At 45.4% G+C, this 116,213-nt stretch overlaps 8 protein-coding genes and 1 non-coding gene across 17 annotated transcripts; 4 read left to right on the top strand and 5 right to left on the bottom strand.

The window, feature by feature from the left end:
- The first annotated feature begins 18,768 nt into the window (after nt 1–18,768).
- Nucleotides 18,769–29,084, top strand: SOWAHD (sosondowah ankyrin repeat domain family member D). Of its 2 annotated transcripts, XM_006115410.4 has the most exons (2): nt 18,769–19,748; nt 20,215–29,084. In XM_006115410.4, the coding sequence occupies exon 2, from the start codon at nt 20,367–20,369 to the stop codon at nt 21,411–21,413; it is 1,047 nt and encodes a 348-aa protein (XP_006115472.2). In that variant the 5' UTR covers nt 18,769–19,748; nt 20,215–20,366; the 3' UTR covers nt 21,414–29,084. The 2 variants fall into 2 exon arrangements, with proteins under 2 accessions (XP_006115472.2, XP_075797116.1); XM_075941001.1 differs by having other exon boundaries at nt 18,769–29,084.
- RPL39 (ribosomal protein L39) lies at nt 28,932–35,174 on the bottom strand. Its single transcript, XM_006115409.3, has 3 exons — nt 34,860–35,174; nt 33,528–33,631; nt 28,932–29,292 (listed from the first exon to the last, which is right to left on the bottom strand). The coding sequence occupies exons 1-3, from the start codon at nt 35,157–35,159 to the stop codon at nt 29,244–29,246; spliced, it is 453 nt and encodes a 150-aa protein (XP_006115471.3). The 5' UTR covers nt 35,160–35,174; the 3' UTR covers nt 28,932–29,243.
- Nucleotides 29,834–29,965, bottom strand: LOC142818257 (small nucleolar RNA SNORA69). The gene has a single exon (XR_012895641.1). It is a non-coding gene; the product is annotated as a small nucleolar RNA SNORA69 (small nucleolar RNA).
- A 2,976-nt stretch (nt 35,175–38,150) lies between the features above and the next one.
- On the bottom strand, nt 38,151–48,844 carry UPF3B (UPF3B regulator of nonsense mediated mRNA decay). Of its 3 annotated transcripts, XM_075940999.1 has the most exons (11): nt 48,530–48,844; nt 47,610–47,716; nt 47,355–47,461; nt 45,166–45,264; nt 44,278–44,388; nt 43,686–43,729; nt 42,595–42,786; nt 41,794–41,954; nt 40,513–40,828; nt 40,182–40,256; nt 39,109–39,249 (listed from the first exon to the last, which is right to left on the bottom strand). In XM_075940999.1, exons 1-10 carry the CDS (start codon nt 48,647–48,649, stop codon nt 40,215–40,217), a joined length of 1,299 nt encoding a protein of 432 aa, XP_075797114.1. In that variant the 5' UTR covers nt 48,650–48,844; the 3' UTR covers nt 39,109–39,249; nt 40,182–40,214. The 3 variants fall into 3 exon arrangements, with proteins under 3 accessions (XP_075797111.1, XP_075797113.1, XP_075797114.1); XM_075940996.1 differs by lacking the exon at nt 40,182–40,256 and having other exon boundaries at nt 38,151–39,249; XM_075940998.1 differs by lacking the exon at nt 40,182–40,256 and having other exon boundaries at nt 38,151–39,249; nt 42,598–42,786.
- Nucleotides 48,845–49,014: 170 nt separating this feature from the next.
- Nucleotides 49,015–51,527, top strand: NDUFA1 (NADH:ubiquinone oxidoreductase subunit A1). The gene is made up of 3 exons (XM_075941000.1): nt 49,015–49,263; nt 49,551–49,640; nt 51,390–51,527. Exons 1-3 carry the CDS (start codon nt 49,162–49,164, stop codon nt 51,408–51,410), a joined length of 213 nt encoding a protein of 70 aa, XP_075797115.1. The 5' UTR covers nt 49,015–49,161; the 3' UTR covers nt 51,411–51,527.
- Nucleotides 51,528–53,180: 1,653 nt separating this feature from the next.
- On the bottom strand, nt 53,181–61,992 carry LOC102453801 (putative ferric-chelate reductase 1). The gene is made up of 5 exons (XM_006115407.4): nt 61,859–61,992; nt 58,408–58,520; nt 57,194–57,309; nt 56,504–56,568; nt 53,181–53,319 (listed from the first exon to the last, which is right to left on the bottom strand). The coding sequence occupies exons 1-5, from the start codon at nt 61,956–61,958 to the stop codon at nt 53,219–53,221; spliced, it is 495 nt and encodes a 164-aa protein (XP_006115469.2). The 5' UTR covers nt 61,959–61,992; the 3' UTR covers nt 53,181–53,218.
- A 10,710-nt stretch (nt 61,993–72,702) lies between these two features.
- AKAP14 (A-kinase anchoring protein 14) lies at nt 72,703–83,872 on the top strand. 4 transcript variants are annotated; one of them, XM_075940995.1, is made up of 6 exons: nt 72,703–75,200; nt 75,644–75,764; nt 75,839–75,948; nt 78,664–78,843; nt 82,863–82,915; nt 83,697–83,872. In XM_075940995.1, exons 2-6 carry the CDS (start codon nt 75,647–75,649, stop codon nt 83,779–83,781), a joined length of 546 nt encoding a protein of 181 aa, XP_075797110.1. In that variant the 5' UTR covers nt 72,703–75,200; nt 75,644–75,646; the 3' UTR covers nt 83,782–83,872. The 4 variants fall into 4 exon arrangements, with proteins under 4 accessions (XP_075797110.1, XP_075797109.1, XP_025036689.2 ...); XM_075940994.1 differs by having other exon boundaries at nt 72,713–75,200; nt 78,661–78,843; XM_025180904.2 differs by having other exon boundaries at nt 72,714–75,200; nt 75,857–75,948.
- Nucleotides 83,873–84,506: 634 nt separating this feature from the next.
- On the bottom strand, nt 84,507–95,099 carry NKAP (NFKB activating protein). The gene is made up of 9 exons (XM_014569717.3): nt 94,646–95,099; nt 92,748–92,828; nt 91,992–92,068; nt 91,662–91,775; nt 89,855–89,903; nt 89,277–89,389; nt 89,052–89,127; nt 86,692–86,841; nt 84,507–85,499 (listed from the first exon to the last, which is right to left on the bottom strand). The coding sequence occupies exons 1-9, from the start codon at nt 94,969–94,971 to the stop codon at nt 85,325–85,327; spliced, it is 1,161 nt and encodes a 386-aa protein (XP_014425203.2). The 5' UTR covers nt 94,972–95,099; the 3' UTR covers nt 84,507–85,324.
- Nucleotides 95,100–95,215: 116 nt separating this feature from the next.
- ZBTB33 (zinc finger and BTB domain containing 33) lies at nt 95,216–114,783 on the top strand. Of its 3 annotated transcripts, XM_075940990.1 has the most exons (3): nt 103,092–103,234; nt 104,784–104,924; nt 109,661–114,783. In XM_075940990.1, exon 3 carries the CDS (start codon nt 109,663–109,665, stop codon nt 111,709–111,711), a length of 2,049 nt encoding a protein of 682 aa, XP_075797105.1. In that variant the 5' UTR covers nt 103,092–103,234; nt 104,784–104,924; nt 109,661–109,662; the 3' UTR covers nt 111,712–114,783. The 3 variants fall into 3 exon arrangements, with proteins under 3 accessions (XP_006115467.2, XP_075797104.1, XP_075797105.1); XM_006115405.4 differs by lacking the exons at nt 103,092–103,234; nt 104,784–104,924 and adding an exon at nt 95,216–95,376; XM_075940989.1 differs by lacking the exon at nt 104,784–104,924 and having other exon boundaries at nt 103,081–103,234.
- Nucleotides 114,784–116,213: the final 1,430 nt, after the last annotated feature.

Raw genomic sequence — 116,213 nt, 5'->3', positions numbered from 1 at the left:
CTGGCTGTTACCTATCATCTTATTTTCTTCTAGGTGTTTGCAGATGAATTCCTTAATTACCTGTTCTATTATCTTTCCTGGCACACAATTTAAACTGACTGGTCTGTAGTTTCCTGGGTTGTTCTTATTTCCCTTTTTATAGATGGGCACTTTATTTCCCCTTTCCAATCTTCTGGAATCTCTCCCGACCTCCATGATTTTTCAAAGATGATAGCTAAAGGCTCAGATATCTCCTTTATCAGCTCCTTGAGTGTTCTAAGATGCCTTTCATCAGGTCTTGGTGACTTGCAGACATCTAGCTTTTCTAAGTAATTTTTAATTTGTTTTTTTTTAATTTTACCCCATTTCCACTAGTATTCACTATGTTAGGCATCCCTTCATCATCAAACTTTTCAGTGAAGACTGAAACAAAGAAGTCATTAAGCACCTTTGCCATTTCCAAGTTCCCTGTTATTGTTTCTCCCCCCTCACTGAGCAATGGGCCTACCCTGTCCTTGGTCATCTTCTTGTTTCTAATATATTTATAGAATGTCTTTTTGTTACACTTTATGTCTCTAGCTAGATTGAGCTCTTTTTGTGCCTTTGCTTTCTAATCTTGCCCCCACATACCTGTGTTGTTTGCTTATATTCATCCTTTGTAATTTGTCTTAGTTTCCACTTTTTACGACTCCTTTTTTACATTTAGATCATGCAATTTCTCCTGGTTAAGCCAAAGCAGCCTTTTGCCATATTTTCTATCTTTCCTATTCAGTGGAATAGCTTGCTTTGGGGCCTTTAATAATGTCCCTTTGAAAAACTGCCAACTCTCTTCATTTGTTTTTCCTCTTAATCTTGTTTCCCATGGGACCTTGCCTACCAGCTCTCATAGTTTACGAAAACATGCCTTCCTGAAATCCATTGTCTCTAGTTTGCTGTTCTCCCTTCTTCCATCCCTTAGTATCATGAACTCTATGATGTCATGATCACTTTCACCCAAGCTGCCTTCCACTTTGAAATTCTTAACCAGTTCCTCCCTATTTGTTAAAATCTAGTCTAGAACAGCTTCCCCCCAGTAGCTTTCTCAACCTTCTGAAATAAAAAATTGTCTCCCATGTAGTCCAAGAATTTATTGGATAATCTGTGTCCTGCTGTGTTAGTGTCCCAACATATATCTGGATAGTTGAAGTCCCCCATCACCACCAAATCCTGCGCTTTGGATGATTTTATGAGTTATTTAAAAAAAGCCTCATCCACCTTTTCTGCCTGGGTCGGTGGTCTGTAGTATACCACGCACATCACATCACCCTTGTTTGTTACTCCTTTTAATCTAACACAGAGTCTCTCAATAAGTCTTTCCCCTACGTCCATCTCCATCTCAGTCCAAGTCTATACATTTTTAATATATAAGGCAACACCTCCCTCCCTTTTTTCCCCTGCCTGTCCTTCCTGAGTAAGCTGTACCCTTCTATATTAATATTCCAATTGTGTGTATTATCCCACCAGGTCTCTGTGATACCAACTATGTCATAGCTGGTTCATTTATTAGCACTTCAAGTTCTTTCTGCTTATTACCCATATTTCTTGCATTTGTATGCAGGCATCTAAGATACTGATTTAAATTTGCCTCCCAGTTCTACCTCGTCCCTCCTTTATCTCTGCTATTATAGCCTATGCTCCCTCCCATTTCCGACCCATCTCCCGGGTCTCCATGTTTTTCACTTACCTATGGGCTTTGATCACCTGGCCCCATTGAACCTAGTTTAAAGCCCTTCTCACTAGGCTAGCCAGTCTGCATACAAATACGGTCTTCCCCTTCCTCAAAAGGTGAACCCCATCCCTGCTTAGTAGTCCTCCTTGGAACAGCATCTCATGGTCAAGGAAGCCAAATCCTCCTGGTGACACCATCTTTGGAGCCAGGCATTCACCTCCAGAATGCACCTGTCTCCATCTGGGCCCCTACCTTTGACAGGAAGGACTGAAGAGAACACCACCTGCGCTCCAAACTCCATCCGTTCTCCCAGAGCCCGACGTCACTCTTGATCTGCTCAAGGTCACACCTTGCAGTATCATTAGTGCCCACATGGATGAGTAGCATGGGGTAGTAGTCAGAGAGCCAGATAATCCTCAACAGTGCCTCCATAACATCTTGGATATGGGCCCCTGGCAGTAGCAGCATACCTCCCAGGATGTCATGTCAGGGTGACAGATGGGTGCCTCGGTCTCCCTCAGAAGAGAGTCTCCAACCACCACTTCCTTATGTTTCCTCCTCGCAGTGGTGGCAGCAGCCCTCCCAGCCTTGGGGGTACACAGCTTCTCCTCTTCTGCTGTAGGGGGTGATGCCTCACCTCCTGTATCCAGAACAGTGTAACGTTCTCCAGTACCACGGTGGGAGGGTTGGGAGCAGGCGTGGAGCCCTGCCAGAAGTGACCAGCTCACTAGGATTGAGAGTGACCTAGTTACCACCTGCCTCCTGCACTCACCTCCCGGCTACACCAGCCATGTGTTTGCTTTGGGGAATAGATGCACCCCAATCCCTGACTCCCTTCAACATGTCCACATGATCACTGGATACCCACAGAAACCAGAGATCTTCTGCCCCAAAAAGGAGCAAGGAACCCTAGTTTACCAATTTCATCAGACATCCATTCCTGCATTAGGCTCAGCACTGCAATGCAATTATAAAACAAAAGGAAATGTTTTAAAGAACAAGCAGAAATTTGAATAAAAACTAGTGTGAGGGGGGTTGGGAGCAAATAGTTACATATCAAACAAAATCACGACTCACATGCTTGAGCTAAAACTTGTGTTTCTTTAGACAGGAGGATAACGTGTTATTTATGTCACCCAAAGTTCTCTCCAATGTTTTCAATCGAGCCTGGCAGAAACGCCTTTTTCGTGAAGTAAATGCACTGTCAGCGTGTTTTCTAGGTGAAGGATGCCTGCAAGTCTCTCTGCACTCCCAAATATAACAGACCAGACATTTGAGGTTCACCTCAAAATGGGATTCCTCTCCCGCCCCCACCAGTGTGTACCTCTTCCCAGGGGGGCTGATAGACTTGCAGTGCCCCTGAGTAGTGGGGTGGGCTGCTGACTCTGAGCTACCAGAAGAGGCAGGGTCTTGGGAGGAAGGGATGGAGCTGGGCAGCTAGCCCTGGGTGACACCCAGAGTGTGGCACTCCAGCAGCCATTTAAAGGGCGCAAGGCTCCAACCACCTCTGCTACCGCAGTAGCAGGGGCTGGGAGCCTGAGGCCCTTTTCAATAGCCAGGCCCTGGGGTAAGTGCCCTTTACACCCCCCCTCAGCATGCCTGCCTCTTCCTGTTAATAAGCTTTCGGGGATAGCCGAGTTAGTCTGTAACAGGAAAACCTTAAAAAACAGCAAATAGTCTAGTACAGTGTTTCTCAACCTTTTTTTTATAAAGTACCCTTTAAAAAAAATAAGTACCCCCATAACCTACAGTTTTCAGACACAGAAAATTTTTTCTACCATTGCAGTATATTTTGTTTAAACAACTTAATTGTAGCTGGGCGAGTGATTAAATTTTTGGGTGTAAAAAGTACAAAAAAAATAAAGCACTGTAAAACTTAAAAGAAAAATTCAGTTTTCTCCAAATTTCCATTGTGTTGACGTACCCCCCCCAGACTTCTCCTGAGTATCCTTAAGGGTACTCGTACCATAGGTTGAGAAACACTGATCTAGTAACACCTTAGGGTGTGTCTAGACTAGATCCCTCTGTCGGCAGAGGTATGTAAATGGAGTACTTCGAAAGTGCAAATGAAGCGGGGATTTAAATATCCCACACTTCATTTGCATAATCACGTAATGGCGCTCTTTCAAAAAAGCTCTATTTTGAAATTGAAAACCGCAGTCTAGACACAGTTCTTTCAAAAAATGAGGTTTACAGGATCTTTTCAAAAAGCGCCTCGTTTTCAAAAGAACCACATCTAGACTGTGATTTCAATTTCAAAATAGCGCTTTTTCGAAAGAGCGCCATTACGTGATTATGCAAATGAAGCATGGGATATTTAAATCCCGGCTTCGTTTGCACTTTCAAATTGCTTCATTTACATCCCTCTGCTGACAGAGGGATGTAGTCTAGATGTAGCCTTCAAGACTAACAAAACATGTCGATGGTATCATGAGCTTTCGTGGGCACAGCCCACTTCTTCAGATGACAGCATGATAGCTCATGATTCCATTAACATGTTTTGTTAGTCTTGAAGGTGCTGCTAGACTATTTGCTGGTTTTTAAGTTCTTCCTGTTAGCGTCCTTCTGAAGTTTGTGCCAACTCTTCATTTTCATTGGAGATAAAATGTTAAAAGACTCCTATTGTGCCACACAATACAAATATACAATGACCCACCATGCAGATAAGCATCCCCAACGCCCTGCTGGGAGAAGTTAGTCTCAAGAAATACTACCTTTGAATGACCTACTTTTAACTACAGAGGTCGAGAACAGTGCTGTTCTGTCCATAGGATGGTTCAGGGCGGCTGCCCCAGGCCCTGCACTTTGGGGGGCCCTATGATGGCAGCCACCTTAACAGTTCTGTGGATGGGAGGAACCCAGGGAATTATGGGGGTCTGACACAGGGCAGCAGCAAGAGTCACCCTACCATGCCCCACACTCACCGTGGCAGTGGGATTTGGTATAGCCCTGCCTGTTCCACTCCGCCCTCGCAGCCCGCTGTGTTTGGCTTCCTGCGGCAGCAGGAAGCAGAGCACCTTGGCCCCAAGGCACTCCACCTCCCACTGCTGTGGAGAAGCTGCTGGCCAAGAAAAGACAGTGGGGCAGTGCAGAGCAGACTATTGGGCTACTCCAGCTCCCGCCATGGTGAGTGCGAGGGAGGGGTGACCCCTGCTGCCGCCCTGTGCCAAGCTCCTCTAAGCCCCTGGTTTTCATTGCTTAGGGGAGGCGGCAAGGGGGCGGAGCAGGGTCAGGGCTTGGGGAAGAGGTGGAGTGGGGGCAGGGTGGGGGAGAGCAGAGGCACAGAAGGGGTGAGGCCTGTGGCGGGGGCAGTATTGCCCCAGATCCTGTGCCCCCCCCCCCAGGGATGGCCCTGTTACAGAACGTAATCTTTAGGGCACATGCCATTTCTGTACATACATTTCAATGATAATGACCAGTGCGACAGGCTTCAAGTAGAGAGACTTTGCATGACTCCTTTCGGTGAACCCATGAGATCCCTGTACCCCAAGCCCTCTGCCAGTTGACATCAAGAGGTCCTTGAGTCACATTAATGGTGGACAACTCATGCCTGTGAATTTCATTCCTGCCTGAAATGCCACTTAATTAACCTCCTTCTGTGCTGGAGGAAATTCCTCTGATGTAAATTAGAGATTTGATAGACTTTTATTCCCTTTGACTAGCAGCATTTTAACAGCACTTAGTCTCAGAGGGTCACATTAAAAAGGCTCAGTTAATTAGCAGCTTGAATGAATGCAGTTTACGTGCCATGTTGGCTGCTGTACACAACATGTCGTAGCAGAGAAATGGAGGAAGAAATAACCATGCTCGCCAGAATCTGCAGAAATCTTGGTCTGCATGCCGGCTTGACCTTGTACTATAATCTTTAGGGTACGCACAGTTTCTGTACATACATTTCAATAGTACGAACACAGTGGTCCCCAACCTTTCGTGGCTGCCGGGCGTCCGGGGGCAGGGCCACTCACATGCCGGGGCTGGCTCCGCGCATGTGCCGCGTGCCTGGGGCATGGGCCACCCACGTGCCTGAGGCCATCACCGCACATGTGCCGCACACCGGGGATAGGGGCCACCCACGTGCCCTGTGCCCGGGGCCGGCACCACGCATGTGCCGCGCGCCGGGGGCGGGGCCAGCCCAGATGTTTTGGTGGGCGCACATAAATGCCCCAGCAGGCACCATGATGCCCACGGGCCCTGCGTTGGGGACCACTGAACTACAACAACAGAACATCAATAACAACACAGACAGGCCATTAGCGCTGGAAAGCTTCGAGCAGAGTGCTTGATCCTAGGAAAGGCTGACGCACCTTCATTTTCCACGGAAGTCAACATGCTTCATCCCAGGAAATGCCCAGCCACCTCGTCTATCAATGCATTGTCACTTGACTGGTTCAACCCCCTAGCTTGCTGCTAGCAGAGCCTGTTAGCAGCGGAGCCTCTGTAGCGCCCCCTCTCCACCTGGTTACCTTCTTTAAAGCCAATCTACTTACAGGTTTTGATGGACAGGTCTGGGTCCTTCTGGATTCCGCCACCCACTCAACTTAATTTTTTTCAATGGATTTATTTGGCGGTGCCTCCACCCCCTTCACTCCTTGCTGGCAGGGTCACCAGGGTAGCTTGGGAGGAAAATTCTAACCCAGGATAATCCCCACATATTTGCAAGATAGTTGAAGACTACCAGAAAATAACACAAACACATACACTATAATAAACACAATTATATTAAACAGGAGACAAATATAACATAACAGGGTAAAACACTATTTTTAGGTTCACCAGTGCCCAGCAACTGTAAGGTTAGTGTCCCGTTGGTACATGTACTTCGTTGGGGCCCTTGATGACTTTTGACCACAAAATTCTTCTCTGCAGGGGTTTAGCAGTGGGGCTGACTAGGTCCAGTACAACCCAAAGGACTCCCAAGTGGGAGAAGGCAGTAAATCCCTCCACAGGTTTAATATGCAGCAGGTTATAAAATCCCCAAACAAATTCCCTGACTTACTAACTAAAAGATGGTGCACTCACACACTCCACCAATGAGCCTCAGGTTCAGAGATGACTCAGTCACTGCAAAGGGGCTGCTCTCTTCTGGCAGGGATCCTCTTTGGACAGGAATCAGGCTGCTTCGATCGCAGAATTTCCCCTCACCACAAAGGGGTGCAAGGCTCAAGGTTCAGGCCACACAACTGCACCAAAATTCAAACTATAATCTCCTACCCCAGCATTCAGACCCACACAGCAGCCCCGAACCAGCAGACAGAGCAGAGCTGACCATGCGGTGACTGATCTCACCCAGGGAGCCGGAGAGCCAACTCAGCCTAGCTGGGGAAGCCTCCCAGCAAACTCCACAAACTGGGAATCAACAGTGGAGACATAAAACCAGCTGAGGGATCCTGCCTTCAGGTCCCTAGAGGCTAGTTCTAAGGGGGAACCCTGCATGCAGGCCTGGGCTTACTAGCTCCCACACAGCCAGTCCTCCCCTTGCCCTGGCTAGCTCCAGACTCTCCCAAGCACTGCTCCTCCTTCCCCTCCTGAACTCCCTGGGCGGGGCATCTCACTCCCTAAAGGTTGTCGGGCAGACTCTGAGCCTGGTAGGGGGAGCCAAAGCAAACTCAGTGTGCGGCTCCCTGAGCTGCCAGCAGACAGAGCCCCAGGAATCTAGGGAATCTCCTTGGGGGTTACACCTCTTTACCGGAAGAATGGTTTATTCAGTGAAGCCAGTCAATGCAACATATGCACTTTACCATTGTAATTAGTCTGCTGGAGACATTTCAGGATATAACTATGGATGAGAGCTTCTGCTGCCCCATTTATTCTGGCATTTGACTTTCTTCCTCACGAAGGGGACATACTTGGCCACTCAACCTGTGCTCCCTTCCACATAGCCTTTTCTAGAGCTGGCATTAAGTCCTTCTCCCCCTGTGAACAAAGCATGCCAAGTGTCCCTTTCTCCGCAGTGGCTTCTTCATCTGTATCTCTCATGGAGGGGTCCTGCAGGGCACCTCATGTCATGGGGTTAGCTTCATTCTAAATGCAGAGTGATCCCTAAATGGGGGTTCAGGCTCTTTCATATACTCTGTCTAAGCATGTAACAGCAAGCAGCTTGCAGCTCTGAGCAAGTCGTCCCTGTAGTGAGAGCATATGGCAATTACGAACAACCCTGTTGTTAAAATTTTGCCACCTAACTGAAGGGAGAGTTAAGGGGATTTCCTAGTCCCTGAGGGTATGTCTACAGCCCTTATTTCGAAAAAACTTTCCCAGCGTCTACACAGCCAAACCGCTATTTCGAAATTAAATCGAAATAGTGGAGGGCTTATTTCGAATTTGGTAAACATCTTTCTACAAGGAATAACACCAAATTTGAAATAGCTAATTCGAAATAAGTGCTGTGTAGATGCTTATTTCGAAATAGGGGGCCTCCAGCCCTTCTCAGGGTGCCCTGGTGGCCACTCTGGGCACAATCAGGAAAACTTCCTCTCCTCTCCCATAGCCCCAGAGCTCTTAAAGGGGTAGACTCTGACCACAGTGCCTGTGCCAGCTCCAGGCCTGCCAGCACAGAGCCAGCTGTCATTGCCCCTGACCCAGTGACCCCACCATGACCCAGGCAGCCAGTGCCAGCCAGCCCTCCGCTGCTCCCCGGGCCCAGTCCCCCAGCTCCCAGAAGTCTTCCAGGGGCCGGAGAAGGCAGGCACCTTCCTGGTCTAGTGCGGAGATCGTGGACCTCACTGAGGTTTGGGGGGAGGCCTCCAATGTCCACGATCTCCACACTAGATGGAGGAACGTGGCCGTCTACAGGTGGATGGCTGCCAGCCTGGCCACCAGAGGCCACATGTGCAGCCAGGAGCAGGTGCACATGAAAATGAGCTGCGGCAGGCCTATGCCAGGGCCAAGGAGGGGCAGACACCTGTCCCTATTTTGATGCCCTGGATCACATCTTGGGGGGGGGCGGGATGGTCCGTGTCACCCCGGGGATCATCGGTCCTGGAGCAGAAGGCCTGACCTGGGCATGGAGCAGGAGCGCCAGGAGTTGCAGGAGCCCAGAGGGAACGTGCCATGCAGCCAGGACCCCCGAGCCATCCCAGCAGACCCGTCACCAGTGTCATCCGGGGAGGCAACATGTGAGTGCCATCATTGTCCCTGTATTGGGGGGCGGGGAGGGAGACCAGGGACCGCGCGCATAGGCCTTGCTTACCGCGGAGCACGCAGCAACCTGTGCACGTGCGAGCATGTGCCGTGCCACCCTTGGGCACGTGGTCCCAGCTGGCTGCCACACTGGGGCCTTGGCCCGTTAGCCACATGCGTGTATGAAGAGACATGACATGCTCCTGACCCTGGGGTGGGACACAGCAGGACGCCTTCCATCCACAAGCCCATTCTACACCGAGGCAGAGGACATCTCCCCCCACCTCACCCGCACTATACACAGCACAGGGGCATGGGTGTGGTCTCGGGGCAGCTCCCACTCCCGGGGATAGCAGGACATTCCGAACATGGCCTGTGTGCAAGCACATCAGCTCTGATGGTGCAGGGAACAGTCATCCTCACCTTGCACAGGAGGGCTGGGCTTCACCCACTGTGTCCCCAGGGAGAACTGACCACTTGTTTCTCCACAGCCGCACCAGCTGCACGTGCAGGGCGCACCACCCCGCCCGGGATATGCTCCCACACCAGAGGCCTCTGCAGGACCACCCGTGCAGTGGAGGGTACTGACAGCAGCACCTGGGGGCACTGCGAGCCCTGCGCCGCACCCTCCAGAACTGGGTGCAAGAAGATCTGGAGCTCCAGCAGGAGCAGCTTGCACAGGGCCATCCCATCTGCCAACACCTGCAGGCCCTGGTGCAGAGTGTACTGCCTCTTGCCTCTCCAGTGCCTGCTGCCTCCCCAGCTACCGCTCCTCCTCCCTCTCCTTCTCCCCCTCCTGCTTCTCTGCCCACCTCCTCCACACACTCCACCTCCTCCACACACTCCATCCCCTGCCCATCCCCCCGGGGATGCAGAGGCCCCCGCACCTGCGGTGCTAGGAGACAGTTGGCCTGGCAAGACCCCCACCCCTGAGCTTCCCTTCCCCCTTCTTCCCCTTCCAGCTCCCTCCTTCCAGGTTTCCCCCTCCCCTCTCCTCTCCCGCCTCCTTTTCCCAGTCTCACCAGAGTTTCATTCCCCCCCCCCCCCGTTTTGTTAAATAAAGACAGTTCGTGTTTATGAAAAATGTGTATTTTGTTTGACATCATCGAGGTAGACAAGCAAGCAGGGAAACCTGAGAACAGGCTGTCCAGAGGCAGGGGTGGGGGAGGGAAGGGGGTCACTTTAAGCACAGACCTCAGTTAGCCTCAGGCAGTAGCCACACAAGGTAAGTCCTGACCGGGTGCCCTGCCCGAACTGGTTCCGGCCAGCCTTAAATGCGATTCACAGTCCACTCAGTGTGGACGCACTATAGCAAAATGCTATTTCGAAATGTACTTTGTGTGTAGGTGCGTTATTTCAAAATAACTTATTTCGAATTAACTATTTTGAAATATGATATTTTGAAATATCGCTGTAGCGTAGCCATACCCTGAAGGAGTAATCCCTTTATACGCTGCCCCCTGTCTGCCTGCCAGAGAACAAATAAACACCTGACAAGTATTCTAAAGGGGGAAATACTATTGGGGCTCGTCTACATTGGCCCCTTTTCCGAAAGGGGCATGTTAATTTCAGAGATCGTAATAGGGAAATCCGCGGGGGATTTAAATATCCACCGCGGCATTTAAATAAAAATGTCCGCCGCTTTTTTCCGGCTTTTAGAAAAGCCGGAAAAGAGCGTCTACACTGGCCCCGATCCTCCGGAAAAAGCACCCTTTTCCGGAGGATCTTATTCCTACTTTGAAGATCCTCCGGAATAAGATCCTCCGGAAAAGGGCGCTTTTTCCGGAGGATCGGGGCCAGTGTAGACGCTCTTTTCCAGCTTTTCTAAAAGCCGGAAAAAAGCGGCGGACATTTTTATTTAAATGCCGCGGGGGATATTTAAATCCCCCGTGGATTTCCCTATTACGATCTCTGAAATTAACATGCCCCTTTCGGAAAAGGGGCCAATGTAGACGTAGCCTTGATGTACTCAGCAGATTTCAAGGACAAACTATAAAAAAGACTAGCCCCATGCAGGTGAGTTTCTGACCTTGTGTATAGTTAAGATCAAACTTTCTTGTCTAAATGGGAGAACACATCGAGCGATTCCCATTACTCACTCTCTTTGTGAGCACATGGCCCACTTTTTCTTGGCTTCCATTGCAGAGTTGGGGGTGGGGGTGGGAAATGGTTTGAGGAAACCCTTCCCTGTACATCTCTGCCTAAGAAAAAGAAAGGGCCTGGATACTACTGGCAAAGATATGGGAGTTAGCCGTGTTAATGTGTTCCTATCATCAGCTCTGTGTTTTAACATGGTACATCAGGTATTAAGTCCAGTTTCCCCACATAACAGCCCAAAACCAAAAAGCCTGGGCAAATTCCTGATTCGACTGAGTTCAATGGCAACCCCCTCCCCAATTACTTCAGTAGGATGCAGATTTAGTCCTTTACTTTTATCACAATCCTGTAGTTTGTCACGTCTGTTAGCCACTTTTTCTAGCTGTCCACCTGCAAAATTCGGACCTCTGTGCAAAGTGGTTAATGCTTTCCAGGTTAATGCTTTCCATGACTATCCAAGATACCAGTAGGAGCTATCCCTCTGCTTAGCCTGGGAACTAGAACCAACATTTTCAATTTTAAGTGGCTAACATTAGGCAACAAAATCCAAACTAAGGCACCTAAATGAGGTTCCAGTCCTGCACTGAGATTCTCTATCTTGGCTTGTGCCTGTACAGAGTCCTAGTGGCTTCTCTGGGACTGAGCACAAGTAACACCTTAAGAGCTCCCAGTGTAGGATCGAGCACTGAGTTTTATAAGTGCTGAGTATTCAATAGTACAGCATCAGGCCCCATTCTGTAATGTTTTGAATACCCTTAACTCCCATTGAGTTGGATGTAAAGTGTAAATATTCATCTCCTTGTGGGAATGACTAAACTCCAAACACCATAGGGTACTGTGAGTGAATACAATTTTTGGGGGGACAGCACACCCTTCCCTACTGCTGATGTGCTTATAATGCAACTAGTTCCATTGCAAAAAATGTTGTCTGGATTGCCTGCATCAGGAGATACTCATTTTCCACCTCCTTTTTTCAGAACTTTGTAGCTGATCTATTAAAATTGGACTTCATTCTTAGTATGTATGAATGAAGAAGGGCAACTCACACCTAAGTATTGATCAACAGCATCAGACCCATGGGAACGTGAAAGTGACCTGCAAGAACTGCAGGAGGCCTATTACATTTTGTGCTATATATGTAATCCAAGATTTGGAGTACAGAAGTCAATGGCAAAACTTCCATAGATGTCACTGGAACCAGGATTTCATTCCATGTTTTATTCTATGTCTTACATGATACGGAGTTCATTGGTGAAAGTTAACAAATCCTACCCATATTTGATTTATACATCTAAATAAAACTCCTAATCCACCCTTTTCGGAAATGTAATCAAATCTGTATTAATCTGAGAGTAGGCTGTTGCTACCACAGTGGGGCAAAGGACTAATAGAATGCGCACACAATTAAAAATGATGGACTCTGACACTCTCCAGTATTTGACATTTTTATATGAAGATTGCATATTTGAACCAGAATGTCTCTATTAGGCCATGTCTACACTGGGAAAGTTTGGCAACAAAACTGCTATTGACATGCAAAAGTTGCCAAAAGTCCAGCCAAACCAGCTGATGCTGAAAAGTTTGGGAACCACTGTCCTAGAGCTTTGAAAGGGGAGGGGGTGGATGCCTGTAGGGCAGCAGAGATCACAAAACACTGAGCACAGCCATCAGGGCAGGCATTGTGGGATACTGGCAGAAGCCCGTTCTTCTGACATAACAAACAGCAGTCCACACTGGCTTTTTGTTGACAATAAAGGGAGGGGGAAAGACAAGTCTTTCACAGGGCTGGAAGTTTTTGTCACCAAAACTGGGTGTTTTTCCTGGCAAAAGTTGCACTGTAGTGCGTACACTCTCATTTTTTTTGTCGCCAAAAGGCAGTTTTTGGTGACAAAAAGTGTCAGTGTAGACGAGGCCTTGGAAAAAATAGGTATTAATTCAGAGAAGTTTCGTGGACTGTGTTATCACAATGGTCCCTTCTGGTTTTATAATTCACACAGTAAGCTGAGTAAACAACAAGGCATTCAGTACCTCCCAGGATTGTGCCAGATTCTCATCTCTCTGCAGACACCAGTGTAAATCAGGAGCAATTCAGCCAAGGTCCCTGGAATTATGCTGGTTTGGGAGGAGGAGCAGACCTGGAACTCACGGGCAGTGTAAACTAAGCTTCCTGGGATTTAAAGTGTACAGAGACAATTAACCATGTGCAAATATGATTTAATATTCATGTGGCCCCAGAAGAAGCTTGTTAGCTTGATGATCTTGCAGAGATCAAAAGACAGTAGAAGTTAATTCTCTATCCAATCAGCTTTCGCATCTCACACTCTGCTGGCAAGTTGTCGGTATAGCATGGAAACCATTTACTGTTGTGGGGTAACATTTTGCAGATGGTAATTAGGTGACAGGAAAACAAGAATGAGCTGCTGGAAGTGGAGTTCTGTGTATCATTCATTTATCTTCCTCTCTTATAGATAATAATTATGGAAATGTGAAGCTTTAAGGAAATAGAACTATTAAGACTTCCTAAAGAAAAAAGCTTCCTCTGAAAAGGGAGGCAAACTCCCATTCTCACTGAAGGCTAAACTTCCTTTGATGCCAATGAGAGTCTTGTTTGAGTAAAGCACTGATTGAGGTCTCATAAATGACCTTGCTCAGATGGGGCAGCCATCTGAAAAGGAGATTCAAAGGATCTTATACTGTTACACTTAGAATGTTAAGGCATGTAAGCCAGAGAGATGGTATTAGAGACACAGACTGGCTGCGTCTAGACTGGCATGATTTTCCGCAAATGCTTTTAACGGAAAACAAACCTGAGCTATCTATACTGGCCCTATTGCGCAAAAGCTTTTGCGCAAAAGGACTTTTGCCTGAACGAGAGCAGCATAGTATTTCCGCAAGAAGCACTGATTTCTTACATGAGATCGTCAGTGTTCTTGAGGAAATTCAAGTGGCCAGTGTAGACAGCTGGTAAGCTTTTCCGCAAAAGCAGTTGCAGTCTAGACACAGCCACTAAGTAAAAAGGGTGGCTGGAACACTTAACTCTTATATTAAAGTACAGCCACCCTGCAACACCCATTTTGTAGCATAGAAAAAGAGTGAGAAGAAGTGAGATGATCAAGCTGCAGAGGAGAAAAGGAGATGGGGGGAGGAAGGCACAGCAAATCAAAGCCATTCTGGGATGAGGAGCTCTTACTATGTAATTAATAATAAAGACCTATGGGGAAAAAAACAGGAGATATTTCAGAGATGGTAGAATTTTGGCTCGTCTCTGCTCCCATGCAAGTAAAGGGCAAACTTTCCCTAGACTTGATGGTAGGAGCAAGAATAAGTGCTACAATATTCAAGTGTAGTTAGTGTGGTGATCCTTATTATACATTAAGCACCCACAGACCACTCAGCTCTGTGCAAAATACAAGAGGAAAACTCTGTGTCTGCCCCGGGGAATCTGCAAGCAAGAGAGGTCCACAGGACAGTTCGAACTGGATGAGTCAGAGCGTGGGCCCAACTCTGTGCTCCCAGAACCCTTCGCACCTCACAGGATCAGACCCTTGCAGTATAGTAAGTTTGCATACAAAAGAAGGAGTCTGTCTACTGTGTGGTTTGAACCAGACACTAATCCCATTGCCAAATACATTAACCATGTTTACTTCAAGCAGCATGGAGCAGTACGTGTGACCTCTCATGTCTGCTCTGCTGATCTCACCATGGCGACAGCAATGCCCCCAAGGAATAAAAGCCAGCAAACATTACCTGCATGGACATGTCACCTCCACTTGGCATTTCAATGCAGCCCTAGTGGCCTAAGTGGAACAACAAGGAAAGGAATTACTCCTATGCTTTCCTAGAAACTTCAATGTTTAATGTTAGCAGTCTCACTAGAGCAATTATTTCCTCTTTCATACAACTGTGGCAGGCATGGAGGAAGAGATTATGTAGGAAGTGAACAGCAGTGCAAACCCCACTGCATGGGGGTCACATGGAAGGGCTTCTCCAGGGTCTGGTGTCCCAGCTGGTGCAGCTCCCTCCTTCAGAACTTTCTTACTTCTTTTTCCCCCACATCACATTGCAGAGCAGAGGATTACGTGTGTCCCATATGGGACGAACTAACATGCATAAATGGAGTCTCTGATGCACAAGAGAAATCTCAAATGGCTGTCATGCAAGTGGCCAGTGGTACTGGAATATTTAAAAAAGGGGGGGCTGAGTCCCCTTACCCTGTCCACCATCACCTGAGGCTGGGAGCAAAGCTGCATCATGCAGGGCCAGCAGCTGGGACCTCAGACTGGCAGTAGAGGCCCTTGGCATAAAGGGCTCAAATTAGGACCCCAATCTGTGGGGCTGGCAGCAGAACCCTAGTTGTATGCGGCTGGCAGCCGGGAATCCAGCATGCAGGGCAGTAGAGCTCCTGGAGCATGGGGTTTGAACTGGGAACCCTGGGCACTAGACTGGGAGCCAGGGGGTGTGCAGCACTCCTAGTTCCCGTGCCAAGGCAGACGGCCACAACAGAATGATCAGGTGGTGCAGCAGGGCAGAGCTACTGCAGAGGCATTGCTTGAGACTCACTAGAGCAGCCTCTGGGATTCTGCAAGCTCATCAAGGGATTCACGTTGAAAACAAAAATGCTTCCCCTGGAGTAGGGAGTTCTCTCCAGCTACTCTGATCTCCATGTTTAATACAAGATCATGTGCTGTATTTCCCTCTCCTACCAGCTGCTTGGCATCCCCTGCCCACACTGCATGCAATCAACTGCCTGCAGTTCCCTTACCTCTTATGAGAGATGCTGTCCTAATGGCACAGGCAAGCTACTCGCCTGTGCATAATACCCTGACATTTTTGACCTCTTCTGTCTAGTACACATCTTGTCATTTACATCATGATTCTTCAAAGAGGACAGAGATTAAAATCCACAGGCCCCAGTCGTCTGCCAGATGCTAGCCCAGCCTCTCCTTAACTACACTGCTCTCTGCGTAGCAAGAGTCAGAGGAGAACTTAAGGCAAAAGAAAGGGTCACTCTGTCCCACCTTGGTACCAATTTCTGCCATTGTTTACAAGCACAGCCCTACCAGTGACTCCCATGTCTCAGAGGGGTAGCCATGTGAGTCTGTGTCTGCAAAAACAATGAGGAGCCCTGTGGCACCTTAAAGACTTAACATTTATTTGGGCATAATTGTGGATAAACAACTAGGGATGTAGAATCCTGGTTACAAAGTTAACTGGTTAAATAGAATGTTAAACAATCCACTTAATCACCAGCTGGAGTGGTCCCCAGTCTGCAGCATGATGCAGTGGGCCCGGCCAAGCTGGAGCAGCCTTGTTCGGGCTGGGCTACACCCACAACACAACACCACGGGTGAGGGGGCTGCTCCAGCCAGGCTGGCCCACCAGTTAATCACTTACCCAGTAGGCATCACCTAGTCAGGTTAACCAGTTACCTGTTAACATTCCTAGTAAGAACCCTCTTTGTCAGATGCACCTCACATGGCAGGGCTGCATGTGTTCTGGGGCATGCAGTTTGGCTCTGTGTCTCAAAACAAATTCAAATAGCTCTCCAAAAGCCAGGTTACTTACTGGCTCTAGAAGAGGAGAAAGCAGCAGTCAGCACCTGTTTCAAATCCTAATTCCAGATCTGAATTTCTCCATTCCTTTGGACAGAGGTATTAAGCTACCTTTGAACTCCCTGTATTGTGGGGCTGCTGGAGGCCTGGGGCATCAATTAGAGCAGCCCTAAGACGGTACTACCTTATCTGCTGGTTCCCACACCCCCTTTCCTGTCCACATGCTTGCCATGCTCTCATTGCTGAGGGCTGAGAGCAGGGCTGGCGCGCTCAGCCTGAGTGGCATAGAAGGACCACAGAGTAACTAAGAATCAGACCTTAAGGTGGCAGCAGCAGTTGCGAGGTATCTTCCACACACTGTGGAGTGGGAACAGGACGATTCTCATCACCCCCTGCACCAAGCAGGATGCAGGCTTTGGTTCAGAGACGCTCTTGGCAACACAGGCCCATGTGTGAGTTGTGCAGCTCTCAGCGGTCACTAAAGGATCCATCCTTTCTGGAGGCCTCTGTGGGCTGTTCCACTCATATCCCATTTGCCAGCTGATCTCTTACTAGAAGTGAGGTGCTATCTTTGAAGCAATGAAAAACCATTCAGAGAGCAGGTGTCCTGGCTGGCTGATCTTCCACTGGGTGCATTTCCCTCCTTGAGCAAGTTTCTCTATAAACCCTCCTCCCTGCCCTCAAGAGAGAAGGCAGAGTCTCTGACAATCTAACCTGGCTGGGGTTGCCAGGTGTCCGGTACAGACCCAGACAGTCTGGTAGTTTTGCCTATTGTCCAGTAAAAAAAATTCAGAAAATACTGGACACCTAAAATATCTGGTATTTTCTGACTTTTTCTCCCTGCCAGGAGGAGAAAATACCAGATACCTGGCAACCCTACGACACACTCAGCAACTGGGCCCAACCCCTGGGCTCCAAGCCCCACCCAGAGCCCCCCCGACCTCCTGCTTAGCTGGTTCCATAAGGAAGCTGTCTTCTGGCTTGATCAGGAAAACAAGATGGCCACCAGCAAAAAGCTTCAAAAGCTTTTCTTAAAGGGGCCATGATGTTTTATTTTTATTGTTTTTAGCTTAATAACTCCTGGGGTCCTTTTTTTTTTTTTTTTTTTTTGTTCAACAACTTTGGTCTCCCCCCCTTTTTTCCTCAACAGAATTTTCTCCCTGGTGTTTTTTTTGGTGGGGGAGGGGGTTGTTCAGTATTTTTAGTTAAACCATCTGGCAACCCTAAACCTGGCTGAGGTTCAAACCTAGGCTGGGTTAGGCAGGATCATTTCCCTCTCTGACTGGAAGCCATTTGGAGCAGGGACCATGTAGGCCAGTGGTCATGATCATCACCCTGGCACAATCAGCCACACCTGGTGCAGCTTCTGACCCCTGCCTCAGAGATCTGCTGGCTCCCCTGCAGGAGAAAGGAACCATGGAGCAATAACAAAGTGGTCGCTTTGTTCCCAGCTGAGACTGCAGGGCTCTCTGGCCACCAGCAGCCTAATGGGCAGGACTTTCCTGAGCCCAAGGGAGCATCCAGGGCCTACTCACTAGCACTCATGTTGCCACTATCTTCTGCCTCCTTCACCTCAGATAACTCCCGACCTTCATTTATATTCTCTAGCTGGGACTCATCTGATCCAGTCACTTGTGCTGTCCAGCTGGGGAAGGTGAGCCCAGCAGTTGTCTGCTGGGCTCCTCCCCAGAACAGGCTGGGGAGCAGCCAGTCCTTTGTGACTCTGAAAGGGGCAGATGGTCCTGTTACAGCCCCTCCTTTTGCCTGTGTTTGTACAGCACATAGTGCAACGGGGCCAAGACGAGGGCTCCTCGGCGCTATCACAACCCAAGTGCTAATAAAAGCTACTGTTGGTGCAATGTGGCGGGAGGCTTGCTCCCTACCAACTGCTTTTACAGCTACGACATTTCTGAGAACAAGGAGTGAAGGCCAATAGAAGGAGTGACCAAAGAGAGGCTTTTTCAGTGGCCATCGTTTCACTGGGGCATTGGAGAGGAGTCCTGCCCCCCCCCTCGCCCGCCGCCACTTCTGTCATTAGCTTTTACCTTCCAAAAGTCAGCTGACTCCTGGACTCTGAGAGCAGCATGAGTGTGCCACAGCCTGATCACACCGTTACGGCAGGCTCTGAATCAAGCGTCAGCAGCCTGATGCTGCTAATAGCGTAGTTCCAGTTCTGTGTTAATCTGGAGTTAAATGGGGAAGTGACAGTTCTCCGGAGCTTGCATGGCTGCTGGTGCTTCTTGCCTCTCAGGGAGGAGAGGTTATTGCCAAAGGGACACTGTTTGCCGTATCAAAGGGCTTCTTAATCAAGAGGTAAATTAAATGACCTCCCAGCGATTATACCTTTTAGATTGTTGGGTGTCTTAAAATGGAAGCTGCATCCCTCTGTATTTCCTGTGATCTTTGTGCATGTGTGTTCATAGCTGGGGGTATCGCTTTACTGCATAGAAATGGTTAGTCGGAACTCCAAGGCAATGGAAGGCATAGGACTCAGATCCTGCTGCTCTAAAAGCCACTAGGACTTGAGTTAGGAGAATCTCCTTTAGCTGCCAGCAGTATAGAGCCCATGACACACAGTCAAGCAGTTCTGATTCCATCCAGCAGATGGCAGCCAATCCATCTCTCTCTGATGCACACTCCCACACATGTGCCGCACTTCATCACAGGGAGTTTCCAGGGGAGGGGGAGTAGCCGCTTTGCACTGATCTTTAGCGTCTCGTTGAATGGAAAAACAAGGACCTCCTAGAAATATTCAGCCTGTAGAGTAGCTGCAGTGACCTCTAACCCACACAACTACAGACATCTCTCACTTTCATTCCCGTGCATCATCAGGTCATTTATGCTTAAGGGGAATCCTTTAAAGTGCCCGGCCCAACTGGTTTTACTTGCAACCCTCCTTTTGGGGCCCATAGTTGTGACTTCACAGGCTTTAGGGCTGTGGCCCATGCATGTTTTTCTGCTCACTGGGAATGGGTGCATTCGGTTTCACATCACCAGCGGTGGAGGGGAATGCCAGCCGTGCAGCGGAAGAGTCACGTGCAGCAGCTTAATCTGTCTCCGTTGAAAGCGAGGACAAAGGTCCCACCACAGCTTTTACTGCACAGCAAAACGTACAAGTGGCAACCTTTGCACAAAGGAACTTGGCAAGGAGCAGGCTGGTGTGCAAGAACCCACAGGAAGAGGAGGAGGGGCCCTGCAGCCGGCAGCAGCCCTCAAGGTGCCCAGCGAGACACAGGGTGGGAATACTGCCTACCCGGAGCTCTATTTTCTCTCCCATCACAGGAGCAATTGGAAAGGTAAGCAGTAGTCAGTCCAGTGGAAAAGTCACTGCTTATTTTCAGCTTGAATGACCTGAGCAACATTTTTCTTTCGGCTGCTGTTACCATGGATTTGCCTGTAGACAGGAGGAAGTCAAACAGGTCCAGGATCTGCAGTTCTAGCTGGACAGTGGGGTGCCGTGTAGCTGTGTTGAAATACAAGTCACCAAAACCTAGAGAGGAGAGAAAACACAGCCGCTGTCTGGGGAGTTATTGAATGTTAAGCACCAGGGAGCAGGTAGCTTGGAGAGGAGGGGCTGGGAAAAGGAGGAAATTGCTCTAGCCTCTCTTTGGTAAATAAATGGCAGGCAGCAAAGTCTTTGAAAATCAGTTGATCAGCTGAAGGGTGTGCTGCCTGCTGCCGCTTGTAACTTATTTCACAACAAGTGTGTCTTCCCCTGAGCACAGAAACTAAACGCTGGTTCCTCTTTGCAACGTTTCTAAGGCAGACTCAGGAAGCTCTGCAACCGGAGAGCTCTGGTGGGGATTGGAGTCAGAATCTCATCGGGACAGGGAAGCGCTCCAGCCAAGAGAGCCTTGAACATGCTTTAAAGGGAGCCGGATGCCTCTGGGGAGCCACAGGAGGAGATCTTGGGGATGGTGAAGCTTGCCAGAGGAGGCAGCATGGCCAGGATGCAGAAGGAAGAGAGTCTGGAGGTATCAAAGGGCACTGAGCCATGTGTGTTGCCAGAGGCTTCCCAGTCTCAAGCAGAGGCACTTAAAGACAGGCAGATGCCCAACCCCAGAGTCCAGGCATTATCATCATCCGCAGCAGCAGCGGGGAAGGTGAGTCTCCGCCAATCACAGAAGCGGGACCTGATCAGGAGCCTGGGCAGATGTAGCAGAGGTTCAGGTAACTGGGAAGTGGGCTCTGACACCGCCCGGCTCTCCATAGGCCAGGGCAGCACGCGACGGAGAGGTCTGAAGGAGTTCCTGCTGCAGAGCAGTGGAGCTGAGGGAGCCATGTGGCTTGCAGCTGCTCAGAAGATAGCCAGCAGCAGCAGCACTACTGTGGGGATACCCCAAGAGCTGGAGCAGAAGTTGGAACAGAGCCCTGAGGACTTGTCCTTAGCTCTAGACCCCCTAGAGCATGAGTGGATGCTGACTGTGGCCCAGGGGAACCCGCAGGGCATCCTGAGATTGCTAGATGTGGATCCCAGCCTGCTGGGCAGAAGAGATTTTGTGACGGGCTTCACAGCCCTCCATTGGCTGGCCAAGCATGGCAACCATGAGGCGCTGATTGAGGTGATCACCTGTGCAGAGAAGAAGGGTTATCATGCGGATGTCAACATTCCCACAGCCAGCGGTGGGCTGACCCCCCTGCATCTGGCTGCCCTGCAGGGCCATGAGATGGTCATTAAGGTTCTGGTGGGAGCCTACGGTGCCAACACGAGCCTGCGGGACCACAGCGGCCACAAAGCCTGGCAGTACCTGAAAGCAGATGCCTCCAGGGAGCTGAAGGAGCTGTCAGGGGCTTTAGAGGATGACCTGGCCCAGCTAGGTGCCTGGAACACCAACAACAACTGCAAGCCATCCAGAAGGGCTGGGGACTCTGGTGCTGAAAGGAACAGTCAGATGTTCTTCAGGCTGCCCTCCTTGAGGAACATGTTCAGACAGGCACTTTCCTTCTTCCAAGACCTTTAAGTTGTCCTCTGTGCCTAAGACTCAGTTTGATGTGGCCTATGAATTGGTTGTGAAGAGCAGCTTGGTTAGGGCTAGGGGAGGTGAGGTATGGAGAACCGGGGTATGGCAAGGTTTGGTAGAGGAGACAACTGTGGAACTGGTACTAACCCATGGGTGCTGAGGCACAGAGATTACTCAAGAGCCATTGACTAAGGCTTTTGCAAACCTGTGCAGACTTGGATCCTGCACCACGCCCCTTGCAAGCCGCGTGCTTAGCCTTTGTGCCTGTGTACCTTGGGGGCAGGATTTGGCTCTCAGGAACTATTCTGCTTGAACAATGGAAGCCTCTGACAGTGACATTTCTTCTGCTGCTTCTTTAACCTCTCCACCGTGAATGGAGACCCAGAAGTGCAGCCTGCCATCCTCCACCCCCATGCAAGTGCCCCACACAGGCCTGGCTCCTTATGTTGTTCACAGCTGGCCAGGGCATGGGCCTATAAAGCATGGGGATGTTGAGAATGCCTTATAAGCAATCCCGTCTGCTTTGTTTACATTGTTTCCCTGCTTGCTCCAGCGCTGTGACTGAGAACAGCAATATGGAAAGAGGTGCTTTTACTTTTAGTGCTGTTGTCGCTGCCGACATTTCCCCCCTGCACAAGTCACAGGATGGAGTAGCAGAGGAAGCCCAATTGTGTGGTTAAAACACAGGACTGGGTGGCAGGAGAACTTGCAGGCTATTTCTGGCTTCTCATGTGACTTTGGTCAAGTCACTTTATCGCTCACTGCCTCAGTTTCCTCTTTTCCAAATGAGGAAAATGCCTGTCGCCACTGCACGGGGAGGCTGTAAGATTAGAGCGACTGTTGTCTGCAGGCTGCTGGGAGGACAGCGGACAGCCAGAGCTAGCAGTGTGTCATAAATCATTCCACGGTGACTCATTGAGAGGTCTCAGAGTTTGGACTCCAGGTGGGGAAAGAAGCAGCCACTGAAACTCCAGAGACAAACGTCTTCATTTCCTGTACATGTCTCTTCTAAGAAAGAACATGGAGGAAAACATAGAAAACAGGTAATGCCACTAAACTGCATGTGCATTCAAAACGCACTGAAAAAAAGATCATTTGCATTTCTTTTCCCAGAAGAAATCTGCTGTGTCAAATAGAAACTTGAGTCCCCAATTAGACTCCAGTCCTGGAGCACAGAGAAAATGGTGGTCAGGCAGGCAGCAGCTTTATTTAAACAGCTCCAGCACTCGCAAAGAATGGACACAACGTAGAGAAAAGGAAGGACCTTAGGAACACTCTGACATCTTCTGACCACCTGGGTTTGAGGATTTTAAATTATAAAGCCCGAAGTGGCATGATAGGAGACTCAAGGCACCATAGGCAAAATTTTAAGTGCTAAATGGGATACCTTCTCATGCTCCCTACCTGTTCCCTGGACCCTGTCTCCCTATAGACATCAGTCACCTCTGCTGGGGGGTGGGGAAAGGGGCCAGATTAGGCAGAAGTTAGTGCAGGTAGGTGCCATGCAGAGGAAAGGAACTTAGCTCACATTCCTAGGTAGGAGGAGCCATTGTTCTGGGAAATAGAAAAGGCACATAGATAAGAACAATAAACAATAATGTACAGACACTCCAGAGAAACAAGGGAGGGAGTGGTTATTAATCCCTCTTTCTAATGTATCGCTGCTCAGATTTGAAAGCATTAAAAAGATAAATCCTTTTCTACTCGCCCGTCTGACGTGTATGTTATTTATCAGAAAAATGCAACTTTGCCCAACTTGTTTTAAGTTTCGGGGCTGCCTCGCAACGACCTAAAACTAACAGCTGCCTCAGTCTTGGTTTTACACAGAATCAGTCTCATTGTTTTTAACCCTCCCCTTTATTGACAATGTGGTTCCACCTTGAAAAGTGACTGTAAAACGGCCTTCTGGTGTTCCATGCTCATCTTCTCTGGATTCCATTCATAAGGGAAAATGATATTTGCCCTCTGACAGCTCTGGAATTATAAGATGGGCTCTGAGATAGGGAGGCTACATGCTAGCACTTAACCAGTAAACTGTTTTAATTTAAGGCCTGCCGCCAGGCCCTGCCACTGCCATAGGGTCCTGCCACAGCTGTGGGGTCCCACTGCCCGGTAGGAATGTCAACATGTAGTCGACTACACAATGAACCAATAAGCCTGTGCTTATCAGTTAATCATACTGACTACTCGCATTCCCTGCCCGCCTGCTGCCTCTGTATCAGAGGCAGCAAGGGTGGGGAGCAGGATATCAGAGCCGCAGAGCCGCCTGCCCCTCCCCACCCCAGTGCTGCTGTCTCTATTGCAGAATGGGGAGACAGGGTAGACTGCCGTGGAGCAGCCTCTGTCTCCAGTGGTCCCAGGTTCGCTGCAGACAGAGGCTGCTCTGTGGGATGCCAGTGCAGCATCTCTGTCGCTGCTGCCACCCCACACTGCTGCCTCTTGCCTCTGACAAAGAGGCAGCAATGCAGGATGGCAGGGGACTCCCCATATGTGGGGCTAGGAGTGCACTAGCTGCTGGCCCTTCCCTGGGACTATCTGACAGCCCTGTAACTGATAATATTTTGTGCGGTTACACAACTATTCAATTAATCACTAACATCCCTACTGGCCCCTTTGAGGCCGGGGCTGCTTCAGCCTGATGCAGCTGTCTGCCATTAACATTCACCAGCAAGGGCAGGTTAACCAGTAAGTGTACCAGTAAACCTTATGCTTACCAATTAAGGGGACTCAAGTTACAGGTTGGACCTCCCTAGTCCGGCACCTGGGGGACCTGACTGGTCCTGGATGAGGGATTTTTCCAGCCCAGTGGAGGTCATTTCTGGCCCCTCTCCTGCCGACCCTTCTACCAGTCTTCCTGGCCATCCTCTGCCCACAGCTTACCTGGGCCACGTGTTGACCCTCCCCCCCTTGCATAGCAATGAGTTCTCCATTATTCCAGAAAATAATCAGAGTAGCAGCATTGTGCAAGAGGGTTTTTCTTGCGCAAGAAGGGGCAGTGTAGACAGCTCCTTCTGGTGCAAGAGCCTCTTCTGCAAAAATGGCAGCTCATTAGGTATGCAAATGAGGCTCGGCGATATTCAACTCTTAGCCTCATTTGCATATTTCTTGCTTAGGAAGCCACGAGTGTAGACATAGCCTCAGAGTCCCAAGCCATAGCTAGCACTCTCAGGCCCTCTCACCTCAGCTGCACATTTTACACCTCCAGAAACAGTCATATTTAAAATATCTGTGAAACAAACATTCTCACTTATTGCATTAACAGCATCTTTGATTACTAAACCCAGCCCATTTAATTTACTCTGCATTTCACTCAGCTCAGATAATGAGCACAGACTGGTCAGTTCCTAGTAGGGATGTAAGAGGTTAAACGGTTAACTGTTTAACTGATAAGCCGATGCTTATTAGTGCCTGTTACCCTTTAAACTCCCCTAGGGAGCACAGGTGGGAAGCAAGGAGTCTGCAGGGCCAGCAGCAGCTGGCAGCATGGGGCGTGTAGTGGCTAGGATCCTGCAACCCACAGAGGCAGCATGGGGTGGGGGGGAAATATGAGTAGTCAACAGGTTATCAGGGGTGAGGAATCTCAGGCCCGGATGTGGCTCCCGGCTTACCTGGATCTGGCCCCCAAGGCTCAGGGCCCCCCCAGCATTGGGGAGCCCATGCAGGTATTCCAGCCCCCCGCCCCACCACCACGGGGATGGAGCACGCAAAATCTATTAGCCTGGGTCTCTCTAAGCTCTGGTGTGAGAGGGGCATGTGGGGGGTGTCTTTCTCCTTCTCAGTTGGGGGCCACATCAGTGAGGCTTTGTTTCTTTGTTTGTTTCTCACTTGTGTGCGGCCCCCAACTGTGATTTTTCTGTGGGTCAGCAGCCCGCCGCTCAAAAAAGAATCCCCACCCCTGGGTTAACTGATAAGCCTAGATTTACCGGTTATTCATCTAGTTCAGTATTTCTCAACCTTTTTTTTTATAAAGTATCCCCTTTTCAAAAAAAAAAAAGTACCCCTAGTACCTATAGTTTTCAGACACACAATTTTTTTTTCTACCATTGCAACACATTAGTTTAACCAACTTAATTGTAGCTGGGTGGGCAATGAGATTTTTGGGTGTAAAAAGTACAAAAATAATAAAGTGCTGTAAATTTTAAAACAAAAATTCAGGATTCTCCAAATTTCAGCTGTGTTGACATACCCCCCAGACTTCTCTGAAGTACCCCTGAGGTTGAGAAACACTGAGCTAGTTGACTACTAGCTGATATCTCTATTGTAGACTTATCTCCCTTCTCCAATGATGCTGAAATCACTTACCTCGCACATCCCCCAAAAGGACTACTGGAAGATTAAATATGACTGATGGGTCCTGAGGTTGATACAGACCACTAGCCCAAGGAAGTCTCACTAGACATTTGTAATAGCCTCAAGGTGCAGTCACTAACTCTTGCTCATGGCCACCCAGACAATTTTTCCTAAAGTCTTTAATTACCTTTAGGAAAAACTAGGGGGCTATGCCCCCCGCTTGCTATGCTCACCAACCTTCCTCTCTCTGGCAGCTTTCGTAGCCAGAGTGTGAGAGTCACACTCACCAACCCCCCCTCTCTCTGGGGGTAGGTGTTTGGCCAGGTGGGAGGGTGCTGGAGTGGGCTGGGGGGTGTGAGGTCTTGGTTGAAGGGATGAGTGAGGGGGCTGAGAGTGCAGAGTCTCAGTGAAGGGGATGTGTGGGGAGGCTGGGAGTGCAGGGTTTCACCAGGGCGGTGATGGGGCTGGGGCCATACTAGGAGCCCACACTGGTGCTCCAGCCTCACCCCCTGCAAGCTGAGACCTCACACCCTCAGTCCCCTCATTCACCGCCCTGCCAAGCAGTGGGAAAAGGCTTTAGGAAGCGCATCTCTGTGCTCCTGTTCCTCCACCCGGGAGGAGAGCGTGCAGATGCTTCATCCCCACAAGCCAGATCCGGTGGGGAGCCTCAGGACTGTCTTCCCTCTCCTACCCCCTTGCAGGAAGCTGGTGCTGGTGCTTCAACCTCGCGGGGGGATGCAGCGTCCCAGTGAGCGAGGGGGCTGGAGGTGCAGGATTTTGGCAGGGCAGCGAGGAGGCTGGGGGTATGAGTGAACGGGGGTCTCGGCAGGACAGTGAGTAAAGGGGCTGGTGATGCAGGGTCACAGTTTGGGCCGGCTGGTGGCAATGGAAACATGGCGGTGTGTGAGGAAGGGCTGCAGGGGAAGAGACCCGTCAGTGTGGAAGGTGGCCAGGAGCAGGAGCTGCTGGTGTCCTAAGATGACGACCCTGTGGGGGAGCGATGTAAGAGCCAGAGGAGCTTCCTGGAACGGCTAGTGAGGCACCCTGTATGGAGGTAAACATGAACTGGGGGAAGGGAGACTACGCCAATGACATCATTCTGTCGTCCAATGTAGACATATATGTACACATCCAAATCATTGCAATTTTTATGTAGGCATTTATTGCAACTCAATATAATGTACAATTGTCTCTTTTGCTTAGTAGGCCTAAATGGAACAGAAACTAATGTCCTTTGCATGTTCCTGTTTTGTTTCTTTTGCTTTTAAGATTTTTTTTTCAAATTGGCTAGCTAGCAAGTCTGTTTCTGGGAAAGGTGATATTTGTGCTCGTTAACACGGCTTTGTCCCCCCTCCCAGTCACTGCTCAATACTCAACTGACTGAACGGCGGACATGAACCTTTCTTGTCTATGGCCTTTCCAGTAAGGCCTTTGGAGAGACTGGCAGTTGTGTAAAGCCCCACAAGCTGCCTGCTTTATGCAAAGTATGTGACCTAACTTAGCACACACTGCACCTTAGCATTGACTTGCTGTGAACGTCATTAAAAAGATCAGCTCCACTTATTGTAAACACTCTGCTGGTCCCACAAGGTGTGGTGAAAAAAAGCTTAAAGGTTAATTTCAACTAAATTCCCCCAGAAGGGACAGCAATTACAGCTCACTCCTCTGCTCCATTCAGCAACAAGCTCACTTGGTCTCAGCTAAATCAGTACACAAAAGTATGACCATAGTTATTTCCAGGTAAACAAAATGTACATACTGGACCCAACATGGTGCAGAGCAAGGGATCAAGAGGGGACTTGGTCCCCTCTGATGCCGAGTCAGCATGACCTTGAGCAAATCACAATGTTGCTGTGCTTCAGTTCTCCCCACTAACAAGACCTTTGTAGAACTTCCATCTTTGCTTTCAAGAATCTATATAATTGTGTCATCTAGCTAAGGGTCATTACTGTAGAGTGCAGGCATAAAATATTTCAGGGGACTGATGACTCAACCAATTATAATCCTGTCTATTCCTCCTCCCTCCCACGGCCTCCCACTAAAAAACCTCATCCTGCCTTCCTAAAGAATCAATTTTTTGATTGTTGTATCTAGAAGCATTAACAATTCAATTGGTCTGATAAATGCTCCCACTTCTGTTCAGCTAAGTCACCCAGAACTCTAATTGGAAAGATTTCCACCTTCAGTCATCCCCAACATCTCACTGTTGACCTTTTATTTTATACCCCTCCAAAATCTTCTGTGGATTGCAATGACTATCAAAATGCAAGTTTCCAAAATTAAATCTAGTTATTTGAGAATAATTGACTGTGTAAGGTTTTCTTAATGCATCACTTTTGGATTTGCAACAAAATATTTGTGCCTCCTAGCTGAATGCATGTGGATTACTCTGTGCCATTTTCTCAAATATACTGCTTGCGATTCCGTGCAATTTGACATTAAAATCACTGCAAAAGGACTTGGGATCAGATTTTTAAAGCTACTCAAGATTCTGAAAATGCAGACCAATTCTTAAATACCTTTGAAAATCTGGCCTTCAGTGTACAAAAGGGTTGTATCAGATAAAACAGACTGGGCAGACTGTTAAAAATTGAAAATATTAGCTGTATGTAATAGGTAAGATGCATACAGCAGTTTATAAGCACTAGGACAATACAAGATGGAATGGCCTGTAAGTGGAGATTTTCCAGTTTACTTGAGAAGGATTCAATTATTTTGCTCATTCATGTGGAATCCCTTGCACATTATACATAACTGTGACCCTCAAAGTTACAGACTAACATTGCTATCCTGCTGAGCTTTATTAGTTCAGTCACCTCTCCTAAATTGAGATTTGTATTTTCTTTTAAAGGCAAGCCCATATTTCTAAACTCTCTCTCAAGTTTAGTTGTTCACATATCATTATGGCAAAAGGGTACAAGAGGGAGATATTGGTTTTGTTTGCTCATGTTAAACCATAGAGATAGAAAAGCTTCAGAGGGGTAGCCGAGTTAGTCCGTAACAGGAAAAACTTAAAAAACAACAAAGTCTGGTAGTACTTTAAAGACTAACAAAACATGTTGGTATCATGAGCTTTGGAGGGCATAGCCAACTTAAGTTTTTCATACAGATAGAGACTGAGATGGCATGATCAAGTCTCAGTGATACATGCTCACATTAATTTGTCTTTATTCTCCAGATGACCCAACCATCTCACATACTCCATGTAATAAAATTCATCCAGAATCATTAAAGGATCAATAATGCTCATATTTATTAACAAACCTGTAAACCGGCAATACAAATTAAGTCAACAATATGTGAGCACAGAAATAAACCCCAATGAAACAGTTTTATTTTTTCAATTACACTTATTCCAAAGAGTCTGTTGAAGGTTATCTTTCAAGACCACAGTTTGGATTTTTTGTTGTGGAGGGAAGGAGGCAGTAAACAAGATTCAACATTCCAAAATGAATCATTGGTGGTTTTTATAGCAACGAGTATTTCAGGTCTTGGGGCAGGAGACATTTGTGTCATCAGAGTTCCCATGTGAGCAGTTCTTTACAAGCCCAGCTTGGTCCTTCTCCAATGCCTCCTTTTGGAGTTGTACCTACAACAAAAGCACCACACTTAATAAGCAAGGCACATTTGAGCGTCTGTAATGTAGATCACAATCACATTCAGAATTAACTCAGCAGTAAGGAGCTGGAATGTCTTGTAACAGTTTAGTTGGGAGTTGGTCAATCAATTTATGTTAAATTACTTCAGATTAATTTTTTAAACTGGTTTCCATATGTACATGCTTTCCTCTCTCACTAGGTATATGAACCCATACTGGATTAATATTAGCAACTGCAAAAAAGTGAAAGTTCTCAGAAGCATACTTACCTAGAAACAGCAGCACTGATTATGTGCATACACTGTGCCACTATCCTAAAAATCATGAGGTCAGTGCTGGCAGTAAAGAACTGGCTAGCTCTTAAAAACATCGTACCATTTTTACCAAAATAAAACATTCCCATTCCCAACAGAAGTGGATTCTTGAGACTATAAGTGCAGTGCATTGCAGCATGGAGAAAGCACTTTTTCTAGGGAAATAAATCCTTTAAAGCATTCAAAACTGGCACAATCCAAAACTAAAAATGTCATGCGTGTGTCCATGTTAATAGTTAGTAATTTCACCAATGGATAGGTGAAATCAAAGGCAATATTAACAGCATTACTCTCAGCAGGAAAATGGCAGTACTCCCACAGAATGAAGCACTGTAATTGCAGCCTGCTTTATCAAATATTTTGGGCAGAAAACTAATGCATCAAAAGCATCAGTTTTCTGCCCAAGTGCTGGAAGTCAAAAATAAATAAAATTATGCACTTTAGTGACACTAACTCTCCACATGCCTGCAACACAGCTAGATAGGTACTGTGCCCCTTTTACAAGTGGATAAACCAAGGCAGAGCTAAGTGACTTAAGAACAGAGAGCAAATTAATTGTAATGACAGCAATAAAACTGTGAGCTTGCATCAGACTGTGAAGACTAATCCACTGGGATCGATTTATCGGGTCTAGTGATTGCTCAGACTTTGAGGATAGGAAGGGTTTGAGGGCTTTTCCTATTAACCCATCAATAGATCTGAGGTACATTATCTTGAGTTATGTCACTATCATAACTCAAATTGCATAGCTTAGATACTGCTCCGGACAAGTGGCCCCTATCTGCAGCAGGCCCACAGCGAGGCTGGAGCAGCCCCCTGCCCCTGGCAGGCAGGGAGTTGCTCCAGCCCGTACCCTGTTAATCAGAACTAATCAAGTCCTTATCTGTTAATCGGACATCCCTACTCCAAATAAATCTATTAGTCTTTAAGATGCCACAGGACTCCTTGTTATTTTTGAAAAAAATTAAGATACTTTAAGAAATGCACCCCTGGCTCTGCCTTACAACTTCAAGTATTACAGACTACGTAAAAGAGAAATACATTGTGACTGTTTTAAGTTTTGTTGTAGTTTGTGGGCAATAGGGCCCTACTAAATTCATGGCCACAAAAAAACTCGTCATGGCCCATGAAATCTGGTCTCCCAACATTAAAGCTGGTATTCTGTGTGGTTTTATCCTAATCGATACAGATTTCACAGGGGAGTCCAGTGTTTCTCAAATTGGGGGTTCTGACCCAAAAGGCAGTTGCAGAGGGTTAGGGTTAGCAAGGTTATGTTAGGGGACTGCCCTTACTTCTGTGCTGCCTTCAGAGCTGGGTGGCCAGAATCTGGTAGCAATGCCCACCTCTGAAGACAAGTTGAAAAGTCCCAGTCGTCATTTTTCACATGGGCAGCCATTTCACACCCCCTAATAATTTCTATTGCCCGTTTCTGAACCTTTCACAATTCTAATATATCCTTTTTGAGATGAGGCAACCACATCACTATTCAAGATGTGAGCATACAATGGATTTATACCAAGGACATAATAATGTGACTGTTTAAAACTGTTGGCTGGTGCATGTCAGAAGCCAGCTTAAAAGTCAGCTTCTGGCTTGCATTGGCTCCTTTGGAGCCAGATGTACTGTGGGCTCTGCCGTAGAAGCTTTATACGGCAGAGCCTCCATTGTGTAACCACTAACTTACCTAATTAACTGCTTTTTAACACCCCTGATTTATACAGAGGCAATATGCTAATTTCTGTCTTATTACCCATCCCTTTCTTAATGAGTCCCAACATGTTTGCTTTTTTGACTATGCTGCACAATGTGTAGATGTCTTCAGAAAATTATCCAAACATGACAACAAGATTTCTCTTGAGCGCCAACAGCTAACTTATAGCCCCAACTTTTTACATGCATAGTTGGGGTTATGTTTTCCAATGTGCCTTACTCTGCATTTATCAACATTAAATCTCATCTACAATTTTGTTGCCTAGTCACCCATTTTTGTGAGTTCCTTTTGAAACTCCTTGCAGTCTGGTTGGGATTTAACCAGCCTCAGTAGTTTTGAATCATCTGCAAATTTTGCCATTTCACTGTTTACCCCCTTTTCCAGATCATTTATGCATATGTTGAATAAGACTGGTCCCGTACAGACCTCTGTGTAACACCTTTCTCCATTTTGAAAAAACTAGCCACTTGTTTTTACTGTTTCTATCTTTTAACCAGTTTCTAATCCACGAGAGGATCCTTCTCTCTTCCTATGACAGGCTTACTTTGCTTACGGGCCTTTGATGAAGGACCCTGTCAAAGGCTTTCTGAAAATCTAAATATACTGGATCCTCCTTCTCCATATGCTTGTTGACCCCCTCAAAGAATTCTGGGAGACTGACTCTTCCCCAGCAAATTATAGTCATCTATGTGCCTGGCAATTTGGTTCTTTACTATAGTTTCAATCACCTTGCCCGATACTGATATTAGGCTTATTGACCTGTTAACTGCCAGGCATGCCTCTGGAGTCCTTTTGAAAAAATTGGTGTCACATTAGCTATCCTCTAGTCATCTGTTATAGTTAGTAGCTCTGCAATTTCATATGTGAATTCCATCAGAACTCTTGGATGAAACCATCTGGTCCTGGTGACCTATTGCTGTTTATCAATTTGTTCCAAGACTCTTTAATGATACCTCAATCCAGAACAGTTCTTCAGATCAGATGTGACTTAAAAAGAAGAGCCATGGTTTGGGAATCTCCCTCACATCCTCAGCTGTGAAGACCGACAAAATTATGTATGGTCTCCGCCATGGCCATATTGTCTCCAAGTTCTTTTTTAGCATCTTGATCATCCAGTGAGCCCACAAATTGTTTAGCAGCGCTTCTGCTTCTGAAGTACTATCTTTTGACTTCTGTCCCTATAACTCCTTTTTGGATCAAGCCCCTACAATTACAACACTGTAAAATTTCAGATTTAAACAATTGACTTACTATGATTTCAAAAATCCTATTACTCTGAAATTGACCAAAATGCAGTGAATTTAGTATGGATGTCATTGTGTAGTGGGCTAGACACATTCCCTCCCTGCCCCACTGCCTCTTATCAGCGGCAGCAAGGGTGGGGTAAGCAGGAGATGGTGCGCATGAGGAACTGGCTTAAAAGCCAGCTCCCCAGTCCTGCCCCTCCCCACCTCCTACAGAGGTGGGGCGGGGGCAAGCAGGAGCTGGGGGAAAGCTGGCGTAAAGGCCGGAGCCAGGATTCTGTACATCCTGTGGTTTCAGTGAAGTCACAGGCTCTTGCTTGTTTTTGTTCATTGCTAAGGTGCTACTAAATTCTAGGGATGTTAGATATTGTGTAACTGAATAGTTGTGTAACCGCATGAAATCTTAGCGGTTACATGACTACTGGATAGTCTCTGGGGGTATGTCTACACTTGCACCCTCTTTCGATAGAGGGATGCAAATGAAGACATTTGAAATTGCAAATGAAGCCGGGATTTAAATATCCCATGCTTCATTTGCATATTCGTGTTATGGCGCTATTTCAAAATAACAGACCCTGTTAAGACACGGTTATTTCGAGAGAAAACCCTTCTCTCAAAATAATCCTTATTCCTCATACAATGAGGTTTACCAGTTATTTTGAGAGAGGGCTTTTTCTCGAAATAACTGTATCTTAACATGACCTAAGGTTAGTAATACATGTTTTTTCATGACAATATATCCATGAATACAAGATTCTTCTCTCCATCCACCTGCCACTACTCATATTGCAAATGGAGCTTGTATAACTAAGGGCTTTCGCCAGTACAGCTTTATCACAGACCTCTACAATCCAAACACACAGTTATGCCAATGGAAGTGTATAGTGCAGATATGGCCTTTCTATATATATTTTGATCAAGTGTGGCGGCAAACTGTGAATTCTCAGTTGTTTTTACCTGATCTTATTGCCAGTTTTCATGCGAATCCATTGTGGGATGGGCCGGTTCTGCTTTTGCTTCTTGGCAAGGAACCGCTTGATCTTGAATGTCTTGTGGGACGACTAAGAATAAAGAGATAAAGGAAAGCCATTGGAAGCACTCTCACAACAAAAGTTGCATTCAGAGATAATCCCTGCAGCCCGATCCTGTGAGGACTTGCCTGTACATGGAAATATCAGTGGTAACCAAAGGGGCAAAATTAAGCAGACTGAGAACTAGTGCACTTGTGTACATTAGGGATGTTAACTATTGATTATTTTATTAGTCGAGTAGTTGATGGAATTTCCATCGACTTATTCAATAGGCACTTCTGCATTCCTCCTTTGAAATGTACAAAAGCCCCAAAAGGCGGGGAAGTCCTGCTTTGAAATGTACAAAAGTCTCCAGCAGGGGCTCCTGTGCATTTCAAGGGTCAGTGGGGGACTCCCCAGCTGATCCTGGGCTCCGCTCTTCAAACTGGCAGTGCAGCATGGGAGTCCCAGGTGACCCGGAGGCTCCACAACCACTTTGAAGTATCCTCTCCCCCCTACTTTGCTGCCTCTATCTGATAGGGAGGAGGAATCGACTAGTCCTTAACATCCCTAGTGTACATATGACCACCCTGCCTTAGTATCAACCTAGTCAAAGCTGCACCGGTTTATTTAAACAAGATTGTAGCACACTTACACTTGTGCCACAGAGCCTGACAAACATGGAGTGGACAGGATCTCAGAGGGAGCAGCAGAACCTAAAGGCCTAAGTCGGATTAAATAACTTCATCCAGATCTCCCCAGGCATCTCAAAAGATCACAAATCCTGACTCCAAAGCTGACGCTATCACAAAAGGGGGGAGGGGGGGCTCTTCCCGGAACAGGGCGTGCTCAACCTCCCTGCCCCCCCAGGAATTAAGGCCACGTGCATTACCCTGGTTAACCCCCCCCCCCCCCCGTCTCCTTTTCCTACTGAGCTGGGAAGCTCCGCATCGCCCAGTAACGGGTCTCAGGCCCGCAGCAGCTGGAGGACAGCGAGGGACGGGAGCGGCCCAGCGGACAACACCGGCCTCAGACCCTGGGACGCTGCAGGCGAGCTCCAGCCTCCTCCCACCCCTAGCGCGGCCTCGCTCGCTCCCACCAGGAACCTGCCCGGGCGGCCGTGGCCGCTCCGGCTAGGAGCGGGCCGGGAAGGGGGCGGACCCTGCTCCTGCCCCCAATTCCACCCCAGCCGGGCGGGAGGGGGACCCCTCCAGGTCCGGGCCCCGGAGCCGAGCGCGGATCAGCTCGCACAACAGCGGATGGGGCCGGATAGTCTCACCATGGTGCGGAGCGACCAGCCGATCACCACAATGGCGGCGCAGGAAAGGAGGGGGCGGGGCTGGAGAGCAAGGGCTGATGGGGCGGCCGCAGGAACAGCGACACCCAGCGGCTCCCGGGGCCCGCTGCAGGCTGGCTCTGTCACGTGTTCCGCCTTAGAGCGACAGCCTGTAGGCGCAGGACCTCTAGCTCGCTGGGCAGCCAGAGCTAGTGGCGCGGGAATAGTTTTAAAAGTGGGGGTGCCTCCCCCCGCTGAAGCCGGGAGCAAAGCCCGGCACGCTGGCCGGGGGACCCTGCGCATTGGAGGACAGTAGAGGTCCCCGGCATACGGGGCTCAAACCGGGACCCCAGTACCCAGAGCTGGCTGCAGATCCCCTGGCACGCGGGGCAACAGCAGCCGCCCCCCCAAGTTCCCTTAGCTATGGCCACGTCTGTTAACAGCTGCTGTAACCCACTCCAGAGACCCAGCCTATTTCCCTTGTTCAACCCCCTCCCCCCAGCTGCTTAGTCCGTGTCGTTTTTGTAGGGCCTACCACCAAAACCGAGGAGACAAGGTCTTAATATGTTTCATGAATAAATCTTATGTTTTCTTAAAATAAACAGTTCACTATAAAAAAGTTGTTTTGTAGAAAGCATTCTACATTAGCATATTTTAGAAAGCTCATCTTACAATGAAATAACATGTAAGCTTCTCGTAGCAGGGGCTCTCTCTTTGCTGCTGGCAAAGTCAGACCAGTATTTGGATAGGAAAACTTACAGGAGCATGAAAGCTCCAATAAATAGTCGTTCACATTTATCTACCTCTGAATCTGTGTTAAACCAATTCCTAGGGCTGCTAGAAATAGCACCTTTATCTCAACAGATATATCAAGCAGAAATTCCGAGCAAGATTTTCAATAATTAAATGCCACTTAGTGCTTTTTGTAGGACAGTGGTGCAGCTAGCCCATCTGTCCTGGACCAATTAAAACTCCTGTAATTAACTTTCTGCTTTCCTGAACCCCTGGACTTTACTATGCAGTTGCTCTGTCTGTATTTTGGAATAAGCTGATGTTGCATACTAGAGTTAGCTTTGCAAGTGATGTGTGTTCAATAATTTGGAGAGGAGTTTGTTGAATGCATGGAGTGCTTTGGGATCACTCACTTTGGAAGGTATTCTTTGCTGCTGTCTTGGGTAACATGTGCTTTACTTTGTGTCATATAATTTGCTGAAATATCACTGTCCTAATTGTGGTTTAGGAAAGGTAAATTGAGTTACTACCACTCCTTTATACCATTAATCAAGTTACTGTCTCTTTGGGTAGGGAATAGATCACTAATCACCACCTTCACATGAAAGGGGTCAAAAAGTGATACTTCACTGTCAGTATGAACAAGTATTTAAAAGCTTAAAAGCAAACATCCACAAAAAACAAAAACCAGAACTCATTCAAATTTTCTAGCAATTATACAGCCATTGTAAAAAGTTAATATCAGAACTACTTTGAATGATGAACTAAAAAAATATCTAGTTAACCATCTCTGTTTAACCTAAGGGGTGGCTTGATTACAGGATTTAAGTAGCAACAGAGAGAACAAACATTTAATAGGGTTTTTCCATTTGAAAGAGAAAGATATAATATGAGCTAATGGCTGGAAGCAGAAGCTAGATAAACTGGAAATAAGGCATAATTTTCTGACAGTAAGAGTAATTAACCACCAAAACAGTTTATCAAGGGTCATGGAGATACTTCACCACAAACTTTGAAAATCCAACATTGGATGTTTTTTCCTAAAAGATTTGTTCCATGGCCTTTGTTATACAGGTCAGCCTAGATGATCACAGTGGTCATTTTTGGCCTTTCAGGAATCTATGAAACCACACTGGATCAGACCAGTGGTCTATTTAGTCCAGTTTCCTGTCTGCCAGTAACTGTACCAGATAGTTCCAGGAAGTTGAAAGAAAGGGTGTGATGAACAATTATGGGATAGTCTATGGAGTGGCTATCCTAAATAGGGACACAAAGGCTTAATCAGTGATCCTGCATCAGCCCAGCAGTCTGCAGGCCCACCTAGAGCAGGCCCCTGCCCCAGGATCACAGTTCACTGGTTCAACATAAAGGTTAACTTTAACCGGGATTATTTATCCCTATGCTAAAACATCTGTCTAGTAAAATGAAACCTAGCAGAGATAATATAAGCAGTAGCTTAGGAAGCTAGGAAAAGTAGTGTTATTAGTTACAGACTAATACAATTTGCAACAAAAATTGGTTACTTTGACCTCTGACAATTATATGGTACTTCAGAAACAAGAACACTATGCTTTTTCAAAGTACAGGCAGTCCCCAGGTTACATACAAGATAGGGACTGTAGGTTTGTTCTTAAGTTGAATTTGTATGTAAGTCGGAACTGGCGTCCAGATTCAGCCGCTGCTGAAACTGACCAGCGGCTGACTACAGGAAGCCCGAGGCAGAGTTGCTCTGCCCTGGGCTTCCTGGAATCAGCCGCTGATCAGTTTCAAGAGCGGCTGAATCTGGACGCCTGGGGCAGAGCAGCTGGGGTGCTGCCGGGTTGGTCCAGTAGCGCCGAGGAGCGGCGCTGCGGGACCAACCGGGCAGCGCCCCAGCTGCTCAACCCCAGGCGTCGCGAGAAAAGCCTGGTCTGCTGGGGGGGGGGGGGGGAGGGGGGGGAGGAGGGGGCGCACTAGCTGCGCCCCTCCCCCCCCCCCAGCAGACCAGGGAGACGCAGACAGCGGGACTGCCGAGACGCGCCACGGTCCCGCCCGCATCCTCCGTGGCTTTGCTCCGCATCTCCCTGGTCTCCTGGGCCCCCCCAGCAGACCAGGGAGACCCGGAGCAAAGCCACGGACGACGCGGGCAGCGGGACCGTGGCGCGTCTGGGCGGTCCCGCCGCCCGTGTCCTCCGAGGCTTTGCTGCGTGTCTCCCTGGTCTGTTGGGGGAGCTCCCCCAGCAGACCAGGGAGACCCAGAGCTTTTCTCGCTCCGGAGGACGCGGGCGGCGGGACCACGGCGCGTCTGGGCAGTCCTGCTGCCCACATCCTCCGGGGCGAGAAAAGCCCCGTTCGTAACTATGGATCCGACATAAGTCGGATCCGCGTAAGTCGGGGACTGTCTGTAGTTTTGCAATGATGTAATGTATAATTCAAAGATCTGTATATAGCTGTTTGAAAGGAAGTTTCAGTAGAATCATCTGACATTGTTAACTAAATGTACAATATTTGTATGAAAAGCTTGGGGAAGATAATGCTAGTTCTGTGTCATGCCCCCAAATGAAGTCTCACTGATGACAAATATAATTTAAAGTATCTTTAATATTTTCAGGTTTTATTGGGTTTAGTACAAAAGAGCTATGGCTAAAACTTGCTAGCTTAAAGAGGATCATTATTGGTGAAGATTTTTCTGGGCCGTGAAAGAACACTCCATTGGATATGGAAAGATGAAGCAGAGAAATTGAAATGGCATATTTCCTACTTTGATAACACTAAAACAAGAGGGAATGCTTGAAAATAATCAGATGTTTTACACAGCTACACTGAATAAAAAATTGTGTACACATCAACAGACATTACATGACAATTTATCAAAACAAAAACAAAATCCCACACTAGTAGGAACAAAAACTTCCTACTCTGCAATCTTATTCAACTATTTCATCTTACATGGAAGATTCTTTATAAGGCCTCTCTCCACTTTCCTATTGCTTTATCTTGAAAAGGTTTCTGCAGAAAACTTGAAAAGGCTTCCCCGGACCACTGATGGCCCAGCTATCATAGTCTGAGAACCTCCGTTTTAGTGCTAGAATTACGCTGTAATTGTAACGTAATCTCGGGCCCAACACCACACAGCATAGCAATAAAGGATGTTATTTTTTTAAGCAAGACTGAAGCTTTAAATTTACTTTAAGTGCATCAAACACTGGTTTAGCACTGCTTTACAAAAAAGTTCTGGTTTTAGATCTAGGTGTCATCGTCCTGATTTACATGACTTACATTTCTCATACTTAAGGCCACAAAAAGCTTTTCTACTTTGCAACATTTTCTTCCCTATTGTTATCTGATGCCACGAAAATAAATTCCAATAACAATGAGAACGCATTTCAGATTGAGGTTCTTTAACTAGAAACATCCAATAGCGCAATGCCCCCTTTTCTTCCTTTGTTCCTCCTTCTCTTTGAAGGCACTTCTGGATTGCGTAGTACATGCTCTTTGGCTGCTTGAATACTCAGAACATATAAGGCCTGTGTGCTCATCACTCCTCTTCTTTTGTATTACTGGTTTCACTCTCCTGTTTATCTGCTCCTTGATCCATAGACTTTGTAGCAATGTCTTCATAAGAACACAGTCTGCTTCGACTTCGGGCTCCTGGCTGGTATAGCTGCATTGCTGGGCGATCCTGAAATAAAATCAGAAAGGATTAGGCGATCTTATAACCAAAGCATCACACTCATTCTTATAATTTCTCAAGGGATGATATGTAAAAAAGCAAACAGAACATGCACACACTGCTTCAGGTTTTCCCAAAACTATTCAGACACTCCCAGGATATAAGTTTAATGACAAAGAGTAACTGCTCAAATGGTAGATCAAACTGCTACTGTGGATTACATACCCAAGTATTTTAAAGCAGTCGTAAGGATAATATTTTAAAGGTGCAATTTAGTTTGTCCTCTTCAAACTCAAGTCTTTAAACAAACACACAAACACACTCTCCCCCAAGAACATGACAAAGATGCACCAAAATCAGTGGTGGGCAACCTGCAGACATTTTATTTATCATTGTCCACACACCAGGTTGCCAGATTCTGCTAGTTTCCATTTGCACAGGTTTTTTTCCGACTAGTATTGCTTAAGTGAAACATGTAAAGCAAGGGCATTGACCTTGAGAGCTGTGCGCTCCCTTTGTGCCTAATCAGAGTGCTGATATAGTTCAATGGGCACACCTTGCAAGTTTTAGGTACCAAGCGCTGTTAGCAAAACTACCCTATCCCAGGAGACCATCTTGGTTACAACAACCTTGTAACCCACTGAGGTGAAGGAGAGCCACTCATGCAGATCACTCATTACCCTACGCTGTTGCCATACAAATGCAGAATCAATCCACCTCTAATCTGGATATTTTCCTATCAATAGAAGGAACACATTTTCAGGTATTCTACATGTAGAACAATATGTATATTAACATAGGGACTACAATGATGCTGCACATCAATGCCTTTGCAGAGACTTGCTGTATCAGTTAAAAGAGAGTGTTTTGAAGAAGGGGTAGTAGGGAGACTGCTTGCTGTGCATTCTCTCATTTAAAGACACTTTTTGGCATTAACTTACACACAGCATCTGCAAGAATCTGGATTCACCACATCAATTCTCTGATGACACAATGGTAAACAAGCCACCATATATCTGCTGGCAAAACCAGAAAGTTTATTCACTTTTGTTCAGAACCTGCCAGCAACAGCTGCACTTGTACATAATACCTACAAGAAATTTGCCACAACCAAGTTCAGCTTAGCAGCAAAGCTTACAAAATTTGCCTATTTTTCCCCTATAGTCTTGATGGCAAAGTTTACAGTTGGTAAGAAATAGTATGATCCACCCTTTAATATTTACCACAAAACCAGGTCTTATGGAATGGGTGTGAATTTAAGAGAGACAGCACCTTGTTTCTGATGCGATCTCTCCTGGCGGCAGCATCATCTTTTTTGTCCTCTTTGGTTATTTTCTCAGGTTTTTCTGTGTTGCTTGTAAAGTCTGTAAGATCACATTTCCTTCCTTTCTCTCGGAGTGAATTTATCTCCTTTTTCACCTCTTCCTCTTTTCGTCTAAAAACTTTTTCCTTCTCAAAGCGTTCTTTCTGCCTACGACGCTCTTCATCTTGACGTCTCAGTTTCTCCCGCTGCAGTCTCTCATAATCTCTCTCTCTTTCAAAGTCTCTCTCCCGGTCTCTGTAATCTTTTCCATATTCATCTTCAGATCTGCATTTAAAAACAGTAAGAAATTAAGCTTAGAAGACTGGATCAAAAAATGAATCATAGACCTGTGTAATCAATGACAGCTCCAAATCTGCATCAATATGGTCAGACAATGATTTGTAGATTTTAGATAAGAATTAAAATATTCTAGAAGCCTACAGTCATATTTTACTACAGATACAGAAAAACTGCAGTGATGATGTAATCCTTGATACTGTGCGAGAACACTAAAAGATAGGAAGTCCCACAGTTCTAATCACACAGCTGACTAACTCCCCCTGTAGCCTTGGAAATTAAATCTTTGCCTCATTCCTCTGACATAGGAGGGGTAACTCACACCTATACACATCACATGGATGTTGGGAAGATTAGTTATTGCAGTCCATGGTCATAATTCTGGGCTCTTTTCTGGCATAAGAATGGCCATACTGGGTCAGACCACATGTCCATTTAGCCCAATATCCTGTTTTCCTAACAGCAGCCAATGCCAGATGCCCAAAGAGAATGAACAGAAGAGATAATAACCAAGAGACCCATCCTCGGTCACCCACTCCCAGCTTCTGGCAAAACAGAGGCTAAGTATACCACCCCTGCCCATCCTGTGTAATAGGTTCTTCAATTACTTTAGCTTGGCCTTTCTGCTGGTAACAAAGGACTGGAAACAGTGAGTTACTCCAAATCCTCCCACCAAGTTTAGTCCCTTAAGCACAGGCAGTCGCCATGCAATTTTCCTTCCTGCCAAAGCCTCTAGAGCAGCAATGGGCAACCTATGCTAGAGAATGGGCCACATGAATGGTTCTCCTTCACCTCCGTGGGTCATAAGATTGTCATAACCAAGACAGTCCCCAGAGATATTGGAGACATTTCTTCATTTGAATATAAAAGCAGTTAGAGGACAGTTCAGCCTAAGTTTGAAAATACTGGTCTAGATGAGTTGGAGGTTTTCTGTAAATCATACATATACTAACTTTTTTGTTTTTTCCTCTTTAGCCTCTCCATCAGATCGTTTGGCTGACATACTGCTTAGTGCACCAGCAGCCTTTTCCTCCCTCGCATTCTCTTTTTCCAGTTTCTTGAACTTCTCCTTTTTCTCCATGTCTCTTTCATCTTTCTCTGGTTTCTTAAGTAGCTGTGAAGGAAACAGCTTTTATTTAAGCCAAAGCTCATTCTAATTCAACTCTGCAGCACAGCACAATTTACCTACTCTAGGATGAAATAACATCTACATAACATGAGAAACATGCATATGTGTAACTAGTTTTTACTGCCTCTGAGCACAGAGTCTATAGCCGTGGTGTCCAACTAATTGTGTAGCAGTAGCCACTATGAATAATGCTATAGTGAACTAGCCACAGTCGTCCAGCCAAATAGCCACATGTGGCTAGTGTGTTGGACACCACAGGACTATAGAATGTCTACAAATAAAAAAATTATCCAAATCCTAGAACAGGATTAATTTCCCCTTATAATAGGAGATCAAGATTAAGTATGGTAATCAAATATACCCTGATTATATTCACTTCACACATTCTGCAGAACTAAAGCATACACACAAGTATTACAATGAAAATTGTTTTAAGATAAAGCAACCAACAATCAGCATGCAAGCCCTCATTATACTTTAGAGTTATTTAACAAAAGCATGAACATTATGAGTTTACTCCTACAAAATCATGAATTAACTTGGACAAATAATAAATGCATACATTTTGTATGCAATTTTTACCAGGAAGGGCGAGGAAGACAATCTATAACAGTGACATGCTCACCACCTTAATCTTTGGTTCGTCCTTTGATTTATCCCTTTCTTTCTCTGGGCATTTGTCAACTTTCTTCAGTTTTTCTGCTTCTTTTCTTTTCCTTCTTTCTTCTTCTTTCCATTTCCTCCTTTCTTCTTCTCTTTGTCTTTTTCTTTCCAATTCTCTTCTTCGCCTCTCCTCTCTTTTTTCTTCTCTCAGTCTCTGACGGGGGAAGGGGAGGAAAATCGTATTTCCCGTATTAGAAAAAAAATTAAAGTTTCGTAAGATACCCAGTTCTGAAATGACAAATCTCTAAAAAAATACTGCTTTATAAAACATTTGTTCCTCTTGTACCTTACTATTAAACAACTTACTGAAATCTTCAAAATTCAGTAGAGCAGCATTTTCGATATATATAAATATAAAACCTGAAAAACACCTGCACATCAGAACCTACAAACTGTAAAAAGTTACACACATCAGGAAGAAAAATAGATTCATAGGACAGAAATCACCAAGGACATTAAGTCTTGCTAGTGACAATCAACCAGTTAAACAGAGTAAGGCTTGCCAACCACACAGCTGCATGCAGTTCACATGGCTTAATATTCCTATGTAACGAGGACTGTTATTACACCATCATGTTAAGCAAAATATAGTGATACATCAATACTCTGGAAGTATTAAATAGTTTGTTAAGCAAAAACCCAGGTTATACCAAGTATCTAGGATAGAGTCCAAGAAAACCCCATTCTCATTTTAAACATTAGACTAAGGCCCTATATACACATTTCTCTTCTCTCCTGCAAGCAGGTCCAGCTGCACTACACTTACCACCTCCCAGGCAACAAAGACTCAATTAGGCAGCAGAACCCAGTTTTGTAGCAGAAGAAACAGTTGTCAGATATTTCCTAACCCTCGCCCTTCTTCTGAGAAAGGTGGGAGTACTCCCTGCTTCTATCTGAACATTTCTGTAGCTCTGGGGGAATTATTTAAAACAAGATCTTTAGATCCATTTACCACCAAATGGAATCTTACTATACAGACACAAGTTCTAAGAGCAAGTTATCAAAAACACAGAACAAAAATGGTTTTAAACAGATTATAAAGACAAATCATACCTGTTTGTTTTTCAAGAAGTTCAGAAGGGGAGTTGTCTTTTTAGCTAAACAAACATTAAAAGTTAAATTATTTTTTCCTTTTACAAGTATCAAGATATGTTTTCATATGTTAGACAGTATAGACTAAGAAGTCTTTCCTGTGTTTTTTTCAATTTCAGTCTCATATCAAAACTTTTCTCTTTTCAAAACATATAACCCTCTTAAGCATGTTCATGTCTATTTCTTCTCATGTAACGTTTTAGCTAAAGTAAATGTTATTTAAATGTAAGTTGTGATTCATTTTCCATCCCACAGTACTAATATTAAAGGAGCCATTGCATTCTTCTCTGAAATGTAGCCACCACTGGGACTTAACTGTATATCAACTTAGTTGGAGAAAATTACTATATCCAACTTAAAAAAAAAAAGGACTATAGTACAGAAAAATAGAATGATACTACTAGTGAAGATTAACAACTTGATTATACAAAATAATCAAAAAAGAATGTAGACTCCCCAAAATTCAAAAGCCACAAACCTACAAAATACCGTACTTGGCATGTTTTTTACAATGTGAAAAGAGCTTCAGGTATAAGACATCAGTTTTCCATACCTATTAACTCTTTGTTTCTTGCCTCTATTTCCTCTAGTAATGTTTCCGGGGTCGATGTTAACTTTTCATCATCTGCACTGTAACTTTCCAAAAACTTCTTATATTCTGGGTCTAGGGAGAAAGATTGGGTTGTGTTACAAAATAAAATAGTGCATAGTTTGAATAGTGAATCTGCATTTTCAAAAACTTAGGAACAAACAAGAATGAATGAATTACACAGTCCTATGAGCTGCTGCTCTATAGTTGTCTTTAGCAAAATTAAAATCAAACTTTGAGATAAGAACCAGATCTAATTAGGTTTTGCAAATAATATAATTAATAGTAATAATTCAAGATTTTAACAGCTTTATTCTGCAGTGTACTTAAGATATTTTATTGGTTTTGCAGTGGTCTGTTTTTCAGCTAATATAATAGGCCTGCATAAGCTAACTAAGACAGGGACCATCTTTTCATGACCTAGTACAACAGGACCCTATCCTTTGCCCAGAGCTCAGTAAATACTACATAATTAGAGTTGTAAATATACATTAAAATAGTTTACTGGTTAGCCATGGTTGGGCCAGCCAGACATGGCTGGAATCTGGTCTGATGCAGCCTGGGCTACTCCAGTCTGTCGCAGCTTGCCATTCAACCAGTTTACCCAGTAAGCATTCTGGTAAGCTGTTAACCTTTTACATCCCTAATCACAATATCTATAATTCTATTATAGTGTAGTAGATAAGTTCTTTTGAAAAACTAGAGCGTAATTTTTGAATTGTTAAATGTTTAGTATCGAATGTTGTTACATAATGACATCAATCAAAATAAATTCAAATGCTATCAGATTGCATGCACCACATAAGTCTTCACACATGCATTCATACAAATGAATAACCCTAGTAGTTATACCATCATCAATTGTCCCAGTTTTGGCATCTTTTTTCTTATTCTTCTTTTTTGCAGATTTTTGGAAAGGTGCAAATTCTACTATGGCAGCATACTCCTGACCTGTTAAATGCAAAATGTTAAAACTGTTTAATCACTGTAGAAGAAAAAAAGAAAAAAGTCCACTACATTCTTTACATAGTATTATATTGGGAGGATGGAATGGAGTGTATTTATAACAAACAGTACTATAATAGATGAACAGATGGAAGCTACTGAAATACATCATGTGATTAAAAATATAAAGAAATTACTTATAGCCCTTTCATCACAAAATGGTCTCAAAGCACCTTTCTACCTATACACAAAATACATACAAAACTACTTTAAAAGAAAGTTAAAGATGCAAAACATAATACCAAAAATTAAGGAAATGCCAAAGCTAAGGTTACTCAGGAACATTATCACAACACCCTGATATTTATGCATTATGACTACATGTTGTTTCTCCCCCTTACACACACAGTGAATGAAGCAGGAATGTGGGACTGAGGGTATGGGAAGAGGGACATTTTACACTGGGAACATATGGGAGACAGAAAATTCTGTATTTGATAAAATCCAATTGGATTGATAAAGACTCCATGCAAAACAAAGAACTTGGCTTTCAAGGGTTTTTCTGAATGACATCAAACACAATAAGTTGCACAAACTCAATCTACCCTCTAAGGTAGATACAGTGAATTAAAAGGTTTCAAAAAAGTATTTTCATGGAATCTAGGTAATGTAAGTTAATGCTTGGAACATGAAGATGTCAACTGTCATAGCGCTATTTCACAAAAAGCAGCTGGTTGGTGGAAGATTAAGAACACAAAAAATAAAATCTCTCAAAAAAACCTACATCTATCAAAATAGCCAAATAAAAGTAGAGTTTAAAGAGTTAAATTCTGCTCCCACCTTAAGTGGGAAACAGTGGCAAGAATTCTCCTATGGAGTCAGAGTTTTACCCAGTATATATATTAGAGCAGGGGTGGGCAATATTTTTTAGGGGGGAGAAGGAGAGCACACCAAGAATTTGCTACGTGGTCAAGGGTGGCACTCTTCCATGATATTAATGGAGGAAGTGCAGAGTCTAGGATGAAGGTTGGGTAGAGAAGGGAGTGTGGGATCCGGGAAGGAATTTGGGTAAAGAGACCGGGGTGCAGGAAAGGATTCTGACCTGGAGGAGGGATATAGTATGGGGTACAGAGTCTGGAAGGGGATTGTGACCTGGGGCAGCAGTACAGGAGAGAGTGCAGGGATTTGCGTTGCGACCGGGGGGCAGGGGAATTGGCGTGCAACATTTGGGGGGTGGGGGTTATGAGCTGGATGGGTGTAGAATGGGGTGCAGAGAGTTTGGGTTATGTGGGACAGCGGTGCAGAGGGAACTGCAGTGCCATAGGCAGGCTCTGGCCCAGAGACACTTACATGGATGGCTCACTGCCAGAAGCCCTTTCCCAGCAGGTTCTTCAGCCAGGTCTGGGCCACATGTACTACTCTCAATGTTGGGGGTGGGAATTTACTTTGAGTGCTGTCTATCCTGAAAATAGGCAGCTGCAAAATTTTGCTGGAGGCAGGAGCAGAAAGCAAAGCATCTCTCCCCTCTCCCAGGCTCAGAAGATTCAGAAAGGTGCTCTGAGCAGCATGCATGAGCAGGGCAGGCAAGGAGCAGGACTGAACCTCCAGCTGTACCCCCAGGCCAGATCTGATGGCTTGGCAGGCTGCATCTAACCCACAACTCGTATTTTACCTGCCCCTGGAAATCAGCAACACCAATAAGTTTTAGTATTAGGCGCTGAATAGTCCTAATAAACCATGTAAGTGTCATTTCAAGTATTCTATTAGCTAAAAACATATATAATGTAAATGTAAATTACTTGAGTGGGAATTCCCCTTAAGCAATTTGTTTAGAAAATTTTGCATTAATACTGCTTTAAAAAGAGTTTATTATTATTATTATAAGCTGTATTTAAAATCTACTACAAAAAGTGTCATGAAGTTTATTAAAATACTACATGCAGGCACTATGTCTTCACTTCTAATGTATCATTCTACCATCAAAATAAAGCAAACAAGAAAAAAAATGGAACTAAGCTACCTTACAATCTCCTAAATCTCACTGAATATATTTATACAAAGATTTCAGTAAATAACCAAGTTTTAGGTTTACTTGCCTTTGTGATCAACAAAAACATAACCATCAAAGCGATCCCTGAACAGTACTATGTCTTCTTGATTTTTAAAGTTGATGTATGCTCTGGAAAACATGTGAGGATACAAACTGCAAAAGGACAAAAGATAGCAATGTGTAAAATGATGCTGCCTAGTTGCTGATGATTTGAACTATATGTATACACACAAGTGTAATTTAAAAGACATCTCTGACATACTAAGTTACATGAAAAAATTGAAACCTGAAGTGTTTGTACCTGGAATCATTAGCGAAGAACTCAAAATAGTCATGTTCTGGCAAAGGCTGAAGATGTTCTTCCAGTTGTTCCTTTGTCAAACTGGGAGGCAAGCGTCGAATTACCACCTTATCATAGAAATTTAAGAGTGCAAAATTATCACCTGCCTGAGACTGCATTTCAGATTTGCTACTTGAAAAATACCATTGAATTACAAAACTAAGTCAACAGCAGTGGCTCATGAGAAGATTGGGAAAAATCTCTTTCATCCAGCATAGCTTTAATACCATTTTTATAAAGTACTGAGTAACCTGGAAACACCACAATTTTACCAGAAAGCGCAGAAAGACTGGGGGCCTGATCCAACTCCCATTCAAGTCAAATGGGACTCCCATTCAAAGACTCCAATCCCCCTCCCCGCAATGGAAGCGGCCCTAAATGAGGAAACGCGGCCCAATGGTTTAACGCAAAGAATTCAGAGGCAAGAAGCCAGATCTCCATTCCGTCTTCTACCACAAACTGCATGCGCTGCTTTGAGCAAGTGACTTGGGCCGCACGTTTTCCCAGGGATCCGGAATGCCACCAGCCCCGGGCTTTCCAACACGTGCCGAGCGCCGCTCGAGCGCCAGCGGAACAAGGCACCTCCCGAGCAAACCAGCAGCCCTCGGCGCCTCAGGCTGCCCCCGAAGCACGAGACACCGCCAGCGACTCGCCGCGTTGCGAAGAGGCTACCCCGGGCGCCCCCTCTCCAGAAGCGCGAGAACGGGCCCTGCCCGGGGGCCGAGGCGCGGGCACTGGGCTCTACAGAGCAGCCCGCCGGGGACCAGGGTGGCGGCAGGATCGCGGCCCGGGAGATGCGCGGAGCTACGGGCGGGTGCAGCCTCCGCAGGACCGGGCCCGAGAGCGCTCCCCTCCGCGGCGCGGGCCGGCCCCCGCCTCACCTTGCTCAGCGTCTCCTTCTTGTCCTTCGGCCGCTCGGGCTCCCCGCCCCCCCGGGTGTCCAGGGGGCTGCCGGGCGCCCGCTTTTCCTTGGGCCTAGTGTTCTCCTTATCCTCCTTCATCCCGGCCTCCGGCCCAGCGAGCCACGCCCCTTCCGCCCCATTGGCCGCTGCGCCTCTCGCGGGATTACAGCCTTAAAGGGCCACGAACCCGCCGTTGCAGCCTAGGGCCGGAGGCGGCTCCTGAAGGGCAGAACACTGTGAGGCCTGGAGCTCCCGTCCCAACATGCACTGGGGCTAGCGGGGCGGCCGCTCCCGGCATGCTCCTGAAGTTACTAGCGGGCAGGCCAGGGGGGCGGGGCCATGGGAACTTCCCAGCCCCGCCCTGTGCTAAGCCTAATGGGACGGCGAGCGCGGCCCCCGCCCCAGTCACTGCAGGGATCTAGCCCCGCCCGACCGCAGTTGTTGACACGCCCAGCAGCCTTTGGCCTCGGCACAATGGCGGCGACCCACCGTCGCGGTGCATGATGGGAAGGCGGCGGTCTGCGCTGGGCTGAGGCGCATGCGCGGCTGAAGGCCTTTCCCGGCCTCTGCCTCACGCAGCGGTCAGGGAAGCGGTTGGAGCCGACGGCGGGATGTGGTACGAGATCCTGCCCGCGGCGGGCCTCATGGGCGTGTTCCTGGCCATGCCCGGCTTGTCCCTCATCTACATCCACAGATACTGCAACGGGGGCAAGGTCAGGAGCGGGGCGGGGTTGGGCCGGTCCCGGTGGAGGGGAGGGGAGGGGAGGGGGTGCTAGCTGAGGCGTGAGGAAACGGGGGCCGCTTCCTAGCCCGGCACCAGCCGCTTCGCCCCTGCAGCGCTTGACGCCGCGAGAGCTGCTTTAACGTTTGCTGCGCCTGTGCCCCTCCCCCCCCACTCCGGGGCTTTGCCCGGGGCGCGCGCCTGTCGACCGGGCAGCGCCCCCCGTGCTCGCTGTCCACGCGCCGTCCCGCGGAGGTGACCGTTGCTCTGTGTGCGCAGGAGAAGCGGATTGCGCGTGTCACCTACCAGTGGTACCTGATGGAGCGAGACAGGCGCCTCTCCGGGGTTAACGAGTATTTCCGGACCAAGGTAAATCCCTTCCCGCGCGGCGCTATAGCTACAAAGCAGGCTCCTCACAAGTCCCCCAACCGGGAGAGGAAAACGACAGCTGTAGGGCTCCGCATTGAGCCTTTGTTACGGTGTGAGCTGAGCGAGACCAACCACGGGCAACCTAGACTGCAGAGAGGCCGCATCGGTGGCCCTCCAGCTTGCTGGGTTGCCAGATTGTCATAGGGTGGGCTTGCTGTTTGCACTTGCAGGTCCGGAATTTGCAGGGGGTGCTGATTTGAGTTGGAACGGCGCTTTGATTGGATGGAGGGGAGTGCCCTACTCTCCCTCCATGTTGTGTGCAATAAGCATGCACCTCCCCTCACGTGCCCTTGCTTTATGTGCATATCATTTTAGCAATAGCAAGTAGGAAAAAAAACTATGTGACTGGAAACCAGCAGAATCTGGTAATGGAAAATAAAATGTCTCACAGGTCATACATAGGGCCGCAGATTGCCCACCATTGTATTAGACTTTTGGATGGGTTCTCCTCTCTGTTACTTTAGTCTGAAGTCACCAGTCCTGATGATAACTGAGGGTAGAACTCAGCCTGCTAACTGGAGCATAAATCAAGTGCTTATTTTTAAATTTCAAATTAGTCGTACAACTAATCAATGGACTGGCTTGTTTTGGGGACTTCAGATATGGATGTGATCTTTGCAAACCCCTAAGCCTCTTTTAGCATTAATTTCTTTTCATCTTCACTTGATCAGTGCATTCTTGCTTCTGTTAACACTGCTGTGTAGATGTACCCTTAATATTTCAGAATAACTGACGTCTACACTACAAGCCTTTATTTTGAAATAATGTCATGCTAGAGGACTTCTTACTCCAACTCATGGTAACCCTCATTTTCACGAGGAGTAAGGGAAGTCAAAGGGAAAGTGTTCTTCCTTTGACTTCCTACTGTGTAGATAGCGCCAAAAGCCGAGTTAAGTTATTTCTACTTCAGCTACATCAATTGCTTAGCTTAAGTTGTGTAGGTTAATTCGACTTCAGCCCTGCTGTGTAGACATGCCCTTAGAGATGACCTGCAAGGGGCTTTAAGAGCCTATATTTGTTGCTTTAACTTAACAAGAAAGGTTGTAATACTTTATTAGAAGTGTTGATCTTTTTTATGTTTCTGGGGATGTGTACTATGAGCTATTACATTAGCAAAAGGGATTGGAATATTTAATTTGTTACTTCCATTCCAAAAGCCCTGTTTAGTCACTGAAGTGAAATAGGGATTAATAAAAACAGGTTAAATTTCTTTTCCTATGAATTGCTCAACTTTTCATTATCTACTAAAGTAATGTATTAGCACTGGTTCTGAGGTTAGCATAGTGTTCCTGAGCAGACAAAACTTAAATGTTAGCACAAGGGGGAGGTGTGCATGTGTGTGTGAATTTTTTTAAAAACCTTTTCAAATCACCTTTAGCCATAATAAATAGGGATGGTGTAATTTGCAAGAGGTATTCTTAATGAAATGGGTCTCGTCCCTTTGTAATTTCTATGATGCTATCACATTGGTTTGCCTAGTATTATTCCCATCCTTTGTGTTTTAGTGATCCCCTTCCCCCACTTAAAAAATATCATGTTTGAAAAAACATGTGAACTTATTTCGCTGAGGAATGTATAGTTAGAAAAAGAGTAGTAAATTGATTTGTACTTTCTGAGACTTGTATACAGACTTGTATTGAGTGTGTTATTTGTTCTGTATGGATAATTAATGTTTCACATATTTTTCAGGGATTGGAGAACATTGACTAAGAAGCAGTTCACTGAGTGAAGAGTCCTAGTTCCTGTTCAAAGCAGTTTGGCTGCAGTAAACATGAATTTATATTTATGCAATGTGTTATATGTTGCACATAAACCTACACAGTGAAAGTGGGTCTCTGCACTTGTTTTATTGGTATAACTTTTAGACGTGTATACTGGAAATAAAGTTGCCCGTAAATATTCTGTAATCAAACATACAAAAAGGGATACAGCAGAGTTAGGCAATTACTCAGCATTATAAATGTGCTTTCAATTAAGAAACTTGCAACAAAAGTTAGCGGAGTGACAAGTGTCAAAGTTAGACGCAGGACTCACGATTTTCGTAGACCACTGTTTTATTAGCAAAGCGCTTTGCTAATACATCCAGAAAGAGTGAGCCCTCACAGAAACCCACGTCATCTTATTTATATAGATAAAAGAGGCGAGCAGACCAAGGATTGAAAAAGGGCATGAACTGACAAGGTTACCTGGGGTCAGTCAAATACCTCATTTCCTTATTAACTCTTACCAATCTCCTGTTAATGTCCCACTATCACCCTTAAGTGGAACCATTGTCCTCTGCCTTAACATCTTCCTTCCTGCTTGCACACAAACAACTTTACCTTAACATCTCTCTTCCTGCTAAAGGAACAAACATTTCTTTAATTCATTCTACTTTATAATTCAGTCTACTTTCACACAAGGAAATAAATATCTTATTTATATACCTGTTATTTTCAGTAAGCTGTGTAACTGCAGATAAACTAAGACTACTAAGCTGCTCTAAATAGCAGAAATAACCATTTATTGAATAGGTTGTGTGCACCCTCATGATATTAGCTTGCAATGAGCAATGCTAAGCCTTAATGTCGTCTTTGTTACAAAGCTGTTATAACATGACAGCAGGAGATGATGCTTTTAAAGGGAACATTACCCTTCTCAAAACTGAGAGGTTGCAAAGAGTAGTAGCAATATAGGGATTACTTAATGAAATGACCTGCCTTTTGAGAAATTTGAGTGTCTCACTGCTTCTTACTGTTAATGTATCATTAGCTTGAACCAGAAGTGAATACAGTGCCTATTTAGATAGGATAAAATAACTGAGGAATAATGATATTATAGCAGCAAGTCATTGCCTGTTAATTCTATAGATGTTTTGTACTAGAGGTTGAACCTCTAAAATCCAGGACACTCTGGTCTGGCAAAATCTGTGGCTGGCAGGGAGTGGCTGGTCAGCATAGTGGGGAGCCTTGATCTCCCCTGGTACAGCAGCTCCGTGGTTCAGGACTGCTCAGGTCCTGAGGGTGCTGGACCAGAGATGCCCTAGCTGTACTCATTGTATTAATACAATAATATTGATACAGTGTCCGGATATATCATTCCTGATACAAAGTAAAAGTGGTGATCTTGTATATGTTCTAATTTAGAATGGAGTTGAAGTCATGGCATTAATTTTTTTTCAAATCAATTTTAGCTGCTCTATCATTGCCTTTGTGTTACACATCTTTAGTCTTAGTCTACACACACATCAAATAACATTAAAAGTGCACTGGTTAGGGTTGTGAGGGTTCTACCCCCTAGAGAGGACATTGTTATATGGGTATAATATTCCTGTAGGAAGATGTACCAGCATACCTGCATAGTAGAGGGTTGTATTACTTTAACTATTATGGTATAGTTTAAAAACCAGTATAACTTGTGTATAAACAATGGTCTTAGGCTTCCGGAATTCACTTCATGGCAGAATCAAATGCAGTGATTGTATATGGGGTCTCCATTTGTTCCTTATCCATTGACTAGATCCTCTTAAACTCCAACACTTAATATAAGAAGCTTGGCAAAAGCAGTAAGTGGAAAGGCACCAGTGTTACAATAGTTATTGTCCATGTAAACTTCCCAGCAGCACACGTAGCTTTAGAATCTGCAGTTTAAAAAACAAAATGGATGTTATCTTCAATTTAAAGTTAGTTTTTATTATACAATTAAGGAAACATTGATAATAGTGTGGTCATCAGTTCTTCTCCCCCTTTAATTCTGTTTCAACAACTGTGAAAAAGCAACAGTAGTTGTCATTTGTTCCATTCATATTCGCAATTAGTAGTGATGCCTAATCATCTTTGTAGTTTTTCAGGCAACCAACATCTGTGGATTAACAGGCTAAGTGGAGCTGATATATGGAAGCAGTGAACAGGACATTAATGAACTTCTAAGAAACTTTTCAAACTGTACTTTGCATTTACAGCATGTTTTATGCAAAGAATAATATCTATCACTTAAGATTAGAGGGAAAAACCAAAGCACAGAGAGGCCTTGTGCTGTGCCTCCACTCCCACAATCAGTCGCAAAGTGGAAAATGTAGCACGGTGAGACAAGTGCCTAGTTTGTGCTCTAGCTATTTTGCACTATAATCCTGATAATCTTAAGTATTAATAACCTCATTATTAATCTGACAGCTATATAAAATGCCTTGCTCACTCTGCTTCCTCACTCCTTGTCTATTCTGTGTTGCAGGCTTTCAAAGGGTACTGTTACCTTGTTTTGTTACTGCTAACTTGAGACATTTTGTCTCTTGCTTTTGAATATCTTTGAATATTTATGTTGGTTTTAAAATATAATGTTCCTGTGTCAGGAAAGTCACGAGTCATACTAGAACAGATTAAATAAATTTCCAAAAAGCGTTCTTGCTATTAAATCAAGCATCTACTGATGGAATGAATACAACAAAGACAGCTAATTTTTTGGATGAGAGACAATGTCAAATTTAGATACTACATATTAGGGATGTTAGTGTGTAGTTAACAAGATTAACCAATACAACTGGGTTTAATGGTTAATCCTAACTACATGTGCATACACCCCCCCCTTGCTGCCCTGTGGGGCTGCCTCCCCTTCCCCCCTCCATGCTGCTGCCTCTGATAGAGGTGCGGGGTGGGGGAGAACAGGCAGGAGCTGGTATGCATGAGGAGCTTTTCCCTCCCTTCCCCTCCCCTCCACTCCACTCCACCTGTAAATGCGTGCTAACCTCCCTACTACCTATGCTGTTTGTGTCAAAGCACATCAACTAGACACTGATGTTTTGGTGAATTACTTAGGCTTGATGCTTAGCATAGTGGAGATAATCTTGAGTCCCCTTCACTGAGTATTTGAATTAATTATGATTTGTTGTTTCAGAGCTTTGTCTTTGCCAGTTGAAAGGAGATGTTCCATCCCTCAAACTATGCAATTTCTCTGTACAATCAGCATTTAAGACTAGTAGAGACCATTAGATAATCTGGTCTGACCTGTATATCATAGGCCATTATCACCTCCCACCTTTATGCTAAACTCAAATTAATGAACTATGCAGTTTTTTTAGTCAGATTTTTCCATAAAGTAAATCCTTTATTATATTAAGCCTACACAAGCGGACTTAGCATTGTATAGCAAACTAGACAAGATCTTACCTGTGCACCTTACAACACGAATTGCATAGGGAAACCTAAAGGAAGGTTGTGTTGTAATGCATTTTCTTTCTTTCTCGCTTTGAATAAGGGCTAGGTGATGGCATTTTCATTACAATGTGTTAATACTGGTGGGCCTCAGGGTGAATATATCTTAGGAAGAGAAGGCGAAGGCTAAAGAGTGATATTGACAAAGCGCATGATGATAGATGGGTGGGAGAAGGTAGGTAGGACTATGAAGTGATGATTAGTTTCTTATGATGCTGCAGAGGCAAAATGATGTCATTGTTAGTACCATTTCTCATATGTAAGGTAAGAGCAACTCTTGACTGCACCCTAAAGCCCTGGAATAATGACCCCTAAGCAAGTTGCAGTGACACATTCTAAAATACCGGCCTTCAACTTGTTCTTACTAATGAGCAATCACCTTAAAGGAGCTTATGTTTTTGTATTGAGGGGGAAGTGACAGTATTTTGCTTCCTTTTAGTATTGAGTCAAGAACTCAAAGCACTTCACAAACATTAATGGATCAAGCCCCAGCACCTGTGTAAGGAGGGAATGGCCTATCCTTGTATTACTGATGGTGACCTTGAGGCACATTTCACATGAATTACCCATTGATTCAGTTACAGATCCAGAAACCAAATCAAGGAGGGTCTTACTCCCACCCTCTACCTGTTGCTTGAATAGCCATCTAATGTTGGAGCCACTTTAGCAGGCAACTGTTCCTGTGTAGTTTGTATCCTTACTGCTAGCAATTGACACGTTCTGAGACGAGCATGCTGTCTTTTGCAAGAGGATAACACTAACAAAGAACATATGAAAATTGTGATTTAGGTGAGTAGCTAGACTTAGGATTCGTTCTGCATTAATTTCCTAGCTAAGATTTCAAGCAATATGTTGAACATGGTTCTGCTTTCAGATTTGAGCAGCTGCAGAGATTAAGACTTCATATAATTAACACTGAATGGGATATAGTGGCTCTTTTTCCTATGAGCTGTGCAACAGTATTCAAGGCAACCTTCACTATAGTGTTATTTTGAGGCATTATTTGGCTCTTGACATAGTTAAAGGTTTTCTTATTAGTTGAATTGAGAGAAAGAGAGTCTCCCTAGAGAAGAGCCAAACCAGAAATACACTCTTCTGATAACTTGGATATTTGTATACATAAATTCCTGTTGGTGCAAATTACTCTTCTGTACCTTCCCAGATGCAGGAGTCAGCTCTTACAGTAACTAGTCTGTTTTCCCTTTTCTGTGCAAGATTCCCATTAGTAGCAGTGGCTAATAGTTTAATACATAACACTTGATTCATATCTTCACCTGAGACCTTGTATATTTTATATAGTTCTGTGCACCTTGTTAATAGAGAGAGATTGTCAGACTGGAAGGTGTTCAGAGAAGAGCATCAAAGATTATTAGTGGGCTGGAACAAATGATTTAGAAGAATGGACTAAGAGCTACATATATAAATTCCATCGTAGTGAACTGCACTGAAAGCTTATGTGATGAAGAAAAGTATTTTCAAAGCAAACTCCATACAAAATACTACCCTCTTTATTTCTGATACAGCATCCTCTGACTCTTCGCTTGTTGCATCTAATTTTCATTTGCATTAGTATCAGAATCCACTGACTTAAATTGGAATTAAAAAATCATTACTCACCTCTCCACATCACTTTGGATTTGACACCAAGCCAGTAAATTTCACGAGACTGTGCTACAGTTGCTCTGTTCAAAAGGGAAAAAAAACCCCAACATAATATGGTTATAAAATGGGAGGATGTCCCCTTCACACCCATGAAGACAGTCCAATACCTTACTGTAGCTGTTCTGAGATGCTGCTTTGCTCATAAAATTAGCAAATGGTAATGTAAGCCTAATCTCATGGAAAAATGAATCCACCTTTTCCAGCACACAGAAAAATTAGTTGTGACTGGTTGATGACTTCCCAATGGAAAATCCTTCCACCCCCCAGCAAGGATCAAAATACTGTTCCTGCAGTGTCCTCTAGCAGCATAGCAACACTTCTGCTATAGTATCATTTGCAATCTTAATAGTATGAAGCAGAGCTCATTAGTTTTGTGCAGCTTCCCCCCGACAGATGAATTCTTCTGCTGATTGAGTCCCTAATGTATTAAGGGTAAAATTTTGAGAAGTGGCTTAGAAGCACAAGACCCTGAAAGTCAATGGGGATTATGCCCTGAGAGCACTTTGCTGTTTTTGAAAATCCTGCTGTATATTAAACTGAACCTTTTATGACTAATGTATAGATAGAGAAAAGAGAAGAACATATATTGGAGATGTCCATTGGAGGACTTCATTTAAAAGGGAATGGTCTCATAAAGCTGCTTACATGAATGTAATGACTGGGAGGCAGCCAGAGTTCGGGGGCAGCCAGGTATAAGTAGAGAGGCTTGTTTTTAACTCAGTGTTCGAATGAGTAATTGCACCTTTTGGGTTTCCAGAGCACTGCAAAGAAAAGAATATCAAATCTATGTATTAACTGTGTAATTATTAATAAAGTATCTGTCTCACACACTCAGTCATTAGTCCCCAAACTGTGGAGTACACCCCCTAGGGTGGCCTTGAACATTTTGGAGGGTGTGTGGCAGGGCCTGGGCCAGCTGCTATGAGGTGCTGGGATGGAATGTCGTCCAGCCCCATGCTGGCCTCAGCCTTGTCCCCTGCTTAAGGCCCTGACTTTAGCTTCCATTGGGGCTTCTACTTTCAGCCCTGTTCCCAGTGGGGCATGGACAGATTAGAGTAAGAGAAGGTCACAACATGAAAAGTGTGGGGACCACCACACTAGGGGCATTTACAAGCAATCTGGAAATAAATCCCCTCAGTTTCCATGTCAATTATAACTTCCCCTCCCATTCCCAGAAGCCTGGGTAACAGACACCCCTATGCAACATGCCCCGATCCAGCCAAATGCTTCCACCCTGCTCAAGCTCTTCTGAAGTCACAGAACATAAGTACTGGCCCCTCCATTTTCCACTATGAGGTATCCAGAGAGCTGTGATATGAATAGGGACTAGTGGAGGAGGAAATCCAAGTCCTGCAAAGCTGTGGATTCTGCCCAGCTGCCTGGAGGAAATCTCATCTATACCCAGCAGGGCCAATAACTGGGCTGTATGGACTGACAGTCAGTGGTTGCACTCAGTTGCAGTGTATGCTAGAAGAGTAAATGGTAACTCAGGCTGCATAAGGGAGGAGAGCAGGACATGCTGCTTTTCTAGGGATCCAATTCAGCTCATGTCTCCAGCTACCTTTGCTGTTGTATGTTATTTCTCTTGCTACTTTTAATTTCACAGTATCTATCATATAATGGAGATTGCCTATCTCCTAGAGCTGGAAGGGACCTTGAAAGGTCATGGAGTCCAGTCCCCTGCCTTCACAGCAGGACCAAGTACCATCCCTGACAAATTTTTACCCCAAATGGCCTCCACAAGGATCGAACTCACAACCCTGGGTTTAGCAGGCCAATGCTCAAACCACTGAGCTGTTCCTGGCCTTATCATGCCATTAGGCTACATAAAGGTGAGAAATGAGATGCTCCAAGCTTACCTGTAAGAACTTAGTGTTATTGGCAGGATTCTGCCAACTGCCGAGTGCAGCAGTGGAGCCAAAGGTGCGAGCTTCCAGCAACAAGCCTCTGTATCCTGGCCCTACAATCTGAACTGGAAGAGAGTATACACATCTATCACATGTTACTCATGCATAGCTGGGACTGGCTTCTCAGATGGTCACTAGCATGTATTAACTCCAAAGATACACCAAATGTATCTTTGCACATCAGCTGTGTCTGCAAAAATAGCCCAGTGATTACATGCCAGCCTGGGTCTCAGCTGGTTCAATTCCCTCTTTGCCACTGATTTCGTGTGGCACCCTGGGTTTGTCATTTAGTCCCTCTGTGCCTTGGTTTTTTCCAACTGCAAAATGGGGATGATAACAGCTCTCTGTGTTACAGGGATCTGAAAGGAGGGTGAGGTGCTCTTTTACTGTTGTTTCTGGGGCAATGTAAGTACCACAGGGATCAAATGAAAAAGGCTTTAGATAAAATTCTTCCTTCGGGTAATTGGTTGCAGTTCCCATTGAGATTATAAGCAGGGTTAGGGACAGGGAGCTTTGTTTTACTTGTTCTAAATGATACTCCTGGGAAGTGTTCCCTCTAATTTTTCCATCCATGTGCACCAAGGCATGTGTGGACATATATCACCAGTAGAAACACATGCTGGCAGGTGTGGTGGTTCTGTTATTCAGCTGGGTGGCATTTGAATCTCTCCTGAGTGGCTACCCATGCACTCAGCTTAGAGGGAATATTGCTCCTGCGGTTTCTAAGCAGCCACCTAAGGCTTCCTCCTGGACTTGAACAGCAACACATTCCATCTCCAGGAGTCAGCCAGGATGTAAAAGGAGACAGGACTTGAATGCTCTGGGCAGTTATGGTCACCTCTTCTCAAAAAATACATTAGAATTGAAAACAGTTCAGAAAAGGGTGATGAAAACATCAAAAGTATGGGAGAGCTTCCAGAAAAGCAATTAAACTGGGAATGGTTCAACTTCTGAAAGAGATGACTAAAGAGAATTGGGATATGATAAAGCCTAAACAATCAGAAATGGTGTGGAGAAAGTGAATGAGGAAGTGGTATGCACCTAAGACCTAGGGGGCACCTGGTGAAATGTATAGTAAGCAGATTTAAAACAAATAAAAGGAAGCTCTTCTTCCTTCAATGCACAGTCAACTTGTGGCATTTGTTGGCAGGGGATGTTGTGAGGGTGAAAGTGCAATTAGGTTCAGAAAATAGGTAAATTCCTGCAAAATTGGTCCACCAGTGGCTACTAGCCAAGATGGTTGGGGATACTATCCATGCTCTCTGGGTATCCCTAAACCTCTGATTACCAGAAACTGGGGCTGAATGACAGGAGGGATCAGGGTGTCCCTACCTATACACAAAACATGCAGCCATGTGGGGCACCAAATTGCACCAAATTTCATGCTGCCCAATGCAGCTGTGTGCACGGTCCCCATCCCCCAGCTGCCTCCCCGGCTGAGTGACAGTGCAGTGCCCCCCCATCCCCTGGCTGCCCCCTCAGAAGTCATTGCCCAGCCCATGCTCACCAAGTAGCAGTGAGCAATGCTCATGGGGCCAGAGGACTCAGAGCAGGGGGCAGCTGCACAGCAGGCAGATAGAGAGTATTGGCACTTGCCCCTTAAAAGTGCCGCTTCTCTCTGGCTGGCTGCATGACTGCCCACTGCTCCTCCGGCCCATGCCTCACTGCCGGCTCTACTCCAGCCACATCTCCTGGACCGGACAGGCCAGACACCATTGCAGTAAATGGTGTCAGATCCAGGAGAATCACGAACTCCTTTCCCCACTTTGTTTCAGCCCCCTCTTTGTACAGAGCAGCCACTTGGAGGGGCGGGGGAGAGTGCTGGTGCTGGGCTGTGTAGGGCACCAACACTGCTAAGAACATCCCCTCCCCCCTGAATTGCCCTGTTCTGTTCATTCCCTCTGACACATTTGGCACTAACCAGATACTGGGTTAAATGGACCATCGGTCGAAACCAGTGTGGCCATTATGTTCTAGGACCAAGGGTTACAAAGAACCCGAAAAGGAATGGACTAGGGAGAAAAGAGAAGAGAGGAAGTCTGGGCCTTTGGAAAAGGAGGACAGAGAGGGTCAGATGGTAGCCAGAGAGGCAAAGAAGACAGACATGAGAGACATAATGGGATTGAAGAAGACACTGCACTGTATGCTAAGCAAGTAACCAGGAACGAGTCAGCCGGGGAAAGGATGGTCTTTTTACTAGTATCTAGGACAGGGAGTCAGGACTCCTGGCTTCTGTTCCCAAAGCTGACAATTATTCTCTTAAGGGATGTGGGAAAGTCTTCTCTCTTCTCTAGCCTCAGTTACGCTTCTGATTACCAAGTCATTTCACATGGGTCAGCAAGGAACTAGCAGTCGTTAATTTCTGCTTACTGCCTCCCTTGGTGTAAAACAAATCTCTGAACTATTGGTGTTATCTATCTGGTACCTGTTAACATCCAGTACTCATTTCATAGTAATAGAAATGTAGCCGTGTTAGTCTGGGGTAGCTGAAGCAAAATGCAGGACTAGGTAGCACTTTAAAGACTAACAAGATGGTTTATTAGATGATGAGCTTTCGTGGGCCAGACCCACTTCCTCAGATCAAATAGTGGAAGAAAATAGTCACAGCCATATATACCAAAGGATACAATTAAAAAAAATGAACACATATGAAAAGGACAAGTCACATTCCAGACACTTCACAGATCACAAATCACAATTCACAGACACTTACCTTCCTTCCTTCCCCCCCCCCCCCCCCGCATCCCCCTCCTGTTCTGAAATGTGATTTGTCCTTTTCATATGTGTTCATTTTTTAAAAATTGTATCCTTTGGTATATATGGTTGTGACTATTTTCTTCCACTATTTGATCTGAGGAAGTGGGTCTGGCCCACGAAAGCTCATCATCTAATAAACCATCTTGTTAGTCTTTAAAGTGCTACCTAGTCCTGCATTTTACTCATTTCATGGCATTGACACAATCCTGCCAGATGCTGAACTGATCCTATGAGAGGCTAACCTTCATCTGATTCATCACTATATTATCAGCGTCACTATAATAGAATGCAGTTAGTTTGCACACCCTGAAAACGGCGGTAACATGGTTAGTTGTTGGGCATACAGACAAGGCAGATGTTAAGATAATTTGTACAGTGTTTGTAAGATCAGGTTCTCCTCTGCAAGTAGTTCTCAGATTATTTCTATTGCTCTTCTTCTGCTAATCTGCACACAGTGGTTTTCATTCATTTCACTGAACAGAAGTTTTTCTATACACATTTTAGGGAGAAAATATGGAGAAAAAGAGAAACTCGCTAATAATACTGCTCCTTTTACACAGAAAGCACACCGAATTCAAACAACTATGAAGAAATCGTATATTTATGCAAATTTTTCAATCCAGTTAAGAAGTTGGAACTTAATTACCATTAATCATCTGCCTGTTCACGAAAGAAGGTGCATCAATCTGGACCTCATAGGGGGCTGGGCTTGGCTGGGGATGGACCCCCATATGCACAGGCATCATATTCTCACAGGCTGTTGCTGGGGCTCCTGTTGGAAAAGCAACACATGGACTAATAATATTCCAAAAGATGATGTAGCCAAGGAGAAGTGAAGTATTCCAGTAAGCCATGACTGGGGTTGCCTGTCCTTTGAATCAACAATAAATCCTCTCTGATTGCAGACACATTTAACACAGAGGAAAGAGGAGGAAGGCTCTGCTGAGTCACTTACCCTCAACAAATTAATTTTCTAGCATGAGGGTTTGAATGCCTTTTGTGCACCCCCTCTCTGAATGAGGGCTGTGTTCTGTGATTTCTAGCTATTTGCTATCTGCATAAGGTACTCTTGGGGGAATTCTGCACCCAAAAATGCAAAATTCTGCATATTTGTCAAAATAATTCAGTATAATCATACTACAGGCAGTCCCCGGGTTACGTACAAGATAGGGACTGTAGGTTTGTTCTTAAGTTGAATCCGTATGTAAGTCGGAACTGGCGCCCAGATTCAGCCGCTGCTGAAACTGATCAGTTTCAACCGCGGCTGAATCTGGACGCCAGTTCTGACTTACATACAGATTCAACTTAAGAACCCCAGGCATCCCCAAGTCAGCTGTTGCTGAAACTGATCAGTGGCTGATTCCAGGAAGCCCGGGGCAGGGGCTTCCTGTAGTCAGCCACTGGTCAGTTTCGGAAGCGGCTGACTTGGGGACGCCTGGGGCAGAGCAGCTGGGGTGCTGCTGGGTTGGTCCAGTAGCGCCGCCGCTCCTCAGCGCTACTGGAGCAACCCAGCAGCACCCAAGCTGCTCTGCCCCAGGCGTCCTGATTCAGCTGCTGCAGAAACTGACCAGCAGTGGCTGAATCAGGACTCCTGGGGCAGAGCAGCTGGGGTGCTGCCGGGTTGGTCCAGTAGCGCCCAGAGCAGAGCTACGGGACCAACTGGCAGTGCCCCAGCTGCTGTACCACAGGCGTCTGGAGCAAAGCCGCAGAGCACGGGGGCAGCGGGACAGCCCAGACGCGCCGTGGCTGTCCTGCTGCCCTCGGGCTCCGCAGCTTTGCTCTGCTTTGCTCCCCGTCTCCCTGGTCTGCAGACCAGGAGGACGGGGAGCAAAGCCACGGAGCACGCGGGCAGCGGACGCGGGACGTGTCTGGGTTGTCCGCTGCCCGCGTGTTCCGCCGCTTTGCTTCCTCTCCCTGGTCTGCTGGAGACCAGGGAGATGGGCCCCGTTCGTAACTGCGGATCCGACATAAGTCGGATCTGCATAACTCGGGGACTGCCTGTAGTTTCACTCATTTTGGTAATTATTTTAAATATATCATACAAAAAAAATCACAATAACTGTTCGGCATTTCCTAACCATATAAAAGTTAGGTTAGAATCATAGAACCATAGGGCTGGAAGAGACCACATGAGGTCATCAAGTCCAAACCCCTGCCCAAAGCAGGACCAACCTCAGCTAAATCATCCCAGACAGGCCTTTGTCAAGCTAGGACTTAAAAACCTTTAGGGATGGAGATTCTACCACCTCCCTTGGTAGCCTATTCCAGTGCTTCCCCACCCTCCTAATACAATAATTTTTCCTAATATTCAACCTAGGCCTCCCCCACTGCAACTTGAGACCATTGCTCCTCATTCTTTCATCTGTCACTACAGAGAACAGCCTCTCTCCATCCTCTTTGGAACCTCCTTTTAGGGAGTTAAAAGCTGCTATCAAATCCCCCCTTGCTAGTGTCTTCTGCAGACTAAATAAGCCTAAATCCTTCAGCCTCTTCTCATAGGTCATGTGCTCCAGCCCCCTAATCATCTTCATTGCCCTCCACTGGACCCTCTCCAATGTGTCCACATCCTTTCTGTTATGGAGGAGGGCAGAACTGGATGCAACACTCCAGACGTAGCCTCACTAGTACCGAATAAAGGGGAATATTCACTTCTCTAAATCTGCTGTCAATGCTCCTTCTAATGCATCCTAATATGCCATTAGTCTTCTTGGCTACAAGGGTGCACTATTGTCTCATATCCAGCTTCTCATCCACTGTAATCCCCAGGTCGTTTTCTGCAGAATTGCTGTTTAGTCAGTCGGTCTCCAGCCTGTAGCAATGCTTGGGATTCTGCCGTCCCAAGTGCAGGACTCTCTACTTGTCCTTGTTGAACTTCATCAGATGTCTTTTGGCCCAAGCCTCCAATTTGTCTAGGCCTTTCTGAACCCTATTCCTACCCTCCAACTTATCTACCTCGCCCCCTAGCTTAGTGTCACCTGTGAACTTGCTGAGGGTGCAACCCATCCCCTCATCCAGGTCATTAATAAAGATGGTGAATAAAACCAGCCCTAGAATGGATCCTGGGGGCACTGTGCTTGAAACCGATCACCAGACATCGAGCTATTGATCACTACCCATTGAGCCCAACAATCTAGCCATCTTTCTAGCCACCTTATAAACCATTTATCCTATCCGTAGTTCTTTAACTTGGTGGCAAAAATACTGTGGGAGAGCGTATCAAAAACTTTGCTAAAGTCAAGGTATATCACATCCATCAACCCCATGTCCACTGAGCCAGTTACCTTGTCATAGAAGGCAATCAGGTTGGTCAGGCATAACTTGCCTTTGGTGAATCCATGTTGACTATTCCTGATCACTTTCTTCTCTCCCAAGTGTTTCAAAATGGATTCCTTGAGGATCCCCTCCATGATTTTTCTAGGGACTGAGGTGAGGCTGACCAGTCTGTAGTTCCCTGGATTGTCCTTCTTTCCCTTTCTAAAGATGGGCACTACATTTGCCTTTTTCCAATCGTCCAGGATCTCTCCCAATCTCCACGAGTTTTCAAAGACAATGTCATTGCAGAGCCACTGGCCATCTGCCAACTCCCTCCGTCCCCTCGGATGCATTAGATCTGGCCCCATGGATCTGTGTATGTTCAATTTTTCTAAATAGTTCTTAACCTGTTCTTTCTCCACCAGGCTGCCCACCTCCTTTCCATACTGTGTTGCCTAGTGCAGTAGTCTGGGAGCTGACTTTGTGAAGACAGCGGCAAAAAAAGCATTGAGTGGTTCAGCTTTTCCCACAGCTGTCACCAGGTTACCTCCCTCATCCAGTAAAAGTCCCACACCCACCCTGATCTCCAGGCTGTCAAAGACCAGATCTTTTTTCTGAGGCCCCTTTAGTGCAGGGTCCTGGATGCAGCTCCTCAAGTCCCTGCACGTTATCTGGCTCTGCCCGGCTGTGGGGAGGGAGGAACTTGCTGGGGAACACTCCATCCATGCACAGGAACCACAGCCAATGGGAGCTGCAGGAGTGATGCCTACAGGTGATCACAGGGCAGTGCAGACTGCACCAAGCCACCTGCTTTCCCCCCCACCACCAAAAGGGAGCTGCCCAGGTAAGCACCCTACATTGCAAGCTCCCTCTGCCCCCTAATAGACTCCAATCCCTTGCCCCAGCTCTGAGCCCCTCCATCTAAATCTCTAACTCCCTCCTAGACTCTGCACTCCACCCCAGTCTCCTGTCCTGAGCCTCCTCCTACACTCCTTGCAGCAGCTTGGAGTCCCTTCTTGTACCCCAAACACCTCAGCTCTACCCTAGACCCTGCACCTCCAGTTGAAGCCCTCACCCCTTCCCGCACCCAACCCACTGCCTCAACCCCCCCCCCCCCGCACTCTGAACCCTTAATTTTGGCCCCACTCCAGAGTCTAGGGAGGGACCCATAACATTGAATAGCCCTGGACACCCAGAAGTGTTAATCCAGTCCTGACTACAGGTGAGGTTGAGTGAGATTTCTATTGTTGTTGTTTGCTTGTGTGTGACCCAGGACAGAAAAAAGGTTTGCCCCCCCTGCATTAATCTTGTGAATGATGCCAGAATGAACATGTGGCCTGGAAATGTGAAGGAAGGTCCACGACTTTTTTTTTTACATAATCACAGTGAAATTGCCTACAACTGAGAGCCATTTCACTGATCACAATCTTTCTACACACTTAGAAGTGACATTTTCCACTGAATTGCTATTACTCTGATTAGACTCACGTACAAAAACAAAACAGCTTTCCACCCAATAGGTATTAGTACTAGAAAATGCAAGGGAGCTGGTGAAGATGCATGGGCCAGAATTCCTGAACATTAAGAAAGATTAAAGGAATAATCAAGCGTCTCTTCCAATTCTCTATTTCCCATGGCAAATGCCAAGACTGGCCAGGTGCTCTCTGTATGCTGACAAGAATGAATGCACATTTGTTCACATTGTTGGTGAAAAATTTACAGTGCCCTTCTCAAGGCTAAGAGAGGAGAGATTAAAGAGTGAGGAAAGGGAAGGGAGTTTGTTGTAGGCTGAGGCAAAGAGAAAAGGAAAGAAAAACAGCCCTGACCCCCTTGCGGGGTACGACGCATGCAAACCAGAGAACAAAAGCCATTAAATAATAGAAGATGTTGATCTACTTTCCTCATATTGGGGGAAATCAGGAGATGCTTGACTAGGGTGGAGCCAGTGTGTGTGAAGGGGGAGAGGGAGGGAGAATTAGGCCCTCCCCTGACACATTCTTCATGAAGGCTGTGTCTACACTGGCATGAATTTCCGGAAATGCTTAAAACAGAATACTATTCCGTTTTCAGTTTTTCCGGAAAAGGAGCGTCTACATTGGCAGGCTGCTTTTCCAGAAAAGCCCTTTTTCCGGAAAAGCGTCTGTGGCCAATGTAGACGCGCTTTTCCGGAAAAGAGCCCCGATGGCCATTTTCGCGATCAGGGCTTTTTTCCGGAAAAGACTACTGGGCTGTCTACACTGGCCCTTTTCCGGAACAGTGTTCCGGAATAAGGACTTATGCCCGAGCGGGAGCAGAATAGTTTTTCCGGAATAGCGGCTGATTTTGTACAGTAGAGCATCGTTGCTTTTCCGGAAATTCAAGGGCCAGTGTAGACAGCTCGCAGCTTATTCCGGAAAAGCGGCTGATTTTCCGGAATAAGTGGCCCAGTGTAGACACAGCTGAAGAGAAGGGATGGATTTTCTGAAATGCTAACACTTCAAGAGCCCACTGAAGTCAATGGGCATTAAGGGTACTCAGCACTTCTGAAAACCAGGTTCTTTAGGTTTGATATATGCATGCTGGGGAAGCAGCTTTTACCTCTCATGTTATAATGCCTTTATTTCAGCTTACTGATGACTTGGTAGTATAACTGCCTCAGTATTTGGTTTCACACAGATATTTTAGAAAATGGAACTCTATTGCAGTATAAAAGAGAACTTAAGCCAACATTTAGATCTGAATTGCTCCACGTTTGGGGGTGGGATGGGGAATCTCATCTGAGCCTTAAAATATTGTTTGTATGTTGCTAAGCACTGGGACCCTGAGTTCATTTCTAAGGACACCCTGAGTGGTAGCTAAAAAAAAAAATCTCAGAAGAGTAGCTGTGTTAGTCTGTAACTTTAAAAACAAGTGGTCCCATGGTACCTTAGAGACTAACCAAAATATAACGAGTCATGAGCTTTCAGGGGTAAAACCTACTTCCTTAGATGAATTGGAGTGGAAATAACAGAAGCCAAGAGATGAGTGGTAGCTGTAAGAACACTGTGTTCTAGGTTAGCTGGGAGTCGGGGTGGGGGTGAGGGTGAGGGTGAGGGTGGGGGGGGGGGGTGGCGCTAACTCAGATCACATGGCTTTGTTTTCAGTCCATGAACAATTCATCATGTTTCCTACCTCAGCCTATCTTTTGAAAGATGGAGACAGCTTGGAAATCAATTAAACACAAAGCCCAAAGATCCTGTCACAAGTGGATCAGCTGCAACACTGGAGGAAGAGTCAGAGGGAGGGGACAGGACAGATGATGGGAAAAGGGAGTGTGTGAGTGATGATCAGGGTGAGAAAACTGTGGAGGAGGAAGGGAGCACATGACAGAAAAGGAAAGGATGCCAAGTACCCAATTGCTGATAATGTGGATTGCCCTAATATCCCAGCTGCACTGTGCCCCACCGCAACCCTTACCCAGACCCCACCTCCCATCCTGCTCCTGCATCCCCCTCCTGTCCAGACCCTCCCACTCCCAACCCACTTCTGAACCCTCCCAACCTCCCAGACCCCCAAACCCATTCCTGCACCCCAGCTCCTGCCCAGTCCTGCACCCTACATCCCACCCAGCCCTGCCATCCCCAGCTCGCTCCTGCACCTTACCTCCCACCCAGCCCTCCTACCCCCAGTGACCCCAGCCCCAGGATCCCTGGTTCCTGACCATACTGCGGTTCCTGACCTAGCTGCTGTGGACCTAGCCGCCCCAATGTAGCACCAGCTCCCGTCTCCCGTGGCCACGCTGCATCCCTGCCTCAGCAGATCTGGACCCTACAGCAATAGTAAGCAATCCTAACTAAGGATGTTAAGAGGTGAGTAACTGGCAAATTGTGTAGTTGATATAAATAGTATCACAATTAGTCGATAAGGCACTCAATCCTGGCTTGAGCTATGTCCAGGAGCTACCCCCACAATGGCTCTGCAGTTTAAATGTAAGAGCCGGGCTGCAGAGCTGCACTGGTAGTAATTCCCTGACCCACTGTGAGTTGGGACTGAGCTGGACTTTCTCAGTCCCAGCACACGCTGGGTCCAGCATCCCTCCTTCCCCCCAACGCTGCTGCCTCTGATAAAGGCAGCAGCAAGGTGGGGCAGGCGGCACCATGGAGATGGTGCCGGGGGGAACCAGCTTTTAAGCTTGCTCCCCTCAGCACTAGCTTCTGCTTCCTCCTCCCTTGCTGCCTCTGATACAGAGGCAGTAAGGGAGAGGGAGAATGCTACTAGTTGACTACTTGCTTTCAACCCTAATCCTAACCCCACCCAGGCTGCCCTGTCCTCATCAACAGTTAACTGGCTAAACCATATAATTTTCATTGTTTAACCGGTTAACTGTTTTGATTGATATTTATATCCCTAGTGCATAGTCATTCTCTCTCTAGCCAGCTTTCACTTGTCTAAGATAAAGGAAAGTACTGCAAGTGCTAGATGAGATGAAAGGAAATACTACCTGCTGGGGCTGGAGCCACCAGGGCCAGGATCTGGGGCCTTGTGACACATCCAGGTCCCACCTGCCCATCATGCAACCCTGACTACCGTCCTCATCTCCTGAGGTTCTTGCCAGCTTCTTCCATACAGCTGGTTAACTGGTTACCAAGTAGGCATTCCAGTAAGCCTAACGCTTACCAGGTAAACAGTTAACAGATTAACCTTTTACATCCCTACTGTGCCCAAATAGCACTTTGGCCCTTTATATTCTTCCATCCCCTTCAGAGGTGACTCCCTAGTCAGTCTCAACAAGTAACCACAGAGTCCTGCCAGATTACTTCATTGTTAGTCAACCTCACCTCAATGAAGTAGGGTTTCTGGCTGGGATACATTTCAACAGTCAAGCACCTAAGTTAACAATCCTCTTCTGATGCCTTTTGCCAGCCACTTTTGGAATTCCAGTCCAACAGGGAGACAAAGAGATAGCAAAGTGCTGTGTGGTCAAAATTGCATTTGCAGGTTAGTAAAGATACATACTAGAGTTCACAAGCTGAAACCATTCATCAATTGTAGAGGCAGACTCCCCCATCACCAGTGCACACCTGAGAAGACAAATGTAGTGACAGTGTCCAGACTCTGCCCAGACACAGGAAGCTTCGGAGCACGTGGGATCCAAAGGTTGGGTCCAACAAAGCAGCCAAGTGACTGTTCACTTGGGCGAACCCAGCCACATTCCATGGAGAGGGGTGCCACCTCAGAGATTAAATAAAAGGGACTTCTGGGATGATCCTGAAACCAACATACTGGGAGCTGGCAGTGCGTGTTGAGCACTTGTACAGATTTCCCAGGACAGCTACCTCTAAAAAATGAATGATAATGGGAAAATGTAGACAGGAGGTGGCAATCCCATCCATGGGCAATATTCTCACTTGGGCCTGATGTGGCTTTTTATTCTGGAAATCCAATGGCAAGGACTCTTCTCATTTATGGAATATGATTTGATGGAGAACTGGAAGAAACTCCCTTTCTGGTAATTATCATGGGTATACTAGAGCATGGGTCTGGACAACATGCTGAGCAAAGTCTGCCTCTTGCCAAACAGACAGTAAATGTTCTGGGTTGTTAGCACCAAGCCTTATCCCCTGGGATGGTTTTAGTGTGATCTATCCTGCAGCTCTTGGGCAAGAGGTTTGCAGCACGTATCAACACGGTACCTTGCACCAGGTTCCATGTGTTTCTGCTTCCACATTTCTTGCTCATAACGCTTATCTTTTCAGAATCTATCCCCTTCCCTTTCATTCAGGGGGTCCATGTTCTGGCAGCCCCCCTGTTCTGAAGAGTCTGGAATTCTCTTCACTGATGACACAAAAAAATCATTATGAACTCCAACTTCTCTGTCTGCTGACTGGCCTGAGACTCTTGATTCTGGATTTCTGATCTCTGGAAGGCTGCCCAGCATTAAGCTTTGGAAAGTCATGGTAATCAATTTGGCCTTTTAATCCTAGGAGCTCTAAACAGGGTTAGGTGATGTAATGGCAAAGCTACTAACCTTCTATGGGCCCCTTGTCCATGCTACAGCTTATGCTGTTGTTACAGCTAATGGGGGAATTACAGGTCCCATTTTTGTAGCCTTAGGGGAACTACTCACCTGCTGGACCAGATCCATTTCTGCCGTTCAGCTGGGACTCTTAAATCCAGTTTCTCACTAAGAACACATGTAACCCCCTTTTTCCTCTCCAGGTTACTCAGGAGCAGGTCATACTCACAGGTGTGCCTCGGTGGCTGATGTTTTAACATCAAAGGAGATCCTGAGTACCCCAGTGTTGATGTTGTTTAGTTGGGGATTCCCTATCTACCCCCTTGCTACAGTCCCTTGCTCATAAAGAGTATACAATGGTGGTGCCTCCACTTGGCTGGCCCTGTACACACTTAATGGTATGCCTTGGGAGGCTCCAGGAATAAAATTATTCCAGCAATAATCTGGATCCAACTCCAGAACAACAGTTACAAATGATAAATAATATACATCTAATTGATTACATTAGAATGAACACACCTTTACTTAACAACTTTAAGAAACAGGTTTAACAGATTAACAGTGAATAAAATCAATTAACAAAGTACACAGAAGTAATAGGCACTTATCTAGCTGGCATTTGCACTGCCACCATTTATCCCAGCCCACAGTGTGCACTCCTCTGGATTCAGAATCCCAGACGCTTTCGTGGGCGTGCTTGAAGATCTGCCACTGGAGTGGAGGTTCTCTGTAGGTTTTGTGTGTGTGTGCGCGCGTGCGTGTGAGTCCAAGCTATGCCGCCAGCTGCAAACTTCCTCTGCCATTGGAACAAGCTCCACCAAATGTCAGCAGGTTGGACACTGCCTCTCTTTGGACCCAGAGTTAGTCTATATCCCTGAGGTCTGTCCCAGGCAGCACTCCCCAAAGAGCCCATTTACTTACAGCCTCCTCCTGTGTGCTGGTGGTTGTATAGTCCTTCTGAGCCACAGACACAGCCAGAGTCTCTCCCCTCTAGGGCAATTAGCTGCCCCAGGAGCAGCCTGCTAGATCCAAATCCCAAAAGCTCTCAGTCCCAGGCTGTAGCTGCAATATAACAGCTCCTGGACTGGATAAGGATCCTTCACAGCAGCCTGACTCCTCTGCCAAGATGGAGAATCCCCAACTCCCCCTTGAAATCCCCTCTCCACATGCCTGGACAAAACTTCCCTTCCTCATTTCCTCAAGGGCTCATGGGAGTCGTAGTCTCTAGGGCTAGATTACAGCACACAGGATCCTCCCAGAAAAAGCCAGAGGCACCTGTAGTAAGGAGACTACACACAGATGGGGCTATTACATTTCTGAATAATCTACAGAAAGAAACAAGGATTATTGTAAAGTTTTGGGCTCAGAGCTGTGTGATTTATCAGGTGAATTGAATGCAGAGCAGGAGGCAAAACACCATTTAAGAGCACAGAGCCAGCAAATTCTAATGATCAAAGCAGGGTTTCATTGATGCTCTCAGATGTTTACTTTTAATTTAATTTTCTTTCCTCCCAGAAGTAAACTAAGGTCCCATGTGTCCCTCTTAGTCACCACTCCAAAGAACAGTCACTGTGGACTGGCTTGCAGATGATGCAATCTACAGGGCATAGTCTCTGGTTTTCACATGCTTCTGTTGCTGAGCTATATACCATGTTCCCCAATCCCTGCATGCTCCCCTACTTTCTCTTTGCTTCTGGCATGTTTCCTTGTAATAATAATGGCATTTCTAGAGCACCTCCCACAAACATCAAGGAGTGTCACAAACATCAGTCTATACCCCCTGCAACATCCTTGGGCCAAGATACAAAAAGGGATTAAGGCCCACATTTTCAGAAATGGCCTCCAATTTGGGTGCCCCTCTTAGTATCGCCAGCCCCAAGAATTACAAAATCCAAAGTCAGTCTCCTCAGAATCTATTTCCCTATGTCTACGTTTGCGGCTTCTCGCGCGAGAAATATGCAAATGAGGCTAAGCGTGGAATATCGCCGAGCCTCATTTGCATACCAAATGAGCCACCATTTTTGCGGAAAAGGCTCTTGTGCCAGAAGGAGCTGTCTACACTGCCCCTTCTTGCGCAAGAAAAACCCTCTTGCACAATGCCGTTACGCCAATTATTTTCAGGAATAACGGCATTGCGCAAGAGGGTTTTTCTTGCGCAAGAAGGGAAAGCGTAGACAGCTCCTTCTGGCGCAAGAGCCTCTTCTGCAAAAATGGTGGCTCATTAGGTATGCAAACAATGCTCGGCGATATTCCATGCTTAGCCTGTTTGCATATTTCTCGTGCAAGAAGCCGCGAGTGTAGACATAGCCCTGGGGTTTTTAGCATCTCTTTTGATTTTGAACCTTCTTCCCTTCCCCAGCACATGAACCAATTTGCACAGCCAACTCTCTCCAATGTAGTGACTGACGGAGGTGAGGTGAATCTCCTCACCCTTCCTGCAGGAGTTCTGGTTGCTGCCTGACTGGTTGGATTACGCTTCCATCATCTCCCCAGGCTCCATGATGTGAAATAGTTAATTCTGTGTCTCCACAGCCCTACACTCCCCAGAAATTTCTCCTTCAATGCCAAGTCAGTGCTGAGTTCCAGCCTCATTGCTGTTCCTGTGGGGGCTCTTCATCCTCCACACCCCATTCCCAAGTGTGATACTTCTGGAATGCAGTGGGGAGCAGCATGACTCATTTTTCACAGGAGAGGAGGAGCTGGTGCTAGATTGAACTGCTGGGCTCTGCCTGCTCACTCTTCCCGGAGGGCAAGCAGCGAAGGCAGTCAATCAAAGAGGATTTTCCCTGGTTGGAATGGGGGAGGGGTGCTGAACGGGCTGCAGCTTTTCATGTTGTTATTGGCTTCAGCCCCAGCCAAACTGCATCACGGACAAGGAAATAGCATGTTGGCAACACTGGGGAGACACCAAGAGTCAGATCCACAAAGGGTATTCAGGCACCTAAGTCCTACTGATTTTAATGTGCATTAGGTGCCTAAGTACTTTGAAGATGTGGGCCAAAGAGGCTGATCTTCAGAGGGGCTTAGCACCTGCAAGCCCTGATAGGTTTCAAGTGGAATGATGGGGACCTATGTTGGACACCTCACAAACTGAGCCACCCAACATCAGAAGGCACTTTTCAAAAGTTGGTTTTTGGTCCTTGTCCAAGGACACACATTGGATCAGCATCAGAGCCCGAGCCACAATGCACGCTCCTGTCTCCCAGTTTTGTAGTGTGAGCACTAAACCATGCTGAAAGCCCACTTCATTATTATCCCTTTCTCTTCCTCTGCATATGCTCCAGGTCATACTTTCCTTCCCAAGCAACATTTCCCATTCAGACATGCTTTCTAACTGCTCTGGTTTGCCACAGTCACAATCACATTGCCCAGTGTTCAGTCTCCAAGGCAAGCCTTGACTTTTTCAAATTTATATTTGCGCATACTATGGTGAAGTCACATGGGCCATGTCTAGACTACAGATTAGACCAAAGCAGCCGCAATCGATCTTCTGGAGTTTGAATTAGCGGATCTGGTGAAAACATGCTAATTTGAACTGAGAGGGTGCTCCCGTCAATGCCGGTACTCCTGCTTCTACGAGGAGTAAGGGAAGTCGAAGGGAGAGTGTGTTCCCTTTCACTTCCCACAGTGTGAATGTGCCAAATTCAAGTTAAGATATTTTGACATAAGATACACAATTAACGTAGTTAAGTTGCGTATCTTAATTTGAATGTATCCCCTTGTGTAGACCAGGCCTTGGAAACATGGACAAATCCTATAAGACTGTCACATGTTTCAATGTGAGGCCAGCCGATCAGTGAAAATGGAATGAAGAGCAAAGCTTCTGGGCTGAGATATTAGGTGGGATGAAATTATGATTTTGTTTTTGTGAAAGTTTGCCAAAAGAAGCCCATTTTCTCTCTCCCCATTGAGTTAGCACCACTAGCCAGGGCCTACGGCATGTTGTGGGTGGAGGCAGATACAAGGTAATAGGAAACACGACTTCAGCATTATTCTACTGTATCATCACTCTGGGACAGAGGAAGGAAAGGTAATGATGGTGCAGAGCATTAGAGAAATTTAATGGTGAAAAATTCAGTTAAGTCCCTTTCCTGTCACCAGCGAAGTTCCATGCCAGATTTGATCCTCTGCAATCTCCTGTGCTAAATTCAAGCCAAAGCTACTTACAACGAATCCAGGAAATCTGACACAGGGATTCAACAGTCTCTCCTTACCCATTGCAGGTATTCACCATGGTTGGGGGGGTGTAAGTCCCACTGTCATAGAAGGCAGTGATGGCAAAAGCCCACTGGATCCTGGAATCCATCTCCCTGCTAAGGCTGACCAGCTGTTCCTTAGCAGGACAGACTGACCAGTGAAGTGCTGCTAGTTAGGATTATTGTTGCACACTTAGTGTGGCACAGACATAGAGGAAGACAGAGTTTGCTCCAGGGAGCGCTACTCTATGAGCTTGATCCTATTCAATGAGAGCAGAACTGGGGCCCCTCTCGACACTCAGTAGCAACAAAGCCATGAAGCCTGCACTGAAAGGCCAAACTTTCAGCAATTTTCCTTTTCTTGTTTTAAAAATACGATGGAATGCCTGTACATTGACACTGTTTTTCTATTGGCTGGCACCAGTGTTGCCTGGGTGACGGCTGTGAGCAAACACTTCTAAGGAACTTGGAGCCAGATGCTTCATGAACCCTGGGAATCTGCAGCCTACAAGGGATAGAGCAGATCTTTGCAATAAGGAAAAAACCTATAAATTGCATTCAGACAGGTAGGCATATGAGCAATTCCACTGTCTCCCCCTAGGACCCGAAGATTCAGTGCCAAGTTTGAGGCTCGGACCTGATGTCCCAGGAATATCACCACTCTTGTTCTGTTGCCAGCTAAATCCCTAAACTACCTTCTGCATATTACTGCAGCAGAAAAAAAAGATTAGTCCAGTACACTAAACCTACTTTGTTTATGAGAGTAGCAGAGGTTGCTTTCTAACATTGGCAGGGAGATATATTATGACTAGACATAGGCATGGGTATTTACAGGCTCTAACCATCAGGGGCTATAAGGGAATTGACCCATGAAATCAGCTGCTGTTTTGCTATCTTTTTCCAGATCAGCTGAAGGTCTGTTGGGGTAGATTAGCAAGAAAGCTCAGCTCTCCCCAAGTTTCATGTTTTAACCTTCTTTTAGTGAACCTGTCAATTTCTCTCTCTAAAGCTGATGAGAATGGATGTGGAAGATGCAGATGCTGCCATCAAGGAAAAAGCACACGTTGTAATTGAGAATGTAATCCGGGATGCAAAAGAACATCTTCAAGATTTGCAAGAAAAAGAGAGAGGTACTGAAATACAAAAAGCCTGCTGCTTTCAAAGCTCTTTAGCATGTCAGAGCCCCATGAGACCACTTAAGCAGCATATTGTCTGTTTTCAGAAGCGGAGTACATCATCCAAAACATTCAATGGACATCCTGCAAGGACTTTACAGTGGAGAGAGGACAGCAGCAAATTGAGGAATACATGTCAGTAAGTCACAGAGCCATCCTTTCCTTCAGCATGGCTGTAAGCAAACTGAGCCATCAGGGCCTGCTCCCTCTGCAGTTGATGAGCAAAGTTGCAAATTGATTATTTATTGCAGGTAGTAATTAATCTGCTTTCCAAATGGAGACCCAGCACCCCTCTTCCAGATGCATTTTTAGAGCAGCCTGCCTTTACAGTGCCCCATAAGTGTGTGTGCATGGCAGGAGAGGATTGGACTTCTCAGTCTGACTCTCATTGATGGCAGCCGAAGGACGAGGGCTTTGAATACCCATGCAGATGTCATTTGAGTCATGTCGAAAGGTGCTTGGATATTTTCTGGAGCTGGCTTTGTTCCCTGGTAGCTCTGAATATTCCTTTTGTGCTGCTGAAACCCTTCTCACTTTTTTTCAAGCTTCACTTGGGTTTCCTGTCCCCACTTTGCTTCCTCAGCAAGCCCTTTAACTACTCCATGGCACCCTGGGGTGGCTTTCTAATTGGCCGGAATGTTCTCTGCCCTCACATGCTTGGGTCCTCTCCATTTCCTTATAGAGTTACCAGATGGGTTTCAAAAAAATACCAGACACACTTTATCTCAGAACAGTGGGGGGAGAGGAGGAGGACACTGGCTGGGAGGGGAGCAGGGCTGGCCAGGAGGGGGATGGGGGGGGGGGAGAGGGGCTGGCTGGGGGAGTTCGGAGTGGGGGGGACCATCTCGCTGGGAGGGGGTTGGGAGGAGCGGGGCTGGCTGGGGGAGATCGTGGGAAGGAACTGGCCAGCAGGAAGCAGGGCTGGCCAGGAGGGGTTCAGGGGGAGCAGGGCTGGTCGGGGGGAACCGGCCAGCGGGAAGCAGGGCTGGCCAAAGACAGCACTGTTTCCTCTGGTCTCGCAGACTGCTTGCCTGCAGCAGTAACTTGTTAAAATCCCGTCTCTAATGCTGATTTAATGTATCCTGGGATAAATTACTTAGGGCTAATATTTATAAGTGCCTCTAAATTTTAGGCACCCAACTTTTGAAAGCCCTTGGTTCTGGTTTTCAGAAACACTGAGCACCTGCTGTTCTCATTGTGCTCATCTAGAGCGGAGGAAACTTAGAAACTCTGAAAAAGAAAGAGGCCTTTGGTGTCTAATGCTAACCACCCAAAAACTGAGGCATCCAAAACTAGACACATACATTAAGAACTTGGGCCTAAAGCTGTGTGCCTTCATGTTCCCATCTGCACAACAGGGAACACACTCACTTTTCTCACATGATGTTCATGGTTTTTAAGGTGCTTTGAATATGAAAAGTACCACAAATTAGAAATGCACCTAGCCAATACAGTAAAACCTGTGTTATCCAGCACGCTCAGGGATTAGGGTCTTCCGGTTATCCAAAAATTCCTGTTATCTGAGGGTCCCATCAACCTAGGAAAAACCAACGGACAATAATAGTAAAACTCAAGTTTTTAACCTTAGTAGTTTTGTAGTGTGAGGCAATTGGTCTCACATTTATAGTTTGAGTTAAAGATGATTAGTACCTCTTAAATAAAAATGTGTTAAGCCAATCATGGTAAACCAAGCCAGGCCTGTGCTCCTGAAGCTGTGACAGTGTTGTGGCTGGGGGAAATTCAGGCCAACAAAGTTTTCTGGTTAACAGAGTGCCAGATAACAAAGGTTTTACTGTATTAGAGTATGCAATATTCAATAAAGAACAATCCCTCCATACTCTACAGACAATCCAGTTTTTGCTTGGAAGCATTAGAATAACAACCCAGCTAACTTTGACTTGCCTTCTGTTATTGCAAACACTGCTTTGTGTACACTGAATCTTCTGTGAAGCTTGCTGAACTATTTGCCCCAGTTATATGCTGCAGAAGAAAGTTCTTCAGGGGACTATGATTGGCCAACGTTTAAAAGTAACATTTCCTTTATACCATGTCCCCTCAATCTTGATTTGCATGGCAGAGTTAAACAAGAGCAACTCAAGCTCTCCTCCCACCAACTTTCCTTAAGTCATCTGTACTAGGGAGTGCAACTCTTATAGGGTATGTCTACACTAGCCCCTAGTTCGAACTAGGGAGGCTAATGTAGGCATTTGAAGTTGCAAATGAAGCCAGGGATTTAAATATACCGGGTTTTATTTGCATGTTCCTGTCTGGTTGCCATTTTTAAATTCCACTAGTCTGAAGTAACTGCCCGCGGCTACACGCGGCAGTGAAACGGTAATTCGAACTAAATCCTTAGTTCGAATTCACTGTTACATCTCATTCCATGTTACACCTCATTCCATTCCATGAGGTGTAACAGTTAATTTGAACTAAGGACTTAGTTCGAATTACCGTTTCACTGCCGCGTGTAGCCGCGGGCAGTTACATCGAACTAGTGGAATTTAAAAATGGAGACCGGACGGGAACATGCAAATAAAGCCTGGGGTATTTAAATCCCGGGCTTCATTTGCAACTTTGAATGCCTACATTAGCCTCCCTAGTTCGAACTAGGGGGCTAGTGTAGACATACCCATAGTGTGGTCAGGGCCAGACATACCTATAGTGTGGTTAAGACCTTTAGATGCCCTAAGCACTGAAAAGATTATGGTGCCCCCCATATGTAATTCAAAATAAAAACAATACTATACTGTAAAATCTCATTTTTTGGGTGCCCCTGCTTTTCTGGTGCCCTAAGCACATACCTAGTCTGCCTATTGGGTAATCCAGCCCTGAGTGTGGTGTATTCATGCAGCAGACATGGGAGTTTCATGAGAGCTGGCTTCACTGGTCAGACTATCTCCAGGAAGAAGAACTGAAGTACAGCAAAAGATACCATTACCGGGTTCGCTGGAGCATCCCAACCTGCAGGAAGCCCATCCCACGAGCTACAGCATGCATCTATTTCATCATTGAAATCTCCAAAATTAAACCACCTGTAAGTGTTCAAAATATTACTCAACCATCTCTTTTTCCCCTTTGAAAAGAGAAACCCCCTACTTTATTCCTTCCGTGGAATGAGAAAGCAGTCGAACAAATGATCATAATATGTAGGGTGGCTGGCAGTGTGCCGTTAGCTGTGCGTTTGTGTGGCTGCTCCGGAGAGATTCAAATGCCACTCAGCTAATTAGCAGAACACCTACAAGCTCAGTTTTTCATTTCTACTAGTGGGGCACATTCGCACATGTCTCTGTGTACCTAATAATTTATTCCACATATGGATGGAAAAGATTAGAGGGAACATTGGTGTCAGGTGTCAAAATTTGTCCAAGTAAGTTAAGTGAAGGTCTTATCTGCACAAGTGATTAGATCAGGATCTTATCCCTTTCAAGATTCTGGTTGCACAATGAGCAAACATCCTATCTTGTGCGGTGACTAATATTCCAGGAAGGGGCCTGCAATATGAAATCTACAACCTAAGAGACCCTTACTGAAACTGATAGTTCTTTGGTCTTCCCTCCTCTTTGCTGCTACAATGTAACCTCATAGTGCATGCTATTGAGGTCTTTTCATTAATTTTACATTATTAGCAAATGTGCTGTAATACTGAAAAAATATAAAAAATCTAAGGGTATGTCTACACAGCAAAGTTATTTCGAAATAACAGCCCTTATTTCGAAATAACTTTCCTAGTGTCTACTCAGCCAAACTGCTATTTCGAAATAAATTTGAAATAGTGGAGCACTTATTTCGAATTTGGTAAACCTCATTCTACAAGGAATAACGCCAAATTCGAAATAGCTATTTCAAAATAAGTGCTGTGTAGACACTTATTTCAAAATAGGGGGCCTCCAGCCTTCCCTGGGTGCCCTGGTGGCCACTCCAGCCTCAACCAAGAACACTTCTCTCCCGCTCCACCCCCGGAGCCCTTAAAGGGTTAGACTACAAGCCTGCCAGCCCAGAGCCAGCAGTCACTGCCCCTGACCCAGTGGCCCCAAAACATGAGCCAGCAAGCCACTGGCAGCCAGCCCTCCACTGCTCCCCAGTAGCAGTCTGCCAGCTCCAAGGAGTCTGCCAGGGCTCGGAGAAGGTGGGCGCCTTCCTGGGCCAGGATGGAGATCATGGACCTTATTCAGGTTTGGGGGGGGTGCCCCCAACATCCATAATCTCCGCACTAGATGGAGGAACACGGCCATCTATGGCAGGATAGCTGACATCCTGGCCACCAAAGGCCACATGTGAACCCAGGAGCAGGTTTGCATGACAATCAAGTTGGTCCAGCAAGACCCCCAACCCTGAGCTTCCCCTCCCCCTTCTTCCTCTTGCTTCCCCTTTCCAGCTCCCTCTTCCCAGGTTTTCCCCTCCCCTCTTCCACCCTCTCTTCTTCCCTCTCCCGCCTCCTTTCCCCAGTCTCATCAGAGTTTCATTCCCTCCCCCGTTTTGTTAAATAAAGAGAGTTTGTGTTCATGAAAATACGTGTATTTTATTTTACATCAGGAAGGGAGGTTAGGGAGGGGTAAGTGGAAGGACGTGAGGGAGGAATGAGGCACAAGCCCCCAGTGGGGCAGACCAGGGAGGCTCTTAGTGCTCCTCAGGGTGGAAGCTCTCCCGCAGGGCCTCCTGGATACGGACAGCCCCCCGATGGACCTCCCGGATGGCAGCCTGCAGAAAGTGCACCCAGGCTCACAGCAACGCATCCAAGAGAAGCACCAGAGTGCCCAGGGGCAGCTCTGGCTCCATGTTGCCGAGTGCTGTGGTGTCCTGAGTGAGGGCAACCAGGGCACACAGAGACAAAATGCTTTGCTGTCCCACATCGAGGTAGGCAAGCAAGCAGGGAAACCTGAGAACTGGCTGTCCGGAGGAGTCCCTTTAAGCACAGACCTCAGATAGCCTCAGGCATCAGCCCCACACAGTAAGTCCTGATCTGATGCCCTACCGGACCTGGTTCCAGCCAGCCTTAAATGCAATTCAGTGTCTATTCAGTGTGGAATTGCTATTTCGAAATAGCAAAACACTATTTCAAAATGCATTTTGTGTGTAGACACATTATTTTGAAATAACTTATTTCGAATTAACTATTTCGAAATAACGCTGTAGAGTGGACATACCCCATGTGTCAAAATAAATGAAGTTTTCAGTGAGCCATCTGTGATGGGGTGCCATTGCCCCACACTTGGGGGAACCATGGCAAGGGATTCGGGGGGGAGGAGCCTTGAACGGACACCGGCGAGAGCCGTGCGGCGAAACGGAACCCGCCAGGAGAGGAGCCAGAATGGCCCAGACAACTGACAGCAGGGGCCGTCCAGATGCTGGAGACGCAAGGGTTGGGGAACGGCCGGATGATGTCACTAGCCACGCCGGCGATGAGAACACCGGTTGCGCCGTGGTGACAGCCCCAGCGGAGGCGGCGGGGAATTCAAAAGGAGCCCTGCCAGGGGGCAGAGGGGAGGAATGGGGGAGCAAGGACAACTGGGGAATAACAGGGACGGTGAGTTACTTGAAAGGATGAGCGACCCCCGGAGACGGGAGGGGGAAGGAAGCAACCCAGGGGAGGGCTGTGGGACCCGTGAGCAGGTGGTTTAGGGGATGTCACCCCCACCCACTGGATAGGGGCACAAGTTCCCTACCCTTAGGGCCCTGAGTTGGGATTCGGGAGAGAGGGTGGGCCTGAGTCCCCCTTGCACCTGCTGGGGCTTGTATCACCTGTCTAAAGGCAATTATCTTGGTTAAAACGTTAATAGTCTGTATTCTGATGTAACGGAGGGGAGGATTGTAAGCCAATGGGAAGAGGATTGACACAATAAATTGGATCTGGGTAGAGCCTCGGTCCCGTAAATTAATTTCGGGTCATGGAACCCAAGGGTGGACCCATAACACCATCCAGTCTTCTTTGATGGTTTTTGCTGATTCACTCAGTTGCAATTCTGGGGCTTATCCAGTAGATCTCCCACTCGACAGAGCAGCTCGGCAAAATCTAGCTCTAGGAAGGCTTAATATTGTGTGTAAACAAATACCTTTCTGTTCTGATTTAGATCAGTGCTTTTTTTGTGACGGTATGGCCCGGAATAGCGTACCGTCACCTATTTTCCCAACCCACAGAAAACGAATGGGATTCCCCCATGCGTACTGGCACCTATTTTCCTGGGGTGGCTCAGCTCCTGATGGAAGCCTGCTTGGGATGTGTGGTGTTTTTTTTCCGGCTTCCAGTGCGGTGCTGTGGCTCTCAAAGGGGCCGCAACCGCATTTTGACCCCCAACATGGTTTTTTTTTTTTTTTGCTCAACAAGTTTGCTCCAGAGTACCAGCACCGTTTTTCTTACAAAAAAACCCACTGATTTAGATTAAGAATGGATTACATTGTTCTAGACATGCAAACTTTTTAAGAGAGAGAATTATAACTGATAAAAATACCTACTTCAACTGTTCTCCAGTAGGGATGAAATAGTGTAGTTGACTAACCAATAAGCAAAAGCTTATAGGTTAATGCTATAGACTATATGCATTTCCTCTCCTTCTCCCCTTGCCAGTAAATTTTTTAGCAGGCTGGCCAGCAGCCCAGCTCAATCCTGTGATGGGTCTGGGACCTACCCCTACTGTGGCTCTGCATTTAAAATGTATTAGGAGCCGAGTGGGCAGGCAGCCCAGCTCTGTTCTGGCTCACACTGGATCCAGGAGTTCAGACCCCTCCAGATAAGGGCTGCTGCCACCCAGTGCTGCTGCTTCATCAGAGGCAGCAGCACAGGGCGACAGGCAGCTGGTCCATGAGGGGAGCTGGTTTTTAAACTGGCTCCTCTCTTGGACCAGCTCCCACCTGACACCCTACGCAGCTGCCTCTGTTACAGGCTCCTCTGGAGCAAGGCCAGAGCCCACTGGCTGCCGGCCCCAATCCCCAGTCCACAGATTAGTGGACTAACCGATAAGAATTCATGAAGTTACTCGACTATTCAATTAACCGATATTTAACATCCCTATACTCCAGTAAATGTCTGAACTCTACCACAACTTTCATCTCTTGCAGACCTTGCCAGTTGAGGTATTCTTCATTTTGGAATCAAATAAGCTTATTCACAGGTATATTGTTTTGTTTTTTCTTTAAGCAATGAACTGGTGTAGAAGGACCCTAGCAACTGTGCAGAAAACATGGTTAATTTCAGGTGCATCCGGCTATATTAGAAATGGGGACAGATACATTCAGCTATGGTGGGATGGGGTTTGTCCAGGAGTCAGTTCCAGCAGGCTAACGCTCTCTGGAGCCCTACCCTGCTATTGGCCGCTCTTGTGCCAGTTGAGGCTATTGTGTTTTGGCCATACCCTCCCAGCAGGGCTAAGTGGCGGTGATATATGTCAACTATGGTGACTCTCCAAATGCTGGTGCCTCCCCAGAGGGGGAGTTCCCAGGCTGTTTGTAGCACAACAGGGATGAAGCTAAGATTCTGATCTAGGATGTAATTAGCATTCCACAAACAAGTTACAGAAACCCGGAGCCCAACCTAGCTCCACCAGCATTTGACTATCACAAGCAAGTTACAGGACAGTGATACAGCAGAGGCAAGAAAAAAAGCTGGCTATAGCAGAACTCTTAAAATCCTACCCATGCAACTCAGGGAAACCATACTGAAATCCCACCAAACAAAAATTTCTCAAGCCACTTTGAGCTAGCATAGTTTTTTATCGCAGAATGGACATGTTCCATGGGCATCTGCTTCCTGACTACTGAATTAGTGACAGATTTACACTGGCCTATAAAGCCATGTACTTTGCCTACTTCAAAGGGCCTCTTTCCAGATGACTGAACTCTGATTTGCAGCTGACTGCCATCTTTGTTCTTAATTTGTTTGTTCTTTTTTTCTAGACCAGGACAGTGTCGGGTTAGAGAAAAATGGCTCAAAGACATCATTGAAAGCAAGAGGATACTCATGGACAGCATAACTTTCTAAATTAATATTTGATTCAGATTAAATCTAACTCAAAAGGGCACCTGCAGTTTGTTGGCATTATATGGAAAATAAACTAAGGACACTGCAATAGCCTTTTTTTGGTCCTTCCTTCTCTTTTACTAACTCTTCTAAATTATATCCTATAATAATGTTACCTGACTACTGCACTATACGCACACATTTTAAATTAGCGTGACATTAACATTTGACAGCCTAAGGACCTGATCTTGCAACTGTCTCTGCAGAAGAGAGCTAAAAGATCAGGATGTACATAATTTAAAAGATTATGTGAGGTAGTTTAAGCGTAATGTTATGCTAAAATAAGGTTTAGAAATCCAACAGAAGCGGATAACACAATTTCTAAAATTTGTATGGAAACCTACAAAGGGTAGAAGTATTTCCACTTTTCAGAACGACTAACCATGGATTTTAAAAGTATGTACAGACATTCTTTTTAAAAAAGTATTTAAGAAAGGGTAGGTTAAAGGATCTGCAGGATACTCATTTTGGAAATATGCCAGATGCCAATGGGGGCGGGAGGGGGGGAAGGGACCGTGGATAAGAACTGATGGGGGGGGGGGAAGAGGGGCCTCTAACCTCAAATCTTAAGAGATTAATACTTCTGAAAAAAAGAAAATTAAAATACAAGGAGTAAAAATAAGAGTTTGACAAGAGTAAAAACAAGATTTCCAAGAGCAAAGAAATTCAGAACTGGAATGAAAATCCTCAGTTACTGCTTGTGTATTTCTAGAACTTACAAACACTGGTTACTACTGTACCCCATCAGCCAGATATCTATGTACAGCAGCTAAGTAAAAAAGGAAGCAAACTTTAAATTCTTTCATTCAATGTCTTGGGCTTTGTAGGTTTTAGGCCAGACCCTTACTGTTCCTACTTTTGCAATACACACTGCTGTGATTCATTTTAAAATAGTTGAAATCAGCATCTATTAAATTACAAATACATTTCTATTTACAAATGGAGTTTGAATCACAAACCATGAAGTCAATTCTTTTGAGGAAGAAAACAAAAAGGAAACCATAAGTAGAACTTGTCAAAAGCACATAATAAATGAACAGATGTATGAACTGACATTTAGGAATTCCTTAATTTTTGCCACTAGTAGTAGTAGCCTGTTCATGGTGGTTAAGTCTAGTCTGATTATGCCATGTTGATTAACCAAAATAATCAGAAGATGGTTACGTTTCATTTCACCAGCAGCAGCCCCACTGGTGATGGAATCTTGTGTCCATATCAAGGTCTAATACAGTATATTACTATATTCTGTAAACCACCCTGCATGCTTCTCAGACTCATTCAGGAGTCTGCACTTCCCCTAATGACAGTTGCCTACAGCTGCTGAGTGAGTTATCCAAGCAGTCTATTAAGGATAAATGTTTCTTTGATATAAATGATCCATTCCTGAGAACTGGATCCCATTGGGTAGAAGGCACTGGAGCACTTTACAGCTGTTTCCAAGTCAAACAAGGGAGAGGTTAGCCTCTGTTGACAACAATCCGTGCTGTACAATTAAAAAAAGCAGTCATTTGTCTTCTTTGCCCTTAGTCTTTCTGTAGACCATTTCTCGGAAGCTAGCCAGGATCTTGTTCTCTCGCTTCCGTCTCTCCTCCTGGTTGAAAGATGCCAGAGCTCTCTTCTCATCTGCACTGTAGATCTGGTTCTCTTTACGCAGACGCACAGCTTCCATTCGGCGATGCCTGAGGAGAACATTGCATTTGTTAATAGGCAAAAATTCATTTAGCCTCACTCTTTTTGCAAGAATATTCCTCGCCCTACACTGCTTTTCATATTATCCAACATGCTACCTGGAATTCACCAACACCACCTTCCCTATTATCTCAACAATATTTACATTCTAATGCAATTATAATACTTAGCTCTTATATACTTTTAATCTGTAGATCCCAAAGCACTTTACAAAGGAGGTCTGAATCAGTACCCCCATTTTACAGAAGGCAAACTGAGGCACAGAGGTGAAGCGGATAGCAAAAATACTCTGCAGCTCTGCTATTGGGAAAAACATACCTGTAGTAAACTTACTATGTTTGTACTTACTACAATAGGTTTATAGTCATAGGCTTTTTCACCCTTTTTGTTGTTGCATAATATACAGATTGTGCCTCTAAAATCTGGGACACTCCGGTCTGGCAAAACCCACGCAGGGGCTGGGCTGGTGGTGGGGAGCGCAGCTCCAGCAGTAGGAGGGCTGGGGGGGGGGGAAGAAGGGGGAGCACAGACGCATCCTGGAGCACAGCCCCAGCTGCAGTGGAACCAGCACAGTGGGGAGAGGAGCCCTGCCTGGAGCTGGAAGCACAGTCCCAGCTGAGCCAGTATAGCGGGGAGTGTAGCCCCGTCCAGACAGAGGCAGTGGAGCCGGCACCTGGGAACACAGCCCCAGCCGGAGTCAGTGTGCTGGGGAGCATAGTCCCAGTCCCAGGTGGGAAGCGCAGCCCCAGCTGGGGGCAGCGGGGAGCAGGGTGGACCTCCCCTGGTCTGGAAAACTCTGTCATTTGAATCACTGTGGTCCGAAAGATGCCAGATTAGGGAGGTCCAACCTGTACATACTTAGCAACTTTTCTTCGGTGCTTTCAACCTGATCACCCATACAAGGGTGGATGAGAGTTTTGCAGGGCCCAGGGCAGCACAATTTCACAGGGCCCCTCTCACCTGGCATCTCCTCTCTCACCTGTGTTGTGCGGCGTTTCAGCACGCCACGTATGCACTCCTTCACCATGTGGCACGCGGCGCCAGGGAATTTAAAATGCGGTATCCTGCCGGGCCAGTCTGCCCCTGAGCGCGGGGCCCAGGGCAGCCGCCCCGCCCTATATCGCCACTGCACCCATGCAGTCATAAATCTCACCCTAAGTACCTTAATAAAAAAAACCCTACCTGCTACCACTCATTACATAACCAGAGCACTCGAATGATGCAATCTCTTCACTGGTCAAGCCAATTTCACCTCTTCGAGGGATACGTTTTCCAGCCTTTACGTACTCTGCCATAGCTGCACCTTCACCAGGCAGCAAAGCATGACCATAGCTTTAAAAAAAATAAAAAAAAAAAAATAAAGAAGTCACAAGTTTGAAACTGAACAATCACAATTATAATTAAACCACAGGCTAAAACAAAGGTGATCTCACAAATCTAGCACTGGAAACCCAACTAAGCAATATTTATTTCACTAAATTGGAGCAGCATCATATTTAATAATTTGTTCAAACTCTTGGACATGACATACTGGAATACTCACTCCCATGCTGAATATACAGACTAACTGAAGCAAGGAAGTTTGTAACAAAAGTTTCCATTTACAGCAGGACTGCCTTCCTCTGAGTTGACATGTTACTAAAGAACAATTGTGCTGGAGAGGAAGACTCACTAGGAGTAACTCACTTGATCTCTCGCTATTCATCACTGTATATAGTCAGTTCTCTAGTTAATGTCCGTGCTTCCTTTAATCTCAAGAGAGATTACAAACTATGATCTTAATAGAAAAATTATTATAGTAGGGAAAAATACATAATAATAATAATAATAATAATAATAAAATAATAATAATGTGGCCACTCTATTGAAAAAAATGGAATAAAATATCTGTAACAAAAGTAATCAGGTACGCATGCTGAGGTTTAGCTGATTTCAGGAGGCTTTCCGTTTAAGAATAAACCAAGATTTATTAGTGCCTCTAACAAATGAAAGTGAGGGAAAACCTCACCTTCCCTCATGGCTGCATGTGCTATAATAATAGATGAAGTCTCTGTAACAATCTCTACTGACAGAAACAAAAAGACAGAAGTATGTAGCACTTTAAAGACTAACAAGATGGTTTATTAGGTGATGAGCTTTCGTGGGCCAGACCCACTTCCTCAGATCAATATGTGGAAGAAAATCAGCACAACCATACGTACCAAAGTGACACAATCAAAAAAATGAATGCATGTGAAATTGAGAAATCAAATTTTAGAACAGAGTGGGGGTGAGAGGGGAAGGTTAGTGTCTGTGAGGTAATGACATAGGGGTGATAATAGGGGAAGTTTCTGTGAGGTAATGACATTAGGGGTGATAATTAGGGAAGCTATCTTTGTAATGGGTGAGATAATTAGAGTCTTTGTTTAAACCCATACATAAAGTGTCAAATTTAAGCATGAATGACAATTCTGAAGTTTCTCGTTGAAGTCTAGAGTTAAAGTCTCTTTGAAGCAATATGCATGTTTTAAGGTCATTGAGGGAATGGTCAGTCTGGCTGAAATGGCAAGCAACAGCTTTCTCTCTGTGAGAGAGTCCTATGTCTGTATTGTGTGCATTGATTCTTTGACGAAGTGTCTGAGACATTTGTCCAATGTACATAGCAGACGGACACTTTAGGCACATGATAGCATAAATTATATTTTTGAATGAACAGGAATATGTGTTCTTGATCTTGTAACTGGCATGGTTATGTCCAATAATGGTTGGACCTTCCCCCCTTACTCCCACTCTGTTCTAAAATTTGATTTGTCAATTTCACATGCGTTCATTTTTTTTATTGTATCACTTTGGTATATATGGTTGTGCTGATTTTCTTTCACATATTGATCTGAGGAAGTGGGTCTGGCCCACGAAAGCTCATCACCTAATAAACCATCTTGTGAGTCTTTAAAGTGCTACATAATTCTGTATTTTGTTTCAGCTAGACCAGACTAACACGGCTGCATCTCTATCACTATTCTATTGACAGAAAACTTCATGTACAGTAAAACTCCGATAGTCCGGCATCCAACTGTTCGGCACTTCCAATACTCCGGCATCAAAATGCCAAGCGCTCCTGACCAGCTGATTAAAAAGCCTGCCGCTCAGCACATGTGCTGGCTGTAACCAGACGGAGCATAAGGATGGGGAGAGGGAGTGGGATCGTGTTACAGTATGGAGAAGAGCATTTTACTTCAACAAAGGGGAAAGGGGAGAGGAGAGGGAGGAGGATCAGGTTACAGCACAGAGGAGATGGGAAGAGGAAAGGGGAGCGGAGAGGGAGGGAGATTGTGTCCTGGCCAGCTGTTAAGCCGTGCAGCTGTACCGGACCTCCTGATTCTCTGGCAAATCTGATAATCCAGCACCACCTAGATCCAAAAGGTGCCGGATTATCGGAAGTCTACTGTACATATGCAGCAACTTTCTAGTACACAGAGGCCAGGTAAAAAGGTGACATAGCAGCCTTCATGTTTACTTTCCTTGATTTGATCTGTTTGTGTAAATCACATATAGCTACTTACTTCAAAGGCCTATCATCTTGAGATGCATGCATTTTTGGAGCTTCTGGTCCAATTAAATTATCAGCGTCTGTACTTTCTGCAATACACAAATAAACAAGAATATTACTGCTGTACCTTCTTGCTTTGCATAAATCTGTCACATAAGATATCAACATAGCAGCAGCTGATGCTACTGAACAGAATATTGAGGAGTTTTAACAGAAGTGTTAAACAGAAACAACCTACTTGATCTCTCAATCCAGAGATCATCCCCTTGAAGCGCTTCATCAGAATCTTCACTACTTGAATCACTGGATTTCTTCCTACTCCTCTTACTCTTCTTTTTTTTAGACTTCTTTCTGTTTTACAAAGTTAAAGATGGAATAGTCAGACATTTATACACTAGCAGAGAAAAGGAAACAGTGCTAGAGGCCAGGCTTAACTGATCAATTATTCAAGCAGTGTCCAGCTGGAGGGTTCAATTGAATGATTTTCCCTTTTTCAGTATCTATTTGTTCAATAATTCACCAAAAATGCTTCTTTCCACAGATCATACAATTATCTTTATAGGTCTTGATTATTCTTTCAAGTTTGGACTGGGTTTTTTATTAGCCAGAATTCAGTTTGTCTGAGGTAGAATCATGTTGATTCTGAAGATAGCCTATTACAGGATATCCTTTTAACTACATGAGAAACAGAAGGGTTGGCTTTTCCTTACTCATTAGATAGGCAAATAATATCACAACCATGCTGCCCCCTAATGGAAGATACAGATTTTAAGACAGCAGTGTTTTGAATGCAATATTTTGGAGAATTGCTCTTACTTTCTATGTTTCTTTTTCTTCTTCTTGGTTTTCTTTTTCTCTTCCTCATCTAAAAAAAATGAACGTAAAATAACCAAAATCCCACAATAATAAAATGAAGTACCAAGCTTTATTGGAAATACAATCCTCTCTACAACAGCAGCTACAGTAAGAAGGAGAGAACTAAAGCCATGTACACTTAGCAACTCATCTGAGATAAGAGTAGGCATGCTATTGAATTCCTTGACTCACCATACACCAGAATGGCTTAATGGTTAGCTACTACTCCTGGGGGAATTCTGCACCACTGTGCATGTGCAAAATTCATCCCCCCTTCCCCCTAGAAAATATATTCTGCTTACTAATTGTTGCAGTTCTGCCTTTCACCCACAAGAGGCCACTGTGGCACCAGAACAGCCAGCAGCCTGCTGGGTTCATCATAGCATCCTACTCAGAGTCAGGTTTGGACGGATAAAGGGGGGGGGGGGGGCCTCTGGAGGGGTTACAGACTGAGGTTCAGAAGGGCTCGTGGAGGAGAGATACTGAAAGGGGCACAAGTTCAGGAGCTAGAGGAGTGACAGCACAAAGCCAGGGCTGATGGGAGCAAATGTGCCTGAATGAATGGGAGAGGTTTTGGGTCGGCTAGGGTCTGCCTGGGGAAGGTTCCCCAGCTTTTTAACAACCTCTCCCACCCAGCCAAAAATCCCCCCCAACAAAATTGTTTCTTGCTTTTCCCACCCACATTCAACAACCCTCCAGATTTACTCTCAGGCTCCTTCCTTGTCTCTCAGCTCTCTGTTATCCCAATGACACCAAGCCTTTGCACTGTTCTGAAGGGTAGGAGAAATACATTTTTGTAGTGTAGTTTAAAGGGATTATTCAATGTTCTGTATAAATATGTCTAGTAAGAAATCTATTTGTCTCTACTGTTACAGACATACTTGCTGACAAGTAATTTGAAATACAATTACCAAAATACTTGAAAATTGAGTGATTATATTATGTTTTGACAAATAAAATATGCACAATTTTAAAATACTGAGCACAGAAATCCCCCAGGAATAAGTTATATGTATTAGAGGGGACGGTCTCAATTCCAGGCTATTTATGGTTTCAAAACAATGGCAAAAATAATATTATTGAATGTACTGATATACTATCACCACCTGACCTGAAATGCCTGATGGATTAAATTCAGGATACCTTTCCCTGATGGCCAGATCCCACGCACAGAAGCAAGGCACACAGAAAAACTGAACAGTGAAAGAATTTAAAATACAGGATTATTCACTTATATGAGAATGGTTACAGAAGTGCAGCAGCAGATGCAGTTTGTTGCCTCTGGACTATAATGATGTGCTTTCACATCTTGAACAAAGTGGATTAGGGCTGAGAGACTTCATAGAAGATATGTTTTAAGGAGACATTTGAGTGGAGAGAGCGGTGATTTAGTGCACAAGAATACAGGCCATTCTAAAGGTAAGAGGTAGCCTGGAGATGAAAATAGGAAAATGGCACAAAGAGAAACTGGTCAACGTTAGACTTGGGATAGAGCAGAAAATGAGGGCCAAGCACAGGTACAAGTGGAATTACAAAAAGCTTCATTACAATTTATACAGCTATGGGGAGAAGAGAAAAATGTATCTTAGTATATAAGCTATAGTTAAGAGATTCATTTTTTCCCCTTAATGAGCAACTAATATACAAAATCCCAGAATGCCGCAAGGATGCAAACACAACAGATACAATATTCCACATGATTATAAAGAATGCATACAATAGAAAGTTTCAAATCATATATAGCTTAATAGAAGCCTTGCTTTCTTACCACTGGAGTTTAGTTCAGACTCAGATTCGCTGTCACTGTCCCCAGAATGCTTCCTGTGTTTTCTTTTAGACCTCTTTCTTTTCTTTTCCTTTTTTTTCTTCTTTTTTTTCTCTTCTGAAAAGATTTGAAAAGGGAACATTAACTTTCAAGATAAGTGTAGCCTGGCATGCCATTAATATTTTGGCTTTAGTATACTAGAACCCCTTTACATGGAATTTTATTATGCTAGTTTAACTAAGTCACTGAAGTTCTTTGTAAGTAAGGTGAACAGATTCTAACCCTGAATCTTCTATTAATGTGTAAACAACTTCTGAGGTCAAAACAAAATACCTTCTGAACTGGAATCTGAAGAGCTGCTCCTCTTAGATTTTGCTTCCTCATCTTCTGCTGGGGTATGCTCATCAGAACTGAACAGACACAAAAAGATATTTAAAATTATGAAACATCATTTGAAGTGGGGATTGTTTGTCCAAAAATCAAATACATGTATAGAGCTCTGCAAATGCAGATATCCACTTTATATCTGTGGGTATGCGCATCTGTGGATGTTGATATCCACAGCTCATTTTTTAAGATATGGATGCAGGTGAGGATATAATTTTTGTATATAGAACCCTGAATATTTGCAGATATCTACTTTATATCCAGGGGTATCCACATCCATGGATGTCAATGCAGATATTCTCAGCTCATTTTTGCAGATACAAAGGTGGATACAAATTTTGTATCCACACAGGGATCTACACATGTACAATTTTTGCAAATTCAGAGCCTGTGTTAGTAATCAAGGAAACGATTAAATAGCTAATATCTGAATCACTCTTCAAACCACAATACTAAGACAACATCATTTGATCTACAACATGCTGAAACCTTATGTAATTGATTTGTTGGCATTATACAAAATATGGTATCCAGATATGGCTGTTTAGTGATTTAACTTTGGAGACATGTAATATGAATTACAAAGAATAACAACAAGACATTTCTGTAAATATTAGTGTTGATATTAATTAAATGTTATCTTATATAAGCCTCCAAATTAGAGTGCCAGAAGGCAAAAAAATCCCATGAAAAATTGCTTACTCTGGGTCAGGAACCTTTGGTGACAGTCCCCAGACTTCAGGTGCTCCCAGTTCTCCAATCCTCTCTCTTTCATTCAGTCTCCTATAAAGATACATACCTGCATTAAAACCGAATGTGCTACCATCAAACAGGTATTCAAAACCTGAATAGTTTGTTTTTATCAGCATTTCTCGTCTCCATAATTAAATTTGCTGAAAGGATATTTTCTTCATGTTAGTATCTAAAATTTGCTTATTCTCTCCAAAAACAAGACACTTCAACACTAATTTTTCAGTTACTGGGGGGCCAGTATGTTTGAGACATTTTTAAGAAACACCTCTGCATGCTTCAGTTAACCCTCAGACTTTGTAGTCTGGTAAAACAGGATTTTTGGCCACATATGTAATGTTCCTGATAGTTTTTTCCATTACAAATTATGTATCTAAATATTTACCATGATGATTACATCCACTTCCTAAAACAAACAGGCAAAGGTACCTAGTCTGTGGCAGATAACTGCACAAAACATCTCTCCATGTGCCCTCGTCTAAAAAAATGGAAGACCTAATTTGTAGAGACAACACATTCTAATATGTGATGCTTTGCTTCTGATCGGAACAATCAGACTTGTCATCACTGTTGACTGTAATCAGGGATACTGGCAGTTTTTATATTGGGGGTGCTGAAAATCATCAAACCAAACTGTAAATCCTGTTATAACTGAAACCACTTCAAGCCAGAAGGAGCAATAGCACCCTCTGCACCCCTAATTTCAGCACCTAAAGCTGTACTATATGTAGGGCCCTATCAAATTCATAGACATGCAAAATGCATCGTCGACTGTGAAATCTGGAGTCCTCCCAATGAAATGTGGACTTGTGTGTGATTTTAGCCTATACTATACATGGGGAAACCAGTGTTTCTCACATTGGGTGTCCTGACCCAAAAGGGAGTTGCAGGGGGATCACAAGGTTATTTTAGGAGGGCCACGGTACTGCCATCCTTAGTTCTGTGCTGCCTTCAGCACTGGGCAACTATACAGCAGTAATTGTAATTTGAAAGGCAGCATCTTGCCAGCAGCAGTTCAGTGGCAATACAGTACTGCTGCTTTCAGCGATGGGCACCTGGAGAACGGCAGCTGCTAACTAAGGTCCCAGCTCTGCAGGCAGAAGTGCAGAAAGAAGGATAGCAGTACCATAACATACCATCCTTATTTCTGTGCTGCTGCTGGCAGTAGCAATGTCTTCCACGCTGGACTCCCAGCCACCACTTTCCAGATCCCCAGTTCTGAAGGCAGCACCACCACCATCTGCAGCACAAAAGTGCAGTAGTGCCACCCCCCGCCACTCAAACCTTGCAAACCCCATACAACTCCTTTGTAGATCAGGACCCCTGCAATTGCAACAGCATGAAGCTCCAGCTTTTAATATCCAAAATCATTATATTTACCATTTAAAAAATCCTATAATCATGACATTGACCCAAATGGACTATGAATTTGGTTGGGCCCTAACTATCTGGAAGATTGTCACTTTTGCAAGCTACCCATGATAACTTAACAAGTTGGGCCCTATCATACCTGTGGGGCTGCATCATTGCATTAACACAGATGTCTCCACACTATTTCATTTCATGTCCCTTTGAGGCTCTAATTTACATCCCTGCATAATTTCTTTAATAGACAAAGTTAGGGAAAACGGACCTAATTTTCCAAAAAAAATAAGGTAGAGCAAGGACTACTATGAGAAGGAGAATCTGGTAGCTAAGTGGTAAGGGGCATTTAAAAGAAGATTGGACAAGGCACGGAAAGGTACGTAACAGGGAACACGCCTGCACTGGGAAAAGGGGCGGGGCACACGCTGCAGCTCGGGTAGCCGGGGCGGGCGAAGGCAGCTCGGTTGGGGGGGGGGGAGACTCGCCTCTGCCGCAGGATCTCTTCCTTCTCCTTCTCATAGTAGTCCGGCCACTGCTTGCCGCCGCCGTGGTGATGGTGCCCGTGGTGAGCGGAGGAGGAGCGCGGCCCGCCCGGCGTGCGCTCCCGGGAGCGGGACCAGCTGCGGCTCCGCCGATGCTTCGAGCCGTTGCGCTCCCGGGACCGCGACCTCCTGCCCCGCTTCTCGGGGGACGCAGGCCGGTGGGGCCGGAGTGTTCTCGGGGGCGAGGGACTCGCCGAGGAGCTGCTGCCGCCCTTCCGCCGGGGGCCTGGAGATCCTGGAGGGCTTCGAGACCGGGACACAGGCGCCATCTCGGCCTCCCGGGCCGGGGGCAGGAGAGGTCTCCCGGGTTGCTACCGTAGCGCCAGCAGCGACCGCGGGGACTTCCGGGTGGCGCACTTCTGAACTATCCCGTGCAACACCACTTCCGGTTTCTGCGCCCTTTCCCCCCATATTAAGAAAGTGCTTCCGGGTACAACCACCCACATCCGTCCCCCGGGAAACAATTTCCGAGTGTTGCTACCAACCCCTTCCGGTACTCGTGCACAGAGCAATTGAACAACCGAGTGCAACAGGCTGAGTCGCCGCCCGGAAACGAGGCGGTGTCGCTTGGTTCCTACGGCAGGGTTCGTTGCGGGCGACCCCGTGCGAGCGGCCAGACGGCTTCGGGTTGTCGGAGTCCGGCGGGATGCAGGAGAACGGGGTCGAAGCGCCAGGTAAGGAGGGACCAAGAGGCGGGCGGGCACCCCGCCCCCATCTGACAGCGGGGCGGCCTGACCCTCACGCATGGTGCTGCCCCCCATGTGGGTGCAGGGGACGCAGCCTGCCCTGTGGCCGGGGGAGCCCAGCGCCCATGGCTCTGCTGGAGATGGGCTCCCCCCAAAGGTCCCGCGGGGCAGGCCTCAGCCTCCTGGAGTCGCCAGGCTGAGAAGAGAGAACAGGTGGCCCCACCCGGCGCAGTGGGGAGGGTGAAACTCGGCCCCCGGGAGCGGCCTGAGACCAGCATCTCCCCGACATAGGTCCCAGACCAGCCATCAGATGGAAGCAGCGTTTAGTCAATACTTAAGGCAGTCAAGCAACAGCAGCAGCGAGAGGCGCTGGATATCCCATCCCATCCCCAGCCCCTTCCATTGCTGTAGTGAGGTATCACTGAATAATTTAATCCGTGGCTCTACAAAGGTGCCATTAAACAAGAAGGACTCAGAATCCTGTGGGAGATGGAAGTGCCCAAGGAGAACAGGAGTAAACGACAGTCAAAATTTCTGTCCTCCTACTGTTTTGGCATTGTCATCAGCATCCTGTTCTGTGCAATCTGTGAGATGCAACCTAGTTGGTCACTGTGCTAACAGGGCAAGCTGCATACAATGCTTCAGTCAAAGTAAAAGTCAGTAGAAAAGACTTTCCCTCACTGACTCCATATTACACTTGATAACTACGGTGACCTGTACATGGGGATGAATATGCAAGTTCTGGAAAAGCCTCATGATGCAGCAGCCCATCTTACTGACCAGCATCAAAAGGCAAGAGTGCATTTTAATCTAGTGCCTTCAGGAACTACACAGACTAAGCTTTGAATGTCCGATAGACAGTTCAAAGTCACAGTGCTATTCTCCAAAGTTTCTCTTCAAATGGGATGTGTCCCAGCTGCCTGAATTAACATCTATGACTTTTTTCTGGAATGATGGAGCTGTCCACAACAGGAACAATGTTTAAAATAAGTGGAAACAGCACTTTTCCAGTGGACAGCTCATGGTTATGGAACTTCCTTCCCCCCAAAATTAGAATGACTGAATCTTCCTGCTTTCGTATTTCAATGCAAAATCCAACCTTTTGCCCTTAGTTTTTCCACAGCAGTTGACCCTTTGCCCCCACCAAACAACCATCAGCAATGAAGGAATAAACAAACATGCAAAACATACAAAAAGCCACTACGTTTTCATTAGTCCTTAGATTTTTTTATTTTAAAAGGTCACCTTAGAATCAAAATAAACAACACAGCAATAATCCAGAGAGTTATAAAAGTTACATAATAAAAGCAAACAGCCTTTTTTTTTTTTAAATGGGTGTCAATGGAGGAAATCTTTATCAAGGATGTTGTTTGTTTTTTTAAAAGCCCTCTTGTAGGTAACAGTCTTTCTTTTGCTTGGGGAAGTAATGTATAATATTGTCCTGACATCAAGTAAGCCTGCCATAAATATCCAAAGAATTATTTTATAATATTATCTCATACTGTCATGTCATCTTATGTAAGCCAAAATCAAATCGAATAGAAGGATATGTCTCAACGTTGTTTATAGTTGGACAGCTGTTTCAGTTACCAGATCTATAAGGTGTGGCATAAGCAGCAAAAAACCTGTTCAAATTATATATGGAAATTAGTAAATGTATAGCACTATGCATTTGGTAAATTGGTAAATGTATAGCACCAAAGAACTGCACTATGCATGGTATTCTTACATTATGTTTCTATCTATGCAGTGAGGCTGTGTCTAGACTACATGCCTCTGTCGTCAGAGGCATGTAGATTAGACACATAGGCAAAGGCAAATGAAGCCGTGATTTAAATGATCGCGGCTTCATTTACATTTACATGGCTGCCGCGCTGAGCCGACAAACAGCTGATCAGCTGTTTGTCCACTCAGCGCGCTAGTCTGGACGCTCCCCTGCCGACATCAAAGCCCTTTGTCGGCAGCCCCATTATTCCTCGTGGGATGAGGTTTACCGGGGCTGCCGACAAAGGGCTTTGATGTCGGCAGGGGAGCGTCCAGACTAGCGCGCTGAGCGGACAAACAGCTGATCAGCTGTTTGTCGGCTCAGCGCGGCAGCCATGTAAATGTAAATGAAGCTGCGATCATTTAAATCGCGGCTTCATTTGCCTTTGCCAAAACAACAAATCTACATGGCTCTGTCGATGGAGCCATGTAGTTTAGACGTACCCTTAGGTTGGGATATCTCTTCCATTGCCAGAAGTGCTGTGGGGATAATGACAATGAATATCAGGAGACTTCCCTTGTTTAATGCTTCTGAGTGATCTCTTTAAAGTGCTAGTAGACTATTGGTTGTTTTTTAAGTTTTTCATGTTACAGACTAACATGGCTACCCCTCTGAAGCCTATGTTCTAATAGAGTAGGAGGAGAGTAGTGAATTGAGTACAAGTCAGTGAGCCTGAGTTCTAATCCCAGCTCTGACACAATCTGTGGAACTAGACTAAATTGTGGCCAGAATTTTAACTGAGCTGAGCACCTTCAGCCTCCAGTGAAGTCAGACACTCAGGCTGTGTCTACATTGGCATGATCTTGCGCCAGAGCGGCCGCTTTTGCACACAAACATGCTGCCTGTCTACACTGGCGGGGAGTTCTTGCGCAAGAACACCGACATTCTAATGTGTGAAATCAGTGCTTCTTGCGCAAGAACTATGATGCTCCCACTCAGGAATAAGCCCTCTTGCGCAACTGTTCTTGCGCAAGAGGCCAGTGTAGACAGGCAACATTAATTTCTTGTGCAAGAAAGCCCGATGACTAAAATGGCCATCGGAGCTTTCTTGCGCAAGAGAGCATCTACACTGGCATGGATGCTTTTGCGCAAAAGCACATCTCTTGCGCAACAGCACATGCTAGTGTAGATGCTCTCTTGCGCAAATACTTTAACACAAAAACTCTTGTGTTAAAAGTATTTGCACAAAATCTTGCCAATGTAGACGTAGCCTTAGCTTTTAGTTGCACTGAAGACAGCTACTCATTACCTTGAAAACTAAGACCATGAATCTCTCCTTTAGTTTTTCTGTTGGTAAAATGGTGATTAACATATTCAACTATCCCTCAGTAGTCTTCTGTGGGTTAATTAGTAATTGTAAAGCTCTTTGAAGTATTTTATACATAGGTTACGTCTACACTGGCACCCTTTTCCGGAAATGCTTAAAACGGAACAGTTTTCCGTTATAAGTATTTCTGGAAAAACCGCATCTACATTGGCAGGATGCTTTTCCGGAAAAGCACTTTTTCCGGAAAAGCGTCCGTGGCCAATGCAGACGCGCTTTTCCGGAAAAAAGCCCCGATCGTCATTTTCGCGATAGGGGCTTTTTTGCGGAAAAGATTACTGTGCTGTTTACACTGGCCCTTTTCCGGAACAATTTTTCCAGAAAAGGACTTTTGCCCAAATGGGAGCAGCATAGTTTTTCCGGAAAAACACTGACAATTTTACAGTAGATTGTCATTGCTTTTCCGGAAAAGCAAGCGGCCAGTGTAGACAGCTGGCAAGTTATTCCGGAAAAGCAGTTGCTTTTCCGGAATAAGTGGCCCATTGATAGTGTTTATATAATTATTGCATTCTACATATAACAGCATGCTGCTACATGTGGCATATGATCCAACTCCAAGTAATGTTAAAAGAAAGTCTTCCACAGACTTTAGTGGGAGTTGAACTAGGTTTTATTACAATATTAAAAGCCAACCAATGCATAAAATACAAAACAAAGCAAAAAATAGAAATCAGATGGGAATTAGTGTTCTACTGTCCTTCTGGCATTAGTAGTGTTCCCAGCATCACAATATTGCTCTTTGTATAGATTATTTCTGTCCCTAGAGATAATCCAGTTAAAATGACTGTCAAATTTTCATTGGTACTGAAAATTGAACCTAGGTATTCAGTGAAGATATTTCTGTCTCATGACATGTTCATGAAAGCTTGGTTCTGTTATTTAGTCTCTAGCAAATTTTATTTATTCTTTTAAAATAAATTAAGTATAACTCTGTCATGACTGAAGACTTTTCCCTGTCTCACAGAAGTAAGTCTTTAAAAATGCTCTCTGTCCCTAAGTATTTCTACCATGAACATTTCCTTTTTCAAAAAAGAAAACTACTCTTAAGATGGTTTAAGTCAAAACTTCACATCTATTGCTCTTAGGGATGTTAAAATGGTTAAGTGGTTTAACTCAGAGTGGTTTAACTCAGAGCCTGGTCCCACTGCATCCTGCAGCATCCATTTAGTCACTTTTTAATTCCAACATCCATTTGTCACACCAAACTGAGAAAGCAAATTTCTGAATTGAACGCCCTCCACACAAAATGCTATAATCAAGCAGTGCCCAACCACCAGGCTGCAGCTCACTGTCAGGCCACAGACCTTTGGCTGCTGGGCTGCGGTGGCTCTGGGGCCCAAGGCTGGGATACACTGCTCTTGCCGTAGTTGTTGGGAGAGTCGTGTCCTGCCTCACCTCTCAGCCAACTAGTGAGGGGCAGGGGCAGAGTCTCCTCCCGGCCACAGAAGAATGCTTTCCTGCTCTGTGGGAAGGCTGCCTGGAGCCGCTCCATATGACCCTCCCACTGCACAGAGAAGAGCTTGTCCATGGCTGGAGGAGACCCTGCCCCTGCCCGGTGCTGGTTGGCTGAGAGGCGGGGCAGGACATGCCTTTCCCAACAGCTGCAGTGGGAGGGAAGGTGATGGGTGGTGTACCCAGACCTGGCCGTGATGCAGTCAGCAGTGCAGGCCTGGGTGAGGGGGTGGGGCTAATGCTGGGGAGCTCTGGAGGCTGAGCTAGTGGTGGGGGCAGGCTATAGAGGCAGGGATAGCACTGGGGTAAGGATGTTAAATTTAGATTAATCAACTAATCAAATAGTCAATGCAATTTGCATCAACTATTTGATTAGTTGATAAGGGCACCTCCACCTTTGAAATGTAGCAAGAGCCCTGCTGGCTCTTCCTATATTTCAAAGGCAGAAGTGCCACAGGAGCATGGGGTTAGTGGGGGACTCATGCACTTTATGCCTGACCAATCTGATTAGATGCTATGATAAGGTAACGGGCTCTGTGGACAAGGGAAAGTCAATGGATGTGACATATTTGACTTTAGAAAAGCTTTGGATATGATCTCCCACAATATTCTTATCAGCAAGTTAAGGAAGTATGGATTGGATAAATGGACTGTAAGGTGGATAGTAAGCTGGCTAGATTGTTGGGCCCAACGGGTAGTGATCAATGGATCAATAGCTGGTTGGCGGTCGGTTTCAAGTGGAGTGCCCCAAGGGTCGGTTCCAAGGCCAGTTTTGTTCGACATCTTTATTACTGACCTGGATGAGGGGATGGATTGCACCCTCAGCAAGTTTGTGGATGACACTAAGCTAGGGGGAGAGGTAGATATGTTGCAGGGCAGGGATAGGGTCCAGAGTAACCTATACAGATTAGAGGATTGGGCCAAAAGAAAGCTGTTGAGGTTCAACAAGGACAAGTGCAGAGTCCTGCACTTGGGACGGCAGAATCCCAAGCATTCTTACAGGCTGGGGACCAATTGGTTATGTAGCAGTTCAGCAGAAAAGTTTTTCACCCTCCTCCTTGAACAGTCTTCCATGTATTTGAAAACTGTTTGTCATGTTTTGTGGACCTTTAATAATTTTTGTTACCCTCCTTTAGACTTTCTCTAGTTTGTCCATATCTTTCCTGAAATGTGGCACCCAGGACTGTGCACAATACTTCAACTGAGGCCTTGTCAGAATAGAGAGGAAGACACTTGTTGTGTCTTCAGTATTCTAACACTGCAACTGAGGTTTTAAACCATGTTAGTTCAAGCCCCCCGCAGGATTAGCTCACCTCAAAAATCACCAATTCTTCAAAGGTTGTTTACAGTTTATAGTGCCTAAATAATGTTAATTGAGAGCACCTAATTAACTATTGCACTTCATCTCTTGTCATTCCCACATTGCAAAGCAGGTATGGTGGAATTTTTACACCTACTTTGGCTGCTGTAACTGAATATGCAAGGTACACTGCAGTGGTGAATCAAATCACTTAGCCCTATGCATTGTTCTGATCAGCCAAGACAACATGTTTCTTCATGGCACAAAGGCATCTCCAGGTTGTTAAACCTTTCCATTTAAAAATGGTTTGCAAAGGGGAAAATGCTGAGCCAATGGCTCCTTTTGCTTCTTTATAATGTTTAAAGACCTAGGGTTATTTAAAAGAAAATCAGCTTTCTGGATTTTTACTTTCACATGTTCTATCTAGATAAAAGACTGATTGATTGAGGAATTAGTAATGGCAATGTGACAAGAGATTACAGAGTGAAAGTTGAGCTAAGGGAAATAGATTTTTATCAGACTGTTTAACACTACTTTGTTGATAAAACCTATTTAAATGACTGACATTTTCAGGAGAGTGTGCCTTTGTTAAAGATACACTTTTTATATACTGTATGTCCATTAATATGCTGAGTGCTCATGATTAGAGAAGGGCAATGTTGAAAAATAAATAAAAAATCATTAAGGGTCAGAAAACATTTTTTTAAATTTTCAGTAAAAAGTTGAGGAAAATGTGGATCAAGTGAAATATTCATTCCACCTGAAACATTTAAGTTAGATTTTGTGCACTTAATTTTTTAAAAATAAAACTAAATAATATTTCAAAACAAATAATTTTGTATAAAAAGTGGAAACATTTCATCTTAAAGAAACCAAACCTTTTTTTTTAATCCAGAAAAATAATTGGTAAGTGATTTTGTCACTACATTTTCATTTTTTTCCAAAAGAAGTTGAGAAGTTTTGCCCAGCCCAATCAACAATAACTTAGCATGAACTCCCGCTGAACCCTTTTGACAGAACCAGGAAAGACTAGACTGGACATTCTTAATTAGGGCAAGTGCCTTTGTTGGCTGGAAATAAGGAAGAACATATTTAAAAAAAAAAGAGAGAATGCTTTATTTTAAGTTACATTTTAAGGGAACCCTATTTCCATTAGAATATCAGTTTTTTCCCCTCAAGCATACTTTCTACTGCTCTCAAGTACACAATGTAACTATCATAAGCTTCAGTGGTAGCTTTTATATGATCAATGACCATCCTTTAAAATATGGGTCAGATGATCACTACTAATGTTGCCAATTTTGAATAGATACATTGCTGGAAATTTCATCACATGACATGATTTTTTAAAATATTTAATTCCTGGAGATGCCAGTGCAGTCCTGGAGGGGTGGGGACCTGTGGGTCGCCCTTCAGACCAATCCATGAAATGAAGGACAACCCTTAAAATAAGGTCTGGGTGGTCCTCACTCAATTCCCAGTGGCAGAAAGCCCCATACCCGGGTTACCCCCGCAGCAGCCTAGCTAGCAGCCACCCGGGTTAGGCGGGTGACCAGACACCCCACTATTAGGGGCTTTGTCTTATATCCTCAGCCCCCCCCCCCCGCAATATTTCACTCAGGGCTGGGAGGGGGGCAGCCCACGTGCTGGGGACGCCCAGGCCCAGCCAGGTCGGAAATGGCAGGTCTGACCCCGTCGGTTTCTCCTTCCCCAACCCCCATTGTACCCGCGGCCTGCCCCGCCCCCCGCAGAGCCCGCCCCGCCCCGAGGCGCGCGCTGAGGGCGCTCCGGGAAGAGCCGAGCGGGCCCGAGGGCGCTCGGGGCAGGCTCCGAAGGGGGCCGAGCGTGCTCGGGGCGGGCAGGGAGCGCGGCAGCCGGGGGGAGAAGCGCGCCCCCTGGCGGCCGCGTGGCGGGGGTGGCGCGGCGGCGGGCGGGGCCGCGGCGGCTGCTGGCGAGCTGGTGCCCGTTGTCTGCTGGCGGAAGGAGCGCGGCTCTCGGAGCGCAGGTACCTGGGACCCTCCCCCACGTCGCGGCCTGGGCCCGGCCCGCGGGCCCCTCTCCCCGGCGCCGCCGCCGCTCTCCTCGCGTGAACCAGGAAGCGGCGGCGGCTCCCCCCACCCTTTGTGTGGGCAGAGCTGCCCCTCCCCCCCCCCGCCACCGGCTCGCGCCCCCCCACTCGCCAGGCCCGGGCCGCGCTGCTCCATAGGCCGGGGGGCGGGAGAGGCACGGCCAGAGCCGCCTCCCCCACCCCGGGCGGAAAGCCCCCCGGATCCCACCTCGCCTCACGTGCCTCAACCAGGCGCCCGCTGCCCTGCCCAGAGCCCCCCCCATCCACCTCATCGGCCCTGCCTCGCCTCACGAACCTCCCCAGGCCTCATCTAGGTCCCACCTCTTTGCCCTCACCCGCACCCGCAGCTAGAGCCCACGTGCCGCTCCTCACTCATCCCCCTGCCCAGCCCCCCATACTCCACCTGGAACCCCCCTCACTGTCCTTCCCCAGCCTCACACACCCCGCCACCAGTTCCCCACCTAGATCCTGCTCCCCACCTTAACAGCCTCCCTTACCCTTCCTTCCCAATCTATAACTTCCCCGTATTTCATCACCTGTATTTAGTGTCCCATGTTCCACCATCTCATGGCTGTCCCCAGACCCTCACTATCCCCCATGCACTGTTGTGTCCCCAGCCAGCCCCTTATACACTTCCTGCTCAGCCCCCCAGTAGCTCACCTCAGTGTCCCTTCCTTAGACAGCCCCGTACACGTATGTTTACTCTGCACTACCCAGACTGCCAGCCTCCAGTACTCACCTCAGAATATCTCACCTGGCTCCCAATATATGGCCTCCAATACCCACCTCATAGCCTTATATAAAGATTGTGCACGTAGCCCCTCTCCAACATACTTCCTATATCTGTGATACCTCGCCTCCAATATCTATCCACCAACTCTCTTACCCAAGGCTGAATATTGAAGTCAGAAACATGGTTGTGGGGAATACATCCACACAGTGCCCCACTAACAAAACCACAATCCTCATACTAGATCCCCTTGTCATGCTGTATTCAGCCCTATACTTAGTCTGACAATATGGCACCCACAATTCCCTAAGCTCAGCCTTCTAGTCTTCTGTAATTAAAGTGCACACACTTCCCCTTTGAAACGTGACAACAGAGCAGCTCTCCATATATGCTCTGCCTTACGCACTCTCTACAGTTCCTGTATAAATACAAATCCCGCTTAATCCTCAACTAGTTAATATATGGACAGTACTCCTACCTTTCTTGTTGTTATAAGGAACAAACATTTAACCCCCATTTATCTAAAGCATTTTGCCTCCCTAATCTGCTAGTGCAGGGGTTCTCAAACTGGGGGTCAAGGTTACAAGATGGGGGGAGGGGGTTGTGAGCTGTCAAATTTTACCCCAAACCTTGCTTCACCTCCGAGGCATCTTCAGTTTATAAGGGAGTCACACTCAGAGGCTTGTTATGTGAAAGGGGTTACCAGTACAAATGTTTGAGAACCACTGTGCTAGTATGAGGTGTCTATTTCCCCAGATGGCTTCCACGCACGATCCCCATCCAATGCAGCTGCTCCCTCCCCTTCATCTGCCATTACCATGCATTGTTGTTTCATGCTGCTGCCTGCAACCTGCCACACTCCCTCTTTGCTCATGCACCTGCAGCACCCAATCAGCTGTAAGTTTTACTACTTATCAGTATTTTGTCCTCCCATGCTAGGCACAAAAATGCAGTCATCAAACATGCACGCTTCTGTAGAGATCTAGCAGACTGTTCCCCTTCTAATCTGCTTCTTAACTTCAAAGTCTTTCCTTTCTCCATGATACTTATATTACCTGTATTTTTTGAATATTTAATACTATAAAGATTCTTTGGCAAAGCACTGTTAATATTTCTTGATGGGACTGTTGTTCATACACAGGCTAATCCCCCATATTCAGGGCTGGCCTTACCATGAGGTGAACTGAGGCAGCTGTCTCAGGTGCCAGACTGTGAGGGGGTGCCACTAGGACCCAGAGTGTAGAAAATTGTGTCTGCTGCTGGTACATATATATTCTTTCTGCAGTACCATGAGAGGAGAACAACAGGAAGAAGGCAGAATTGAGACCTTTACAAGTTTTGGCCCAAGCGAGGGGGCATGGTGGCGTCATTTGAGCTCCCCACCTTAGTTGCCAAAATGTTGTGGGCCGGCCCTGCCCATATTTGTTTTCATTAGAGTTTTTATCTCCTCTACTCCTGTTTCAAAATGGTTGTGTTGCAGCATTTAGTTCTTCCCCTAGGCTGAGTCTTGTTGCAGATCCTCAGCAGCTATCTAGGCCATAGATGGGCAACCAGAAATGGTAGGTGGGCTGAATGAGTGGCCCTCCTTCACCTCAGTGGCCTGCAGCCTCACTCCCTCCTTCTCCTCTGTCTGCCCCCCCTCTGCACTTGCCCCTTGCACACCGAGGCACCAGTGCCCTACACTTACCTGTTCTTTCTCCTCCCTCCCAGCACTTAGGTCATGCACAAATTGCCTGAATTCCACGAACAGCTGATTTGTGGTGTTCTAGCTCTGGGATGAAAGAGGCGGAATAGGGACAAAGCACAATTCAGGCAATCTGTGGCTCCTCTTGAAAGTGCTGGAAGGGAGGAGGAGGAGCAGGAAGTGTGGAGCTACAGTGTCCTGGTGTGCAAGAGGTGTGAGGGGAAGGGGAGCAGCAAAGGGGTCTGTGGGCCGTAGGTGGAACCTAAGTGGGCAGCATGCAACCTATAGGTTGCCTGCCAACACTGATCTAGACAGACAACCCACAATGTATTTGATTTTTTTTTTGTTCGTATTACTTAAATTTTACTCTGAGCAGGCAGTAGGCAACTGAAGCTTTCTCTCCATTGACATGTAGTAGAGATTTTTATTTAAAACATAAGTGTTTAAATTCCCACACTTAAAAGGCTGAGGTTGGTGGCAGTGTGCTCAGTTTACCCATTTTTAAGGGTTAGTATGTTTTGTGTTCTTTTGAAATTGTTTGACACTGTAAAGGGAAATGATGTATACTTGATATATAAATTAACATTTTTAAACCCAAAAGTTCATTTTTTTTCAATAAAAACAAGATGTCATAATGATAGTCCTGATAATGCTATAATACTGTTTTCAAACCATGCAATTTTTGGAAAGATTTAGTAGCTTTGACGTAAAGTTGTATGATACCTACATTTCCTTTTCCAAAGAAGTAGCATTCTAAAGTTACTTACTTTGTGCTAATTCTTTTGGAGAAAAAAAAGCTGTACTTAGCTACAAAGTTACCTACAGTGAAGGAGGAATTTAAAATTTGCTTATTATCAGGTCAGTAATTATCAATATTTTATAGGGATAAACAATCTGTCAGCACCCATTTTAAGTAGTGTGACATTTGTAATTAATATCTAGTATTTTATCTGTCACTTCCAACCCACCTGTAAAATGTCAGTCTATATAAAGGGGTAAAAATTGATATTAAATTTGTTTCCTTGCCAGCTGTGTTTTTAATTTATTAAAAATTATTTATTTTCTTTCCTTTTCACTGTAGTGCTTTGCATTTTACTGAAATGCATCATATTGGGAGATGAAAATAGACCTGTTGGTTTCACTTTCTGGCACTCCATTAACATAATGTTGTAGTATCTGAGTTGCAAACTTCTGTTCACATGGGGCAAATAAGTTACTTTTTTTTTGGATGAGGAGTAAAAGATCTGTATCTTTTTCATTAGCATTAGTCACTGTGGTAAAGAGCACATGCATAATTTTGTTAGTTGGGTTTGTAATTAGCTTAAGACAATTTTGCATGGTTGCTTATATTTATACAGGCAGTCCCCGAGTTACGCAGATCCGACTTACATCGGATCCGCAGTTACGAACGGGGCTTTTCTCGCCCCGGAGGACGGGAGCGGCGGGACGCCCAGATGCGCCGCGGTCCGCTGCCCCCGTCCTCCGGGGCGAGAAAAGCTGCTCCCCGTCTCCCTGGTCTGCAGGGAGACGGGGAGCAAAGCCTTGGAGCACGCCCGCAGCGGGACAGCCCGGGTGCGCTTGAGCTGTCCCCCTGCGGGCATGCTCCGCGGCTTTGCTCCCCGTCTCCCGACCAGCAGACCAGGGAGATGGGGAGCAAAGCCTCAGAGCACGCCCGCAGTGGGACAGCTGCTGTGCGCCTGGACTGTCCCGCTGCCCGCGTGCTCTGCGGCTTTGCTCCGCGTCTCCCAGGTCAGCAGACCAGGGAGACGGAGCAAAGCCGTGGAGGACTTGGGCGGTCCCGCCACCCCCGTCTCCCTGGTCTGCTGGGGGGGGGGGGGTGGTGCAGCTAGTGCCCCCTCCCAGCAGACCAGGCTTTTCTCGCCTACCCCTGGGATAGAGCAGCTGGGGGCTGCAGGGTTGGTCCCGCAGCGCCGCTCCGGACCAACCCGGCAGCACCCCAGCTGCTCTGCCCCAGGCATCCTGATTCAGCCGCTGCTGGTCAGTTTCAGCAGTGGCTGAATCAGGACGCCTGGGGCAGAGCAGCTGGGGTGCTGCTGGGTTGCTCCAGTAGCACCGAGGAGCTGCGCTACTGGAGCAACCCAGCAGCACCCCAGCTGCTCTGCCCCAGGCGACCCCAAGTCTGCCGCTGCTGAAACTGACCAGCGGCTGACTACAGGAACCCCAAGGCAGAGCTGCTCTGCCCCAGGCTTCCTGGAATCAGCCACTGATCAGTTTCAGCAGCAGCTTACTTGGTGACGCCTGGGTTTCTTAAGTTGAATCTGTATGTAAGTCAGAACTGGCGTCCAGATTCAGCCGCGGTTGAAACTGATCAGTTTCAGCAGCGGCTGACGCCAGTTCCGACTTACATACAGATTCAACTTATGAACAAACCTACAGTCCCTATCTTGTACGTAACCTGGGGACTGCCTGTACATGAAATTTTATTTTTTTAACTGAATATTTCCATTTTTAAAGGTGTTTTTTTTTTAAACTTTAGATTTGCAGAGACTAAATATTGATTGTATCAGTCTGACATTGAACTTCAATTAATGGTGTCTCCAGCTACCATGGGCTGGGTAAAATACAGCCCATGGGCTTGATTTGGCCAACCAAGACTCTGGGTCCATCCTGCAGGCACAGTGGGAACCTCAGCCAGGCTCTCTGCCTGTCCTATTCCCAGGTGCTGTTCAGAAAAGCTGGCTGCAGACCTATGTGCTTCTGAGTGCTCTGAGCCTGGGGCAGTGGAGAAGAGGCTTTGCATGTTCCTCCGACCCATCCATTGGTCCATTTCTGATTAAGGGGAGCTGCCTATTTGCAGGACAGGCAGCATGCCAAGTACTTTTCCCCCCTCCTTCAGGCTCGCAGTGTTCAGGCTCAGGAATCTGTTGGGCAGGGCAGTTAGGCAGGTAAGCGCCTCCCGGCAAATCCTCCCTCTGACACCCCAGCCCCTCCCGTCCCCCAGCCTTCTGCTTCTGCACCCCTTACCCCATGAAACCCAAACTATGCAATCTCTATGCTCCTGTACACCCTTCTACACTCCTTCTCCAAGTCATAAGTCCCTCTCAGAAATTGCACCCTAATTCACTATTCCCCTCCCCTGTTCATAGCCCAAATCTCTGTACCTCCTCCCCCCGACCACTCCTCCAAATAACAACTCCCCACCCAGACTCTGCACCTGCTCCTCCAGATCAGAATCGTCTCCTGCATCCATATCCCCTCCCGGACTCTGCACTCCCATCTCCTGCTCCAGATCACAACCCCCTCATTCACACAGACTCCCTCCCAGATCCCACTCTACCTCCTGTACCCCAGTTCCTTACCCCAAACTCCCTTCTGCACCCTACCTCCATCCCAGACCCTGCATCTCCTCCATTAATATCAAGGAAGAGTGCAGTCCTTGACTACTTGCCAAATTCTTGGAGTGGTCCCCCAGCAAAAATTATTGCCCACCCCTGAGCTAACACTTGCTTGACTCTCTCATTTTATTGAACACAGACTTTTGAATATATTTATAACTATGGAGAACAAGTAGCAGAAATCTTTAAACTTACAAGTAGTACAGTATATGGACTGTTTAACAGTGAGAATCAGACTTTGTTTACACTGCTGCACCTATACTGGTATAAATATGTGTAGCCTTCCAGTGTAGTGGTAGTATATGCTGACAGAGTTTTTTCTGCTAGTGTAGGAACACCGCCTGCCCAGGTAATGTTAGCTGTGCCTACATTGGGGTTTGGCCAACATAACTATGTTGGTCAGGGGTGTGTTTGTCTCACTCTTTTTTGAGATAACTATGCTGATATAAATTTTAAGTATAGACAGTGCCTCAGAACTAAGAGTTAGTTTGGGCAGAGGAAAAACCAGTATGAATGTGAGGATTCTGTGCTGCAGCTGAAAATTTTATAAATTCGGTAAACTAACCTGGTTCCTTTTACTTTTCTTTTTGAAGGAATGGAGGGGAAAAAACTGATTTCTGCAACAGACACCCAGTACTCTGGTATGCTACTACAGTCTTTGAATGAACAACGTGACCATGGACTTTTTTGTGATGTTACTGTCATCGTGGAAGACCGGAAATTTCGAGCCCACAGAAATGTCCTTTCTGCATCTAGCACATATTTTCACCAGCTTTTCTCAGTTGCTGGGCAAGTGGTTGAACTGAGCTTTATAAGAGCAGAGATTTTTGCAGAAATACTAAACTATATTTATAGCTCAAAAATAATCCGAGTTAGATCAGACTTACTTGACGAGTTGATTAAATCAGGGCAATTACTAGGAGTAAAATTTATAGCAGATCTGGGTGTTCCTCTGTCACAAGTAAAAAGCCTGTCTGGTGGCATGCAAGATGGTATCTCGGAAACTGTACCTTCTAGCGCCGATCAAGAGAATCTTGAAACACAAATATCCCCAACAAAACATGTGACTCAACATGTAATTGGTGGGATGCCTGTTATAACAGAGTCATTTTCCTTACATGGTGAAGAATACGAAACTACAAAAATTACAGTGAGTGATTCAGATGATGATGATGATGATGTCATCTTCTGTTCTGAAATTGTGCCGGCAAAAGAACGTTCTCCAGAGATCAGTGCAGGGGCACAGAGCCAGCCCTGTCCAAATCCTGCTGGGGTTTCTGATCAAATGTCCTGTAGCACTGGTGGATCTCCCCCTCTAACTAGTATTGCAGTAACTCAACTCACTTCCTCTGCCAACCAACCAAGTCCAAACCAAACACAAACTAATGATGAATCACTCGACTCCTCAACTCCAAAGCATTTGACTCCGAACATAATTTTGCTAAATCAGTCTCAACTCAATTCATCGTTGAATGTCAGTTCCTCACATCAACAACACATGTCTCCTACAGTTAATTTGCTTGAGGAGAACCATCGGCCATCTAATAATGAGTCTTTAGCTGAAATGGAAACAAATGCTGTTGATGAGGAGGAAGAAGAGGAGGAGGAGGATGTGGAAGATGATGATATCATTAGCTCATCTAGTGCAGGTTCAGTTAGTAGCAGCTCTTTGGTTCAGCAATCTTCTTCCCCCAAAGTACCAGCATTTGAAGGATCAGGTGTACAGAAAAAACAGGTTGTTACTTTTGCACAAGAACCATCTTCCAAACTTGGAGAGTTTAAAATAAAAATCTCAGACGTTCTTACTGGAAGCAATAAGGATTCTTCTGTGGGTGTAGCATCAAAACATGCGATGGAAGGTCAGAAGATCATAACGTTAGATACAGCTACTGAAATAGAAGGCCTATCAACAGGTTGTAAGGTTTATGCAAATATTGGTGAAGATACATATGACATAGTAATTCCTGTAAAAGATGATCCAGATGAAGGAGAAGTCAAACTTGACGAGATGCCTAGAACATCTGGCGATGATCCTGAAAACAGAAAACGCATGAAGCTAAAGCATGATGATCATTATGAGCTCATAGTTGATGGAAGGGTCTACTACATTTGTATTGTATGCAAGAGATCCTATGTATGTCTGACAAGTTTGCGGAGACACTTTAATGTTCATTCCTGGGAGAAAAAGTATCCATGTCGATACTGTGAGAAAGTTTTCCCTCTTGCAGAATACCGTACAAAACATGAAATTCACCACACTGGTGAGCGAAGGTACCAGTGCTTGACATGTGGGAAATCTTTCATCAATTATCAGGTTATGGCTTCACATATAAGATCAGTTCATAGTCAAGACCCTTCTGGAGATACCAAGCTTTATCGTTTGCATCCTTGTAGGTCTTTACAGATCAGACAATATGCATATATTACTGATCGTTCAAGCAGTATACCTGTAATAAATGAGGATGGACTTGTTTATAGTGTTAATGCAGGAAAAGATGATGCTGAAGGAACACCTTCTAATCCTCCAGCCAAGCCAATGACCTGGGATGATATTTTCATTCAGCAGGGAAGTGAATCAATTTTTAAACAAAGTCTATCAGAAGGTGGTACAGAATTTGAGTTTGTAATACCAGAGTCTTACTGAAATGCTTGAAGTGCTGAAAAAGCTTCAGTATAGAAAAGTTGCAACTGTTTCAAATGAACTGCTAAAAATATTGTAAAACAAATTGTTAAAGTGAAAACAAGTTAACTTGTTCTACCAAGTCATCAAAGGGTAGTATTTAGATGGATTATTTGTAGCTGCAAGTCATTTGTAGTAGCAATTCATGTGAAAGTTTTCTTGAATACAGATTAAGATATTTCCAAGGAGCTATCAGTGTTTTTTCTAGTTCACTAATTTTGATCAAAAAATGGAAATGTATAGCTTGACAAGGTACAGTTTCCTTAAATAATTTGAAACATTGTTTTTCTTCTAAAATAAATGGGTATTTCCCATACTTTGAAACATTACATAAACTTTTTCTTTCATGTTAGCACTTTAATGCTGAATTCTCTTTAAATGTTAATACCAATACCACAATAAGATGTTCGGCATAGTCTCTTGGATATGGAATAATTTAAAAAAATCCCAATACTCATACATAAAATATAAATAGCGTATTAGAGTAAGGGTCCAAAATAACTTATCCATTAGTTTGGAGCAGTGTATTTTTGAACCAGCATTTGAGTTTGGGTTTTGGTTTTTTTTGGGTCAATATGAACCAATTGGGAAAATGTTCATACTGATAAGAAAAATTCAGTTTGGGCTAAACTAAACAAGTTTTATTTATATTTGTCAATATGGTAAGCAGAGTATTCAGTGGCTGGACCATTATATTTTATTCTTTTTTGTAATGGGGAAAAATGTCAAATTACGAAACTGAAGAAAAAGAACATTGCAGAGAAAGATCATGTTTTGCAGTATGTTTTTATAATCCTGAAGAATAATGTCAGACCATCTTATTATTAAAGAGTATGCTGATTATTTAGAATGAATGGGTGCTTTCCTGTTTTGTTCATTATGGCAGAAGGCTTTTATCAGGTATTTTAAACATTTTTATAATACTTTTCCTAGCAGAAGACTGCAGAATATGCTTCTTGAAACCAAGAAGTAATATAAATGATGTCTCAGCTCTGTAGCTGACCCTGTAACAGATTTACAGGCCTGTTTAGCTAGATTTTTAATGAAGTATTGAAAATACTTTTCCATTCGGAAGGGTTGCTGTCAGAAGGACTAAATCAATAATCAGGTTTTTTTTAAATGTGTTTATTTAGGTTCCATAGCATATCAATATTCATTTTCAGTTTTAATAATGTCACGCATTTCCCATGTAATTAGTACATATTTAGGCACTTAGAAGATGGTTCAGTAAAAGTTCAACTGGAGCAAGAAATACTAGTACTGAAAGTAAACTATCAGCACAGTCGCATAGTCTAGCATTTCTGATTTAGTAAGTTGTTGAATTTTTGTAAATGGTAATATGAAAATTAAACAGGCTTATAGATAACTGAAAAGGATTATTGTGCATAGTGTTAGTTATCAGTAACTTTTCATTAAATCTCTTACCTAAATCACAGTTTAGGATTTTTTTCCCTAATATTCATGTTTTAAGAAAAACATTTATTTCCCGTTCAGACCAACACTTCTTCACCTTATTACCTTCAATCTTAAATTTTCATATGCCCATTATTCTTAACAGAAAGATAAGTTATATTTCAAGGTAAATGATTCAAATATATTTGAAGCTACAATTAACGGGTACCAGAAGTCAGTATTTGTAATAATGGGAGGAGGATTATGTTTAGCTACTAGGTATAGTATGCAGCACTTCTGTTTTCTAGACTAAGAATACAATATGTATAAATGTTTTAATAGTGTAAATTTACCCTTTTAAAATTAGGAATTAGGATTTAATTCAAAACTAGGTGCATTGTCAAAATCATAAAATAGGTTGATTTTGTGTAGATGTTGATAAAAATTGCTCTTTGGGCATCGGGGAATATTATTAAATGTGATAGGTTGAATGTTGTTTGAATTTCATTGATGGCATCTCAGCAGTTTATACACAAGCCTTTCAAAGAAAGAAATATTGATTGCCGAAAGCAGCACAGGTTGCTCTGACTTACCTGTGTGCTAGATAAAAAAACAAACAGACCTCAGCCTCTTGTCATGAAAAATATTTGAGGGTATTTTGTAAGTTTGCCTATTCTGACACATTTGGAATTAAGATTACCTTGCAAAATCTATATCCAGTAATGGCTATCAATGTTTGCTGCTGCTAAGTTTTAAATCTTAAATTAAACCGTGTCTACTAAGGTGTCTTTTTAGGAAAAAAACTGGAAAATTAGTGATTCAGAAGTTGTAGTTTTGCCAGAAGACTTGAGCCTGCATGTGTCTCTGTCTTCAGTTTTCCTTGGAAGTGAGCTTCAATATCCAAAGTCCAGAGGTCATGTAAAATACACTTTTTTAAAATTTCACTTCCAGTATTTATTGGATTGGAAACATGTTAGACCCTTCTTTTGAACTCTTTATGGGTCCATAGGCTTCTATATTTAGATTTCTGGCTATTGTACTTAGGGTGGATTTTGTTTTTGTTTTGTTTTTTAAATCTTTATCATTACCTTCCAATTTGATGTAATACAAAACATTTTGTAAATATTAAGAAATTGGCTCTGGAAAAAAAATTGGATTTACACTGATTGAATCTGAAAATGCATTTATATAAACACAATTACAACATTGAGTAGAGATCCTGTAGCAAACCTACAAATATAAAAGGTAAATCTGATCTACAAAATGTAATAATGATGGCTGAGAGGCCTCACTGTGTGGCTCCTATGGGAATTCATACCACAGCATTCCAATATATATGAATAAAACAAATACGGAGATAACAGAATTGATAGGTTGCTTATTTATTTTGTATTGATAAAGCATGCAGCTTATACAAAATGCAAAAGCTGACAACTGTATACATTGAACATTGGGTTCTACAGCTGTTACCCTATAAAGTGTTCTGTGTGAAACATTGTTCATTTTTACCAATACTGTAATGTATATACTTGTACAGTCTTTTCCTTAATATAGTTTTTAAAGTTGTGTTCTACTTTTCATTAACCAATACTTGATATTAGTTCTTAGAGCTTTCTATGGCAAAAATAAAAAGTTTTAATTCTAGAGATGTGCAGAATGTTTCTTTTCAAGGGTAATTTACTTTTTGAGAGAAACTGTTTCTCAATAACCAGTCTGTGGACCAGCACCCTTCCCCCACCCCGAGATCTCCCTGACAATTTAGGAAGACAGCAAGCAATTCTTGAGATCCAAAAGGTTGAAACAACTTTAGATGCATTAATGTTTATAGTTGTCTCCTGTGGGACTTTTAAAGATTGTAGTGAATTCTCAAAAAATTATGGAGTTTGGAGGTTTCTTAATTAGTTGAACAATGGTGCATAATGTAAACTGCTTAGTCAAAGTATTTTGAGCCAGTATAGTTTAGAAACTTATACTCATCTTATTCAGCTCAGGTATTTTAGTTAACTCATGGTGGAGCAACTTCCTATTTGCAACTAAATTAATCTGTAATTGGTTATATGGTTTGAAATTTTTCAATCTGTAGTTCTTAACTGTAGTGTTGAGATAATTGATACTTCCCAAAGTAGACCTAATAAATTCAGTGGGAGTATTTGCAGGAGTAAGTGCTAATCAGCATAGTAAAATTAATGTGAGGAAACAATTTGACAAGAAAAACATAGCTACAGGTTGAAATGCTGTTAACCGGGACTCTCTGGTCTGGCAGGTTATAGGACCAGAAAGTCCAAGTAGAGGGACTAGTGCCTGGGAGCCCTGCATGCTGGCTCTGCAGTGGGAACCGGATGTGCAGAGGCAGCAGGGCTGCACAGCACAGCACTGGGTGCATGAAGGCAGCGGGGCTGCCAGGCACTGCAGCAGGAGCCCGGTGTGTGCATAGGCGGTGAGGCTGCCTGGCATGGCAGTGGAAGCCTGGGGAGCAGAGACAGCATTGCTGCCTGGCACAGCAGCAGGAGATGGGCGGGACACAGGAACCTGGTGTTCAGAGGTGGCGGACTGCCCGATAGGGAAATGGGGGCTGACAGCAGGGCCAATGAGGCCAGCAAGAGGGAGAAGCCAGCTGCAAGGGCAGCAGTTGGACCAGGGCTGGAGAGGGCTTGGCTGCAAGGGGACCAGAAATGACCACCACTGGTCCGGCAAATCCCTCATCTGGTACCAGAGAGGTCCAACCTGTACTAGGAAACCTGTCAAAAACCTCCCAAAAAGTTTGGGAGAAAATATCAGGAACATTAGTAAAACATCTCATTCAAGTAGGGATTGGGCTTGCTGCAATTGGAGTCAACAGCAAAATTCCCATGAAAATTGGTGGTGCAGAATCAAGCCCAGCATAATGTATTGAACTTAATATAAAATAAGTGAATGGAATACTGTGCTGATTATATTATTCATTTCTGTATTAAAGAAAGCTTTCTATTTTAATGTTCTTTAGCAAAATTTCCCAGTGCGTAACAGACTATAGAGATCTTGCTGTAGGCTTTAAGTCCAGCGAATTGAACCACACATGGCCTTCTGCATATTGG

Source organism: Pelodiscus sinensis, chromosome 13 (genome assembly GCF_049634645.1).
Source record: "Pelodiscus sinensis isolate JC-2024 chromosome 13, ASM4963464v1, whole genome shotgun sequence".
In the NCBI taxonomy this organism is placed as follows: Eukaryota; Metazoa; Chordata; order Testudines; family Trionychidae; genus Pelodiscus; species Pelodiscus sinensis.
This window is presented reverse-complemented; position numbering and strand designations above follow the sequence as displayed.

Coding starts and splice junctions, on each gene's coding strand:
- SOWAHD (XM_006115410.4), top strand. CDS start 20,367: ATGGTGAAGCTTGCCAGAGGAGGCAGCATGGCCAGGATGCAGAAGGAA.
- RPL39 (XM_006115409.3), bottom strand. CDS start 35,159: ATGCGCAGGGTCCCCCGGCCAGCGTGCCGGGCTTTGCTCCCGGCTTCA. Junction 33,632..34,859: donor GCTGGTCGCTCCGCACCATG/GTGAGACTATCC, acceptor CTTTATTCTTAG/TCGTCCCACAAGACATTCAA. Junction 29,293..33,527: donor AAAACTGGCAATAAGATCAG/GTAAAAACAACT, acceptor CTTTTGTTGTAG/GTACAACTCCAAAAGGAGGC.
- UPF3B (XM_075940996.1), bottom strand. CDS start 48,649: ATGAAGGAGGATAAGGAGAACACTAGGCCCAAGGAAAAGCGGGCGCCC. Junction 47,717..48,529: donor AGAAGGAGACGCTGAGCAAG/GTGAGGCGGGGG, acceptor TTCTATGATAAG/GTGGTAATTCGACGCTTGCC. Junction 42,787..43,685: donor ACTTCTTGAAAAACAAACAG/GTATGATTTGTC, acceptor TTCCCCCGTCAG/AGACTGAGAGAAGAAAAAAG.
- NDUFA1 (XM_075941000.1), top strand. CDS start 49,162: ATGTGGTACGAGATCCTGCCCGCGGCGGGCCTCATGGGCGTGTTCCTG. Junction 49,264..49,550: donor GATACTGCAACGGGGGCAAG/GTCAGGAGCGGG, acceptor CTGTGTGCGCAG/GAGAAGCGGATTGCGCGTGT. Junction 49,641..51,389: donor ACGAGTATTTCCGGACCAAG/GTAAATCCCTTC, acceptor CATATTTTTCAG/GGATTGGAGAACATTGACTA.
- LOC102453801 (XM_006115407.4), bottom strand. CDS start 61,958: ATGATGCCTGTGCATATGGGGGTCCATCCCCAGCCAAGCCCAGCCCCC. Junction 58,521..61,858: donor GAACAGGCAGATGATTAATG/GTAATTAAGTTC, acceptor ACTCTCTTCCAG/TTCAGATTGTAGGGCCAGGA. Junction 57,310..58,407: donor ATAACACTAAGTTCTTACAG/GTAAGCTTGGAG, acceptor TTTTCTTTGCAG/TGCTCTGGAAACCCAAAAGG.
- AKAP14 (XM_075940994.1), top strand. CDS start 75,647: ATGAGAATGGATGTGGAAGATGCAGATGCTGCCATCAAGGAAAAAGCA. Junction 75,949..78,660: donor AAATTGAGGAATACATGTCA/GTAAGTCACAGA, acceptor GTATTCATGCAG/CAGACATGGGAGTTTCATGA. Junction 78,844..82,862: donor TCTCCAAAATTAAACCACCT/GTAAGTGTTCAA, acceptor CATCTCTTGCAG/ACCTTGCCAGTTGAGGTATT.
- NKAP (XM_014569717.3), bottom strand. CDS start 94,971: ATGGCGCCTGTGTCCCGGTCTCGAAGCCCTCCAGGATCTCCAGGCCCC. Junction 89,390..89,854: donor AAGAAAAAGAAACATAGAAA/GTAAGAGCAATT, acceptor TTTGTAAAACAG/AAAGAAGTCTAAAAAAAAGA. Junction 86,842..89,051: donor CAAGATGATAGGCCTTTGAA/GTAAGTAGCTAT, acceptor TTTTTTTTAAAG/CTATGGTCATGCTTTGCTGC.
- ZBTB33 (XM_006115405.4), top strand. CDS start 95,349: ATGCAGGAGAACGGGGTCGAAGCGCCAG. Junction 95,377..109,660: donor GAACGGGGTCGAAGCGCCAG/GTAAGGAGGGAC, acceptor TTCTTTTTGAAG/GAATGGAGGGGAAAAAACTG.